Source organism: Sceloporus undulatus, chromosome 2 (genome assembly GCF_019175285.1).
Source record: "Sceloporus undulatus isolate JIND9_A2432 ecotype Alabama chromosome 2, SceUnd_v1.1, whole genome shotgun sequence".
Taxonomy (NCBI): Eukaryota; Metazoa; Chordata; class Lepidosauria; order Squamata; family Phrynosomatidae; genus Sceloporus; species Sceloporus undulatus.
In genome coordinates, this window is record NC_056523.1 from 195645032 (window position 1) to 195789210 (window position 144179).

Consider the following 144179-nt stretch of genomic DNA (forward strand, 5'->3'; position numbering starts at 1 on the left):
AGTCTTCCATGTAATGAAGCTGCCTGTTTTCCCACCCCACTTGTGTACAATGTTCATATACAAATTTCCACCACCACTGAGGATATGCTGGATGCAAACAGGACAGTGCAATAGTGAGGAGTGTTTGAACATCATTTGCCATGCAAAGCACCTCCCCAGGAAGAGTTTGTAGCCTGCACACTGTAGTCATATGTAAAATAGCTCTTAAGCTGAGATGGCAAAGGATGTAGTAACACTAATACACAAGGTGAAGGCAATCATTGAAACATAGGTGACAGTAAGATAAGGAGGAATGGGCAGTGCAATGGCAATAGAAGGGAAGGCTGTTCGCCATTTCCTCTGAGGCACAGAGCATGGCCGGAGGCAGCAGATATCTCCAGGGTCCACCCAAGAAAGACTGGGTGTATCCACACTGTAGAAATAAAACTGTTTCACATCACTTTAACTGCCATGGCTCAATGCTATGGAATTCTGGGGTTTGTAGGTTTGTGAGCTATTTAGCCTTTCCTGTCAGAGCGCTTTGGTGCCCCAGCAAACTACAAGTTTCCACAACACTGAGCCATGGAGATTAAAGTGGTATAAAACTGCTTTATTTCTGCACTGTGGCAGCAGCCATTGTTGCTTGGGGCAAAGCACAAGAAAGCACCCTCAGTACATCCTGTCTATAGGAGCTGACTGGCCTAGCCATTGATGGGAAGGTGTCCTTCACCACACCGGTGGAAACAGACTAGTTTAAGCATCCCAGGATAGTCCATGTGGTTTACACTGACTACTCTGCTCTCAAACAGAAGGGAAAACCAAGAGAGTTTAGGAGGAAGAATCCAAGTACCACCTCCTTGTACCTGCCACCTGAAGCAACTGATTCACTCTGCCTTGGTCCCGGCTTTCTCCTCCCATCACTGTTGGCTCTATGAACAAACAGCCAGAAAATAATACTGTTTCTATAACAGACCATTATATGAGCTGTCTGTTGATATAGACTCATGGCCTCATATGGCCAGAAAACCCCCCAACACCCTGTGTGACTAGTGCCATAGGAAAATAATTTTCTCTCACCTTGGTATATAAGCATATTTGAGGAACATGAAAATCCTGCACTTACCTGCTGCTTTTCCTGGGCAAAGGGAGGTCCTTCTGAAAAACAAAAAAGAAAACAAAACCATTAGTAAACAGCAGGGAGTGACTGAAAAGATGGTCTAGAGAAATCTCTGGGTGCATAGCTGGAGTCTGGCAAAGAATCTGAATTCCCAGTTATCTTATAGCAGCCACATCTTTAAAAATATATGATTCCCCCATTCAAATTAGGTTACTGAAAAAATACATTTGGAGGGAAAACAGGAGCTGGTTCTGGTACTGATCACAAATTCCTGAGCTGAACTCAGAGGTACCATTTTATTTAGAGTATTTATACGCTGCTCTTCAGCCACAAAGACTCTCAGAGTGGCTTACAATTATTATTATTTTTAATTAGACAGTTCCCTGCCCTCAGGATTACAGCATGCATCCCCCTGACTGTGGGTTTTTTTGTACCCAGACCCACTGGTGGTGAGCAAAATCAACCAAAACAATAGGTAGGTTCTGCAAGACTTCCCGTCCACCCCTGGATTACAAATCCAAACTGAGGGAGAGGGTGGAGAAAAATTAGACATTTAATTTCACACCTGAGACTTTTGAGAAGACATTTAAGAGCAAAGGCACCAAATCTGTCATTTCCATAATATACTCATCACCTGAGAACCCTATTTTGGTACTTAGAAAACAAAGGAAAAGAATTGCTTATATGGAGGGCAATCATCCAGGGTCACAACATCTGGTCAATAGTTCTTCACAAGGAACTCATTTGCTTTTGAGGTGGTGGCACAAGGGCTGGAACCATTAATGAACACTAACTATATGGAGAACACCTTTTCCCAACCTGGTGGCCTCCAGAAGTTTGAGTCTAGTTACTCCAGTAGAACATTTGTTCATGGTCAATAATACTAAACGAGCAGTATCCAGAAGGTGTGCATTATGGGTTGGCCCAATATCACTGTTTTGGGGATTTGGGATGTTATTGTATTTTGCTGCCAGGGCAGCTAACCCTGGATATGTTTTCTGGGTTTGAGGATATCCCATTTGAGCCACAATGGAGGAATCCTAAAGAAGAAGGAGTCACGGGATAGAGACTGAACTTACTGAGGTTTCTGCTTCCAAAAAAAATAAAACTTTTTTATTGGAAGTGCTTTTGGCAGGTTTTAACTACACAGCATGTAAAGGTTTTCCCAGATGCAACAGTACAGAAGATTTTAGAGAAATTCACTGCCTAAGAAAGGGGTGGGAAGCCTCACCCAGGACAGAGATAACATCTCAAAGGAAGTTATTTTTTCTGTTGCTAATGGAGTTTAAATTTTATTGCTTGAATTTTACATCTCTTTGGGCACGTCTACATAGGCCATTTAAACCATTTTCCTCTTCCCTCACCACGATCTGTCTTCATGGCACAGGGCCAAAGCCCCAATTCAACTGCAGAATGTATTTGCTACATGAGCCCAGTTCCACATGGGATCCAGGTCATCCCTTCTTTAAACCAGTTGAAAATAATGGAGCTTTTGATTTTTTGTGGGTTTTTCGGTCTATGTGGTCATGTTCTACAAGAGTTTATTCCTGACGTTTCGCCAGTATCTGTGGCTGGCATCTTCAGAGTCTAGATGCCAGCCACAGATGCTGGCAAAACGTCAGGAATAAACTCTTCTAGAACATGGCCACATAGCCTGAAAAACCCACAAAAAACTATGGATGGTGGCCATGAAAGCCTTCAACTTCACAACTTAGCTTTTGTTCCATATTTTCCAGGTCAATCCAGAGCACTCTATAGTGATGCCGGGCAGCTATTTACACAGCATCCTGCTGTACCACCCAGTGCCACCGCCACAAGTTGCTCCCTCTGAGGCCAGAAACGATTTGAAGGCACACAACAACAGCTTCGATCGAAGGCACACATAACATTGATCACGTGGCTGAAAGCTTGTTGTGATTTAAGAGAAAGCAATTTGCACCAGTGGTAGCAGTGTTGGGCAGCACAGTGGGACACATGTGTAGGCAGCCATCCAGTGTTGTTTTGCAGTGCCCAGGTAATGGGGTGGAATTCAGGACAGCTTTAGGACCACAATATTTTGGAAGCAGCCCAAAGTATTCTATCCAGTGTAGACCCCACCTTTGGCTCCCAGAGCCCACACAGCCAAAGACAGGCGTAACCTCTACCTGCAATGATATCCCTCCAGACCATGTTAATTGACAACAAGAAAAACAACATCTTGACAAGATGTAGACCTAACATGGTTAATTTTTTTCTTCTTCCCCGTCTGATTTTTAACATCTTTGCCTGAAGAAGCCAGAGGAGCTTTGAAAGTTTGCATCATGTATTTTGTGGACTTTTGGCTGGCCCCATAAAGGCATCACTGTTTTGTGGATTTTGGATATTATTATATAAAGGAAAGGTAGTGAGATCAGGCAGATCACTCATGAAAGGCTGCACAGAACAGGTACATTAAGGCCATAATTTGTTGTTATTGTTGTGTACCTTCAAGTAATTTCCAACTTATGGCGACCCTAAATAAAGTGACCTTATCGTGGGGTTTTCTTCTCAAGATTTGTCCAGAGGAGGTTTGCCATTGCCTTCCCCTGAGGCTGAGAGACTGTGACTCACCCAAAATCACCCAGTGGGTTTAATGACTGAGCCATGAATCAAATCCTGGTCTCCAGAATCAGAACGCCACGCTGGCTCTCACGCAAGTGTATTATATACATACAGAGAATGTGTTTGACTTTCATTTAAAAAGAATGGGGTATGTGAAGCAAGGTTCTAGCAATCATGTTTGTATAATGATTTAAAGCATATAGTTCTCAAGATTACAAAAAGTAAAACAGTTGGTAAAAAGATTCCAGAGCTCAGAGGCTTTCATGCTTGTAACAGCTCCCTGTCCCTGTCTGAAATAAACTGCAGAATGGAATTTCAAGAAAAACTAAAGGAAAATGTTGAAAATACACACTGTGCCTAGATTGCATAATTCAGTTGTTCTTGTTTTATAATTTTGGACTAACTGGGTACAGAATTTTAATTTTAATTACATTCCAGCCAGAATTTGGAAATGTGACTTTTAAAACATCTACGTCTTCCAGACTTCCAGCGGTAATGTTGCCTGAGAGATTCTGGGGCTTCTAGTCCAGAATGTGTTGATGGATACAGGAAAGGAGGGATGCTCAAAGTGGAAAGTTTGAAAGTAGAAATGGGAGAAAAGAATGGAACAGGGAGGGTGAGTTAATGATGGGAACTAGGAAGAAAGGTACAGGTGAGGAAACAGAATCAAAGATGCCAAGAGAAACTAAAGGGCGAAAATGAACAGATTGCTTCCCCCAACAACTTTTCTTCAAGATCTCAGAACACTTTGGTACCTATGAAGCAATAAATATTATTGTATATACTTCTTGATGAGTTGTTTTGACAGGCATATTGGATATTTCAGATTGTCAGTGTGCCAGGACACATACCTGTAAACATCCAGCACAGTTGCCAAATATCCTTTTTATGGCACGCAGTTTTTGCAGAATGTATTGACTGACATTGTAGGCAGAGTTATAGCTCCCAGGTCTTCACTACTGCACAACCTTCCATTCCATAAAACATATGCCCTTGTTGTTTTAGTTCTTTAATTGGTGGGAGAAATGCTTACATTTTATTTTCTGTTTGTCTGTGAAGAGGTGTAGTTTCAAAATTCAACTTTACAACTTTGCTGTTATTGTGTGTTTTCAAGTCATTTTCAGTTTATGGAGACCCCTAAGGCAAACCTATCATGGGGTTTCTTGGCAGGTTTCTTCAGAGGGGGTTTGTTATTATCATCCTCTGAGGCTGAGAGAATGTGACTTGCCCAAGGTCACCCACTGGGTTTACAAGACTGAACCCGGATTTGAACCCTGCTATGTTAATCTAAAAGGAAATAAGCCACCTTTGCTTTCTTCCTTTCTTTATTTTAACTATGCAAAAAGTAAAGCTGGATATTGTTTGCAAAAGCCCTAGGGAAAGGGTGTTGGTAGGGATTTATAATCAATCCTTTAAAATGTTTTTATTAAGTTTTAATTTGTACTTATAAAAATAAGAAATAACATCAGCATGAAATCACAATTAATACAGAGTGGAGGAGTCTAAAAGGTATAATTAATCTATTTATTCACCCCTGTTACAGGATAAGCAGTTTCCACAAACTTTCATTTTTACAGTCTTTTCTTTAAAAAAAAAAAGTACCTTCTGCTATATCCAGCATGGCAATTTTGTTTGACCTTATTGGCAATACAGGATAGCTAGTTCATCTTCTTCATCAGTTCCAGTTTCCACACTTTCTGTTCCATTTGTTTAAGCCAAATCCAATTTATAGGAACCCAAACACAGGGTTTTCTTGTTATGAGTTATTCAAAGGGGGTTTATCATTGCCTTCTCAGGGGCTGAAAGAGTGTGACTTGCTCAAGGTCACCCAGTGGGATTCAATGGATGAGCAGGGATTCAGACTCTGGCTTCCCGGAGTCCTAGTCCAACACACAAAACCACTATATCATGCTGGATGGAGAAGAGTCATCCACATCAGATAGCTTAAAGGCACACTACTCTACAGAATGGCTTCAACTTATGTGATGAGTTAGGATTCATGATTTAAACATGGTACTGGGTGAGTTAAACTTGGTTATCCACCAAGGCCCACTTCCATCATCAGATGAAATGAGGCAATCTCTTCAGGTAGTATAGGATGCTAGAAGGTTGTAGCAAGATACCAGAAGTGAAAATGGTGTGCCATGCACCCTGTCCACCATTCTTTAATGTAGCCTGCTGCCTTCAGGTGTGATGGAGGATGTTGTCCCATCACCAGTGTTGGAACAATATTCTACCCTGTTAGTTTTTGTGCATGGAATGGAAAGGAGCACCATCTTGTTCTTCACCCCAAGCAGTGAAATACCTTGGACCCAGTTTGTTGCCCATGTGGCAGTGCATAGAGCCATCTTCATAGTTAGGTTAAGGCCTCAATTACTACTCTGTAGTGCTACTAGATCAAGGAAGAAAGTGTAAAGCCAGGCTTACTGCTGAACATAAAAAAGCTGAAAAATAATGACCACTGAGAATCTACATAAATTTGAAGTAGATAGTGAAGCAACAGAAATAATAAAAGAGTTGTCATACCTGGGATCAAACACTGATAGAAATGGGGATTGCAGCCAGGAAATTAGAAGGTTAAGAATGGGGAGGGCGGCAATGAAAGAACTAGAAATGATTCTAAAATGCAAAGATGTACAACTCAGCACAAAAGTTAGAAACATACAAGCCATTGTATTCCCTATTACCATGTATGGATGGGAGAGCTGGGCAGTTAAGAAAGAAGACAGGAAGAAAATCAATTCATTTGAGACATGGTGCTGGAGGAGAGTGTGAGGATTCTGTGGACAGCCAAAAAGACAAATGAATGGGTTCTACAGAAGATCAAGCAGAAATCTCCATAGAAGCCAAGATGACAAAACTGAAGCTGTCACGCTTCAGACACGTCATGAGATGACACAACTCACTGGGAAAAACAATAATGCTAGGAAATATGGAGAGAAGTAGAAAGAGAGGAAGGCTGCATGCTACATGGATGCACTCTGTTAAGGAGGTCATGGTATATGTTTAAAGGAACTAAGCACAGCAATGGATGATAGGGTGTCTTGGAGATGTCTCATCCACATGATCACCATGGGTCAAGATTGACTCAAGGGTGTTTAACAAAAGCAACAACAGTGCTATTATGCCAAGAACTTGTGGCTGAAACTGGCATGGCACTAAGATACTAATATTACAGGTGTGGAGGCTGAACACACCTTTTAAAATGAAGCTGGATAGGTGAAAGGAGAAAGCAATTTTAACCCACCCAGCATCAAGTTTCAATCAAATATCAAACTAAATAATTTGGTATATTTGACACATGATGCAGAATGAGGTAACAGAATCCAAAGCTAGCAAAGCGGACTCTCTCACTGCAGGTCACATGCAGGGTCCATTTGTGCATGGTATACTTTCTCCAGTAATTCCTTACAAGTTAATAACTAGAGAGCCAGCAAGGTGTAGTGGTTTGAATGTTGGATCACGACTCTGAAGATCAGAGTTCTATTCCTTGCTCAGCTATAGAAACCCATTAGGTGATCTTGGGCAAGTCACACACTCTCAGGCCCAGAAAACTTCACGATAAGTCCCCTTGGGGTCACCATAAGGTATGAAGGCACACAACAACAAAACAACTAGTCCAGACAGGGCTTCCCTCCATACTAGTTTATTGCATGGAAGGACATGCTAGAAGAATTCAGTGATCCCATATTTACAGTCTGAAGTAATAAATACAACCTGTCTCCACACTTTACTACATAATTCTGCATCACATATACACCAGGCCTCAGCTAAAAAATAATCAAATTTCAATGATGAAATCATGATGAGATAGCAAATCTTATGTACACATGAGTGAGCCACGCTTCCAGGAGAATCAGGGTCACCCTCAAGACATTTTGTCATCTGAAGCCAAGGACAATATGGTGCGTCCTCCCTGTTCTAGTCACAAATGCTGAATCTTACTTCAGCATGGATGACAGGATAATGTCTTCCAGTGGATTTGAAGCAACCGTCTACTTTAGGAAGCCTAGGGCAAGTGGTGTGGGCATATACACCTCTGTCTTCCAGCAGAGTGCTAATGCACTCACTCTGAGGTCCAAGCAAGGCACCCAGCCATATGATAAATGCTGGGTACTTCATTCTACCCTTAGGATTAAGTGACTTGCTGCTACCACCACAACAAGTGGTACTGCAGGATGTGTGTGCAAACAGCTCTGGCCACTGGAATGGAGGCTTTGAAGTAACAGGAAAGCTCTGGAGCCAGGATACTCTGCCCTCAGAGTATCCGGCCATTGCAGGTAAAACAATTAATTATTTGAAAAGTATTATAGGGTTATTTCTTTTGATACCTCAGATTGCCGAGGATTACTGGAATAAAAAGTTGCAGGAGTAAAAAAATGTTGCTATTACTTGTTGTTGTTGCTGTTAACTATTCTTCTACACTGCCTTTCACCAAAATCTTGGACTCAAGGCAACTTATAAATTAAAATGATTATAATATAGTCAACATTAGGATAGAATTATACTCCAGTGGGCCCTTGGCATCCACTGGTGTTTGGTTCCAGGACCCCCCCCCCATGGATACCAAAACAGCAGCAGCAACAACGACAACAAGTTATTATTATTATTATCATATTTATTTATATCCCACCCTTTTCTCAAGGCTGGGACTCAAAGCAACTCAGAGCAGATGCTCAAGTCCCATTAAATACAACGGATTGGTTTTGGAAGTATAATATTTTCAAGCCATGGATGCTTGAATCCATGGATAAAAAAATATATGGATATGGATGGTTGACTATATTAACCATATTTTTCCATAAATTAACATACGCTTTAAAAGATTTTGTGAAGTTAAAAGAGTACAATTTAAAACAATACAGCACCTTCTTACAAGTCCTTTCCTTAAAAGCCTTCAGTTCTAGAAGCCTGTCTGAATAATAAAAAATGTCTTTGTCCACTGATGGCAGGATAAGAAAGAGGAGGCCATTCTGGCCTCCCCAGGGAAGGAGTTCAAAAGTCTAGGGAAGCCACCAAGAAGGCTCTCCTTCTTGTTCCCACCAATAGTGCCTGTGAAGGTGGTTGGACTGAAAGAAAATCTTAAGTTTTTGGACTGCAATTCCTTGAACCCCACAGCCAGCATAGCTAGGGGTCCAAAAAGTTGTGGGTTTTTTAGATCTTTTTCTCATCCCTCTCTTAAAGCTAGTTACTGTGGCTCCATGTTGATTTTCAGCACATTTGCTACATGTTCCCCAGTGTGTTTCCTGAGGTGTTGTTTGTCCCTCTGACACTGGCAGTACATAGAGATGAAAACCTAGCATATCCAAATTCTCTTTTTTCTGGGACAGGCACAAACATACCCTGGGGCAAGATTAGGTTCTCTTGCAGCACATGTTCAGTTCAGAGGGGCTTGCAAGCACAGAGAGCATCCAGATAATTTGTGCTCCTGGTGAATTAGTGAAAGAAGGACACAGCACTTAGCATTTCTGCCTGACGTACCAAAACTGCTCACGCCGGTTGCATTCTGAGATATGTCCTTGCACTGGTTATGGACTAGGGCTGCTACAGAACAGGCAGGGCAAATCAGCTGTTTGCTTGGTTTGAAAACTGCCAAGGACTTATAATCTGAACAGTGTTATACATACTGTAAACCTTTCCATGCAGTTGGCTCTTTTAAGAGAATGTACCATGGCATGGGGAATATTGTATCACTGCATCACAGCATTATGTCACTACATTACAACACAATAGAATCATAGAGTTGGAAGAGACCACAAGGGCCATCCAATCCTACCCTCTGCCATGCAGGAATACACAATCAAAGCACCATTCAGCCTCTGTTTAAAACTGCCTCCAAAGAAGAAGACTGCACCACTCTCCAAGGGAGCGTCTTCCACTGTCAAACAGCTCTTACTGTCAGGAAGTTCTTCCTAATTTTTAGATGGAATCTCTTTTCCTGTAGTTTGATTCCATTGCTCCATGTCTTAGGGCCTCGAGAGACCTGTGATAAATGCCGGCATCAGGTGGAGTGGGGGGGCATGGTGACCACACGCCATATGCCCTGATGCCACCCGCATGCCAGTGTGACACTACATGCTCCACCGCATGGTGGGAGGCATCACGGCATTCCCTTGGCATAGCATGTACATGCACTGCGTCAAAGGAGAGCAGAAAAGCCATGGCACTGGTGCTATGGCGCCCCTTCCCCGGTGCAGAAAGGAGCCGGCTTTTGTAGCTCCTTTTTGTGTGGCAGAAATGCCAGATCAGGGCCATGGCGTGTGGTTGCCGTAGCCCTCATCTGGCACTAAAAGGGGTGGCCTGTACAGCCCCTGAGTCTATATCCCATAAAATAAGACTGCAATCCTATACACCAGGGACTCTCTGTATGTTGTTGGATTGCAACTCCTATCCTCTGTCACCAATAACTATGCTGGTTAGGACTGCTGGGACCTGTAGTCTAACATCTACAGAGCTACAAGTTCTCTACCCTTTATATACACATTCACTTGAGAGTAAATCCCACTGAATTCAATGGAGCTTACTTCTGAGTGAACTCCTACAGAATGGCACAGCAAGTAATATAAGAAACGCTCATGGGAAATCAATGCATGTGTTACTAGCTGTTAGTGGCTACATCACAGTGAAATTCCCTTGAAAGGGTTGATTCCTTTGAAGAAGTGGACAACCTTAAAGACGTTTTACATCTCAATTTTTTTTTAAAAGAAACTGTTGATTTATAAATACTGTAAAAGGCTTAAGAAATAAGAATAGCTATGCAGCAACAGTTCAAAAAGACTCTCAGTGCAAAGTCAAGATCTACAGAATTTGGGACGCTGAAACTGCTTCTTAATTGATTTTCTTCTATCCCATTATCCTGGCTGCTGATGCACTTACACATCCCAAAACAGCATCTACCTCAAATACTGCACACTGTAAGGGAGTTTTGCTTACATGAAAAGCAGGTGATTCAATCTGGAATATTCTTTTCATGACAGCAGCACTTGAGGAACAAAAGCTGTGAAATCCAAGACTTCATACCATTTTGCTGCTGTGAGGAATACAGAGGACTAGAGAATGGGAGGTAAACCTTCTGTTTCAAAACACTAGAGATGTCTCAAAGGATGCAGAGATGTATACAACCCAGCAAGGTTTTGATATTGTTGATGGACCAGTCAATAAACTTTAACTAACGAACACTAACAATCATCTTATCTGTTGTATCATTACTAAATCCTGGTGCAAATTTTGGCACAGCATTTCAGTGCCACATTGGTAATATATCCAGGGGTAGCTGAGTTTATCTGTTGCAGCAAAAACAACAAACAAATTATCTGGTGGTGGCACCTGAAATATTAACTATTAACTTTTGTTAGCTTTAAAAGTGCCGCTAGGCCTTCCCTTCTTGTAACTTTGAACCAGAAGTAGGACACTGTGAAGGATGTGGCGGGGGGCATTAAAACCTGCGACTACTCTACAGGCCACAATGTCAAACTTGGTGCTACACAAAGTGATGTGATACCACTTCTGGTTTGGAGTTTTGGCTGAAAACCAGGCAATTTTCCATGCTTTTGCAGTGATCTTGTTATTAGGGGGGATATTTGGGAGAAATGTCCCAATTATTGGTGGTTTAGGTGGCCTGGAATTATTTTTTGGCATCAAAATTAGCCACTTTAAGAAAAAATTGGAGTCTGGGGCTTCAAAGACTACAAGTTGGGATTCCCAGGAGCCACATGTGGACCACAGACTGCATTCTCCCCACTTCTGATTTGAACCCACCTGAGAATAAACTAGACCCTATGATGTTCCACTTATACTTTTAAGTATAGAATGGGGAAACTAAAGTTTCTTGTAATTCCACATCGTCCATTTTGTTTCTCATTTTCATTTGCTTGCTTGCTGGTTTACTGCAATTCCATCAGTATCTCCCAGTTCTCTTATCCTCCTCTAAGCTTGGCAGCCTTTGGACACGCTGTACCAAGCACAGTAGTGGCCATATGCAGGCACACCAAGTTCTATTTCTAGTGACTTTCAGCATGCCGCTTGCTGCGAGAACATGGAAAGCCCTGGAGTGGCATGTAAAAAAAGTCAACACAGGCAGCATCCTGCAGATGTCATTGGCTTGCACGTGACTGCCTGCCTCTGTAGGTACCCAGAAGTCAGCAGCATGAACCAGCCCATTTGGTGTTCCTTTTTAAAAATACATTGTATATTACTACTATTCTCCTTTTACTGTGAATTCTGCATCGCCTGCATGGCTGCCGTATTCATAAATCGCTGTGAGCAGATGTAGGAGGTTAAATTCTGAGAGAAGTGTGGCTCACTAACATTCCACTCCAAGGCAAGAACAATAATTAGAAGGATGGAGGGTGACATTTTAAATAGCCTTAATAGGGAGGCTGCCGGTTTCTGCTAACTTGTGAAAAAGAGATGCAGGTAGAATTGAAAATATAAAGATAAAAAGAGCAGATACATAGTGAGGCATGGAATGGCTTCATAATACATGAAGTATTACAATGGTGCAATTTCTTAACATACAATTTAACATTAAAATCTCTGAGAAAGGCCTTCACAGCCCTTCAGTTCCAGAACTGAAGCTTCAACCTGTTTAGAGAGATGTTTGGGGAACACTATAAATGAATGCTTTATACATTTATGCGGACAGTTGGCTGATAAGATTTGTCACCCTCTATGTATGGTATTATCTATTATCTATTGCATGAGAGAGAGAGTTATTACATGTCAATACAAAATAGGCCATCAATAATTAATAAAAGACCATATCTACTTGGGACATGGTCTCTTGGGACTCTCTCATTCATGTACTCGTGTAGGTCTCTCACTCAGAGGGTTGCCATAAGTTTAAACCTACTTGACAACAAATAACAGACAACCATATTCTCTCAAAATTCTCTTATTTTTGGTTACCTTCTATTATTATTACATACTTATAGTGCAGACCGATACATAAATACTTAGAATTATGTCTCAATGAACCTTGTGAACCTCACTTCCAGATAAATGAATATAGGATTTCAGCTATGATAAGCTTTGCCACTGAGGCAATTGACAAGATCCAACATCAGAATTAGTTTACTTTGTTCTTATGTGTCTTGAAGTCATTTCTGACTTACGGCGACCCTAACGCAAACCTATCACAGGATTTTCTTGGCAAGATTTGTTCAGAGAGGGGTTTGCTTTTGCCTTCTTCTGAGGGAGTGAGAGACTGTGACTTGGCCAAGGTCATGAAGTGGGTTTCCATAGTTGAGCATGGATTCAAACCCCGGTCTCCAGAGTGGTGGTGTGTGTATTGTTTGTGGTGTGTGTGTGTGTGTGTGTGCGCGCGCCAGTCTGCTGTGTCCCAATCACCAGAACAGACCTGCATTTTTTGCGGAGACTGCGGAGTGGTAAGTCAAGATTGTGGGAGCTAGGATGGGAAATGCTACTTCATTAAGTACATACTTTACTAAGTAGTTGAACTAGAATCTCAGTCCATGTTTTCCTTTAGACAAGTGAAACTGGCCAGACATTTAAGGAATAGGCAGTGAACAAACCAGCCACACAGGTTTCTTGCAGCCAGCAAGAAGAGTTCTGGAGATGATTAAAAACAGATAATTGGGTCTTGCATGTTCTTAGTGTTGCAAAAGGCCTACATTTCCAAGGCTGGAGAGATAAACATTCACTGCCTGTCATTTAAAGATCAGAAAACCTTTCTTCTTTTGATACACATGAATATGTACTTTATATACATTAACCCTAAAATGTATTTTTGCACATACAGTCAGCTCATATTAATGTGTACGCCTAGCCCACATTTATATCCTATGTGTTTCCCCTTTTCTTCCTCTGCTTTTGTTTCCAAATTTTTGTGACTCAGAAATGGGGAGTGATTTAATTTCTTTGACTTTTTTATCAGCTCTATCTTATTTTACCAAATTTTGCCTGTTTCAGGGCATTTGGGACCTAAACTTGCTTTCTGTCAATTTCGGGGAGGGAAATATGTCCTTTTCTGGACATATGCTTTCCTTGAGTGTGAAGTGGTTCTTGATCATTTCTCTCCAACTATTCTTTTGGGAAAGTATGTCTGGCTTTCAAAATGCTTGAATAATCCAGACTTCTCCTTAATTCTGTAAGTTTTCTTTCTTTTCTCTTTGTTTTATTGTTTTCTTTCCACTCAATAAGGCTCTAGCTTCATGACTTTACATCTGACCATGTCTTTAAAGGATATATAACCCCAAGGAATGGCAGAATTGGGGACACATATATACAGCATAAGAAGCCCTTCAGCAAGTTAACAAAACACACAGAATTCTGTGTGTTTTGTTAACTTGCTGAAGGGCTTCTTATGTTGTATGTATGTGTCCCCAATTCTGCCATTCCTTGATGTTATATATCCTTTAAAGACATGTTCATTTTCATTCTCAATCTTCCATTTCCTTTGAGCACTGTAGTCTTGTAAGACATACAAATGAAATAAGTTTCAGATCTGTCATGAAAGATATGCCATTAAACAATAAGGAGCCGGTGGTGATACCAAAGCTCCCATTTACAGAAGAGGCTGTCTACTGTCCCCCTCTATACTCTTGGGATACACATATAAGGAATAAAAGAACTACTCTGGGATTACTTTGGCTTTGCCTCCCACCCTCCCTTCCTATGTAATGTTGCTGTATCAGGTGTGAGGGGAAGCATCCACACTGCAGTTTGACACTGCTTTAACTGCCCTGGCTCCATGCTATGGAATCTGGGATTTCTAGTTTGTTATGGCACCAGAGCCTTCTGACAGAGGAGGCTGAATGTCTCACATAACTACAGACCCCAGGATTCCACAGCACTGAGCTATGGCAGTTAAAGTGACATGGAACTGGATTATTTCTGCAGTATGGATGCAGCCTAGGTGAATAGGAAGCTACTTTATACCAGGTCAGGTTGCTAAGTCCACCCAACACTGTCTTGTCCACTGTGACTGGCATTGTTTTGCCACAATCCCAGACCAGAGGCTTTCTTATCACCTGCTTATCCAATCTGTTTTAGTCACAGATGCCAAAGATTGATCTTGAGGCCTTTCTCTGCAGGCCATGTGTTCTGTTTCCAAGCCACGGTCTCCTCCCCATCAAATGCAGCAAAATTAGCCCACAAAAACAGCTCTTCATATCACCTCGTATCAGTCAGGAACTGTGCTCAAAACAGGAAATCATGCAGAAGCACAAAAGGAGATAATTCTTACTTGCACATATACTAAAGCACAATATAGCATTATATATAGTTAATGAAAGCCCTGCAAGTGAAGCTCCATTTTTATAAAGTGCTTTTTACAATCACCCAGCCCCCATTTTTCTTCCTCATCCTCTGTCTAATTTGAAGGTTTTTAGTAGCATTTGGCATTGGGAAACACAAACTTTCAATAAGTTCCCTTATTCAGCATGTACGAACAGCAATATAAGCATAAAAGGGCGGGGGGGGGGGGGACACATAACCCTGCTTCATCCAAGTGTATTTTAAAAGCATACATCTGTAAACGGGGTCACCAAAATGGAAATCATAACAAGATTGAGGCTGGTGAAAAAAGAAAATCATTCCTGAGTGCATTTGGAAGAATCCTTCATGAGGTCTTCAGAAGGCTCAGGTTTTGTTTGTTTGTTTGTTTGTTTGTTTGTTTACTTCTGTAAGCTTTTCCTAACCTGGTTGTTTCATTACACATGTGTACATTGTCAATTCCAAATGAAAAGGCTGCAAGAACATGTTTAACTGTTTTTCTTTTCTTTTTCTTTTTTTGTGACATGTCCTTATTATCCGCCTGTTATTTCTGCCTCCGATACCAAATTTCCTGTTAAAGCATTAATCCCTAGGAACACTTCTGCCTTGCTAACTGTAACCTGTATCCAGTTTCAAGAGCTCATGGTGTCTTACATTTTAAGTCAGAAGAAGAAAAAACTTACATCACTAAATAGAGCAGATGGGTCCCTACAACCAGTTAGCAATCATGTATCTAGGAAGAAAGAACAGCGGCAGAAATCCTTTTGGTGATTTACATTGGCATAACTGGGGATTACACTAGTTTAAGCACCTTTCTGGATGTTGTACACAAAAGTATCCCGCACCTGCTTGTGCAACACATCTTCTCTGGCTGTCCAATGGCAATCATATGGCATCTACGTGTAATGCCAAACTACCTGATCCAAATGACCATAAACTGATGCAGGGGTTTGCCCAGGCATATTTCTCCTTCCTGTTGCAGTTGGGAGAGGGAAAGAACGCTGTTTAGCCCTCGAAATATCTAGCATATGTCCATCAGTGGGGCTTTACACTCCACAAATGTCAAATAGGACCTTAGTCAGAGTTGTATTTCTGCAAAGTATGTCACATCAAGAAGCGCACAGCCAAATTGTTTCTACTGCTGCCTTATTCAAGGCTGAACCTCACTCTGCTCACCATTTTTGTTTCCTCAGAATGCCTTCTTGGAAATGGATGTTCTTTGAATGGCACCTTTGGCAGCCATTTTGTGAAAGTATCTTACAACAGTTTCTCAACATTTCAAATGTGCCCTACAAGGATTGGGCTGCCCGACCTGGTGGACTGCAGATCCCAAATAAGGGCAGTCTGGACAAAAAATAGCCAAGGACTCAGTTGCAATGACTGAGTTTTTTGAAATGCACTTGTATTGTCATGAAGAATACAGCATAATTTCGATGATGATACTGGAACATGATGAGTGCAGTAAATAACCTTACTTTTCACCTTTTTCTGTCTATAGTCACCTTATAGGAAAAGTAACATCTAAAAGCCAGGGCCTTGTCCCCCATAAATGCCCTAGAACAGGTCCCCATCAAGTAGTATGTGGGTAACCCACTTCTCTTTGAAAATATCTCTGCCACCAAAGTTACTGCCATGTACACTGTGGAATCCATTTCAATATACAATCAAAGCATGCCCAACAGATGGCCATCCAGACTCTGTTTAAAAACCTCCAAAGAAGGAGACTCCATCAAACTCCAAGGGAGTGTGTTCCACTGTTGAACAGCTCTTCCCAACATTCTTCCTAATGTTTAAGTAGAATCTCTTTTCCTGTAGTCTGAATCCATTGCTCCGTGTCCTTAGTCTCTGGAGCAGAAAACAAGTATGCTCTATCCTCAGTATGATATACTTTCAAATATTTAAACATAATTATCATATCACCCTTCTCTTCTCTATCATGTCACTTCTTTTCTCCAGGCTAAACACACCCAGCTCCTCATAGACCATGGTTTCCAGACCTTTCACCATCTTGTTCACCCTCCTCTGGACACACTTCAGCTTGTCAATATCCCTCTTGAACTGTGGCACCCAGAACTGGACACAGTATTATAGGTGCAGTCTGACTAAATTAGAATAGAATGATACTATTACAGTGGGCCCTTGTTACCCGCTGGGGTTTGATTCCAGAATCCCCATGGATAACAAAATCCATGGATGCTCAAGTCCTATTAACTATAATGGCACAGCAAAATGGTGTCCCCTATATAAAATGGAAAATCAAGGCTTGTTATTTGGAATTTGTACTTTTAAAAAAATATTTTCAAGCCGCAGATGCTTGAATCCATAGTTAATAAAATCTGTGTATAAGGAGGGTCTACTGTACTTCCTTTGATCTAGACACTATACTCCTATTGATGCAGCCTAGAATCATATTGGCTTTTTAGCTGCTGCATCACACTGTTGACTCATGTTCAGCTTATGGTCTTCTAGGACTCCAGGATCCCTTTCCAATGTACTATTGTAGTCAGGTCTCACTCATCCTATATCTATGAATGTTTATTCTTTTTTCTGCCTGAATGTAGTACCTCACATTTCTCCCTGTTGAAATTCAATTTTGGCTCAGCTTTCTAATCCGTTAAGATTATTTTGAATTCTGATCCTGTTACGAGCTACCTCTCCTAATTTCATGCCATCTGCAAATTTGATAAGCATGCCCTCTATTCCATCATCCAGGATCATTGATGAAGATGTTGAATAGCACTGGGCCCAAGACAGAACTATATGGCACCCCACAAGTCATTTCTCACCATGATGAGGTGAGCACCCTTTGAGTTCAGTCAGTCAGTCAGCAATAAATCCACCTGACAGTCAACATGTCTAGCCTACATTTTACTAACTTATTTACATGGATATCATGGCGGATCTTGTCAAAGGCCTTACTGAAATCAAGATATATCATATCCACAGCATTTCCCTCATTTACAAAGCTTCTAACCCTATCCAGAGAGAGAGAGAGAGAGAGAGAGAGAGAGAGAGAGAAGATTAGTCTGGCATGATTGCTTTTCAGAAACCTATGTTGACTTTTAGTGATCATGGCATACCTTTCTAAATGCTTACAGGCTGTCTGCTTCATGATCTGCTCTAGAATCTTTCCTGGTATTGATGTCAGTCTGACTTCATGAATTAATACTCTTCCTCCCACCCTCCAGTCCTGAATCACTTGCCAGTCTGTTTCAAGCAGTGCATTCTCCTTCTGCATTGGCAAAAGTCCCATAAGAATCAGTCAGGTGGAACTCTTTCCCTTCAACCAAGTGATTCCCCCCCTTCTCTGCCAACCTGTCACACCCTGAGACCCTCCTGTTGAATTTAATACTCAAGTGAAAATAAGGGCATAGTTCCTGTGGAAAAGAGGGGATTCTCCCCCCCCCCCCCCCCCCGAGACTGAGAGAGTGTGACTTGCCCAAGGTCACTTACTTTACCATAAATTGTACATACCCTGGACTGCATCACCTAATATTTGGCAGTCCCTCTCTCCCAACACTTTCTCATTTCTCCCTAGTCAGCTCATAGCTGGAAGATGGAAAGAATTTTTAAAGCAGCATTTAAATATGGACTATTTTTTAAAAAGAACTAATCTATTCAAATTCATAGTATATTCATGCATCATTACATCCAAATCTAGTTCCATGTGTATTTATCAAATTCTGGTCTTTGAAAATGAGTCAATCAGTACAAAGCAATATAGTGTCGTTAGGCTCAAATTAGGACTGGTAAGAGCTTGGCCACACTACACAGTTAAGAGTGCAACAATTTCCCTTTGACTGCTATGGACGCAGTCTATGAAATTCTATTATTGGGAATTTGGAGAAGCACTAGGGGCATGTTTACATGGGCCAAATGCCCTGGTTTCCCCCTGTCCTCACATCACCCTGTCTTCACGACGGACTAAAGGCCTGATTCAACTGCGGATGGTCTTCACATGAGAAAGGCAGTTCCACAGCAAATCTGGGCCATCCCTGTATTAAACTGAATTTTAAAAACTCGTCATTTGCTCCAGATCTTCCCCCCAAAAATCCCATAAGCACTCTGGTATGACACCAGCTGGCTGTTTATACAGCATCCTCAGTGAAAAAGACATCCCTGTTCAAATTTCAGCTTGGAATTCACTTCATTGCTTTTGGTGACCCACATTCATATATATGTTGCAGAATGGGATAGGTGGTTGGATGTTATGGTTAATAATTATGACCTGCTTTAAAGAGCTATTGTAAGGGTATTTCAGATAATGCAGATGAAAGGCTCAGGGTACTCCTGCATAAATACATTGCATTATATACTATTATGAAAACTTAAGATTTCTTTTAAGCGACAATAAAATGGTTAATGTTGCAAGTCATGAGTGCTGCAGCTAAATTCAAATTATGCTCTGAACATGCCTACTATTTATATCTGCAGCTTCACAGATACCACTGAAACTGTTGCATAATTAGGGAGTAAGGGTGATATTTTGTATCTAATGTAATAAAAACAGTAGTCAGAAACACTTGTCGAGTCAGTACGTATACTCCATCCATAACTGATAAAATGGTAGATTCAATCCCATATTATCATAAAAATTGCAGGTGTTTTCCTAAACTCAATGGAAAAAGAAGTGTGTGTGTGTGTGTGTGTGTGTATCAGAGAGGGAGGAATCCTTAAACACAGCCTATGGGGGAAAAACTGCATTGTTCTGTGCAGAGCAGGAAAAAGTTATTTTTCTGGAATATACTGGTGATGCTGGCTAGAAAGTTTTTGGATGTTGTACTCCACAAAGTAATCTTCCCAAGCCCTGATTCTGTGCTTGATGCTGTGTAAAATTGCTACAATTCATGATTTCAGTATGTGGATTCCTAAGGCCCCATCCACATACTGCAAGCATGTAGGCCACTCAAGTTCTGAGGAAGAAAAGGTGCTTCACCCCCTACACCATGTGGGGCTGGTAGGTCCACCTCTCCATAGCCTGTGCACTGGCCAGGGACTTTTGAAATGGGACCCCTGGAAAGCAAGCAGCTTCTCCCATATTGGGACTCCATGCATTTGGGCAAGTCACACTCTATCAGCCTCAGGAGAAGGCAATGGCAGACCTCTGAACAAACCTTGTCAAGAAAAGCCCATGATAGGCTTGCCTTAGGGCTGCCATGTTGGAAATGACTTGAAGGCACACAACAACAATAGATATACACAAAAGATCCACTTCAAGATATCCACACTCACCACAAGGATGCTGAGTACTGGGATTTCCCTCATATTGGCTGATTTGTGTGGATGTTTGAAATTTGGAACAAATTACTGCAGAAAAAAGAGGGGGTGACCAGAAGCAAAATTTAGTGCTGCATTCAGTCATCTCACTTTTGCTTAGTATAAGTATATCTGCATTTGCTTCCAGTCTGCACCTGAACCTGGCTGAAGCAACTTGTTGGCAATTACACTTAAAGGCCTGGCTCCAACATATCTTTATGCTGGATGCTGCCAACCTGGTGCCCTCCAGGTGTTTTGGAATGCAACACCCATAATTCCTGACCACTGGCAGCACTGGGGGGAATTTGATCTTGGGGTGACTAGTTCATTTGTTGTTGTTCTGTACCTTCATTGCTGACTTACTGCAATGCCAAGGTTGGAGTTTTCTTTCATAGGGTTTCCTTGGCAGGATATGTTCGGATGTGTTTCCCAATCCCTTCCTCTGAGGCTGAGAGCATATATGACTTTCTCAAGTTCAGTTCAATTGATGGGTTTCCATGGTCAGGAGAGGATTCTAGTCTCCAGAGTCCCAGTCCAACACTCAAACCACTACACCACACTGGATAGTCTGTCTCACTCACATTAATATATACTGTACATATTGGTATATCTCAGCTAACCAAGTTGATGTGTTTCTGGGTGTTAATTCTTTCAAAGAAAATCTGGTACCAGAGGCAGAAATAACATGGAAACAACAGGGCTAGGTTCCCACACCAACAAGTACCAGAACAGTTAAACGGGGTTCAGCAAACGTTTTATCCAGACCCAATAATATGCACATGTGAAATGAAACAACCAGGTCAGATATATTTAGATTGGAGAAGAGAAGTTTGAGGGTTGACATAATAGCCACGTTTAAATATTTGAAAGGATGCCATAGTGAGGATGGAGCAAGTTTGTTTTCTGCTGATCCAGAGTCTAGGACATACAGTAGAGCAATGGATTCAAGGAAAAGAAGAAAAGAGATTCAGCCTAAACATTAGGAAGAAGTTCCTTAACATGAGAGCTTTTCACTAGTGGAATATGGTTCCTAGGAGAGTGGTGGAGTCTCCTTCTTTGGAGGTTTTTAGGGATAGGCTGGATGGCCATCTGTCGGGGGTGCTTTGAGCGTGAGTTCCTTCATGGCAGGGGGTTGGACTGGATGGCTCTTTTGGTCTCTTCCAACTCTGTGATTCTGTGATTCTAGAGAAGCCTTGAATAAGTAAACAAAACCATTTTGAATTTGCCAGAGATCACTTGAAGGCATCTTCCAAAATGCGTCCAGGGATTAAATTTATTTTCACCAGTCTCCACATTTCTTATGATTTCCATCTTTCCTGGTCAAACCTAAAAATATGTGAATTTTAAAAGTATGCTGGGGATAGCTGATAAGGTGGACTTGTCTGCTTTCTCCTTTTCTCCTTGTTTTTCTGTTCATGCATGCTCAGGAAAAGACCCTGGGGGAAGCTGCTGTTTACTGTGCCTGTTGTAAGCAGATATACAAAGCTACAGCAGAATGCCATTCTATTGTTAAGCTTTATCGCTTTGTTTACTGCAGATGTGCTGCTGCAATCCAACACCAAAACTCTTGTTTCTCCATCCCTCCTTTGGCATCCTCCCAGTGATGATGACGCTGAAAATATTTCCAGCTAGACAGAGGATTAGGAGGAAAAGCGGGTTGGGTGGGCATAAAAAGACTTTGTAAAAATTAGCTTCTTTGTCAGAGTTTTGTCAACTGAGGGAACCTTATATACCTTTAAATTAGGGTTATATTATGTGCATCTGATAAAGTGGGCTATAGATCAAAAAAGCTTGTAGTTATAGCATGCCATAGCATGTGTGAGGGATGCATTATTTGTATAGCTTATTTGTATGCACAGTAATGGCTTCTTATTTGCTTCTGAGCCCAATTCAGGTGGTGGTCTTGATCTACAAAGCCCTAAATAGCTTGGGGCCAGGATACCTGAAAGGCTGCCTCTTCGCATACAGTATGCACTTGACCAAAATCTAAAATCATTAACAGTCCCTTTTACGTATCCTATCACCCCATGAGGTTAGACTGATGGCTCCATGTGACAGGGCTTTCTCTGTAACAGCACCCCAAAATATAGAATTCCTTCCCAGTGGAAGTCAGATTGGGTCCATACCTCCTGAGCTTCCAGCAGGCAATGAAGACTGTGTTGTTGCACATGGCCTTTGGCTCTTTAAAGTAGAGGTGCTTTCAAAAATGTTTTTCTGATTTTAGACCTATTTTAAAGAGGAGTTTGATTAGTGTTTGATTAGTTTGTAGTTATTTGTTTAATGCTTTAAAAGGCTTTTTAAACATTGATTTTACATCACCCATGGGCCCCAGGTGGGTTGAAAAGTGATAAATAAATGCTTTGATTGAAAGAACAAGTGAATAAATACCATAGCAAAGGTAGTAATCATTAAGCAATTCCTTGCTTCAACAGAATGATATGGCAGCCCTTCAGGAAACGGTTACTGTATGTCTGTTTACAATTTTTACATTTGTACATCCTGCTTCCTCAGTCTAGAAAGCTCACAATATGTAAATTCACACATCACTATGAAAAAAATAAGTGAACAGTATTAACAGTATTAATAAAAACAATATTTTTAACAGCCCAGGCCCCTGACATCTAGATATGAGCCAGAAGTGAAGTTCCATCCTATTTTTTTGCATGAGAGAACATTATAAATGTGGGTTTCAAGGACTGGATGGGAAGTTAAAGTGTAGCTATAAAATTGTGGCTATGTGTCTGAGGTTCTCAGACACATAGGTTCTCAACTATTATTATTATTAACATTATAAGTGCTTAACCCTATATTTATGTGATGCTATGATATTAATTTTCTAAAATCATGTTAAAAGTGCTTCCTGCCACAGCTGCTCCTAAAACTCTGAATAAAACAGTTTTGTGGTGCACCCAACACATGCATACCTACTTGAGAGTTGATTAAAATGAGAAGGAAAATATTTTTTTAAAGGCACCTACAAAACTTACATCAAATGTGTACTGAGCTATCTGAAGCCACTGTCCACATTAAAAACCTGGAAGAGTAGCACTAAAACCAACTATACGATTGGAATTTGCATTCCTCTTCTATACTTATCCAGAGATCTCTATATACAATTTCCAACTGGATGCATAGATGTAGTCAAGTTTAGAGATGGAAGGTTAGGTTCCTGTGCATGAAGCAAAAGGGTAAGGTAGACTGTGGTCCTGGCCCCAAGTGACCCCATGACTGTTTTTGTGGTCCCCAACCCACTAGGTTCCCCAGGCTGCCCTTTCCTCTGTCCAAAAACAAAAACTTATTTGCTTCATCTGAAAGCTCCCAAGACCACCAATTCACCTTTTAAACAGTTTGCAGAGGATACTGAACTGTTTAAGATTGAAAACAGCAGTGGGCAATTGTTGGGGCTAGAGACTCCAAGAGAACAGAGAAGGCTACATGTCTATGTTGAATCCTTAGTTAAAAAAATAATCAAATAATTTGCCTCATAACACACGCTACCAAAAAAAAAATGCTGTTTTTTATCATTGTTATCCAATGTTATTTTAATTTGTTGTCTGCTATATTTTATTGTCTGAATATTAAGATGTATTAATATATATTGTTTAATTATTTTTGTTGAATGGACGCCATAGGCAGGTTTATTTTATCCATTTTAATTGATTGTATGTACAGTGCTGTATAAATTTATAGCACTTTATAAATAAAGCCTAACAATAATAATAATAATAATAATAATAATAATAATAATAATTTTTGTCCCTTGGGCTGGTTTTTCCACTCCTAGGGCTAGGGAGTTACAAAACCTGGCCTGGGATTTGCATGTGGCCCACACACCAAACTTTCCCCATCCCTGATTTAAATCAAAAATCTTTCAAAATCAGAAATTGGCTTTCAGCCAATTCTAAGATTTTATTTAGGGATGGGGTTTGGGGAGGATATTTTTGGACATCCCTGTGATCTCGTCCAGGGGACCCAAGGTACAGTCTAAACCTTAGACTCACATGTACACCCCTGTTTTAATGCTATTTGTGCATATCCCACTTTATTGCTTCTCACATAATTTTAAAGTACAGTGGTGCCTCGGGTTACGAAAATAATTCGTTCCGCGGCCGCTTTCGTAACCCGAAAAGCCTTCGTAAGCCGAAAACCCATAGGCGCTAATGGGGGAAAAAGCCGCGGCTCTGCCGCGGCTCCATTTAAAATAGCGCCGGAGTTTTTTCGTAACCCGAAAAAACTTTCGTAACCCGAAACAATAAATCCCTATGGGATTTTTTCGTATCCTGAAAAATTCGTAACCTGGGTATTTCGTATCCCGAGGTACCACTGTATACACCAGGGGTAGGCAACCTGCGGCCCGCGGGCCGGATGCAGCCCGGCGAGGCCTTGGGACCGGCCCCAGCCCAGTCCTGCCGCCGATTGCCGCCGGGGCCTTTGGCGTCTTGTGCGAGGGGCATGGTGGGGCAATTGTCTATAGAAGCCTCAGAAACATGCATTTATCTTAACATTTTTTTAAAAATCAGCAAATTTTTTCGCGTGTTCTCCATTTTTTATTTAAAAAGTGCCCTCCATTTGAAAATTTTGTCCTACATTTGTCCCAGTTTATTTATTTATTTAATTTTTAAAAAATTATTTAATTACTGTATATATTTTTTGGCTTCGGCCCCCCAGTTGTCTGAGGGACAGCAACCTGGCCCCCAGCTCAAAAGGGTTGCCTACCCCTGGTATACACTATCCATGGAAGATGAAAAAATTGCCCCCAAAATATTTTTGACATTCCCCCCCCGGGGGGCATGTGGGGCACAAAAATGGCCCATAGGCCACACTTTGCTTATCACTGCCTTAGGCTGACTAAAAAGGACATATTCTCACTACATCAAAACCAAAAATGACAGAAGAAGATGAGTTCTAGTCTATACACACTTCCAAACATGCATGTTTTGTACACAGAAATAATTGTGCTCTGTGGATGAGCATCAATACTTGCAAGTCCCCACTTGCAACCTAAACTTGCACAGCCTAGCCATTGTTTTCTCCCCCATTTCAGTGAGCAAGAAGAACCAGAAGGATTTTAAAAACCACCTAAAAAGAAGGTTCAGGCTGAAATATCAAAATGTTCGCATGCTAACATACAGTTTGGTCTTATATTCAGCCCATAATGCTGTCTAGCAAGATCACAACTCTCATCATTCTCAGCTATGGTGGCAGCAGTGGTGTCACAAGGCGTCACCCAGTGCAGTAACTCATGGTGTCACACACACCCCTTGACCTCCTCCCAGCCTACATTCATACAGAATCCTTAGTAATGCTTTTTGTACTAATTTACCCATAAATCATAATTCCTATATATCTCTGAATCTAATGTTAATAGTTGTGACATAAACAACTGGCAAAATTAAAAATTATCTTTAAGTTACAATATAATATGCACAGAATAAATGTGTTTACATATAGTTTCATGTAATTAAAGTGAAAATTTGGTCAAGTGTGATGCTTTTAAAGAATTTTTAAAATTAATTTTAAAAGAAATTTAAAAATATTTTTAAAAAATTGAAAATTAAATTTTGAAATTTTAAATTTAAATTTAAAAAATAGGGCCTTTCCGTTCTGCTCCCACAGATCCTCAGCCCATTCACACCATCTCTTCGGCATTTTAAAGAGATACAGGCAAAAGCCACAGCTTGTTTCTGCCAAAATACAGATGTTTGAGGAGCAGTGGTGTCACCCCCCCCCCTTTTAGGGTGTCACCTGCTGTGGTCCACACCCCCTACATTCCCCTAGTAATGCTACTGTGTGGCACTTGCAGGGGATGATAAGAGCTGTAGTCCAAGACATCTGGAAGCCACTAAACTGGAGAAAGCTACACAGTCGTCTCCCCATATTTTGAAACACTACAACTCTAACAAGCCCACAGTAAAATGAAAGATCCAAATAAATCCCAGCAACAGGAATGGGACAATGTTTGAGCAACAGAGATCCAGCATGGTGCAAAGATTTGAGTGTTGGAGTAGGAGTCCAAGAGCAAACTTTCAAATCCCCACTCAGCCATGCAAACCCACTGGGTGACCTTGGTAAAACTGTACTATCTCAACCTCAGAGGAAGGCAAAGGCAAACCCCTCTGAACAAATCTTGGCAAAAAAATCCTGGGGTAGGGTTGCCTTGGGGTTTCAATAAGTCAGAAATTACTTGAAGGCATACAACAACAACAAATAGTTTGAGCAACACTTTTTTAAAAGCAAGCAAGAGTTTGTAAGAGCCATTTATAATCACATCAGACAGAAGCAGGCCAGCATATTGTTTCAAAGCAGAAATGATAAGGTCATGCTCTTGACCTGACACATGTGAAGACAAGATGTACCAGTGTAAGTCCCAGATCCTTATCTTTTCAGCTGTGAAACAAGCCCAAATTTGCACCTCTGTCAAGGAACAGAAAAACAGTAAGAATGCGCCACCAGTAGATGTACCTACAGGTCCAAGAAACAATTTATTATTCAATACCTGGTAGAGAGAGTACAGATTCTCTTTTGCAGAAGTAATTTGAAATGTTGACATGAAGAAATATTGTACCTTTAGAGAGTGGAAGCATGAGACAGGGTGGAATTAGACAATATGGGCCTGCCAAAGAAAATGAAAACCTTATGCCAACTCTCCCCTCCTTTCCCGTAATGCATCGTTATGGAAATGCATGATGGGATGTCATCATTTTAATGCATTTCCCTGCCTCTCCCAACCCCTGCTATGGCAGCATATAATGCAGGGAAAGACACTGGGAAGGAGGTGATGTAAGATGTCACACGTTTTCATATCTACATATTTTTACAGGGGAGAAGGAGCATCTGGTTGCTGGTTTCAGTACTCTATGAGTTACTGTTGAATCACATCCTATCTATAGTCCTTATTCTCTGGAACATCATTCAACCTTCACAATGTTTTACAAGACATTTGGGCAACTTCTAGAGTAGCTAGACAGAGTAAACTAAAAACATTTGGTAGCAGTGCTATATCTTAGTGGCTTGAGGTACTGGTCATACATGAACATCAGGATAAACCAGGAAACTATGAGTGGAAGAGTTGTGCATTTTTGCACACTCCTGTGTGCAGCAGGAGCAGCTAAATAAGTCATAGGCCTTCACTCTATAGTTTGTTTAATGTGACACTCAAAGTCAGCAGCAACACAGGTTGTAGCTTTATTTCCCCCACTCCAGTGAAAGAAACCACAGAACGTAGCCTGAACTCAGCCTCTGGCTTGTGGGAGTCAGGATGGAAATAAGCTGGAGCACTAGCTGTTTCCAGGTTTAGATACCACAACAAACTCACCACATGACCAAAGTCTGCAGTTTGTTCAGCCATTCCTGCTTCAATCAGGAGCAACTGAGCAATATGCACCAGTACAGTGTTTACACTTTGTAATGCAGGGTTCCCAATAATCCCTGGTCCGCTACGATGTCTCTGTACATGGTCACTGTTAATGCACTACTGCATCACTAAGACCTCAGTATATTAGACAACAAGTGTTGCGTACTCGATAAGAGTGTTGGAATTATTTATTCCATAACCATCTTTCAAGGCCACTGTCTTCCAAAGGTGGCTTACATATAAATAGTGAACTTTATCGCACTGCGTTCCTTCCATGCGATCTGAGCACGGAACGGAAGGAGTAGGGATGAGTGCGGAACGAGTGGGGGACGGATTTTACCGCACGCATCCGTCCCTCATTCGTTCCGTTCCCCCTCTCTTCCGTTCTTAATCCGTTCCAGAGGGGGAAATTTTTGAGAACTGTTCTGAACAGTTCTCAAAAAGCGTCCCCTCTGGAACGGAATGGGCAGGGAAGAGAGGGGGAACGGAACGAGTGAGGGACGGGTGTGTGCGGTAAAATCCGTCCCCCACTCGTTTCCGTTTTCTGCCGGGCCGAGCCGAGAACCCGGTGCGATAAACTTCATAGTGAGAGTCAGCATTAAATTGTAATGTTAACTGTTTCTGAATAAGCTACTTAAAATACAGTACTATGTCAATAGCTAACAGCAGCAAATTCCATATTTTTAAAAGCATGAGAAGATATGTATGTTTTTGAAACTCTTTTAAGAGCAGTTAAAGGTGGCCCAAATTCCAGATGGTAGGGGGATAGCATGAGAAGATCTTCTTTCTCCCTACATTCCCACTCGTACCCTCCATTCTAGTAGTCTAGTAGTAGTCAAGGGTTGCTGTCCCAGCCTAGGATCTCCACTGCCCCGTCCCTGATTCATCCCTTTTCACTTGCCGCCCCTCACTCCTTGAACCTTCTTCCCCCATGAACATGGGTCATCACTTCATTGATGACTTTTAAATCTGTTCAGGGAAGCATTCCCAGGCACTGTGTGATATTTATCAGATGTTTTAATTGTTGCCTGCTTTTTTAACTATAGTCATCCCTCCATATTTGCGGCTTTGATTATTCACAGATTTCATTAATATGTTCTCTCGGAATATCTAGGTCCTCCAGTGCAACTCTGTGGTCAACTTTAACTAAAAATTGCACTGAAAGACCATTTGTAGCTACTCCAGTGCCATTCTATGGTCAGTGTATGTTGGACATTGACCACAGAGTTGCACTGGAGGACCTAGAGATTCCTAGAGAGGTGTCCTTCAGGTAAAAACAGTGTTTTTGTTATTTGTGGTTTTTCCATATTCACGGGGGTTTTGTTCCCCTAAGCCTAGCGAATATGGAGGGACAACTGTAATTCTATTTTTTATTATTACCTATTGTTTATATGTATTTTGTAGATTTCATGCCATTGGCAGGTTTTATATTTTTATTGATTTGATTATTTGTATGTAAAGCGCTGTGCACATTTACAGCGCTATAGAAATAAACAATAATAATAATAATAATAACAATAACAATAATAATAATAATGAAGGCCTTTTTCTAGCACTTGGCAATCATACTGATCATAGCTGTGGATCTATAATTATGGCATCCAAAAATTTTCTGAAAGCAAGGGCAAGCCCATAATGGCATTGGTGGTCCCATAAACAAATCCTATTCTTCTGTCAGAACTGAAGGGTTTTGTCCCCATAACATTTCTAGCCCCATGAAGGATAGAACCAAGAAAATAAATACATCAGTTAGATTAAGACATGTAGAATGTATGCATCAATTTCTTCATGACTGCAGTTCTGTCCTCAGAAGACTACATAACTCCTATGGATTTACAAGGAAGGTTGCCTGCTTTGGTACCACAAGTGCCAATAACAAGCAAGCAAATGAGGGAAACTGTAAGAACTGTGCACATCTGTTTTTAAGCTGTTAGCATTGCTAATTCAGCTGGCTATCACCGGCATGTGAACTGACAGATGAGTTCCAATCCTTAGTTGAGCATGAGGTTCTACTGACAACTTAACACCAGGGTCCAAAATACACTGCAGAAATAATTCAGTTTGAGACCACTTTAACTGCTTTGGCTTAATGCTAGAGAATCCTGGGAACTGTAGTTTTGTGAGACATTTAGCCTTCTCTGTCCGAAAGCTCTGGTGCCACAACAAACTACAATTCTCAGGATTCCCTACCAATGAGCCAGGTAAGTTAGAGCAGTCTCAAATTGGAATATTTCTGCAGCGAGTTTTGGACCAGAGACTATCTTTTGGCCAAAACTATCCTGAATGGTAGGTATGGAGCTCCATGGCAGAACATGTTTTGCATGTGAAAGGTCCCAAGTTCAGTCCCTGCCATCTCTATTACAGTTGGTCCTTCCTATCCATGGATTCAACCATCAGTGACTTGAAAATGTTTTTTAAAAAAGATTTTGCCATTTTATATAAGGGACACTATTTTACCACACCATTGTGTTTAATGAAACTTGAGCATCCCCAGATTTTGGAATCCACGGGAAACAAATGCCAGCGGGATACCAAGGGCCCATTATATAATGAACTGGAAGGCAGATGATCTTCTCTGACAGGGACCCTAGAGAGCTGTAAGGTAAACAATATTGGGCTAGATGGACCAATGGTCTGACTCAGTACAAGACAGCTTCTTACGATGCTGAAAACATGACCTAGATTCTGTGTGCATTGGCCCCAAGCACCTTGGGAAAGGATGGGCCACAAATGTGCTTGATTTTGCTCTGCCAGGAGAATTCAAAAAACACTTGCAGTCTCACAAAGGATCTGAAAGTTACAGCCCATATCAACTTTTGCATTGCTAGGGGTCCCACAAGGGAGAAGGGAGTATAATGGTCATTCTGCCTTCACCGTTGCCTTTAAAACAAGTTGCTGCTTGTTGCCTCAGTTGGGCCAGGCTTGGGAAAGCACATAATAGGATGATCAACAAGCCAAGATTAATTTTTTGCTTCAGTGCAAGCTCTTCCTCTTTTTTTTTTGCTTCAGTGCAAATCCTCCCTTTCAGGTCACAGCATGAAAAGAAGGCAGCTGAGAGGGGATGGCCAAGTATGGTGTAGCGACTAGGGTAATGGAGTTGGGCCCGGGTTCAAATTCCCAATCAGCCATGAATCTTGCTAGGGCCATCCATTCCCATCCTGTGCTGTAGAATTTTGAGTGGGGGCAAGGAGGGCCATCCTAAAATAATCCCACATATCCAACACTGATCTCCCTGGAACAAAAGCAAGAAATACATCTTTGTTCATCATCTTCGGAATGCCATTATTTAATAACCAACATCGGGGAAGCAGTGAGCAAGAGCCTGAACAAGTTACAACGCAAAGATGATAACTCGCTGGAAATTTGATTTAAAAGAATTACAGGATAATGACATGACAATGGTTACCAAATAACCCAACTAGACTTGGACCTGCAGATCTGCAAAATGGAAAGAAACACACATATATACACACACACCATTCACACCATGTTTACAGCCTTGTCAGAGCTGCCGATGGGCTGGCCTCCAGGGGCTTCCCCTAAGAGCTTCAGCAAGGGTATGTTTCCATTGCGGGCATATTGCTGTTCAACATTTCCTAACAATGAAAGTGCAGTGAGGTGGGGGTGGAGTGAGGGAAGGAAGGAAGGAAGGAATGAAATATAACACTAAACCAAAAGAAGAACTGCAATGGTGTGCAATGGGAAACACAATCATAAACATCCACCCACACACACATATATATCCACAAGATCTCTTAGTTCGTTCATTTTGTAAATGCCAAGCTCAGTAGTGGGTACACAGAGAGACAGACAGAGAGAAGGCACACCCTCAGCTAAAAATAAATAAATAAAAGGAAAAAGGGGAAATAAAAAAAACCCTAAGAGATAAAGTGTATTGAAAAAATATGAGCAAGAGTTAGTCACTTTGTTCCAAAAGGCACACACTCTTTATCTGAAATAGGACAGGAAGGAAATTTAAAATAGACCTGCAGGAATATTTCTTCACACAATGCAGAAGTAACCTCCAGAATGCATGGGTGCAGAGTACTCTTTTGACTGTTAGAAAAAAGCAGATCATGGGTGGGAATCATGCAGCCTTCCAGGTAATGTTGGACTGTAACCCCCAGAATTCATCACCATTGGCTATGTTGGCTAAGGCTGCTGGGAGCTGCAGTTGAACAACGTCTGGCACAACCACTGGTCAAGGATTCAGGTGGATGAAGTAGAAAACATCTTAAGAACCAAAGCTTGACAGCCAGTGATCTCTCTGGTGCCACCTCCATAGCTACCTTGACATCCCATCTTAAAAAGCATCTCCTCTATGAAGCCTTTGACTTACCTGCTCAGCTCATCTATATGTCAATCAAAATGAAGCCTAGTTACATAGGACAACACACTTGCTCACAGAGGTTGAAACTACACAGTGATGTAAGCTTGCAAATGCTAAAGAAGTCTAAGAACCCCACAGACATTACTTTTAATTCCAAGAAAGAAATTTCAGATATAAGACCTTTGCAGCTTGGGACCAAGTTATCTGAAGGGGCATGAGACTCCATATATACCTGGACCTCCTTTGAGATTCTCACCAGCGGCTCTTCACTAAGTTCAGGTACATATGAATTGCAGCAGGTGGCTGTTTAATGGTAGCAAAATGGTTTTAGAGACCCCTCTCCAAAGAGGTTCAACTGGAAGCCCACTCTCACATTCTTTAGAGCTTTTAAACTTGTGTCAGTCTCTTTTATAGATAAATGAGATAAATAAAATATAAATAAATTCCAACTTATTAATTCTTTCCCCATTTCTCAATTCTCAAGGCTTCTATTACTTGTCTCTGGGGTAGGAACCTCTCTTTTAAAACAAAATATTATTTTGCATGCCATAAAATGCTTCATGCAATAACAATAGTCTCAGGGTTAAGCTGACAGCCCAGCAAGCTGAATGAACACTAGTTTGACCCAACCGACAGCTACTGCCAATGTGAGATTCTCCAAGCCCTGTACCTGCCTAGGCTGCATCCACACTACAGAAATAATCCAGTTTGACACCACTTTAACTGTCATGGCTACATGCTGTGGAATTCTGGGAACTGTAGTTTGTCCCTGGCATGCTAGAGAGAGGTTGATTTGACACACACACCCATGCCCATCCATGCCTCCTCCTCCCCATCATGGTAGTAAGGAAGGGCAATCCTGGTCTGTTGGTGGCAGCAGCACCCTCTGTACCCACCTGTGCCCTGCAGAGGACACACACAATTCCCAGAATTCCACAGCATGCAGCCACGGCAATTAAAGTGGGGTAAAACCGGATTATTTCTGCAGTGTGGATGCATCCCTAGTCAGGGCCCTGCAGAAAAATAACTGCCTAGCAGGGAAAAAAGGGACCCTCATCTCCTTCCCTCCATCCTCCCTTGGCCTCAGAAACAGCAGGGATGGAGAGAAGGAGCTGGTGATGAGAAAACCTCCTGCCCAGGCCGCCTGGTGGTGATGCCTGGTTGCAGGTGCCAAAGGAGTGGTCACAGGACATCATCCTCTGATACCTCACAGGCACTGCCTGGAAACTGGCCTGATCAAATTTTAATGGAAATTAAACATTTAAGTAAAGAATTTTCTTGGAAACTGAATGAGAATATGATTAAAGATGAGCAAATGAAACTGGCCTGATCTATGCCCCTCTCCTTCTTCCCTTCTTCCTTTCCTGAGCATTGCCTGCTGCATCACACTACAAGATTTGTTGGGGCCCATGACATGCTAGAGAGAGGTCCATTTGGCACTCCCCTCATGCCTTTTTCCAGGCCTCTTCCTGCTTCCCATTCTGGCACCAAGGGAGGGCAATCTTGGTTGGCTGGCAGTGGCAGCACCCTCTGCACCCACCTGTGCCCTGCAGAAAAAAACACACACACAACACACATATTGGGGAGTCTCCCTGGCTAGCTAACCCCCAGGGTTGGCAGTGGTGATGGAGGGAGCCTCAGGCCAAGGAGAGTCAACCTGGCGCACTCCTCCTCTGGCTCCTCTTACCCAGCACTGTGCCCATCTCAGCCCCACACCTGTCCAGCCAGGAGGAGGAAGGAAGGCAGTTCTAGCTGGGGCTAAGGGTCAAGGCAGGGGCACCAGAAGGCCTCCTCACCACCAAGGAGGACAAGGCACTTTCCAGAAAATGGGAGGACACAAGAAAACACTCCTAGAAAGGTCAATTCACTTCACAGAGGGTGACCAGAGGTCCTCACAAACACTAAGGAGGACAAGGCCCCAGAAAAAAAAGGAGGGCATTAAAGAAAAAAAAGGAAGGACATGACCAAATAAAAGCTTCAACCCCTCCTAGAAATAGAAAGCCTTGCTTCTCAGGAAGGCTCAAAATGGAAGACCTTTCAGAATTCCTCCTGGGTAGATAGGCAGAAGTGGAGGACCTGCCCTGGAAAAGAAGGACATCTGGTCACCCTGGCTTTGGTGGCGATGAACCCCTTTCTTCGGATACACTTAGAGGGACCAGATGTTCTCCTCACCAAAAAGGAAAGCCAGGCACCACAAACATGGAGGACCTTCCAGACAAAGGGAGGACATTCCCAAATAAAAGCTCAAAACACTCCTAGAAATAGGGATGCCTTTCATACAGGGTGACCAGAGGTCCTCCTCACCGCCAGAGGATAAGGCACTCCAAAAAATAGAGGACATTCCCAAAAAGGGGAGGACAGTGTCCAATAAAAGCACAAAACACTACTGCTGGTAATGTAAAGCCATGCTTCTGAGGGATGCTCAAAAAGGGAGGACCTTTTGGGATTCCTCCTGGAGGGGAAGGCCGAAATGGAGGAGGCGTCCTGGAAAAGGAGGACCTCTGACCCAGGCTGAGCAGAGGAGGCCCTAACCACAAAGGAGGACAAGGCACCATGAAACGTAGGGCCTTCAAGAAAAATGAAGAGGGTTAAAAAGCTGGAAAAGCCTCCAAGAAATGTAAAGCCCTGCTTCTGAGGGATGCTCAAAAAGGAAGGACCTTTTGGGAGTCCTCCTGGGCAAAAGGCTGAAATGGAGGACATTCCAAATAAAAGCTCAGAAACCCCCCAGAAATTGAGGGATGCTTAAAAAGGGAGGACCTTTAGGGAGTCCTCCTGGACAGAAGGCTGAAATGGAGGACTAAAACCTCAAAAAAAATCCAACCTAGAAATGTAAAGCCATGTTTCTGAGGGATGGTCCAAAAAGGAAGGAGGTCCTTTGGGGAGTCCTCCTGGGCAGGAGGACTGAAATGGAGGAGGCGTCCTGGAAAAGGAGGATGTGTCTGGTCGCCCTGAGGGAAGGAAGGAAAGAAGGAAGGAAGGAAGAGATAGGAAAAGGGAGGGAGGGAAGGAGAGGGGAGGGAAGGAAGGAAAGAAGGAAGGAAGGAAGGGATAGGAAAAAGAAGGGAGGGAAGGAGGAGGGAAGGAAGGAAGAGATAGGAAAAGGAAGGGAGGGAAGGAGGAGGGAGGGAAGGAAGGAAGGAAGGAAGGAAGGAAGGAAGGAAGGAAGGAAGGGAGAACATGAGAGAAAGGGATGGGAGGGAGGGAGCCCCTTCTTCTTACCTGGAGCCTCCTCCTCCGGATGATCCCTGAGTCGTCCATGGCAGAGAGGAGCTGGACCCATGGGCTCCCCGCCTCCTCCTCCTCTTCCTCTTCCTCCTCTTCTTCTTCCTGGGGTCCCAGAAGCCCAGCGTGGCTCCCTCCTCGCCCGCCTCCCGCCAGGCCCTGCTGCTGCTGCTGCTGCTGCTGCTGCTGCTGCCTGGGAAGGCAGGAGAAGAGGAGGAGGAGGAGGAGGAGGCTGTGGCTGTGGCTGCAGAGGCGGGAGCGCAGGGCGGAGCTGGCCAGGTGGGCCAAGGGCTGGCCCAGGCAGGGCCCCTGCTGCCTCTCTCCCCGCTGCTGCAAGGGGGGCGTCCTCCTTTTCCCGGACGCCTCCTCCCCCTCTGCCTTCCCACCCGACAGCAGGAGGCAGGCAGATCCCCAAGGCCCTCCTCCTCCTCCTCCCTTGGGAGCATCCCTCCTCAGGGGCACTCTTCCTTGGGAATGGCCTCCATTGTGTCTTTGGCATCCTGGCCCTCCTGGTCCTCCTTGTGGGGAGCTGAGGAGGACCCCTGCAGGCCCACCTTGGTGGGAAGGGATTTCAAGGGATGGTTCTGGAAGGGCCTACATTTTTTGCAGGGCCTGGCCTTCCTTAGCATTTGGGACCTCTGCTGGGCCAACTCACCCTCCCTGCACTGATGCCAATTTAGAATTATTATTATTGACCAGAGGTCCTCTTTTTCCAGGACACATCCTCCATCTCAGCCTTCCTGTCCAGGAGGAATTCCAAAAGGCCCTTCCTTTGGAGCATCTCTCAGAAGCAGGGATTATTTTTATATTAGGGTTTTTAGCTTTTATTGAGTCGTGTCCCTACATTTCCCCCCAGATGTCCTCCATTTGGAGGTGCTTTGTTCTCCTTGGTGGTGAGGAGGACATCTGGTCACCCTTATTGCAACACACACACCACCTCTCACCATTGCCAATTCTGTGGGTGGGTGTTGGGGATGATGGGAGCTGCAGTCCAACAAGGTTTGGAGGGCTCACCATTCCCAAAGGAATACAGGCCTGTTGGACCAGGCAGAGGTGACCGGTGGCCTCCTTTCTCAGGACATGTCCTCCATTTCAGCCTTCCTGTCCAGGAGGAATTCAGAAGGCCCTCCTTTTGGATACATCCCTCAGGAGCATGGATTTCTGTTTATAGGAGTGTTTTGAGTTTTTGTTTGGTAACCTCCTCCATTTTTCTTGAATGGCCTACATCTTACCGTGCCTTGTCCTCCTTGGTGGTTAGGAAGACATCTGGTCACCCTGTGTGAAGTGAATTTCTATTTCTAGGAGTGTGTTGAGCTTTTATTCAGGAATGTCCTCCATTTTCCTGAATGTCCTCCATTTGGAGATGCCTTATCCTCCTTGGTACTTGGGGCATCTGGTCACACTGTGCCAACTTACCTTACCTACACCGATTCAAATCCTTCTTTTCCAGGACTTGTCCTCCATTTCAGCTTTCTGTCCAAGAGGAATTCCAAGATGTCCTCCCTTTTTGGCTTCCATAAGAAGCATGAATTTATGTTTCTCTTAGTGTTTTTAGCTTTTCTTTGGTAATGTCCTCTATTTTTCTGCAGTGCCCTCCATTTTGTAGTACCTTATCCTCCTTGGAGTTTGTGACTCCACTCTGGAGCCACAACAGTCTACAATTCCCACAATTCCGTAGCATGGAGCCATGGCAGTTAAAGTGGTGTCAAACTGGATTATTTCTGCAGTGTGAAATCAATTGTTGAAGCATCTCCAAGACCCCCATCCTCTGTTGCTCTGCTCAGATGCTGCAGGCTCAGATGCATGACATCCTCAGTTGAGTCTATCCGTCTGGCATGTGGTCTCCCTCTCTTTCTGCTGCTCTCTACCTTTCGCAGTATCATTGCCTTTTCCAGTGTTTCAACTTTTTCATGATATGGCTAAAGGACAACCTCAGTTTAGTTATTCTGGCTTCCAAGGAGAGTTCAGGCTTGATCTATTCAAGGACCCACTTGTTTGTCTTATTGGTTGTCCACAATCTGCTCAGCACTCTTCTCCAGCACCCCATCTTGAATTAGTAGATTTTCTTCCTATCCTCTTTCTCCACTGTCCAGCTCTCACATCCATACATCGTGATGGGGAATATGATGACTTCAGCAATCCTCACTTTAGTGTTCAAGGTTATATCTTTAGGATCTTGCTCAGTTCTTTCATAGCTGCCACTCCCATTCCTAATCTCATTTCTTGACTCCACTCTCCATTCTGATCAATGTTCAATCCAAAGTATGGGAACAATTTTACTATTTCCATTTTCTTGTTATCTGAGATGAACTCTTATAGGTCTTCCACTATCATCCCCCCCCCCCTTGATGTTCACCATCCAGCCTACCTTGGCACTTTTCCTCAGACCCTCTTCAGTAATTGAATAAGCCCCTTTAAATTAGATGGTCTTTACTTCCCAAAGAAACAGGCATAAAGGGTTTTAACCTTACTTGAACAGAAAAAGCTTTCCTGGGCAATAGCCCAGTTCTATCAGATACAGGAGGAGGCTCTTCTGGCTTGTTCAAACAACCCATGTTCACTTAGCGTCCTTGTTCAGATATCAGGAAGGCCATCTGCCTGGCCTACTCATGTGAGCCAGCCCTGGTGCAACTAACTCCTGACCTGCACCACAACAGAGTGTATCCAGTGGTTTTTTGTAATGATGAACATGTTTCCACAGTTGGTGGTGCATGGTGGCATGTATGCATCCCTACCCCATGCAAATCTGTTCCATTAGAAAGTGGCTGCAACTGTGGAAACGCCTTACTTCTGAGGACCACATCTGCAAGACATGACTGGTCACACCTGATGAACCAGTTGCCTATCATGTGAAAGCTGGCCTTGGTGACTGACTGCCTCAAGTCTTGAGGGAGTGTCAAGCTTCACACAGATGCTTCAAATAGTGGGTCCTTGGTATCCACTGGGATTTGGTTCAAGGACCTGTCATTGATAACAAAATCTGTGGATGCTATAGTCCCATTAAATTTAACGGTGTAGTGAAATGGTGTCCCATATATAAAACTGCAAAATCAGGGTTTGCTTTTGGGAATGTATATCTTTTTGGAATATTTTCAAGCTGTGAGTGGTTGAGTCCACAGGTAAAGAATCTATGAATATGAAAGGCTGACTGTATAACCTGAAATGCAATGCTTTTCAGACATACAAATGTTGCCAATACAGTACTACTTATTCAATCGAAAAATTAAATATATCTTATTTATCAATGTTTTGATTGCAGGTCCAAAGCTATAATGAATAACAAGGTAGGTTCTCTACTGTGGTTGTTAGGTGCCTTCAAGTCAATTTCAGTGTATGGTGGCCCTCTCATAGGGTTTTCTTGGCAAAATTTGTTCAGGGGAGGTTTCCATTGCCTTCCTAAGAGACTAAGAAAGTATGACTTGCCCAAGGTCATCCAGGGGGTTACCATGTCTGAGTAGGGATTTGAACCTTGGTCTTCCAGAGTCCTAGTTCAACACCTATAACATGGCATCAGCAAGCTAAAACAGAAGCAAAAGCAAATCACAGAGAGCCAATACTAATAATATTTTATTAAATCAGGCAAGAGTAGGCTGAAACAATTGTTTAAAGATAAATTTATTCTCTGGCTAGTAGAGCAAAATGAAAAGCAGGATGACCAAATCTCTTGAGGCAGAGAGTGTTCCATCTATCGGATCCATCTACTATGGAGAAAGTTTTCTCATACATTGCCACCAACTATCTCTCACATCAACAGCACACATAAAAGTGGCATAATGCCAGCCTTAAAGTAAAGGCAGGTTCACGTGGGAAGAGGTGGTCCTTAAAAAGTAACTTCATCCCAATCTGTTCAAAGCACGTTTGAGTAACTGGCCATCCAGATATTTTTAGACTGCAGGTTCTATAATCTTTCATCATAAAGACTATACCAGCTAAAACAAATAAGAGTTTGGGGCCAAAAATAAGGCCACATTTGTCCACAAAGGTAAGAAAACCTTGATTTGTAATTAGAAATGATCTAGTTGGTAGGGAAGTGGATGCAATAACAAGAAGTAATCAAAAGCTGTAGCAGCTGCTGCATTCTGCAGTTGTTAAAGGTTCTCCATGGCTTTGGGGGAGCCTCACATAGAATGTGCTGCAGTAGTCCAACCAAGATATAATTAAGCCAACTAGGAGCATGGCCAGGTCTGGACATGTGCAAAGGCATTCCTGGCCACAACTGACACTTCAGCACCTAACAGCAGGAGCAGCTGCTGAAGAGCTCCTAAGATACAAGTCTGATCTCCTGAGAGAAGTGCTGTCCTACCCCTTGATGAATAGCCTTCCTAACCAATAGCACCTCTATTTTGTCTGGATGTAATTTCAGATTGTTTACCCTCATCCCACCCTTCACTGACTCCAAACAGTTATTCAGACCTCCATGGAATTCCAAAATACAACAGAAAGGAGGTCTGGAGGTGAGTGTCATCATTGTTCTGTCAACTGGGCGAGGGGGAACCATTTATCATCTCTGAATTATTTCTTGTGGTAGTATCATCTAGATTCAGGATTGGGCAACTTTAGATAGTCCAGGGACTATTTTATTTTATTTTATTTTTTGCCTTATCACTGGGCCTAGTACAGGCTCAGCTAGACCAAAAATTTATTTGAAAAACTCACTCTCTTGCAGTGACTTGAATAATAATAATAGTTGTTGTTGTTTGCTTTTGCCCAAAATTGGGACTCAGAGTGGCTCACATTTAAAAGAATAATACAATCAAGACTATACAAAAAGAGAGCATTAAAATAGAATTAAACTATTTGAGGTATAATAACCAGTCATTCAGTAAAAGAATAAAATACAATTTAAAAGATTTTTTAAGAAAATATTTAAACAGTTTCATTTAGAAAAAAAAAATACAGCACCCTCAATGTTTCCCAAACTCTGGTCCTCCAAGTGTTTTGGAGGCCAGTATTTTAGGATTCTAGGAGCTGAAGTCCAGAACATCTGGTAGATTAGAGTTTGGGAATCAGCCCATACATGATGAACTTTCTGTTGTAAAAGACTGTCTGGATATAAAGATTTTAGACGGTTGTTGGAAGAACAACAAAAATGGGATCCCTTCTAGCCTCTCCAGGAAGTGTGTTCCAGGGTCTAGGAGGAAAGCCACTGAGAAGGCCCTCTCTTGAATCTCCATCAACCATGCTTGTGATGGTGGTGGGACTGAGAAGAGGACTTCTCCTGATTATCTCAGAGCCCAGGCGGCTCACACAATCTGCCAGATATACTTGCAGATTCTTTTTTGTTAAATCTTAATGATTTGTTAGAGGGGGTTACCCTTTTGCTCCTGGATGCTTTCAGGAGTGCAACAATGCATCCATGCAGTTGAATAGCCAAGATAGAGAGTGGAATCCAAAACAGCTCTGAGGTGCTGTGTTCAGCTCACAGGCCACACTTTTCTCACTTCCAAAAAGCATAAAGGATAAAAGTGAAACTTGTGTGATCTCCCCACCTGACCCCATATAGATTAATGGCCAAGGGATTGAGCACTAGACCCCTGCCAGGATCACTTGTTGAAACAAACCTGCAAGGAGGGTTTGGAGCACCACTAAACACCCTTCCTCCACCAGACCTTTCCCATCAAAGCAGGCTGCAGCCAGCAGGGACGTAGCTAGGATTTTAGGAAGGGGGGGTCTAGATTAAGTGCCACCATTATAATGGGGCTTGAGTGTGGCGGCGCAGCAGCACACACCATTCATTTTTCTAATGGAAGGGGGGGTCCGGACCCCAAGAACCCCCCCCCTTGGCTACGTCCCTGCAGCCAGGGTGCTGCATATTCCCGGAAGCCCCTGAAATAGTCTGCAACACCAACAGGGATGTCTCCTATCCTTGTTTTTAACAGAGGATGATCTGTTGGCATTTTCAGGTAGGATGGAATAGAGCCCTCAGCAGATAAGGAAGAGTTAATGATTCCCACTAACCAGTCAGCTGGTCCACCTCTGGCTGCATCCACTAGCCAAGCTTGCCCACGTGCATGACCTCACTGATCCTTTCCTCAAGTGGCCTGAGCTTCCGACTCATTAACAGCATCTTAAGTCAAAGCAGGTGCAAGTGATTTTATCCTGAAAGTGTCTCACTGAAAGCGTCCCTGCTCACTGGGAGCAGGGAGGAGGTCCTTGACATAAAAGACAGTGAACCAACTCAGAAAAGTTCTGCCAGTCAACTCTGTGAGGGTCCTAGGAAGCACAAGGTCCAGCTTTTCATCTGCTGTCGGTTTAGGGGTCTCTCACGCTACACCACCACAGCACTATGATTCCACTTTTTAATTGTTGTGACTCCATTATCCTATTGAAATCCTGGGATTTGCAGTTTAGGGCATGGCACTTAGAATTCTCAGCTCTGGTGCTTCCCCAAACTACAAATCCCAGGGTTTCATAGGATGCAGCAGTGGAAGTTAAATTGGAATCATAGCAGTTATCACTGCGTAGTGTGAATGAGTCCAGTTGTCTACATCCCATCCATGCCACTGTAATTTGTAAGGGCATTTATTTGCTTCCTATGAATGCATATGTCACCTAGTGTGTATACCGAAGTTGTATCTAATGTTTAAAAAGCTTTTCCACCAATGATATGTCGACCAACCAGGCCCAATTTGAGCTGCCTTGAAGATCAAATGGAATGTGGCTATGGTTCTTAGTAATTTTAATAGGATTTTTAGTTAGATCTGTAATGGTAAAATAATTTCCCCCTCTTTTTTATTTTTCTTTTCATTGCAGGGGGTGGGTAGGTGGGTAGAGCCCTACTGTGTATTAGTTATATGTCTCCCCCTCTTTTTTTAATTTTGTTCTCATTTCTCTAATTTCTCTCTCGCTCTTTATTTTTTCCTCCTCTTCTACTTTCCCCTCTTTTCCCTCCAGTTTCTTTATCTTTGATTGTCTATTATTATAAAAGTTAATTAGATTGTTTGTGTGAAAATGAATAAAAAATAATGTTAAAAAGGATAAAATTCCAAATTAGTTTTGCATTCCTGTTAGGAGTTGGGAAGGACTGAAATCCTGGAAAGGTTCACATTTGGATAGGGTGATAACAGCATCAATGTTGCATGACATCTTAAGATGAAAACTGTTCCTTCTGGGTTGTAGAAAAATATCTTTTAAACAAAAGCAAAAAAGGCATGCCATCAGATGCCACAGAAGTAGCTGACTCATATCCCAGTTTCATAAAACTGGAACTAAGCCCTCCGTCCTTTACTGATGTCCACTGTTGAAATGTTGAAGCCAAAAAGAGCAGAAACTCCCTAGAGGAGTGCAGTGAGTCTCCTGCATTATAAAGAAGCTCCTGCAAACACTGGATTCGTTGTATTGGCATAACAATATGCAGTGAACAATAGGAAACTTAACAGACTGGAGATATGAGCCACAGAAAAGCTAGGGAAATTTTCCCTCTCACTTTTTATCTAGGACAAACCCGTCCAGGAGGCATGAGCTGATCTGAACTAGTGGCCATTTCCAGATGGTCTTTTTAGCAGATAGCTGCTGCCTTCCTCCACGTTGCGCTTCTGTTGGGAGTATATTAAATACTGCAAATGGGGAAATGCAACTTTTCCCCTGGGCAGCTCAGCTCATTCATGGCTATTACAACTGCTGTGTGAAACATGATTACCTATTGAATATTGCATTGGATATGAATGGTAGTGAGCCTACTACCAGGCTTACGGCATTTTTGGACACCTAATGGGTTTGGTGAATTTAGTTTAATGCTTTAGTACAAGAGCAAGACATTGGCTGGAACCTGGTGAGCTGTGTGGCTTTCCCTGGAGCTCCCGAGGGCCATCCTTCACCACCATGGTTGCAGTCTACAACAGCTTCACATCACTCCTTGTCATCTTTTGGGGGAACTTTTTTTATTGGAGTGGGAGAGGGATCTTGCTGTTTTAAAGGTAACCAAAGAAGCAGCATTTTGTGGCCTCTTAAAACATATTTTCAGCCAACAGCTTTTTTGGGATGGGGAAATTGGCAGATGAACATCTTGATAGGTTGCACTCCATTTTAGCAGTCCACCAATTTAAGATAGTTACAACTAATCATGAAATTAACCTGCATTAAATTTGCTAAAATTAACTGGAGCTTTGTAAGACCATTGGTGGGCTTGACATATATAATAAGAATTACGTATTTTCACTCTGATGGCAGATTTTTGGGTGTCGTTAAAGGCAGGCAAATGGGAGACAGTTCTGACTTCATGGGGTATAACCCACTGAGACTTATTTAACACAGCCTCATGTAATGGTATTTCAAAGCTCCAGTTAATTTCAGCAAATTTAATGCTAGTTAAGTTCATGATTTGTTGTAATCTTAAATTGGTAGAAAGGGGCTGCCCTTTGAATTTTGTGCTTTAGTACCAAAATATCTCAGGTATCAAGATGTGGATCCCATGTAGGGTCAGCAGTGAAATACTGGAGTTGGAACCAATTGGGGGGAAACTGTCTCAACCAGAACACACAATTGGAATGATCCAAGTATGCCTCATGATCTCTGTGCCTGTGACCTTCTATGACTTTAAGAGCAGAATCAGGAAGGGTTTTTCTTTTCATTTGACTGCACTAATGTAACATTCAGTGTAATCTTAACTATTGGTACAAGCAATCCACAAAGCCTGGAAAATAACTTCCAAGCTGTGCCAGTTTCCTCTCTTGCCCTTTTCTGATCAAGGCCAACACAGTATGTCAGAGGGGTGGCCTTCCAGACATTTTGGCTTCAGTTCCCATCAGCTCCAGCCATCATGGCCAAAGGTGGGGGAATTATGGAAGAGTAAAGTCCAAACATCAGGAAGATCAACGTTTCCCCATCCTTGCAACTCATTTTGCAATTCCTGGCTACCTGGGCTGTCTGTCTGGTTGTGAGTGGCTGCATCACACCATCCCTTGAAACATTGCCGAGTCTGCACCTTGACCAGGAGCCACAGCAGCACTTTCCAAGTCATAGTGGAGTAACACCACATGGAGTTCAAGTGGCAGCTTCATAGTCATCCCAGAAAATGTTGTTTTCCCTGGGCTCAATCTACAATAAAATCATTCCTTTACTTTGTCCATTGTGCTGAAATTAAGGGGAAAAGCCTTTCAACATGTGCATTCTGTCCTCAAGCAGCCCATTGCCTAACAACACCTTTGCTGTCCTTTTTGCCCTCTGAGTAACAAAAGTCTTGTCTTCTGTTGATCCAAGGGAAAAGGAACTTTAAAAGGATCCATCCTATCCCCCTATTTGCAGCAGGGACAGACTTCCAAGTAGACAAATTTCTCAAAGGGGAACAGCAAATGTGGTGTGACTTAATGGGCTTCTCCGTGAAGCTCAAAATGGAGGACATTTTGAAATTCCTCCTGGACAGAAGTTTGAAATGGAGGACATGTCCTAGAAAAGGAGGATGTCTGGTCACGCTGACCAGTAGACTCAGAGGAAAGCCCATACAGTGGGCCCTCAGTATCCACTGAAGTTTGGTTTAAGGACTCCCAATGGATAACAAAATCCATGGAAGTTCAAGTACCATTAAATACAATTACATATTAAAAGGGTGTCCCTTATATAAAATAGCAAAATTAAGGTTTGCTCTTTGAAATTTATATTCTTTTGGATTATTTTCAATCCCTGTATGCTTGAATCCATGGATTAAAAATCTGTTGACATGGAGGCCTGACTGTATTTTGCAAAAGGCAAAACGTGTGGCATTTTGAGGTGGTAAATGAGTTGAACTGGGGGGATTCTATGTCACATGTAGAGAAAACTAGCATGAGAGGGAGATGGGTTTGAGCATAGCTCTTTCCTCAACATGTTTTGGGGAGGATCCCATTATTTGTGCAGGTATCTCTTCAACTACCTTCCAGCCATCCAGCCTGAAGTAATACAGCTCAGATATATTTGCCACCACCCTCAAGAACCAAGCCTTTGTGCAGCATATTTCCTCTCCAGACACTAATTGCCTTGGGATTAAGGACAAGATTAATCATTAGCCCTTTCACATCTCAATCTCCAAAGTCTTGGCTTCCCTCCCTCCCTCCCTCCCTCCCTCCCTCTCTCTCACACTGCGCAAACCACAACCTGTTATTCTGCAAAGGGTCAGAGTAATAAAGGGGAAGGGGAAGTGGAGAAGGGTGTCTGAGAAGCCCTAATGCATCTGGCAAGAAAGACGTCATCAGAGAAATTTAATAAAATGTTAATTTTTTTTTAAGTCCATCTATGCCTCATCCCCCCATCACAGTCCCCTGGCATACGTTAAGAGCTCTGCTGCATTATTGATCAGTCTCTGGTTCCTCATCCCGGAGGAACCAGAGACGTGGCTGAAGAGAAGAGCCACAAAACGGCCACCACTCTTTCCATACACACCAGAGAGTCATGCCAGTGGAGTGTGTGTGTGTGTGTGTGGATATGTGTGCATGAACAGGATGGAAAAAAATAGTGTTTTAAATTGTTTAGTTTCCTTTTCAGCCATCCGGAGGTGATCTGATATGCAATGAGATATACCTGTTTTAATAATTGAAGATAAAAACAAATAAATGGTGGTGGCTTCAGCCAGCCCATACAGTCTGATTTCTTTGAGACTGCTTACTGGTTGGAGAGAGGAAAGAGGAATCATCACTTGACAGTTTGGGAAAGGATAGAGTTGGGGAAAGTGTAAATTGAAGCACTGGTTTTCACTGGGCTAACCATTGGAAGTAAACTAGGGCAAGTCAGGATTGTAATGAGGCCAGTGGCCACAAGCCAAGGAGAGACTTTAGAAAAGTCAGATGGGCTTGGGCACCCCCTGTGGGATTTTTTGACTTTGCCAACTAGGGAGGGCTGGCCTGGTGTGGCCTGGCCTGGTATGGCCTGACCAGCTTATGTCTGTCCCTCAAACAAAAGCTAGAAAGGAAGAAATCATCAGCTTGTGAAAGTTTTCATAATACAGTACTGAGCGGGAGTGGGGAAACTTCCAAGGGTCTGGAGGCCAGGTTTTTTTGCCATCAGGACTGACCATGCATTGCACCAGCCCTGGGCTGCATCTGCATTGCAGAAATAATGCAGTTTGTCATCGCTTTAATGGCCATGGCTCCATGCTATGGGATCCTGGGATTTGTAGTTTGTTGTGACACTGGAGCTCTCTGTCAGGAAAGGCTAAATCTCTCCCAAACTATAAATCCCAGCATTCAGTAGCCCTGAGCTGTGGATGTTAAAGCACCGTCAAACTGAGGCCAGCCTGAAGACAGAGGCTCCTCCCTCCCTAACTGTCATCTTTCGGCCTCTGGGGGAGAGAGAAGGCTGGCCCAGTTCCATCAGGGACTAGCCTGAAGAAGGAGGCTCCTCCCTCCCTGTCATCTTTCGGCCTCTGAGGGAGAGAGAAGGCTGGCCCAGTACCATCAGGGGCTAGCCTGAAGAAGAAGAGCCCTCCCTCCGGTCCATCTGCCTTGGTCCAGGCCTCAGAGGGAGAGAAGAATGCTGGACCTGATTCCCTCCCCCCTCACTATTCCCTTTATTTTATTGTATACTGTATGGTGTTTGTTTTTAATGCATTGTATGTGTAATTGTAACTTGTGTAAACCGCCCTGATCTGAGGAAGGTGCGGTATATAAATAAAAACTTTATTTATTATTTATTATTTATTTCTGCAGTGCAGATGCAGCCCTGGAAGTGTACATGTGTAAAAATCACAGACACATGTACACATAATATCAAACGAGAAGTGCCCAAAAGTTCACTTCTAGTTTCAAGGGATGGTGGTCTCTATTCTCCTGGAGGCTTGCAAAAGCAGAATTTTTTTTTTTAGCCCTCCCCACCAAAACATTCTGGCAATTGAGAAGGCAGTACTGTATGGCTTAACACTCCTGCCATTTGCCATAGAACTACCTGCCTTTATGCAAAGGGGTACTTAGGTGGTTTAAAAGCTGCCAATGGGGCATGTGGAAATAGTCAAGCAATTCTATAGATCCTGATATAGTGGACAGGAATCAGTGAATCTGTTGTTTGCTTGCATATGTGTGTATGGAAACTGGGATCTTTTCATTTCCAAATCAATGGAAATTTCTTTTCATTTTCCTTTAAATATAATTTGTTTTTCCTTCTACCTTCCTTCCTCTGTTCCCCTGTGCCTCATTTCTTGTTGTAGAGAATACGTCCCATATATAAATGTTATTACCTGCCCTGTGCCTCTAGAACAGACTATAAAAAATCTAATAAAATGAATAATACATCCATCCTAAATTTTAGAGCCATCATTGTGTGAGGTGTGTGGGAGAAGTAATGTGTTAAGTCTAATCTGAGGGCAATAGTGGAGCTGTTAGTCACACAAACAGCACTGAGGCAGTCTCTTTTCCACAGCCAGTAGAGAATATAGCAAGCATCCATCTTGTGACTTGCCACACTAACCAATCTCTGCACTGTGGCAGCTTCAACTGAGACTGCATCCACACTGCATACATATTCCAGGCTGATCCCACTTTAACTGTCATGGCTCAGTGCTATGGAATTTTGGGAATTGTAGTTTGTTGTGCCATGACAAACTACCATTCCCAGAATGCCATAGCATTGAGCCATGCCAGTTAAAGTGGGATCAACCTGGATTATTACAGTGTAGATGCAGCCCAGGTATTGTGAGAGGAAGGGTCTGAAGAGTTCCTCTTTGACAGGCCTCTTCAGACCAAGACTGAATACGCCATTTGACACAACCAGTTTGTGGGATCCTTTTCAACCTCTTGCTCCTTTAAAAATGCATTGTATTAATGTGACAAAGGCTGCATCCACACTGCAGAAATAATCCAGTTTTGACACCACTTTAACTGCCATGGCTCAGTGCTATGGAATTCTGGAATTCAGTGCTCTGGATTTGTCCTTTTGTAAGACATTTAACTTTCTCTGTTAGAGTGTTCTGGTATCAAAACAAATTACAACTCCCAGAATTCCCTAGTCTTGAGCTGTGACAGGTAAATTGGTGTCAAACTGCATTATTTCTACATTGCGGATGCAGCCAAAAACCAGGGAGTGCATTTTGGGTCACATGTGGAGATAATCGCTGCCCTACAGATTTCATCACTGGGACAAATTAAAGTACAGTAACCGCAGCCTGAAAGAGGCCACAAAAGTAGACAGTGTACTATTAACAGTGTTACCTCTCTTTGAAGGGCACAAAGAATCATAGAATCATAGGAGCTTATCAAATGGGGAAAATCCCATACAAAAATGGGACTTAAAAGCTGGAAAAAAACCCGTAAAAGAGCATTGATTTTCACACACATCGTTGTTAAAGTGGTGTTAAACCGAACGGAAAGTAGACAAAAGCCACTCCTTTTTCCTTTTGGGGTTTTCCGAAAGTAAACAGGAGCAGCTTTTGTTACTTTCCATCTACTTTCCATTCGAGTTAACACCACTTTAACAATGTCATTGTGTGAAAATCAATCCACTTTTGTGGATTTTTTCCAATTTAAACTCCTGTTTCTGGACGAGATTTCCCTCATGTGATAAACAGAGTTGGTAGAGAACTCAAGGACCATCCAATCCAACTCCTTGTCAAGGAGGAACACAAAATCAAAGTACCCAACAGATGGCCATTCAGCCTCTATTTAATAAAGACCTCCAAAGAAGGAGACTCCACCACGCTCCAATGCAGCATCATCCACTGTTGAACAGCTCTTACTGTCAGGAAGTTCCTCCTAATGTTGAAGTGGAATCTCTTTTCCTGGAGCTTGTATCCATTGCTCCATTGGGTCCTAGTCTGTGGAGCAGCAGAAAAGCTTGCTCTCTCCTCAATATGACACCCCTTCAAATATTAAAAGAAGACTATCATATCACCTCTTAAACTTCTCTTCTCCAGGCTAAACATCCCCAGCACCCTAAGTTGTTCCTCATAGGGCATGGTTTCAAGACCCTTCACCATTTTGGTTGCCCTCTTTGGACACGCTCCCGTTTCTCAACATCCTTTTTGAATTGTGGTATCCAGAACTGGACACAGTATTCCAGGTGAGGCCTGACCAAAGTGGAACAGTGTGGTACTATTAGTTCCCTTGATCTATTCTAGACCCTATACTTCTGTTCATGCAGCCTAGAATTGTATTGGCTTGTTTAGCTGCTGCATCACACTGTTGACTCATGTTCAACTTGTGGCCTACTAGGACTCCTAGAGCTCTTTCACATGTACTGTTGTTAATTCAGGTGTTCCCATCCTATATCTATGCATTTCATTTTTGTGTGTGTGTATTTATTTTTATTGTTAAATTTTTTGCCTAAGAGGGTTGGCAGGGGATTGGACTGGGTGGCCCTTGTGGTCTCTTCCAGCTCTACAATTCTATGATTCTATAAGTGTAGTAGCTTACATTTCTCCCTTTTGAATTTCATTTTGTTACGTGGGCATGGAATGATTTACCAAAGGGTGCATCAGAAAAATGCATCTAATTTCACCATATTTCTAATCGTAACTAACAAAATAAAACAAAACAAAATTAATTAATGCAATACACTAGTTAAGCCAAGGATGGATTGGTAATATTTTTCATGTTTTGGCAGACTGGTAGACACAAGCAATCAATTACTTACATGCTGCAGTAAGTTGCTACCTTGTAAATAATTGTCTTTATTCATTCAGTAAGAGAGAGGTTATAATTAACAATGTTAAGGTCTCACAATATGATCACCCATACAATCCAGATCCTGTATTTTAAGATACAGGCCTACATAGTTACAAATAACAGACAAAGTTAATGGAGCTGTATACATCTTATACAGGCATAAGCATGCCATGGAGCCTTCAGCCTTAGGACAATGAAATCTCAAGAGGAGACAGCGATGCTCTGTCAAATTTGTGGCATGTTGGATGAAATGCTGGCCATTCAGCCATAACAATGCCTTTCAACCGGCACAAAATGACATAGTTCTGTGATATGCCATTCAGACAGGTACAGTTCATGCAGAAAGATGCAGAGAGAGAAAGAGAGAGAGTTTTGGACCTTTCTGAAGCAATAGCACATTGTGACATTTAACATGTGTAACAGCCTAAATACCCTGAATGTACCAGCTTCTGATTGATTTTAGAAGCTAAATGGAATCAAGCCTGGTTAGTTCTTTAAAAGTACCAAGGAAGATCAGGTGCTGTAGGTTATATTATTTTAGAGGAAAGCATTGACAAACCTTAGTGTTTTTTGCCTAAGAAAACCCTGTGGAATCCATGGGGTTGCCATAGGTCAACAGGTGACTTGAAGGCACATACATACTATCATCGTGGCACATTTTGAGTGCTCAAGGCACTTTGTCACAATTCTTGACTAAATGTCTGAAAGCCAGACCAGTGCCATTACCTCTCCCAAATATTGGTAGAAGGCTGAAACACATGCTATCTTGACTGTGTCTCAGGAATGGACATTTTGTAATCTGGGGATGAGGTCTGAACCTGGGACAAGCACAATTTCACTCAGAACTTACACTCTTGTGAGTTACACTGGACTTCTCTAGCCAGGTGTGTGGCTATGGGGTGGCTGGCTAAAATGAGGACGCTGTCCATCGTATTTGTTCCTTTACTCCCCTAGTTTCTAGCCCTGTAGCAACTTACATTTTCAGTTGAACATTTAGAAATAAGAATAAAAACATGCATCTGAGGATGTAGGCTCAGTTCTACAAAAAGCTCATGCTTTCTTTCAGTTATTTTAACAGGTGTTACAAGATCCCTTTGCATACTGATTTAGATATAAGGTTTAGTCATCCAAAATAGGAGGCAGGGAAAGTTACTAAGGGATGAGAAGACATCCAATATAAGAGCTCTAGGTGTGAATTACACTCAGCCTTCCATATCCATGAATTCTTTATCCACAGATTCAACCAGCCATGGTTTGAAAATATGCCAAAAAAGATATACATTCCAAAAAGCAAACCTTGATTTTGCCATTTTATATAAGGGACGCCGTTTTACTACGCCCATTGTATTTAATGGGACTTCAGTATCCACGAATTTTGTTATCCACAGGGGGTCCTGGTACCAAACCCCAGCAGATACCAAGGGCCCACTGTATTTTCTGTCTTCTCTCTGCCATACAAGAAATTCAGGGACTGAAGGAACATTTAATTGAGGGGGAGAAGAATTATAATTCGAAGGACAAGTGCCCTCCTTTTATGCTTTTGTATCTATACCCCTGTCTCCATCTCAGTGACGGTGATGTCTTATATCAAAAAACAGGATGATTCAGCTTCTTCGCAGCAGCAGTAAGAAAGAGTTTGGGGCCAGCAGTGAAAGAGGAGGACAGCCATCTTCTCCCTCTGCTTCGTCTATGCCCAATGATTTTTTTCCTTTGCCCCAGAAAAATCAAGGCCTTAAGTCCCAAGCAAATGGAGCCATCAGAACAGCCCCAGCCATGTTTGCGAAATTAGCTTTGATGAAATATTCATGCAGGTGATTTATTATTAAAGTCAGAAGAGCGGACAGAGCAGGCTCCATAGTGGAAGAAAGTGAGCTTGGCCTCTGACCCACCATTAAGCAACGGGAGGGAGGGAGGCTGACAAGGAGGTTGCCAGTCTCCTCTACTCAGTGCACAAGCGTGGCCACTGCATGCATCATTTCTGGCTTGATGGAAACTGCAGAAGTCATTGTTGCAGCTGCTCGACTTGACAAGGGTGGGCTCATGCTTGCATTTCCACAAGCACATGGGGTAGGCATTAATTTTTCAGCACAAAGAGTAAAATGCTGACAGTCCCACCATTTTATCAAAAGGGGCTGGTAGGTAAGAACACAAGAGAGCCATATGCTCATGTATTGAAGCAAGGTGATGTTCTGTAGCTATGAGCAGACATTAAACCATGTTTATCAAAACAAGAGTGTAGAGGTTTGTAGGGTAAGGCAATAGGACTTGAGCTTACAATTAAATGTGGTTTGGTGTCAAACCCTGATCTCTACAGTCATAGTCCAACACTCAAACAACTATGCCATGCTGGATATGAAGCACAATCTTTTGTCTGTCTTCCCTGGTTAAATTGTAAGGAGAAGTACATGGTTGCAAGGCCACTTGGCAGCCCAGTTCACTTCTAATGTGGGAGGCCAATTGGAAGCCACAGGCCAACACACGATGAAGAGGAACGGTAAGGAAAAGCCTAAGCAAGTTCTCCTCACCAGCCCACACAGTTTATTTAAACATTGGGCTCCATTAAGCCTGCCACTTTATACAGAAATGGAATGGACAAAGTATATAGAGGACCCCATTGATGCTTCTAGCTTAGTGCTTCATTGGATACTAAAGTATGTGTGATCCATATTGTTGTTGACTGGGCAGTTTCATAGAACTGCAAACTTTCCATGGTGGCAATCCTACAGTTAGTCATCAACAAGTCATTGTTTATATGGCTCTCTGGGGAAAGATGTACTACTAGGAACACATTGTTACCTTCTATCCTAAATATAATATACACTGGTAATATTTTCTAATGCCTGAAGATGTTATTGTTCTGTGCCTTCCAGATGACTCTGACTTATGACAACTTCATCATGGATTTTTCTCGGCAAGATTTCTTCAGAGGATGTTTGCCATTGCCTTTCTCTGAAGATGAGAGAGTGTGACTTGCTCACAGTCACTTTGGAGTTTATCATACAGGGGAAAATTGGTAGTTTAAACAGTGATTAACTGGTCAAAATCGTGCAGTTGAGATTAAAACGGGATTAAAATGTGATTAATACAAGAGCCCTTATCCTGGGAATAACCAGGCAATAAACAGCAAAAAATCATTCACGGGAAAATCCCATGAATGATTTGCTGCTGTTTATTGCCTGGTTATTCACAGGATAATGGCACTTTAATCTCGTTTAATCTCGATGTTGTGTGAAAACCATTTGCTCAGTTGCATGATTATCACGGGATATTCCCAGGATAATAGCGCTTTGAACACAACGTCATGTAAAAACCATTAGTGCAATGGCAAGATGGGGTTAATCACTGTTTATACTTCTATAAACTCCTGGATTTCCATAGCTGAGTGGGGATTCGGACCGTGGTCTCCTGGAGTCCATCATCCAAACCACTATATTGCCTCTTAGTGTGAACATATCCTTTTAAAAATTGAATTTGTAATTCTATGGAAATTTAGTTGATCAGAGGATGGAATATTTATCAGTAGAAGTAGGCTTTCTTTGCCTATTCCCCCCCCCCGACCCCAAAAAAACATAACGCATTTTGTCAGTCACACCCCCGTCCACACTGAAGCAAGGGAAGTAAAAGGGGGATCAAAAACACAAGCCAAATGTTTCTTGCAAGGAAATAAATACATTTTTTTTTTTTTTTTGCAACAAAGGCTTGGGTGAGGACCTGGGTGACATCATTTCTAACCAATCCCATATCATCTTTCTCAGAGGATCTGAGTATTACATTTCCAAAGCATAACATGCAAACCAATTTCCGGTAGAAACCCACACATGTAACAGGATTACATAGCTAACAAAGAGAGAAGCTTGAAACTCTAGGCAGGTGCTTTAGCTAATGTTACTTGCCGAAAAGAAAGGTTGCTTTTGGTGGGCTATTGTTTTTAGGAGGATGAGGTAACTGTTCTAAGAAGATAGGAGCATTTACTTCTAAGACTGGAGAAGGATGTTAGTACCTATACTTTATTTATAGGCTCCCTGCGACAAAATGGTGCTTCTGGGGAATAAATTAGAGCATGGTTGCCAAGTTTGGTCTCAGCATGCCAACACAAATTAGAATTACAAAGAATCTTAAGGCACCTCAGAAATCAACAGTTTTTATTATGGCATAAGCTTGTATGACTGTATCACACAGTATATGTCCATATGTCTATATGCCTGAAGCACCAATTAACCATACCTCTCATAAAGTAGACTCTGGGCCTGAACAGACAGGCCAAAATAAAGTTGCTTCAGGAGATATGCTGTTTAAATGACACACACATCTTAAAAGGCCAGATGCTGTGCCACAGCTATGCTCCAGTCCTTAGGATTGGAGTGTGGCCTTGGCCTCTTAAGACGCATGCATCATTTAAACACAATACCTCCAAAGTCACCCGAAGCAGCTTGTCTGTTTGGGTCCTAAGTTCCAGAAAAAGCATTGTTGTTAACTGCCCTTGAATTGATCTGACTCATGGCAACCCTGTGAATGAGACGTCTCCAAGACTCCCTATCTCCCAATGCTCTGCTTAGGTCTTGGACATACATGCCAGTTAACTCCTCAATAAACTCTACCCATCTAGCATGCATTCTTCCTCTCTTTCTACTTCCCTCCAACTTTCCCAGCATTATTGTCTTTTCCAATGAGCCATTCCTTCTCATGACGTGACCAAAGTAAGACAGCCTCAATTTGATCATCTTGGCCTCTAGGGAGATTTCCATCTTGATCTGTTCTAGGACCCATTTGTTTGTCTTTTTGGCTGTCCATGGGATCCTCAACACTCTTCTCCAGCACCACATCTCAAATAAGTTGATTTTCTTTTTATCCACTTTGTTCACCGTCCAGCACTTGCATCTGTACATAGTAGTAGGGAAAAGAATGACTTATATAATTCTAACTTTTGTGCTCTGTTGTATATCTTTACATTTTAGGATCTGTTCTAATTCTTTCATAGCTGCCCTCCCCATTCTTCTGATCTCTTGACTGCAGTCCCCGTTCTGATCAATGTATATGGCATAATAAGTGTGTTGATTCTTCCAGTGTTGTTTTTGTTTTAACCATCAAACACAGCCCCCCGCCTGGAAATCAAGATGATTAAATAATTTTACAATTGTATAGCTAGGATTTTTTTCTCTCACATCAAGGCCTAAATGAACCAACAGCCAAGCTTCCTTTTGATGGCAGCATGCTCTTACAACAACATACCTGAAAGATCTTCTTAATCTGAATTAGAGACCTTTCATAGTTTTCTGGTGGAAATATCACCACACCTGAGCTTCAATTTTCCCTTGAAGGTCCCAAATTGGGGACCCCTAGTTGGTCCCCCCCAATAAAATCTGCTTACTCTGACTTTGCTCATGGGTGACAGACTAAGTGTTCGGTCAGTCTGTCTAGACAGAGGGAATGCATACATCAAGGCCAGGAAAAGATTTCAAGAACTGTAGGCATGCCTCAAAGACTCAAATGGAGTCTTTGCAGAATGTATAGAAGTGTGAGCAAGATCCTTGGGTTTTGTTGTTTTTTGCCAGTTGTTGTCACCTTCACATCCACTCGTTCCAGTCTTTGGGGGGAGATCAGGGTGGCCAGACATCTTCCTTTTCCAAGACATGTCCTACATTTCAGACTTCTCTTCAGAAGGAATTTCAAGATGTCCTCCATTTTGAGCATGACCAAGAAGCATACTGAGTGTTTGTACCTTTCAGTTGGTCATGTCCTCCATTTTTATTGAATGTCCTCCATTTGATGGTGCCTTGTCCTCCTTTGTGGTTAAGAATATGGCAGCCAGACTGGTCACTGGTACCTCCAGGGCCAGCCATATTACACCTGTGCTAAGAGACCTGCATTGGCTGCCTATCCGCTTCCGGGCACAGTATAAGGTGTTGGTGATCACCTATAAAGCCCTACATGGCTTGGGCCCAGGACCGCCTCTCCCCATACATTCCGCCCCGCACCCTCAGAACGTCTGGGCAGCAATTACTTAGGGTTTCAGGGGCCAGACTTACCTCCACAGCGAGGAGGACGTATTCCATCGCCGCCCCGGCCCTTTGGAACACGCTGCCCACAGAGCTCCGCTCGGCCACCTCCCTGGCTCAGTTTAGAAGGGATTTAAAGACCTTCTTATTTCAAGCTGCATTCCCCGAATGAAGTTCCATCTGGCCTTCCTCCCTCTTTTTGTTGGCAAGATGGTTGTCTGATGGGTTTTAATTTGTTTTTAATCTGTGTATTTGTTGATATTTGATGTATTTGATGTATGTGATTTTACTGTGTTGTTCACCGCCCTGATCTTTGGAAGGGCGGTATACAAATAAAAAATTTATTATTATTATTATTATTATTATTATTATTATTATTATTATTATTAATCTGGTCACCCTGGGGGTGATTTCTTGGATCTGGCTCCTCCAGCTTGCTTGCTTTTTCTTTTAAATTAGGGCATGGTTTCCTGAGGTGGTCCAGTTAAAGTGCTCTTGAACTGGATTACTTCTGCAGTGCGTTTTGGACTCAAGTCTACAGGCCCCTAGATGCAGAGACACTGGTGTACATTTCCATTTCCCCTTCAGACACATCAGTCTCTTCAATCCCTCATGGCATCATTAAAGGAGTGAGTGCTGCAATCCCAGAATGTTGCTATGGAGGCAAAAACAGATAGCTTGAATTCTTAGCTTTCTGTGGCCATGACAGAATATTCTGCACAGATTTGAACATAGTTGTCATAGAAATTCAAAGCCATGGGTCTCTGGTTGATGAGTAGATTTGAGAACATGGGTCTCTCATTGCCAAGGAGACAAGAGTAGATGTGTATCTGCTTGCAGGCAGTCTCTTATCCCCAGGGAAAATAGGAGTAATCGGCTTGCCAGCGACATCTGAGACTCCAGATCTATTGTCACAGCAGCGCCTCGAGCTTCTGTTACATCTCATATAAGCTATAGTCTTCAAATCACTTAACCTGAGGTTGTATCGCTAAAGTCACAGGGTAGAGCCAATTGAACAACAACAGCCATGATATGTCTGGGATCTGAGATATTTTGTGTAGGGACTCTGATCCAGGGCCACAGGAAGAGCTAGCCCTACCATTATTCATGCAATGGAGTTTATCACATGGGACAAATCCCGTGCAGAAATTAGATTTAAAGGGAAAACAACTTGCTTTTGCGGGTTGTTTTTCGCATGATGTGAACAGAAAATAGAAGAAAACACGCAAATACGGGTTGTTTTTCAGATGAGGTTTGCTTTAAAGAGAAATAACATGAAAATAACCTGAATGGAAAGCTGACAAAACCCACAAAACCTTTTTACTTTTGGGAAATTCTGGAAGTAGAAGAGAGTGTTTTTTGTTGGCTTTCTATTGGGTTATTTTCACATTATTTCTCTTTCCACCAATGTGTCTGAAAAACAACCCGTATTTGTGGGTGATTAGTGGATTTCTGCACAGGATTTGAAAAAATCATATTGCAAAGATGAGGTAGAAAGAAGTTCACATGCTTCTGGAGAAAGTTTCCTATCAGCATGCTAGGAAGTCGTGCTACTCCGGACAAGACAAATTGGACCTGTGTATTTCTTCATACACATGATTTTGGTCACACAGTATATATAGACCCCACTCTCTTCCATGCCAGCATTCTCTGAAGATGCCAGCCATAGATGCTGGTGCAATGTCAGGAATAAACTCTTCTAGAACATGGCCACATAGCCCCAAACCCTCACAAAAAACTATGGATGCCGGCCATGAAAGCCATCAACTTTACATCACATTGTTTTGCTATTTTGGATGGCAAGGTGGGAGGGCTTTATGCCACCTGTAGGCTGCCATATTAATTACTTGTGTTTTACATTTAATTGATCAAAGCTCATTTGGATTATTTAACAATCCATCTGATTATTCAAAGCAGGGATCTTGACTAATCGGGCTTTAGATGTCCATAGATGCATACAAGTGCTTATCAGACCACCAGGTGGCCAGCACCATTTTAGAAGATGCATATTATCCTGAGTTTGAGATAAAGGGGAATGCCTCTTCTAAATGAAGCAGTAAATGCACACACCCAAAAGCACAATATGCTTTCTTTTATTAAAACTTTCCCTTCCCCACTGTGCAAATGTAACTAATTAATCAATTCAGCAACCAAATGTCCTAACCACAAGTCTTGGATAAATGTTCTTAATCCAGTGACAACTTTAGCAAAAAATAGATTTATTCCAGGTGTGATATTTGAAGGAGTATAAACATATGCGAATTTCCAATGGAATCTGGAGCATAATTCTCCATGACAACCCTGCAACTTTACTTCCAGCTGTGCCCTTGCAGCCAGGGAAACAAAAGTTTGAGATTATAGGCCATTAGGGATCAAAGATTGAGAGATGCATAAGCAGGCTACAGAAGGGGCCTCCAGCAAAGTGTACACTTAGGGCTAGCAGCATCCACCCTCTGCCAAAAGCCTTTTTGAGAGCCAGAGCCAGGAGATGGCTGAGATCAATAAATTGAATGGGAATTAAAGGGGTGAGAAGAGCAAGCCTAATGCAGGGTATTTAAGAAAATCAATTGGCATTGATGGGTCCAAGAAGCACAGCCAGCTCTAGTTTAGCTGCCGCGAGTAATTCCCCAGTTATACAATCTCAGCATGGACACAGGGAATAAGCCAAATCTTTGTGGCCGCAAGGTTAGCATGCCCCTGTGGCTGTGTGTACTTTCTGTCCCTCGGCTATGCAGGAGATAATTCTCTAGAAAAGTGATAAATTAATACTTACGTGTAGAGCTTGGGGAAGTTAATTTTTGGACTCCGACTCCCGGAACCCCAAACCACTAGTGAATTATGGGAGCTATAATCTAAAAATTAACTTTCTTAAGTGTTTGCCTGTGGTAGCAAACTATCCAGTGTATTGTAATTCCCCAGTTATACAATCTCAGCATGGACACAGGGAATAAGCCAAATCTTTGTGGCTACAAGGTTAGCATACCCCTGTAGAATAGTGGTAGCCAGCCTATATTTCCTTGCCAGTATGTCATAATCCAAGAGCCTAAATAATCTAAAGGTATCAAATACTGTCTGATCTTGGACACTAAGCATGATCGACTCATGGAAGCCTTGTGAATTTCCTAGGGTTTTCTTAGGTAAGGAATAGAGGTGGTTTTATCAGTTCCTTCTTCTGAAATGTAGCCTACAACACCTGTATTTGTTGGTGATCTCCTTTCCAAGTACTAGCTACTGCTGACCCAGTTTAGCTACCAAGATCAGATGGGACCTAGTGCCTTTAGATTATTTAGGACTATCTGATACAGAATACTGGCCATAGTTAATGATCAAGAGATTTAAATGCAGTGAAAAGCATGCCCATTAAAAAGAAAAACAATATATGTCAACAATGCAGGACATTATAGCAGGCCCTTTCTCTCTGAGTGATCAGCCCACTGAAACAAAAATGTGTTAATCTGATTACAGAATAATAGCAAGGACAGCACCAGTCTAACCTTTCTAAGGAGGGAGTTCTTCTAAAATCTGGGAACAGTCACCAAGAAGGCCATCTCTCACCAGAAGTGCCTGTGAAGTTGGTGGGACAGAGAGAAGCACCTATGCTTGCAAAAGGAGGTACTGAAAAGTTCCAACCGCATGCATAATGGGATATTTTGTTGTTGTTGTTAACTGCCCTTGAGTTGATCTCAACTCATGGTGACCCTATGGATGAGACATCTCCAAGACCCCCCTGTCCTCCACTGCCCTGCTTAGGTCCTGTAAACTCATACCCGTGACCTCCTTAATAGAGTCCAACCATCTGGCATGTGGCCTTCCTTTCTTCCTACTTCCCTCCACCTTTCCCAGCATTATTATCTTTTCCAGTGAGTCCTCCCTTCTCATGATGTGGCCAAAGTACAACAGCTTCAATTTGATCATCTTGGCTTCCAGGGAGGCTTCCAGCTTAATCTGCTCTAGGACTCATTTGTTTGTCTTTTTGGCTGTCCATGGGATCCTCATCACTTTTCTCCAGCACCACATCTTAAATGAATTGATTTTTTTCCTATCATCTTTCTTTACTGTCCAACTCTCACATCCATTCATGGTCGATTCATTGGGAGAGGCGGGAAAATACAAATAAAATAAAAATTATTATGGTAATAGGGCATACAATGGCGTGGATGATCCTAACTTTTGTGCAGTTGTATATTTTTGCATGTAAGAATCTTTTCTAGTTCTTTCATAGCCACCCTCCCCATTCTTAATCTTCTTCTGATTTCCTGACTGCAATCTCCATTTCTATGAATGTTTGACCCCAGGTATGGGAATTCCTTTCTAGGTTGAATTTGTGAAGGTCCCCAATGGTCTTTATTTTTGTTTTCTTTATGTTCAACATTAAGCCTGCCTTTGCACTTTCTCCTTTGCTTTTCCTTAGTAGAAGTTCCAAGTCTGTGAGGTTTTCTGCTAATACTGTGGTGTCATCTGTCTATCTTAGATTGTGGATATTCTTTCCTCTTATTTTCACTCCTCCCTTTTCATATCCTCATCTAATATCATGTAATGGGATATTACATGATTATAGTATCATAGTTGTGTTCTGGCCCTGATCTCCTGGCTCCCATCAGGAGATTCTGGCAACCATATTCTGGCCCTATTGAAGTTGAAAGACAAGAGGATCAAAACAGCTATACAAACAGCCGTGCACACGCAAAAACAATTGCACAAATAGTTATATCCCAATGCATTTTGAGGAAGTCAGTTTTGTGATGAAGTGATTTCTTTGCCTTTTGGGAGACTGCTCAGGGCACTTTGTTGGCTTAAAAGCACTGACACACTGTTTAAGGCTAGGTCCAAACAGAAAACAATGCAAAGCATGCCAACCCAAAAATGTCTAAAAAGAATGGAGGAATAAGGCTAGGTTTTCTCCTTGGGCTATTTCTCTATTTAATTGCTCTCAGGAAAAAAATAGTACCAAATGCACACTTGTAAATACTAGAGTACATATACAGACTATAATGGGGTTTTCTTGGCACATTTCTTCAGAGGGGGCTTGCCACTGCCATCCTCTGAGGCTGAGAGAGTGTGATTTACCCAGGGTCACCCACTGGGTTTACATGGCTGAGTTGGGATTCAAATCCTGGTGTCTAGAATTGTAGTCCAACACTCAAACCACTGCGCTATGCTGGCTCACAGTACTATATATAGGGCTTGTATGGAGAAATCCAAATTGGAGGACATTTCCACATATGAAACCTAAATTAATCCCATTGTGTCATATATATAATTCAGATATAAATAAAACATTGCCTGGAATGTGCATTCGTGTTTTTTTTTTTTAAATGAGCCACACATATACCCTATGTGGACACAGTTCAAGAATCTAGACTAAAGAGCATTCATCTCAGTGTCATTTACGAAAATGCTCCCAGATGATACATTTTATTTGGCACAGTTTTAGTAAATCTGCCTAGACAGATAAATGCCAGTTTGATTTGCTTCAGAACACTTTTTCCCTTGCAGATGCAAACCCACAGAGATCTAATCCCAGGAGGACATCCTTGGATGGGGAGAGAAGGAAGACGGAGAGCAGACTCAGCTCTTGACTAGCCTTAGGGTCATTCAGCCTTTTTTTTAGTGGAATGATGTGAATAATCTCACTCATGCATTCCAGGTTTGTTATTCACACTATGGAACCACATTGATGCCCATCTCTGCGAGTTCTGTTGCTCACGTGTGTCAGTGTTTGAATAAAGATGGAGTCAATGATGCGAATCAATTCTAAATGCATTCAAGCTATGCAGAATGTAATCCTGGGTGTATTTGCCTTGGTTATTCACACTGCCAATGATGTGAATCTTTAAAAAAAAAAAAATTCAAAATTTTAACCAAATAAAATAGTTAATAAGATAATATTTTGGTTTGTTCCCCAATGATCTGTTTAAAAATTACACTCTTCTTCTTCTTCTTCTTAGTTGACTTCCAAACTTTCGGCCTTCTAAGTAGATTAATAACCGAAGTTAGATTGACCTATATTGATGTGAATATATTGATGAGAATCTTTTTTAAAAACTCAGAGGGGAAGGAAACGGTATCAATTATCCCGAATTAAGTTTTTTTGTTTTGGGCAGCCCTCCAAACAAACTTAATCGGGCGCATTCGGATGCATGTGAACAATGAAGATACAACCTGGATTCATCTTGGATTATTTTCACCGTCTAAATAACCCCCATGTTGCTGTCCATGATCCGGGTTGAACTACTCAGTCCCATCTCCATTGCTCTTTCCTCCAGACAGCTCTCTGCCCGGAAACATAGCTATTCCTTCACATGGCATCCCCTGCCTTTCCCAGAAGCTGTGTCTGCTGCAACATAACTAGGCTCCTCTTGTCTCTACATGGAGACATAGGGAGGGTGGGAAGGGATTCTTGCTGGGAAACTACATGAAGTCTGGGGCTAGCTACTTGATTCAGTGAGAGCCTGGGAAAGGATGGGAAGAGAGCAGTGTTTGATTTGGATTTTTGGTGGTTGCATTTGTGCTGCTTTGTGAAGGGTTTTGTGGTGTACAAATGCACTCTCGGCCTAGCAGCTTCGCACAGAGTGGCTAGGATTTTTGTTAAGCTGCCTGTCCACTCTGAATGCATTAAAATTTAATAGGCAAGTGTCAGACAACCACAAATATGGTTCAGTTTTGTTCTACTTCTCTGCTATCCCCCCCCCCCCCACACCTATTTTTAATGGGTATTTCACATATTTATCTGATTCCTCTCCTCTTGGGATCCTTCTTTGACTTTAAAAAAAACCTTAGGCTAAATCTTTCCTCCTATACCTATATTGCTGGTCATACTCTTGATCTGTTATTTTCTCATATCCAGGACATGACCTTTTGCCATCTTCCTCTTCTTGATCTTCATCATATCATACCTTTATTTTAGTTACTTACGTTCTTTGTCTCTTGTGTCATTCTTTCCTTACATGTTTCTACTAATCTTTTGTTATTTGCAACTCATTTTACTCCTCTACCTATAATATGAGCTGCTTTGGATCCCATTTGGCAGAAAGAGGGGTATGAATTAATTAATTAAAATAAAATACTTGTGCTAAGTTCTTTCTCATCTTCTCTTGATACGACAATGGTCCTGCCACATTCACTGGGCTTTAGCGTGAAGGACGCTCCCCAAAAGAATAAGGAAAAACCGCAAATGAAAAACCACTATTCTTTTTACCTAAGAGAACACCTCTCTAGGAATTTCCAGGTCCTCCAGTGCAACTCTGTGGTCAACATCTGCCAGATGTTGAACAAAGAATCATGCTGGAGGAGCTATAAATGCCTAGAGAAGTGGTTTCTCTAGGAATCTTTAGGTTTTCCAGCACAATTCTATGGTCAACCTCTGGCAGAGTTGCGCTGGGGGACCTAGAGATTCCTAGAGAGAACATATTAATCAAATCCACAAATAATCAAGTCTGCAAAGGTCAAAGCCACAAATGTGGGAGGCTAACTGTACTTCTTTCCTTATAGCGCTACACACATACACACATCAAAATAGATGCTTTGCTTTTGTTACTGCTGTCAAGGCAGTTTGTGGCTGAATCACAAATGCACAATGTGCTGAAGTAATCCAAATAGGGTGTTACTGGTGTGTGAATCACAATAGCTGGGATATCTCAGTCCAGGTGGGGCAGCTGCTTGTACACTAGCATCAGCTGGTGAAAACTGCTTAATGACAGAAATGGTATGTAGATTGCCAAATCTAATAGCCCTTCATATATATATATGGCTATTAGATAGATACACACACACATACATGTATACATATAGAGTCAGTGCTACTTATCCACTGATTCTTTATTCCCAGATTCAAGCATCCACAGCTTGAGAATAATTTCAAAATATATAAATTCCAAAAAGTGAACTTTGATTTTGATTTTTTATATAAGGGACACCATTTTACTATGTCACTGTATTTAAAGGGACTTGGGCATCCATGGATTTTGGTATCCATGGGCGGGGGGGTGTTCTGGGGAAAAAGTATATGGATTACCTGTGTGTGTGTGTGTGTGTGTATGTGTGTGTGTGTGTACGATAACTATGATCATGGCCATTTGCTGCATCCAATGGAATCCTGGGATTTGCACCAAAGGAAGTGCATTTAAAATTCATAACCAGAGAGCTCTAGCGCCTCCCCAAACTACAAATCCTAGGATTCCATAGGATACAGACATATCAGTTAAAGTGGAATCATAGCACCATCATGACATACAGTATGAAAGGGCCCTAAGCTGTGGTATTTCTTTCTTTCTTTCATAGGATAGTAAACCATTTCAAACAGGCTGACAAGGTCAGACCAAAACATTATAAGAAAAACACTATCATCCAAAAAGCCCTGGAGCTGCAGGCAAAATAATTGTTTCCAATATGTTGCCCAGAAAAAGATATATGGTTGACCAGTGGCTTCCATGTCAAGGGAGCAGTGAATCTGTGCTGCAGGGCCTGGGCACAGTGGCAGTGTGTGGAGCTGATCTCTTTCCTCCTTTGCAGCCAGAGCTGTAGAAGCTGGGAATTGGGAAGATGTTGGCTTTTGGAAGGAGGTGGATGCAGACAAGGTGGAGGTGTGCTTGGTTGCTGCTAGTCTCCTTTTGTGTCCAGAGAATAGCAAAAGGTAGAAGCTGAAGGTCTCTCAGATGGAAGCTAGAGTGAAGGTAGTAGGCACAGACTGGTCTCCTTTTTAATTTTATTACTTACTGTATATACTCATATATAAGTCTAGAAATTTTAGTCAAAAAATTGACCTAAAAATACTGAGTCGACATACATGGGTCAATGTAAGTGTACTTTAACTCACCATGCCCTGGTGAAAGACAAGAGCATAATCTGTCCTGGAAGCACCAGACTTTAGAGTGAGCAAAAACAGTTATTCCTGCTGGAATTTTGCAAGCTCTTTGGTATTGTTTTCCTTTGCTTCATCCTTTAGATCCTTTGTTACATGACCCTAAGTTTTACCCTTGACCTATCCATGCATCATATCAAAATCCATAATTTTGGCCCCCAAACCTGCCCTCGACTTATACATGAGGTCGACTTATAGTTGAGTAAATATGGCATGTATACATTTGTACCTATCGATATAAACTAGATATGCAAAGATCCTGTCAGATCCTGCCTTCTTTTTTGAAAATTTCTTCCTTACTTTTTTGGCAACATGATATACAGTATATGCCCACTCATCATACATATGCAGCTTGTTATGATAATTATAAAAGAGGACTAAACAGGAATAAAACCTGACTCCAAAATTAACAACCAAAAAAAAAAAATCAGGAAAGTAATAACGAACAGCATGCACTTGCCAGGCAAATGTAAAAATAATTAAATTTAAATCAATACTACCGGTACTCCTAACCAAATTGTCATAAACTGGAGTAGCTATACCACACTCTCTCTTATCCGGATGTTGGCCAGGCACCCACTTTCCCTTCCATTAAATGGTGGTATGGGGAATGGTCTGATGTTGAAAAGACTAGTTGTACTGGGGCAGAAAGGAAGGTCGGAAGATACTGGACCATTAGACCACCTGCTCTAATTCCCTCTCCTAGACAGAGTGACCAGAGGTCCTGTCTTTCCAGGCCATGCCTACATTTCAGCCTTCGATCCAGGAGGAATTCCAAAATGTCCTCCATTTTGAACATCCCTAAGAAGCCCAGATTTGCTGTTCCTCTTGAAGAAATTTGTCTATTTGGAAGTCTGTCCTCACTGCAAATACTGCAGGTGGATAGAATGGATCCTTCTAAGGTTCCTTTTTCACTAGGCGCAGCCGAAGAGAAGACTTGCCCCCAGAGCTCAGGGCGTGTTTATTACTTGGAGGGAGAAAAGGACAGCAAAGGTATTTGGCAATGGGCTGCTTAAGGACACAATGCAAATTTTGAAAATTCCCCCCCCCTTAATTTTAATGGACAAATAGAAGGAATAATTTAAATATAGATTCAGGCAAGGGTTTGTTGCTAGTAAAGTACAATTTTAAGCCTTTGTCTGGCTCAGAGTTATATAAGTTTATTGCAAGCCAACAGAGTATTTTAACAAAGTTCATCAGAAAAATACAGTTGAGTATATAATAAAATACAGTACAGCCCACCCACTCCATATGCAGGTTTGCCATACGCAGACTTAAGCTTCCATACACAGCAAGCCCAGTCGTGTGTCGTGTGTGTGCCCATGGCGCATGCGGTGCACCATGCACAGGAGCATGCAGCCATATTTTTTGCCATATGCAAGGGGCTGGGGAACGGATCCCCCGTGTATACAAAGGGCCCACTGTACATGTAATATAGCTATAAATGAGCAATATGAACTTAATTTTTATGTTAGTACTTTTATCTTCATTTTGTAATGTCTTATATTTTTCTTGGAAGCCGTACATTTTGTAGTGCCTTGTTCTCCTTTGTGGTTATGACATCTGATCACCTTGCTCCTAGACAATCATTAGACAGCTCTCCTAGAGTGCCAGCATGGTGTAGTGGTTAGAGCAGGGGTAGGCAACCTGCGGCCCGTGGGCCGGATGCGGCCCGGCAAGGCCTTGGGACCGGCCCCAGCCTGGTCCTGCTGCTGATTGCCACCAGGGCCTTTGGGGGGCAATTGTCTATAGAAACCTCAGAAACATGCATTTATATTAACATTTTTTAAAAAATCAGCAAATTTTTTCGCATGTCCTCCATTTTTTTTAAAAAAAGTGTCTTCCATTTGAAAATTTTGTCCTACATTTGTCCTGGTTTATTTATATATTTAATGTTTTTAAAAATTATTTAATTATTTATTTTTTGGCTTCGGCCCCCCAGTTTTCTGAGGGACAGCAACCCGGCCCCCGGCTCAAAAAGGTTGCCTACCCCTGGGTTAGAGCATCGAACTATGACTCTGGAGACCAGGGTTTCAATCCTGGCTCAGTCCTGGAAACCCACTGGGTGACCTTGGGTGAATCACACTCTCTCAGCCTCAGAGGATGGCAATGGCAAATTCCCTCCAAAGAAACTTGCCAAGAAACCCTTGTGATAGGTTTTCCTTATAATTGCCATAAGTAGGAAACAACTTGAAGGCACACAATGATCGCCATCATCACTAAAGGCACGAGAGCCCTGTCCTTTATTTCACCTGGCAATACTACCAGCAGCCTGAGGCTGTTACCACTCTGCAGTTTGACACCACATTAACTGCCATGGCTCAATGCTGTGGAATTCTGGAACTTGTAGTTTTGTGAGATATTTAGCTTTCTCTATGAGATAGCTCTGGTGCCACAACAAACTACAAATCCCAGGACTCCATAGGATGGAGCCATGACTGTTAAATTGTGCACTGTGGCAGGAATGTAGGCTGGCATCTCAGCCACAGTTTTCATCTGTGACTAGTTGCATTATCTGTTTAGTTACATTATCTGTTTTTGGCTGGCCAAAAAGGTGTCATTCCTTTGTGGATTTTGGATTTTGCTTTATAAAATTACACCAGACATTAATAAGGTGGACAGAAATGTTCAAGTAGTATATATCTCTACATCCTCCAATTCATGCCAATTTGTTTAGGGTTAGTGTTGAGTTATGCTTCTTTATTTTCTACTCTTTACTGTTTATTGTTGTTAATTGCTCTTGAGTCAATGTTTATTCATGGCGACTCTGTGGATGAGGCATCTCCAAGACTCCCTATCGTCCACTGCTCTGCTTAGGTCTTGCTTAGGTCTCCTTAATAGAGTCCACCCATCTACCATGAGGCCTTCTTCTCTTTTACTTCCCTCCACCTTTCCCAGCATTATTGTCTTTTCCAATGAGTCCTTCCTTCTCATGATGGCAGCTTCAGATTTGACATCTCAGCTTCCAGGAAGATTTCTGGCTTGATCTGATCTAAAACCCCTTTGTTTGTCCTTTTGGCTGTTCATGGGATCCTCAGCGCTCTTCTCCAGCATCACATCTCAAAAGAGTTGATGTTCTTCCTATCTTCTTTCTTAAGGCCCCAGCTCTCACATCCATACACGGTAATAATAGGGAATACAATGGCTTGTATAATTCTGACTTTTGTGCTCAGTTCTATATAAGTTGACCATATAGGTAGATTATTACCAGCTCACAACATAACCAAAATATGAGTATTAGTGGATAGCAAACATACACAAGAGGAAGAGAAGAGAAACATATAAGATTAAATTAGTAAGATTTTTATGTAATAGAAGGAGTAACATTGGCTGCATCCACACTACAGAAATAATGCAGTTTGACACCTCTTTAACTATCATGGCTCAATGCTGTAGAGTCCTGGGAATTGTATTTTCTTGTGGCTCCAGAGCTTTTTGACAGAGAAGGCTAAAAGTATCACAAAAGTACACTTCCCAGAATTCCATAGCATTGAGCTGTAGCAATTAAAGTGGTGTCAGACTGGATTATTTCTGCAGTATGGATGCGTGTGTGTGTGTGTGTGTATATATATACACGACATAATAACTATATATAAGTTAAAGAGATAGGGTGATAGCATGCAGCCTTTTCTGACCCCCCCCCCTTGCCACTTGAGAACCATTCTGTTTCTCCATTTCTCTTTACTACTACTAAATAGATATACTTAATTAAATCGAATTAAATTCTGTTTTCCATCCTGGCCAATGGAAACACAAAAGAGGTCCATTTATTGGACTATGGGTCTATGGCCCTTCTGATGCTGCGAAACGGCGCCCTCTGGTGCCTATTCGCCGTTACAGCAACCATTCTTTTTAAAAAGGCGCGAAATTTCCTCTCCCCGCTACACACCCTCCGCTTTCTGGAATAGGAGAGGCACGCATGCGCAGTAAATCGGGAAAGGGGGCGGGGGAGGCAGGCTGGTTGAAAACAAGCGCTGACGGCCGTGCGCATGCGTATTGAAGGAAGAGGCTGGCCTCCATTGGCTTGGGGAACCATAAATCTATGAAAATTTAGAGTGATACAAGAATGATTCAATTGAGAGACGCTGAAAACCGTCTTTACTCATAGTTCTCTCTGAACCTTGTTGTTGTTGTTGTTGTTGTGTGCCTTCAATTCGTTTCTGACTTATGGCGACCCTGAGCCTGAGGTGAAGCTATCATGGGCAAGTTTCTTCAGAGGGAGTTTGCTATGGCCATCCCCTGAGGAGGCTGAGAGAGTGTGACTTGCTCAGGCTGAGCCAGTATTTGAACCCTGGTCTCCACTCTGGTTCTCTTTGTGATATAGGCAATGGTGTGTGTGTGTGACTCTACACTTTTCATATCTCTACGTCCTGGAACGGTTGGCCGTTGGAGGCAGGGTTGGCGCTGCTGCTGCTGCTGCTGCGCGAGCGGATACGTGCCGCGGCTCGACCAATCAGCGTCTAGTAGGAAGCCTCGGCGGCGACCAATCAGGTGGCTTATCCTCACCAGATTGAAGTGGCGCCTTGTTGGAATCTTCTGAGCGAAGAAAGCGGTGCTGGATGAGTGAGTGAAAGGGGCTGTAGAGGTCCAAGAGTGCTCCTGAGCATGTGCAGAGAGATTTATTTTTGTTCATGTAACTCTTGCTTCTCGTTCCCCCCCTTGTTTGCAGGGGGAAGGCCACAAAAGGGCCAAAGCTAACAAAATGAGATTCAACAGAGAGAAATGTAAGGGCATTACATAGGAGATATATATATATACACACACACACACTATAGATATAGGATGAGGGACACCTGGCTTAGATGCCTTTAAGGAGGCACTTAAGACCGATCTCTTCCGGTAGGCGTATCCACTCAATAGAAGTATAGTGTCTAGATCAAGAGAAGTCATAGTGCCACTCCATTCTGCTCTGGTCAGGCCCCACCTGGAATATTGTGTCCAGTTCTGGGCACCACAATTCAAAAAGGACATTGAGAAACTGGAGCCATGTGTCCAAAGGAGGGCGACTAAAATGGTGAAAGGTCTGGAAACCATGCCCTCCGAGGAACGACTTAGGGAGCTGGGGATGTTTAGCCTGGAGAAAAGAAGGTTGAGAGGTGATATGATAGCCCTGTTTAAATACTTGAAGGGATGTCATATTGAAGAGGGAGCAAGCTTGTTTTCTGCTGCTCCAGAAAACAGGACCCAATGGAGCAATGGATGCAAGCTGCAGGAAAAGAGATTCCCCCTCAACATTAGGAGGAACTTCCTGAGAGTAAGGGCTGTTCCACAGTGGAACAAACTCCCTTGGAGTGTAGTGGAGTCTCCTTCCTCAGAGGTCTTTAAGCAGAGGCTGGATGGACATCTGTCGGGGATGCTTTGATTGAGAGTTCCTGCATGGCAGAAGGGGGTTGGACTGGATGGCCCTTGTGGTCTCTTCCAACTCTATGATCCTATGATTCTAGCTACCTTTGATTAGGAGCAAAACAGCTTCCTTGGCTTCTGGCAACTATGACCCTTGGCACAGTGACTCTTGGTCAGACTGACACAAAATAAAACTTGCTAGACTACTGCCCTTATTGGGAAAAGGAAGAGATCTTGGCCATGTGTTTGTGTTGATTCACTCTTTATAGGCAAATTACACTACATTGCATGTAAGCTGGTATTTATGTTCCCAAGTACACTCATCCCTCCATATTTGCAGGTTTGATTATTCACGGATTTAATATGTTCTCTCTAGGAATATCTAGGTCCCCCAGTGCAACTCTGTGTTCAGTTTTAACCAAAAGTCGCAGTGAAGGATCTCGAGATTCCTAGAGAGAATGCTCTACTAGGCCTTTGTAGCTCCGCCAGCGCAGTTCTATGGTCAGTGTCTGTTGGACGTTGACCACAGAGTAGCACTGGAGGACCTAGAGATTCCTAGAGGTGTCCTATTAGGTAAAAACATGGCGTTGCTGTTATTTTCCATATTCACAGGGGTCTTGTGCCCCTAACCCTAGCGAATATGGAGGGACAAGTGTACTATGAAGTCTGAAGGGAATATTGTGTCAGGCATTGATCACATGCTGCTTTTTGTTGCTTTGTTTTGTAAAAATGGAGTTGTTCTGCATTGGCTGTCCCTGCTGGGGACTGTTAGAAATGCCAGAGCAAGCTGCTATGGCCTGTCTGATCTATAATCTGCCTTTTCAAGGGAGATATATATCTGTTTTACTGGGCTGAGCGTGGCAACTCGGCAGAGGTTCACCCACTCACTGGCAACTGTTGGGGATTGCATATAGCAAAGAATTCCCATGACAGGTTCAGGTTCTTCTCCCTTAGCTTTGGTACACTGACCCGCAATGGCTGGCCTCAGTGAGCGAATACAAGATATGGAAAAGGTGAGCAAGGAGCTGCTGAAACTGATGGCGGAAGGCAAGGCGGTGGAGAAACTGAAGGACAACCTCTCCAAACAGGAGCAGATGATTGACAAACTGCTGGATACTCGGAAGACCACAAAACAGTTGATCAAAGGTACAAAGGTACATCTTGCACTAGTAAAGCCTTAAAAACTAGCAAGGCACAGGGTCCTTGGGCAAACTAATGGGAGAATCTGACTGGGGTAAATGGACGCTACAGCATCAGATGTTCATAAGCCATTGTGGAATCTTAGCCACCCGATTGGTGCCAATGATCAGGACGTGATGGGATGGGAATAGAGGAAATTGGGCTTGCTGGAGGGAACTGGTGCCTTGCCCCTACCCCTACCCCCCACAATTGCTCACCTCTTGTTTAGGGCTTTAAAGGTCATGGCCAAGCCCAAGTGGGAGAAGGGATTGTGGAATCATGTTGGCTTGTCCTGTTGGGTATAGTGCAAGAAACTCATAAACACCACTGTGGCACCCTAACAAAACACATATAGCTCTCCTTTCCTGCAGAACTCATGGCCACTGAGGAGAAGGCAGCCCAGAAACTTTATGATAGGGAACAAGAACTGAAGGAGACTCTCCAAAAGCTGCAGAAAATTGAAGATGAATTGCTTCAGGCGAACGAGAAGGATGCCACACTGAGGAACAGCACCAAATATCCTTCCATGTCTCCATCTGATACTAAACTGGATCTTTTCCTGGTGGGTGTTCAGTTCCTTAAAACATTTCATCCCATTTAGATTGTGCCATCATGGTGCTAAAGCCCTGCGGTAACTTTGGCAGGGCAAAGTTTTTCACTGATGCCATTTGATAAGAGAGGATGCTGCTACTTGCATCTAGCAGTCTTGTGTGAATTAGTCTGGGGGCTTTATCTTGGGTTGGTTCACACAGCCAGGATTCAATTTTGCTATTCCAACCTTTCCCCTGTAAATAAGAACATCCAGAGTCTTTGAGTTCTGTGCTTTTGATAATTGATCTTTTATTACTGCAATTCTTGAGCGCTTTCCCCAAAACAAGGAAGGAAAACAATGATTGTTTTTACAGAGGCCTGGGCTTCCCTTTCACTCCCCTTTTAACCGGAAGAGCTAGAGGTCCCTGTGGAGCTGATACTTTGAATGCAGATGGTCCTATGTTTGGATCTTGGGTAGCTTGCCTGGGAAATGTGTCCACTTGGGAAGGCACAGCCACTCAGACCAGACAATAATACCAAACCTTGAATTGCTCCAGATTAATGGAGCAATTCTTTACACAAACTACCAATAAATGCCCATTACTGGCAGTTGGTAGCCCCTGTGTCAGATGCAGTGAATTTGTTCCGGGTTTTATTTAAACGGACTATCCTTGCTGTTGAGTATATTCTGGGGATATTTTTCAGCTGTGCCACCACTTATCCTGAGTTAAATTCAAATCAAACAGACTACTTGCTGATGATTCTTGTAACTTTTCAACTCGCTGAGCCTGGTTAGTTAAGGGGTGGGCAACCATGGTCCTCCCAATGTTGTTGGTCTACAATTCCCATCAGCCCCCAGTAGGGGATGATGGAAATTGTACTGCAGCATCATCTGAGTTGGTCACAGTTGCCCATTGCCAGATTAATCCCTTAAAGAATAACAGCTTAAACCAATGCTGGCCAGCCCAAACTGGAACTGAGGAAAGTGTTTTTTCTCATTCATTTGCCTCAAGTGTGAAGAATATTTCAGTTTTTGTATTTGGTTTAGATTTCTAGTATGCTATGTTGGAATCAGAAGGGTGCTTCTGGAGACCCTGTTACACATTCAGATCCCAATAGAAGCCCCTCCTGGTGCCACTACCCAAGGCCTGGACAACTATTGTCCTCCATGCTCTGGCAACTTATTGAAATGAATACTGTCAGTTTGGGGGAATTAATCAGCAACAAAGTTCCTTTACTCACAAGACATACTGAACTGAAGAAACAGCTGGAGGCATTGAGAGAAGAGATCAGGCAGCAAGAGAGAAATGCAGCTGAAAATGTTGACGCGTCTATGTCAGCTACGTAAGTAAAGACCTCTCCTTGCTCATCTCCCCCCTGCCCATGGCAGCTGCTGGGAAGCAGGCCGAGGAAGGTTGGCTGTTACAAGGTATACTCATTAACATGGAAGTATCTGACCTGTGTACAAAAGGAGTCATGTTAATCCAGAAAGCACTTTTGGTGCATTTATACTGAAGTCCACATCTAGAGGCTAGCTACCTAAAACTAGAGCACCTCTTGATGGGGAGATTTTTTGCAAAGCTTTGGAAATTTACTGTTTGGATTACAGTTGCCAGAGCATGAGGATTCTGCAGTTGCAATAAAAAATAAATAAATTTTCTAAGCTCTGCATTTCTGCCACTCTTTTTTCTTACTGTATCATGTGGAATGCTGGCTAAGCAAATAGTTGAAGGTTCCTGATTCATATTTCTCTTCTACCATGAACTTATAGAACAGTTTGTAAGAAGTCACGCAGTCTAAGTTCCTCATATTAACAATATGATGGGAATAGTACCAATTTACCTTATAGGCTTGTTTCAAGGCTTACAGGTAATGAAAACAAAGTATTTTGAGCCCTTGTGAACCTGTACACATTTTGTTTTAGTTGTGTGAAATCACACAAGAGGGAAAACAAACTAGTCACACTATGAGTAGGCTGGAGGGCACAATGCAGATAACACTGTTGGATGCAGAAAGCCTGGAATACTTTTCCCAGCACTTTAAAATATGGCAGAGGTGGTTATTCCAGGGATATGTTTGTGAGATATTTAGCCTTCTTTGTCAGAGAATCTGATGCCCCACTAAATTACAAATCCCAGAATTCAATCGCATTGAGCCATGGAAAATAAAGTGATGCCAAACTGCTAAGTTTCTGCAGTGTGGCAGCAGCTTAGTCAGAGTTTGTGGCTGCTTTGTAATTTCAGTTTCTGCTGAGTAAAGCTTAAGTTACCAGTCATATGGATCTACATGGAGTGTCTGATAATGACCTAAGACATTAAATACAACCCTCATTCTGGCTGTAGATATGCATGAAGTGGTGGGGTTTCCCTCCTTGGATGTCTTTAAACAGGCTGGATGGCCATTTGTTGGGTATGCTTTGATTGAGAGTTCCTGCATGGCAGGGGGTTGGATTGGATGGCCCTTGTGGTCTCTTCCAACTCTATGATTCTATTACTGAGTAAGTTAGAACAGCTGTCTGACCACAGCCTTCTGTGAAGGCTCACAGAAAAAATCATTTTTCTCGTTTTTTCTGAAGCCATTTTTCCTAGAAAAAATAAATATGGATGATGACAAATTCATTCTTTTAAAATGATCAATAATATATTTATTCATTTCTAAGAACTATGTAGCAAGTAAAGCCAGAGTGGTGATAATGGTTTGAACATTGGGCTACAACTCTGGAGGCCAGGGTTTGAATCCCCCACTCAGCCATGGAAACCCACTGGGCGACCTAGGGCAAATCACACCCTCTCAGCCTCTGAAGGCAAAGGCAAATTCTTTTTAGAACAAATAATGTCAAGAAAACTTTATGGTAGGTTCACCTGAGGCTTTCCATAAGTCAGAAACAACTTGAAGGCACAACAACAATGTAGACTTTTAGGTGAAACTGGAATAATTTCCCCACATGGCTTCAAAATGTCTGGTAATTTTATATCTCCAAGTCTGATTGAGGATAAGGCAGACTGTGGGAAAGTTATTTTTCAAGCTCTAGCTTATGGTAGACTCATACTTTCAACTATGTCTTGCAGGTACCTTGTACATCTTTATTACCAGATCTGCCACATTGACTGGGACTACTCCTGTGATCCATCTGTGATTAAAGGAAGTATCCTTACACTGTGGGCAAAGAGGTCATTGCTGGGAGGGGCATGTGTACAGACAGACACAGATATATGTTTCCCTTAACTGTTTTTTTTTACTCAGCCCATTATGGACCTGACATTGCCCAGTCTATCAACCTTGACAGTACCCAACACTCCCGTTGTTTTATTAGTGATCACTTGTGGAATCTGGTGAATACGTCCTGGTGAATGAAGTGCTCCCTGGGAAACATAAGCAGACGTGTGGTGGATGTTCCTAGAGACAGTGAGACATTAAGTACTAGCCTTTTATTTCTCTATTGCTTCTGTATTCTAGAAAGGTTTATTTGAATAAATACAATGAAACCATTTTTAGTACTAACCACAAAAAAGTGTTTTATTCATGTGAGAAGTGTAATTCAAAAAACCAAGTTATCTTTGCCCCAGTATGTCTGCTGGGAGGCTGCGCCACTGATGGGTAAGAAAAATCAATGCAGGGTGAATGCTTTCCCACAGCTTAATACAAAAGCTTAGGGCAGAGCCCATTTCAACCACTGCCTCTTGTTGGTTTATATTCACTTACCTGCAGATCATTAGTCCCAGAAGAACAACCCATAACAGATCCTGCACCTCCCAGCTTTGTTTGTTTGTTCACCCTGACAAATTTTCCAGGAATTTGTCAGTGGCAACAGGATAAAGAAAGAATTTCAGACACATCCAAAACTGAATTGGTTGTCAAAACGTCTGCACGACACAGATTTTAAAATAAGCAAGGAATGGTCTATGTAGAAGATACTCCCACTCATCCATTCAAAAGATTCCTTAGATTATTCCTTGCCAATCTACTGATTGGCAAGATCAGAAGAGACGTGTGCAATGAGCATCAGTTCTTCTTCTGCAGTTCTTGTAAGACGTGTTCCTTCTTAGTTGTTGCCTCATTGCCTAAGCTCAGAACTAAGCTAGGCCAAGTTGGAGAGGCAGCAATAAATCAGCTAAAGCACAGAATAGGAGGTGCTCGTTTCCACGATTAACTCACAAACAGTTCAGACTGGAGCTTGAAATTTCACCTGTCCTTGGCACTTTTCCTTGATTCTGGCAGAACAGGCCTTGGCATGTCATAATACTGAATCCGCTCCAATATCCTTTCCTTCCTCCATCTTAAGGGAAACTCGGCGCAACCTTTGCTGCCCTTAACAATGGCACTGCTCCTCGTCAGTCTGCTTGCAACATGGCTCCATTGTGATAGCCACTCCCACACCACTACGACCTGAAGTCATGTGGGTTACCTCTTTCCAAGTATCAGTGGCAGGGTCATAACATTCAACACTATCCAGGAAGGTCTGGCCATCATAGCCACCTGCAAAAGAGAAAAAACAGCAGTTAACACAACGCGTAACTGAGGCCATGCAGTTTGGGCAAATAGAACTGCTGATGAGTCAAAATGTGGGCTAGACCAGTGCTGCTCAGGCTATGTGATGGCAGGCACCAACAGTCATGAATACTTAACCAACAGTTATGCATTTATAACCTCTATATATTCATGATTCCCTACACAAGCCCCTAACTTAAGGGCTACATAGGGACCATGAAAATCCCCCGTAAGCCTATACTGGTAAGCAGCTGCTGGGATTGATTGGGTGAGTGGTTCTGTTTCCCTATCAATCAAGATGCAACTGCCTGATATTCCCACCTCACTCGTGCAAGAAATCCAACATGGTGTATGTGTGTGTGAGACAGTCCTTCTGCATTGTGTACCTCAATCATGGGAAGGGGTGGTAATGTCTGGCAGCCACTTCTTGATCAACAGGAGAATAGACCCCTGTTGATCTTAGCAGCTGCTAACCAGTAAATGGGGTTGTGGGGTAGGAAAGATCTGGCCGAAATCCATTACGTAACACCATAGCTATGGAGTACTTGTAATGGTTACAGAGAATTCTGCTGTTTTCCCCCCCCAGTGTAAGGCACTAGATCCCAACTGAAGCTAATCAGGGTCAATTCTGAGTAGTACCTGGATGGGAACGCTACAGGCAAAACCATCTCTGAGTATGCCTGGCTTAAGACTGCCTTCTGGCTGTGCAGCCAAATCTCTGTGGGCATAGCTGTTAAGTAAAAGGAATAAATGAAGAACTGTATTGTGTTGAATCAAACCAAAGGTCAATCTAGTATTCCAGTGTTCTATTCATACAGTGGCCAACCAAAGGTCTCAGGGAAATCACCAGCAGCATACAAGGGTGGCAGCAGCCTCCTGCAGGTGCTCTTCAGCCACTGTCTCTGGTATTAGAATCTAGACTAGGTAGTGTATATAATGTTCTTTCTTAGTGGTTTGAGTATTGGATTAGGATTCTTGAGACCAGGGTTTGAATCCTGCTCAGCCACAGCAACCCACTGGGCGACTTTGGGCAAGTCACATACTCAGCCCCAAGGAAAGCAAAGGCAAACTCATTCTCGCCAAGAAAACCATGCAAGTTGCAAACAACTTGAAGGCACACAAGAACAATAAATATACAGATACCACTAATAGGCTTGTACTTCATTGAGACACAGACTGACATCTTATGTGACTTACCTGCATGTAACTACAGTTTACATGTGCATGAGTTCCATTTTAGATAGGGCGCAGAAGGCGCATTTGCTCTCATGCTCCAAAAACATCCCACTGTTCAGTAGTTTTTAACTCCCAGCAGGGACTCATCACTAGTGTTGGGATGTATATATGTGATGGCGATTCAGACCCTAAAGAAACGTCTCCTCTGAGGACCCTGGGGAAGGTGGGTGTACTCCATTTGAAAAATGCATCCTCATTTCCCCCCCTGCCTTGGACATGATAGCAGCAAGGAAGCCTCTCAGGGCTTTATAGCTGCCAACTAGTGGGAAGACAAGGAACTTGGCCACAGAGATTATTTGGTTCATATTTACCCCTACCTGAAGAGCTGTGACCATCTGCAACTCACATCAACCCTAGCTGCCAAGATTATCCTATATTATAATTTTTTGTGTGTTTTTCGGGCTATGTGGCCATGTTCCAGAAAAGTTTCTTCCTGACGTTTCGCCAGCATCTGTGGCGAAGGACTTGGGTATATATAATGTGTGAGTCCTTTCCAGGCAAACATTCTCTGAAGATGCCAGCCACAGATGCTGGCAAAACATCAGGAAGAAACTTTTCTGGAACATGGCCAAATAGCCCGAAAAACCCACAAAAAACTATGGATGCCGGCCATGAAAGCCTTCGACTTTACATTATCCTATATTGTTTTTCATACTTGCCAAGCTGGTGGGGGGATAACTCCAGTTAACACATCTGGAGAACACCAGGTTAATGTCCCCTTATCCCTCAACCAAGTATGTAAGTAATTTGTTCTGGTGCCTCAGAGGGCATGTTGTCCTTTCTGAGCTTTCTTAGTATCACAACTAACTCCCAGCAAGCTCAACACAAGAAGGTAGCAAGAAAATCTAAGTCAGTGATGGTGAACCTTTTAGAGGCTGAGTGCCCAAACTGCAACCCAAAACCCACTTATTTATTGCAAAGTGCCATGTCCCTCTGACTTTCTAGTAACAAATACTGTCAAACTCTGTGCTGGGGTGCTGGCACATGTGCCCACAGAGAGGGCTCTGAGTGCCGCCTCTGGCACGCGTGCCATAGGTTCGCCATCACTGATCTAAGTGTTTTCCTTTACCTGAAAAATGGTTTGATCCACCTATGTTTGCCAAGAATTAACTCACACTTGAGGTTGCAACTTGGACAGATAATTCCTGATAACACTGACTCAATGCAGTTGCTTTGTGCAATGAGGCAAAGGTTATGTTTTCGAATGCAAACAACAGGGGAATTGTGCCACCTCTGTCAAATGTTCAGTCAACATATGTGATTCCCAAACTCTGGTCTTCTTGGAGTTTTGGACTTCAGCTCCCAGAATCCCAGACTACTGGCTAAGATGACTGAGGCTTCTGGGAGCTGAAGTCCAAAATACCTGGAGGACCAGAGTTTGGGAATCAGGTGAAAGGCATATGAACAACTGCTCATTGGTCTTGAGTACATATCCTGAAAGTGCTGCTTTTTTGGGTGCTTCATCATACAGATGAACTGAACTTCCATCTGCATAATTTCCCATCTTCTAACCCCTCTAGTATCAAAACCTACACATTAACAGTGTAGGTGCCACCCATAATTTACCAATTGTGGTCCCAGTCAACTTTACGACAGATAAGGATATTCTGCCAATTTCTCAGTGGCACAGTCAGCAGAAAATTTTCACTTGATACTGGATGTGCGAATCCATCCAAGATCAGAAGTTGTAACTAATTTAATATTCTGTGAATTTCTTGTGTTTGATTTTGCATCCAGTTACAGTTCTATTTAATAAACATTTTCTAAGAAACTTAAGTTTTATCCTGGTATATTAAAGTAAGAAAATAGCAGCTCTTTGCTGCAAGTAAGGCTTGTTCATTGCTATTTATGTCACTCAGAATATCTGGTGGAGGAGGTGGGCTGGACAGTGAAATTAAGAAAGAACAGCTCATGTGGAATTTGCACCAATTCCACATCCATTTGTTTTAACTGGGGCTGCATCCTCATTGGAGAAATAGTCCAGTTTGATACCACTATGCTATGGAATTCTGGGAATTGTAGTTTTGTGAGACATTTAGACATCTAAGCAGAGCCCTCCCTCCAATCCATCTGATACCATCCGGCCGCAGAGGGAGAGATGCAGGCCCAGTTCCATCGGGTCTGGCCTAGATTAAAAAGCTGAGCCCTCCCTCCAGTCCATCTGCCATGATCCCCTTCCCCACTGCCATTCCCGTCTCCTTTTGTGTCATGTCTTTTTAGATTATAAGCATGAGAGCAGGGAACTGTCATTTGTAAGCTGCTCTGAGAGCCTTTGTGGCTGAAGAACGGGGTATAAATACTTTAAATAGATAAATAAAATAAATATAGCCTTCTTTGTTGCCACAACAAACTACAAACTCTGGTGCCACAACAAACTACAAATCCCTGGATTCCACAGCATGAAGGCATGACAGTTAAAGTGGTGTTGAAGTGGTGTCAAACTGGATTATTTCTGCAGTGTGGATGCAGCACAAATCTCTAACTGCACATACATAGACAGCTGTGGAGTAGACAGACTTATTTTGAGGTAAACAAAGGAACAAGTCTCCTAAAATGAAGCTTGGTTATCACATTCTCTCTTAAAAGCTAGGTTTTCTACCATACACCATCCGTCAGGTTGAAAAAAGCAACTTTTTTTAGATTGCAACTCCTAGCATTGCCTGGTCACATGGCCAGAGGTCCTCTCAGAAGCAAAACACTTGCTGTTCATCCTGGCCAAGCTTACCCAGCACATAGATCTTGCCCTGGTGCACAGTGACCCCAAGGGCGCTCCGACGGTGCTTCATGGGTGCGACAAAGGACCAGCTTCCTGTCTCCACGTCATAACGCTCCATGCTGTTGAGTTGGTCAGTACCATCATAGCCTCCCATGGCATAGATGCAGTTATTCAGGGCACAAACCCCTGTGTTGGAACAGAGCAGCATTTAGGCAGACAAGACCCTGACTGTGACCCCCGCCTCCCTTCAACACACCAGGTTTGAAAACCAACAAATGGTTCCATCTCATTTCAGTCCTTGACTTGGGGAGTAAGGAACCTATGGGCATTCAGAAATTGCTGGGCTCCCAACTCCTCTATCATCTCTGAGCACTGGCTATACTGGCCAGGCCAATGGGAGCCCAACTGTATCTGGGGGGTTTACAGCTTCATCCCTGTTTCTAACGGCCTACATTGGAGCCAACCTGATGCACTGGTTAGGAGTACTGAACTGGACTGGGACTTCAGTGACCTAGGTTTCATCTCACTGAGCAATGAAACTTACTGGGTGATTTGGAATCAGGAATGCTTCCTCTCTGTCTGACTTACTTCACAGAGCTGTTTTGTGAGGATAAAGTAGTGAGAGCCTGTGGGAGGGGTCCTCATCTGAATCTCAGAGTGAGAACAAGACAATGTAGAAGGACATGGGAAAGGGTTTTTTCATGTGTAGCACTCAGTTGTGGAATGCCTTCTGATCTGATTAGCACCAAGGCTAGTTTCTTTTCTGCATCAAGTGTAAACAGGACATGGGAAAGGGTTTTTTCATGTGTAGCACTCAGTTGTGGAATGCCTTCTGATCTGATTAGCACCAAGGCTAGTTTCTTTTCTGCATCAAGTGTAAACATAGCTGCTTATTAAAGCTTTTTGGACCTAATTTATTTTTAAATACACATGTATGTTGTAGCCTTTTAAGCTGTTTTATGTTGTTCAACATGTTTTTATCATGTTTTAACTATTCTGTTGTTTTAATCTGGAATTGTCTTCAGTTATTTATATTGTTTTATTTGCACACTGTCCTGAGATCTCAAGATAAAGAGCAGGATATAAACAAGACACAGGGAAGGGGAAGAAAGAGAGAAAACCCATAGCAGTGAGGTGCTCTCCAATTTGCTCTTTGCAACCAGGAGAGATGGCAACCACAATGAATCTTCTTCAGTGCAGGAACACTGTCCCCCTCAACACCCCACACAAACCTGCTCCACTCCGGATGGTATTCATCGGAGCAATCATCTTCCATTCGTCCCGTTCAGGGTAGTAGCACTCCACTGAACTGTGGCGGGAAGTGCCATCGTAGCCACCCACCGCATACAAGAGGCGGTTCAGCACAGCCACCCCCACACCAATCCGTCGTGTGAGCATGGGTGCCACTAAGGTCCATTCATCCCGCTCTGGCTCGTACCTGGAGGAAGAGGAGGAGGAATCACCTTAGGGCCTGTTAATTACACCTCCCGCCCATACATACTAAACAGTGAAAAGTCAGACTGCTCTAGGCATACACAACTGGGGGGGGGGGGGGGTTGGCAGTGCTGGTATGGAACCACATTTGGATCCTGAACTCAAGATAGGGATGTAGAGAAAGAAAGCACTGGCTGTGAAGAGAGGTATGGCTGGCAGTCCATTCTGGGGCTTGGGATGAGATCCTGGCTCCTTCCTAACACTTTCTCCAATCATTCAAGCAGGCAAGGGCATCAAATAAGCAAAGCCTTTTTGTGTTTAAATGGTTGACCAAGGAATGGCCACTATATTTGGCTCTCCTTAGTCAGAAGGGAACAATAGCAAAATATTGCCCGGAAATATCCTAAAGACAGCAGATCTTCTCTGATCTTGGAAGCTCAGCAGGGTCAGCCCTACTTAGTACTTGGATGGGGGTACTGTAGGCTATATTAAGAGGAAGGAACTGACAAAACCACCTTCAAATATTCCTTGCCTAAAAAAACTAGGGAATTTATAGGGTCACCATAAGCCAGTAAGTGATTTGAAGGCACATACATACACACACAGTGTAAATGTGTGTTCTTCATGCTCAGCAACTGAGAAAGAGTCACTTTATTATTGAGGGAGCCAGTGTGATGTTGAATAGGAGATTAGGACACTGGAAACCAGATGTGAATATTGTGCAGTCAAGGACAAACCCCCTGAACAAATTCTGCCAGGAATATCGTGTGATAGGGTTGCCATAAGTCAAACATGACTTGAAGACATACAGCAACAACAGCCCTGCTTAGCGATAGGGGTTTGCTTATAGGTAAAGCACTTTTTAAAAAATCCGGATGGGGCTGGGAAAGAATTCTGAAAATTCATTGCCAATCAGTGTTGACAGAACTCGGCTTGCTGGATCAATGATCTGGATACAGTATAAGTCAGTTTCCTATACTGCTGTGATTTATGACATGTCCAATTATCTAATTCTTGTCCTACATGCCTTACAGTTTGAAACTTCAGACAACACTGTCAGTTTCCTCCTGAACCACTCCAAAGACTTCTATATCCCCAGACTTTTACACTTGCCCTTAATCCTTCCACCCCACCCTTTGCAGCATGATTGAATTTTGCTTTACAAATCATAGGTAGGGATGGCTGCATCTTTGGCACTCACATAAGACACTTAGAGCATGTTTTTTGGGAAATTAAGGCCCGATACAGACGAGCAAAAAGCGCCGTCCTGGGACCAATTTAAGGGGTCCGTAGGGCTGGGCGTCCATACATGCCCAGCCCTAATAGTGGCCCCCGTGTGCCATCTTGCTACGGCCCCACCCCCATGGAGCACATGACGATGACGCATGGGTGTCTGCGCACCCAAACGGCGCTCGCCAGAAGCAGCGACATCAGAGTGCATGAGTGCCATTATGGTGCTCTTAAAAAGAAGCTGCCCTAGGCGGCTTCTTTTTAGGGAGCGCATCAGTGCCATGCAGTGCGGCTGGCGCAGCGCTGATGAAGACGGGCGGCATGGAGCCACCCATCTCTATTCCCCCTTAGATACTGTAGCCTTAAAGCTTTGCATAAACCAGTGAATACCACATCTTTTAAGTGAATCTCTGTCAAGCCCTTAGTCAAGGTTCTTATCTAACCTACACTGTACAGCTTCTTGGAGGAGAGGAGAAAGTATCTTAAGTAAGCAGCTTTCAAAGGAGCAAGGACTGTGGCCAGTCTTCTCTTCAGTGCTTCTGAAAAGTTTAAGAATCACAAGTAAACAAGGCAGTTTGGGGTTGGGTTTTCCAGCTTCAGCTGTACATGTTCTTTGAGAACAAGGCACATGCTGCCTTATTAAATTTTCTACATTTAGGGCATTTTTGTCTGAAATGGGAAAGTATTCAAAAATTCAACCCTACAGTCTTCAGACAGAGGCCAGAGAGGAGTTCTGTAATCACCCCTGTTTCAGTACTGGAATTCTACATCAAACATCAGCTGAATAAAAAAGTGGTCTATGAAAATAAATCTCTGCTCTCCTCTCATCTGGGACAAAGGCAAAAGCAGGTGAGGTGCTTGGCTTGGAAGTAACAAAGCACCTCAGCCCAATTCCCACATCTATATGGCTGCCAAACAGCCTGGGTTTACTCAGTTATTCAACAACACTCATGGACCAGAGCAGGGGATGGAATATGTCAATAGAAGTCAGAAGATGAGCCTCATCTCTTTTCCAGTTTTGGTACAATGTATAACTACAATACCACTGCACTACTGTCCATTCCTTCCCTGTACCTCATTTACCTCTCCATGCTGTTGTGATGATTGCTCCCAAATGAACCGCCAACGGCGTAGATCATCCCGTCAATCACCCCCACGCCAATCCGGTTCCGGGCCACACTCATTGGGGTGCAAGGAGACCATCGGTTGGTCATGGGATTATAGCAGTCAATAGCGTTGGAGTCCATGTTGCCTTCGGGGGAGTTGTTCCTCCCACCCACTGCATAGAAGAGCCCGCTTACCACACAGCCAGCCAAGCCGCTACGGGGTACCTGGAGGTCAGCCAGCCGGATCCAGGAGCCGTTGCAAGGATTGTAGGCCTCCAAGTAGCTGAGAGAATGCCGGTAGTAGCCCCCAGCTGTGTAGATGAGCTGGCCCACTTTAGGTGCCCGGCAAGGCATGTCCTTGGTGGGCTTATGCAAGGTGAGGTCCTGGAAGATCTTGGCCAGGTAGTCCTTGCAGCGTGAGTCTGACTGGAGGATTTCGCACTTCTGCAACTGCATCTGGAGGAAGTGTGGTGTGAGCGAATGGCAGCGAACGGCTTTGAGCAGGGCCTGGATGTAAGGTCGGCGATTCTCGCAGTCATACTTCACCCAGTTGACACAGGCATGGAAGACTTCTGACTCGCAGCGCACGTTCAACTCGTCCCGGCTAATCAGGGTCACCAGCTGGCAATGCGAAAGGTTGAAGAACTCGTCCTGCTTAGACACCTGTAAGGGGGACAGTGGGGGAAGAGTGTGATGAACATGACTGCACAACTATCCCAGGGTTTGTTACAGGTGTGAGGAAGGACAGAGAGGAAAAGTTCTCAAGATTCGTTTGAAGAATGGCCCAGGCATCAAGCCACTCTCCCTCCTGCATCACTGGAGGACTACTTGGCATGGGAATGGGGAGGGAGAAGTGGATTGTAGTATTGCTGATGAACACAACAAGATAAGATTAAGTTTAGAATGCATGTCTCCATGGAATGAAGAGATTTCTGTAGACATCTGGCTGGCTGGGATTAGGCAGCAGGCTGGTGCAATCACTCTGATTTGCATCTGTGGTTTGTTCACCATAAGGCTAGGAATCATGTGGCCCTCCAGATCTTGTTGGACTGCAACTCCCAGCTGCACTAGCCAGCTTAGCCAATAGTGAAGCATGTTGGGAGCTGCAGTATGACAACAGCTGGAAGGTCACATGATTCCCATGACGTCCGAAGCCAACCATCAGAATTATCTCTGAATTGATAATCCAGAGAACTCAGTTTGTTCTAGATTTATTTCACTGGCTTGTCAGGAAGACAGTCCAGATTGCTGGGTTTGGATGCAATGAAAAACAAGGGTGTGGGGGGAGGGGGGACAATGACCCCCCACTGTACAGTACAAAAATGAAAACTTCACCCCTAGAATCTCCAAAAAAGCAAAATTTACCCCCAACAAGGCACGCACAACCCCATGTGTCTTATTTGTTTTATTTTATATTTAAAGGACTTTCTGAAATAGAAAGTTGAATTCTGGTTTCATGAGGAACTGTATGGCCCACAGTAAGTCACAGGGACAAAATTGCCCCCCCCCCCCGATGTACGCAAGTTGCCCAACTCTGTTATAAACTATCTATACATAGAAGACCAGAGGTTTGTTCAACAGATGGCCCCACTTGCAGCGTTGTCTCTGACAAGCCGGAATTCTGGCCTGGTTCTGTGTTCTTCTCCTTAAAAATAAAATAAAAATAATATTATTGGGTCTTACTATAGCTGGCTTCCCCTCACAGTTGGTTAACAGACTGGTTCCTGAGCCCATCAAAACCACTCAATTGGCCAACCATTTGTTTAAGCCAGTTTAGACCAAACCAAAGTAGGCAATTGCCACAATTAGGTTTTATAGTTAAAAGCCTAAACAAAGGAACTGCAAATGCACAAGTGTGGTTAATCTATGCCTTTGAGGAGCTCTGAGAACCAAAGCATGTAACTAAAAGGACTGTTCACTCGCCGCCCCGCCACATGCATCTGCCCCATTATTTCCTATGGAGCTCGAGCATAGGCAGATTTTCCCTTATGCGGGGGATCCGGAAAGGATCCCCCGCATAAGGAGAGGGCCCGCTGTACTTTCTGAGTCTGTTTGGGGGCAATTTCTAGACCTGAAGCCAGTCAAATGCACTCCAAACTGGCTGCAAATGTGATTGTTCACTTCTACCACCAACTCAGAGCTCCCTACCCCACCAATTTTTTTAACAAAATGCTTCTCCAAATCAGCCAAATTGGTAGCCAGAACTGATATGACATCACTTCCAGCATACTGAAACATGATAGTGCATTCTGCTGGGGTGGTGCTGGAAAGAAATGGCCCTCTCCCCCTCTGAAGTTGCCCACGCTTGCTCTACACAATGTACCTTACTCCTAACCTGAGTCATGCTCCTGGAAATGTGATGTATATATATAAAAAAGCTTCATTTTAAGTATCAAAGTACGCAAGGAAAGGGCATGTTGTCACTACTGCACTAACCAAAATTTGGCTATGTGGTGAAGCATAATAGTGAAGCATAATAGCAATAGCAAGTACATTTCTATACTACTTATCAGTGCACTTAAGCACTCCCTAAGCGGTTTACAAAGTGTAAGCTAATTGCCCCCAATAATCTGGGTACTCATTTTAGCGACCTCAGAAAGATGCAAGCCTGAGTCGAGCTTGAGCCTTTTTGCTGTTATTGAACTCACAACCTTATGGAGTTGCTGTAGTATAGGCATTTAACCACTGCACCACCAGTGGCAGGGAGGGTATGCACACGTGTACAAGGTACCCAGTGGGTTCACAGAGGTACAGTTTTCTTCCTCTCACAGCTGACATTATTTATTAATTAAGTATTTCTCACTCATTGAGTATAAACAAGTCTTAGGACAGGCTATAAAAAACAAAATATTTTAATCTAAAATTATTCTAACATTTTAAAACATACAGTGGGGCCCTTGGTATCTACTTGGGTTTGCTTCCCAGACCCCTGTGGATGCCAAATCCATGGATGCTCAAGTCCCATTAAATACAATGGCACAGTAAAATGATGTTCCTTATATAAAATGGGAAAATCAAGGTTTGCTTTCTTGAAATTTATGTATTTTTAAAAGATTTTCAAGCTGTGGGGATGGTTGAATCCATGAATGAAGAATCCACAGATAAGGAGGGCCAACTGTACTTTGAAACTCCAACTTTCCCTCACATCTGGGATAGTCATCTTCTTTCCATACTCAGTGCCTTCCTTTCCCTGCTTGCATAGATGAGACTCACCTCCTCAAAATGCATGTAGATGTACTCTCGCACCCGCTGGTGCAGTTCGGTACAGCCAATCTGCTCAGCGAAGTTGGCAATACCAATGGCATTGCTGGGGTCCAGTTGCGTCACCAGAAAGTCACAGCAGGCTTTGACCACACAGTCGAACTGGTACATGACAGCCCCATTCATGACATGGAGTACACAGTGCTCGCCGACTGAGATGGAGGCAGTGTAGGCAAACTCAATGAGGCGCTCCATGACTTTAGGATGTATGCCTTCAATAGGGACTATCTCCATGCCCTGCTCCCGGAGGCCATTAGTGAACATGGCCTTGAAGACAGGGCTGGAGGAAGCCAGCACTACCTTGTGGGCCTGGAAGTCAGCTGGGGGAATGTCTTTGTACTTGACCCGCAAGGTGACGTCACAAAGCTGCTGGCTCAGGCGCAGCTGGTTCATGATGCTGAAGGCTTGCTTGGTGTGGTCCTCCAGCGTGTAGCTGAAGTTCCGGTTGCCATCATGAGAGGGAGTCACCTCCGCCTTGCACTCTGGGGAGTACATCACAAAAGCAGCCCTGCACTCATTGCATAAAGGAACAAAGGGGAAGAAAAGAAAGCAAGAAAGCAGCAGAACCAGGCTAGGCTGGAAGGCTGACTACACAGCTCTGACACACGGCAAAGACTCCACACCTGCAGAGGGGAATAGAGAAGCAATAGCTCTGGTTAGAGACAAACCTGTGAGGGAAACACATTATCGACTTATACGTGAGGTTGGCTTATATATAGTCAAGCATATATGGTAAATCAGTAATATCGTTCACCTGCTTCGATTAATAACAACATTCACAAGTCTCAAACTTATATTACCAGATTGCTAAACTTTCATTATTTTCTAATAAATATAAAATTACAGACATTTTCTGTATTAAGCCAAAAAGTAACAGCAGTGGTGGGGAAGACTGCTCAGGGCTTTCTTTCCGTTAGTTCCGTCACAGTTTGTGAAAGACTCCATCACACAGAGTACAGGGGCTCTTTCACACAACAGTTACAGAACTATGATTCCACTTAGACTGCAATGGTTCCACCCCATCAAATGCTGGGTTGTATGATTTAGGAAGAGCTTTTTAAGAATTTCTCAGGATTCCATAGGATGTAGTTAAAGTAGAATCATAGTGTTATAATTGTGTGATATGAAATATCCCACCTTTATTCTTAGGCAGAGTGAGGTGGCAAATGCTTTCCCTTAAGTGTTGGAGGATCCTGCTCCAGCCCCTGTGCTGGAGAAAGTCTCAGATGCAGGTGGGCTTTGTATACTGAAGGGGAGTGGGTGCCATCTTGTTTTCACCTTGGGTGGCAAAAGGTCTTGGCATAGCCCTACTATTTCACACACACACACATACACAGTTAATGTTTAAAAGGGTGAAACTTTTAGAACGTTTATGAGTAATCTATTTTCCAAGAATAGAGATTCGCATTCAAAACCCTCCAAGAATCAAAATAAAGAAAACAGTTTAAGAGGAAGTAACTGAGGGTTATACTTAGGGTTGCCATAAGTTGGAAATGACTTGAAGGCACACAACACCAGCACAGAACCAAGATTTAAGGTGTAGCCACAATGCAGAAATAAAGCAGCCTGACACCACTTTAACTACCATTACTCTAGTCTACAGAATCCTGGGATTTGTAGTTTGGTGAGGCACTAGAGCTCTCTGACAGACTAAACTAAATACCCCACCAAACTACAAATCCACAGGATGGAACCATGACAGTTAAAGTGGTGTCAAACCGCTTTATTTCTGCAGGGTGGGAGAGCTGTAAGGGTCGGGATCTCATTCAGGATTTCTGTATGCCCATCACTCTCAGCACTCTGTTACTTTGCTACCTGAGAGATACATACTCTTCCCACAGTGCACCCTTCTCTTATGCGGGGGTTCCGTTCTGTACCCCCCATGTAAGAGAAAAAGCACGTAAGCTCAAGCCCCATAAGAAGCAATGGGGTCGTGCCCACGGCATGCTGCAGGGTGCGCGCCATGGGCGCACACCCCATTACTTCTTCCAGGGCACGGGAGGCTTTTTTTTGCAGCGCAGCTTCCAGCGTATGCTGGAAGCCACGTATGGTGTGCCCGCATATGACGCAGGTGCACTGTAATTCTTATATGTTTTTCTGAGGTCAACAAGTAGTATGGGCCTCTCCTTAACTCCTCTAGGTCTGCATATGTACTGCAAAAATAATGCAGTTTGACACCATTTCAATATGCTATGGAATTCTGGGGTCTGTAGTTTTCATTTAGCTTTCTCTGTGAGAAAAGCTCTGGTGCCACAATAAACAGTTTCCAGAGTTCTATAAATGGAGCCCTGGGTTATTCGTGAAGTGAGATTAACTTCCAGGAAAGGCCTATGTTACCAAGGGTCACACTGGTCACTTAAGCATATCTTATAAGTACTCACTGTGACTCAGCAAGTCAAGCAAGGCCATTCTGTCCCAGGAAATGCAATTCAGAATAGCCCTATTAAAACTCAAGCCTGCCAGTTACCCTGAGCTTTGTTTATGCCAGTAATACTGATGATATCAATACAGCACTCTGGTTAAAATCCCACATTTCACACAGCTCTATTGGTGTGAACCTGCTATTCAGTCTCAACTCCTTGCAAATCCAAAGCTACTGAATGGTCCACAACCATTTACCAAGCCAGTCAAATGGCATTATAAAAGTACAGTGGTACCTCGGGATACGAAATACCCAGGTTACGAATTTTTTGGGATACGAAAAAATCCCATAGGGATTTATTGTTTCGGGTTACGAAAGTTTTTTCGGGTTACGAAAAAACTCCGGCGCTGTTTTAAATGGAGCCGCGGCAGAGCCGCGGCTTTTTTCCCCATTAGCGCCTATGGCAATTCGGGTTACGAAGGTTTTTCGGGTTACGAAATTAGCCGCGGAACGAATTAATTTCGTAACCCGAGGCACCACTGTACAATGGTATCTCTGCTGGGGTTTTGTTCTGGGACCCTTCATGGATCCCAAAATTCATGGATGCTCAAGTCCCATTAAATACAATGGCATAGGAAAATGCTGTCCCTTATATAAAATGGCAAAATCAAAGTTTGCCTTTGGGGATTTATATACAGTGGGCCCTCCACATTCACCGGGTTCAAGGACCCTTTGAAAGTGGGAAAATCACAAATAAAATAATAATAATAAAAAAACCACTGGGTTTTCAACCTGAGAGAACACCTCTTTAGGAATCTCTAGGTCCTCCAGCACAAGTCTGTGGTCAACATCTGCCACAGAATTGCACTGGAGGACCTACAAATACCTAGATGTGTTTTTACTAGGAATTTCTCGGTCCTCCAGCGCAATGTCTGATGAACACTGGCCGCAGAGTCACTCTGGAGGATCTAGCCATTCCTAGAGAGAACGTATTAATCAAATCTGTGGATAATCAAGTCTGCAAAAGTCAAAGACAAAAATGTGGAGAGTCAACTGTATAGTTTTAAATCTTTTCAAGCTGTGGATAGTTGATTCTGTAGATAAAAAATCCATGGAAATAGAGGGCCTGCTGTATGTGTTTGCCAGCATGCCAGGGGCTGCACAGAACATAGGCATGAAGATTTCTGTCCAGGCAACAGGTGTTACCCTCTACAGGTCTAGCCCTACCATAAGACTGAGTGAGGCAGTTGCCCCAAGCAACAGATTGAGAATACTTTTAATTTCTTTCTCTATTTGCTGTCCTGTCTGGAAACTGAGTGCTAGGGCTTTTAATAGCTTCCTGATCTTGTCCTGTTTCAAATGGGTTAATGTTAATTTGTTTTAATTCTGCCGGTAATTTAATTGCATTTTAATAATGTTTCCTTTGTGTTTTTCTTTATGACTTGTAAGTGTTAAACTGTGTTTAACTCAAGCATTGAACAGTGTTTGTTTTAATTTTTTTATAATCTGCCTCTGAGTCCCAGTTTTGGGGGAAAGGCTGGATAACAATGAGCCATCATGAAAAGGCAATGAACCAGTAACATACCATTATTGTATTTCTACTGCCAAAAAGACACAGAGGGTTTTATTCTGGGATTTTCTCACTCAAGGTGCCAAAGGAACTTGGTTGTCCTTGTATCATTATGTACCACACGTTAGGTGAAGGGGGACATTTGCTGCTCTGTTTCAAGCACCAAAATATATTTGGCTACGCCTCTCATTCTATGCCAGGAAAGCCTAGATGCAATATAGTCCCCAGCCCAATTTTTCTGTTATATAAATATATAATTTCTAATTCCAGAATCATGAAGGGTGGGGGAAGAAATAGGACATGGCCACAGGGTAGGGATAAACATAGGATATAGGCATCTACATTAATATATATTGACTGTCTATCCAAGAAGTTGGAGGCTATGAGATACAAATTCATGTATACCCAACTAGGTGACCATGGGCAAGTCACACTCTCTCAGCCTCAGAGGATGGTAATGGCAAACCCCCCTCTGAACCTACCAAGAAAACCTTGTGATATATTCGCCTTAGGATTGTTGTCAGAAATGACTTGAAGGTACGCAACAACATGCAAAGCAGAGTGGTCTTCTGATCACTGAACAATAAACAGTGTTAAGTCTTTCTAACCTGTAAGATACTTTGCTACAGCAAGGATATGCAACATCCAGTCACACTCACCATCCGTTAGGGTCCAGATTTCAGCAATAATTTAGTTGTGGCTGTTATCCTCATAATCAATACTTGACAGCCATATGGCATTTCAGAGTAATTAATGGATAGAAGAGATCTCCAAAATATAGTGGTTATTATCCCAAGATTTCAGGTGGGACTGGAAGCTGAGACAGGACTACCTTCTGGGCTTGTATCTCCTATCACGATCTCCATCCTCTCAGATGACATTCCCCTCTTTGGGTCTCTCATACAAATGTGTGTGTGGCAGAAATCATATGGGAGGATGAGCATGTGAAAGTCCCTCTAATATTGTGGGTGATGTCATTAAGCCCTGTGATGACATTTCCTGAATAGATGTGTGGGCAAAGGTGGCATCTGGATTTGTGACAAGGCTTTGTACCCGTTTCCACTTCTGTGTTGTGTGTTCTTCTGTAAGTAAATAATTGTTTGAGGTTTAGAGGCTGTGGGTAGGCGAAGAAAGGTCTGCACTTTACTGCCGTACTATGTCAGCAATGTCCTTCAGCACTCTACTTTGGGCAAACAGACCTGCCCCTGCGCCATAAATGAGCATAAATGAGCTGTTAGGAATAGGAATACAGTATACAAAAACTGATTGCAGAACACTTCAGTTGTCCTGGGCATTTCATTTTGGACCTCAGAACAGCAGTCCTAGAACAAAAAGACTACAGAGGAAGATGGGAAAGAGAAACAACAGAACTGGAGTACAGTTGGTCCTCCTCATCCACAGATTTTGTATCCACAAATTCAAGCATCCATGACTTAAAAAGATTCAAAAAAAGTATAAATTCCAAATAGCAAATCTTGATTTTTCACTTTATATAAGGGATACCATTTTGTTATGCCATTATATTTAATGGGACTTAAATCATCCGCAGACTTTGTTATCCACGGGATAGCCTGGAACCAAACCCCAGCGGATAATATGGATCCGCTGTATATCAAAAAACTGCAGTGCATTAGGAGTGGGTTGGTCCAAGACAATGGTTTCCTGGCACACTATGCACATTATAACACTAGCTAATCCCCCAGTCTTACAGGGGCTCTCTTGGCCAGTACACTACATTTCAATACTCATTCATATTATTATCTACTAACCCTCACTTGAGGCAACATCCTTACCTATTCCCTCAATGGCCATAGTTAAAACTGAACCTGTTATCTCATCTCCTCACCCACAAAGTTTTGCATTTATATGGACATTCTCATACACACACTGCTTATATAGGTCTGTCTCTGGCTTTCCACTCCACTAAATGCATCTGAGAAAGTCTATGAAAGCTCATGCTACCAACTTCTCTCTTTCAGTTAGTCTCAAAGGTGCAGCAAGATCCCTTTGCATAGCGATTTTCCAGACTAACATGGCTTTGTCTTTGAACAAACAGAACAATTAACAATGTACTGACTCTTTATGATACCAACACTATGCTGCCTGAAGCAGAGCAGAATCTCTCTCTGTCTAATGGTGGGGCTAATAACTGAGTGGCATCACAACCTCATAGCTGCAATCCAGGAGCCACCTCAGAAGCAAAATATTCACTACAGAAACTGCCCAAACCTCTACAAATATCAACAGTCCCCTCTTAAAGGCAGATACCCTGCATACAAAATGGATGTACAGGAAGTGACTACATGAGACAAACTTCATCATCCCTGGAAAGCAACTAATTCTTAACAAGGATCATAGTCTGTATCATGCTTGAAGGGGTGGCAGTTTCATCTATGTAGTTGCTCCAGATACCCTTTCACAATACACAATTATAGCACTATGATCCCACTCTAACTACCATGGCTCCATCCCATGGAATCCTGGGGTTTGTAGTTTGGTCAGAGGCACCGGAGGAGTTCTCAGGTTGTGAATCATTAACACCCCTCCCTCAGCTGTCAATCCCAGGAATCCACAGGATTAAAAATATCTCACTGCACTGTTATAGCGCTATTATTTCAATTTTACTGGTATGGCTGCCTCCTGAGGCATTCTGGGATTTGCAGAAAGCCTAACAGCTTTCTGGCTAAGAATATTAAATGCCGCTCCCTAAACTGCAAATCCCAGGATTCCACTGGAGGCAGCTGTATAGATAAAAGTGGAATAATAGCGCTTTAACAGTGTAGTGCAGTAAAATCTGTTGTTACCATGGCAGTTAGTTAAATCATAGTGCAGTGGAATCAGACTGCTATAACTGAAAAGGCTACCAGACATACACAAAAAGACAGCAATAGCTATCAATTAAATGGATCAATTAATGGATTAATTAAAAAGATCTCCTTTAATTGATCCATTCCTTCAGAGGGAATGGCAATGCCCACTTAGTAAAGTTTTCCCATAATCCACATAGGTTAAGAACAGCCAGAAGCTGAGATTCATTCAGGGAAAATGCTGTTTTGATCATAGAAGGGGTGGGGAGCTAGTTAGATAGACCAAAACATTTGACTCAGCTCAGTGATGGAAGGAGAGACTCAGGGCCTGAACAGACAGGCCAAAATAAAGCTGCTTCAGGTCACTTTGGAGGTATGCTGTTTAAATGACACATGCATCTTAGGAGGACAGAAGCTGTGCCAAAGCTGCACTCCAGACTTTAGGACTGGAGCGTGGCTTTGGCACAGCTTCCGGCTTCTCAGGAAGCACACATCATTTAAACAGTATACCTCCAAAGTGACCTGAAGCAGCTTTATTTTGGCCTGTCTGTTCAGGCCCTTAATTCCCTCAGTTTCTTCTTTGTAACCTACACACATCTTTTCCTACTGACAAGTCTTTCCTGCATGGAACAGACGTCACTGCAAAAGTGACTCTAAAACCAACTCAGGCAGATAGATTTCCCTGGGGTTGAATGCAGGTGTCTAAGAATTTGAATTTGAAACTAAGTCTCTTGGAAATTCAGAAAAGAATAGGGAAAGTGTCACAGGCACTTTAATGGGAAAGGAACAACCAGAACCATGCCTAGTGTACAGCAGACAAAAGAAGACTCTCCAATATACTACTGGACTGCACCTCCCATCAGCCCTAGTCACTCAAATAATGAGGAATGCTTGAAAACAGAAGTCCAACAATATTTGGAGGGCTAAATTTTGCATACTTTTATTATGGCATATTGAATTTTGCATGCATGCAAAATCCATGTGGTGGGGGCTTTGCAGGAGTAGGGGAATGGTCCCTTGTCCCCATGCAATTGCCCACCCTTATATAAGCTTCCTCAATCACTCCATGTCCTTAGCCCATCACCTTTGATTTGAACTTTGAAGGTCCTAGGCTTCTATGGAAGCCATGATGATTCATCTTTAGGAAATCAAGCCTACAAAAATTAAACCCGGAAAAAGCTGGGCTTAGAAAAGGCCATGATAAATCATGCCTAGAACATTTTACAGCTCAAGCCTCCCATACTGACCTACAGCACAACAGGAGACACTCAAGACGCTCCATCCATGCTGTTATCTGACTGGTAGTCACTGCCTTCCTGCATCTCTCCTTTCCCAGACTAAGACCTTTGTGTTAGCATGCTGGCAAAACATGATGCTCCACTAGCTTTAAACATGATCACATTCAGAACGTGCTGAGAAGCACTCACTCTTTGGCAGTTACTGAGGGGTTTGTTGTTGTTATGTGCCTTCAAATAGTTTCTGATGTATGGTGACCCTAAGACCCTATCACGGGGTTATCTTGGAAAGATTTCTTCAGAGGGGCTTTGCCATTGACTTCCCCTGAGGCTCAGAGGGTGTGACTTGCCCAAGATTACCTAGCCAGGAATTGAACCCTGCTCTCCAGAGCTGCAGTCTAGTTCTTAAACTACTACACCAGGCTGAAGGGTTTAACTTGCACTTTTCTCCAACTCTGACTCTGCAGACTTAGTCTCTCCCTCTTATGGAAGATGAGAATCTTACACACATACACATGTGCACACCAAGCAATGGCAGGTAAAGAGACTGTGGGAAAGAAGATATCTTTAAAGGGAATATTTTATTTTGATCAAGGATTTTTACATTATTGGCAGATGTATCTTGTACATTATGGCACCTTCCTTCTGCTATTAGGAGTAGCTACCAAGTTACAAAAATGGCCTGAGGCTAAACCAATTGGCATAGTTCCGATTCAGCAGCAGTACTAACTGCATGACGCAGTGTGCAATCTGCTATTATCCTGCATTAAAACTACCACTTTTCATTCACAGATAGAACCCATGAACGATCAAAATTAAGTGATACTACCACGTCCAGCAACCAATGCAATCACCAGACATGCTGTCTTTGTGTGATTTTGCAAGTGCAATGTTTCCTGTGCGTGTGCGTGAGAGAGAGACTTCACCACTCTCTCCCCTCCTAGTGTTTTCTGGAAGTGTTGTAATTTCAGTGCTGCAATGAACATATGTGATATGTAATCGTGTTTCAATTATGCATGTGCATCTTAAAAAAAGGTGTGATCTCAAGAATGTAACCACTTAAATAAATCGCCCCTCCGTCCAGGACAATCGGGGCGGCTTACAGATTAAAACTTCATACAAAAACTCAATATCCTAATTTCTCTCTCTCCCCTCTAAAACAAGAATTAAACAATTAAACATTAAAAATAATCCAATTAAATTATCCAATTAAAATAGACACCATGCGATTGGGTACAGAATGTTCAAAGAGGAAGTCGTGTTCAGTGTGTGACTGGATTTAGTATTCAGGAAAGGCCTGCCGGAAGAGATCCGTCTTGACAGATCTAATGCACAACTTCATCCCGTTCTTACAGCACATACATCCTGGTTTTCAAACGTAAAGTGAGATCTAAAGCACAACTGCAATGCTAAAGTAGCGGTTTCATTTATTTTAAATTGCCAATGGGCTAGCAACATGGTGAAGTAATCTCCTGTATCCGTATTGCAGAAATAATGCAGTTTGACACCACTTTAACTGCCATGGCTCAATGCTATGGAATTATGGGAATTGTCATTTGTTGTGGCACCAGAGCTCTCTGACACAGAAAGATAAATGTCTCACAAAACTACAACATCCAGAATTCCATAGCAGTTAAAGTGATGTCAAACTAAATGTGGATGCAGCTGAAACCATATTCAGATGAGGGTAGAAGAAATATAAGCCCCAATGCAACTAGCTGAACATCTCTATTCTGCTCACAAGACAGATGGCTCTGGTTGGGAAAATCTGGGGTTTCTAGTAAAAATAAAATACAAACACACCAAAAACAGAACAAGAGGACTGATGCAACAGGCCCAGAGTTTGTCCAGGCTTGGAATCCAATCATGCTACACAATTATAGAACTAGAATTCCTTTTCAACCGCAATGGCAACATACCATGGAATCCTGGGATATATAGCTTAGAGAAAGGCACTTAGAACCCTCAACCAGGGAGCTCCTCTGGTGCTTCTGAACAAATTACCTGTACAAATCCCTGGATTCCATAAGATGTGGCCATGGTAGTCAAAGCCAAATAAAAGCACGATAATAATTCTGTCCATCTGAGTCATCACTTTGTATCACCTTCAGACAGAATAATCCTCCCTTGCTACATGCAACCGTGAATGGGTTACGGGTGCACAGTTCAAATCAAGGGCAATAACCTTATGCAAAAGTCATCATGTTCCAATCTCTCAAGCGACTTCTTGGCTCAGCCTACTAGACACAAGAAGACACTGAATCAGGAGATGAGGGACACTGATGTTCCAGTAAAGTTTCCCAGTAACACCCATCTCCTGCCCTTTGAACAACATTGCCATTTGGCAAGGGACAGGGAACAGGATCGATGTGACCCGTCCTTGAGCCCAGGTGATTAAACTGCCTTTGCCTCACAGGCCTCTGTCTTTCCTCACTTCTCTCAAACAGCTGCAGTTCAACTCATCCACTGCCCCAGTTTTCCACAGACAAAATGCTGATTCATTGATAGTATTCATTTCCTGAAACTACTCTGCCACCTCACACCACCCAAGAGCACTCTACCAGGGTGACCAGATGTCCTAATCATAAAGGAGAAGGAACCACAAAATATAGGGAATTCGACAATAAAAGCTAAAAACTCTCATATAAATATAAATTCATTTCATATGGTGTACAGTGCTCCCTCCACATTTGCTGGGATTAGGGGTGAAGGACCCCATGAATGTGGAAAAAACGCAAATAAAAAACACACTATTCTTTTTTACCTGAGAGAACAGCTCTCTAGAAATCTCCAGGTCCTCCAATGCAACTCTATGGTCAACCTCTGCCAGAGGTTGACCATAGACTCATGCTGGAGGATCTACAAATGCCTAGAAAAGTGTTATCTCTAGGAACTTCTAGGTTCTCCAGCAAAATTCTATGGTCACCTTCTGGCAAGGTTGTGATGGAGGACTTAAGAGATTCCTAGAGAGATCATATTAATCAAAACCGCAAAGAATCAAATCCGCAAAAGTCAAAGCTGTAAATGTGGAGGACAGCATTTACATCTACAATGGGCCCTTCTCATTCACTGGAATTAGGGGCACAGGACTTCTGTGAAAGTGGAAAAACTGCAAAAAGTGGAAAAATTTCTCTACACACACACACACACACCTCAGAAGAGACCTCTCTAGTAATCTCTAGGTTCTTCAGCACAATTCTGGTGGAAGTTGACCACAGAGATGTTGCGAAGGACCTGCAAATATCTAGAGAAGTATTCGTTCAAGGAATCCCTTGGTCCTCCAGCATGACTTTATGGTCAACTTCCAAATTCCAATCATGCTGGAGGACCTAGAGATCTCTACAGAGAACATATTAATCAAATCTTCAAATATCAAAGTTGCAAATGTGGAGGTCCGACTGTTTATTACATATACTGGATTTTATTATGTACACAGCTAAATTTTTCTGACAAATTTATCTTTGTTAAAATTGTCCCTTCCCATCCCTGTTTTTTTCTTTTGTTGGGTGCTAAGAAATGATCCGCACCAGGTGTCAAACATGATAAAAATGGAGGACACTTCAGCATTCCTTTCAGACAGACGGATGAAATAAAGGACATATTTTGGAAAGAAGACATCTGGTCACCCTGATTCTAGCTAGCCCATCTAAAGGCCCTCTTACACTGGGAGAGAAGCAAACACATGGCCTTCATCCACGAGGCCTAAAGTGGAACTCTGTGTCCTAGATCAAAAAGCAAATAAAGACCTACTATCTGGAGCCAAGAAGGGAGAGTGCGCAACATGCGGTAAAGTTATGGGTATGTATGTGTGTGTGTGTGTTTATATATATATAGTATATAATGAAAAGCGGTAGCATCTATCAGGTTATTGGATAGCTTGTCCCATTCTGTGAAGTACACCTAAAAAGGAAATTACATGGGCTCTGTATCAGCTGGGGTTCGGTTCCAGGACCACCTCCTCATGGTGCAAAAATTCATGGATGCTAAAGTCCCTTAATACATGGGGTAGTGAAATAGTGTCCTTTAATAAATGGCAAATTCAAGGTTTGCTTTATGGAATTCAGTGTTTTTAAAAACATTTTCAAACTGTGGATGATGAATCTGTGGATAAAGAATCAGTTGATATGGAGGGTCAACTGGATGGAATCAAAACTTTGCCACCTCTAGTAACTAAGCCATCTAGTACAGAGAAGGGACGTGAAAGGAATTCACATTTCTAAACAAAAGAGAACACTGGTATCACTGTATGCTTCTGAGCAGTTGTGGGGAAGGATTCCTCAAGCTAGGTCTGTCACCTCCCTCACACTTCACAGACAGGAAAATACTAAGTCAAAACCCACCACCCCAAAGGGAGAGCCAGTCCCACTCTCCCAGTATGGAATGAGAAAGCCAAGACAGAAAAAAGTATGTCACCTGTGGCAAAGAACCAGACAAATTTACACTAGGGCGCGAAGAAATCACTCCCCACTGTTTATGCACCCTTGCATACCCTGCACTGTATTTTGGGTCTTCATGTTTTGAATCTCATATTTTTAGATAGCATGTTTTTGAGAGACTGATGACCTCCAGGAGCACTAGGTCATGTTACTAGGAAAAAAGGATTGTTTCCCCTAGCATGTCTATATCCAGGTAAAAAAAACGACCAAACTGAATGTGCTTCTTTCTTCCCCCAATAGTCTGCATTTCTCTCGAAATCTGAGCCAAAGGATCCTTCACACCCAAAGCAGTAAACCAATTCTCTCTGCCTAGCCCTGTTATTTTCCAGCCAAATCTCTCCACCATCTCAGGGATATCCGATCCAATCACTGCTTTTGTTAAAACCATCAACAAGTCTGGAATCCCATGACAATCCGGGGACAAGTCATTCAGCCTGTTTCCTGGCCCATCACCCAGGGATAGTTTTAAGGTGTAAATATATTTCAAAATCTAACTGTGATACACATAGCCCTGCCTCATACATGCCGCACTCTGTGTAGCCTCTGTGTCACCTCAGACCTCTCAGTCTCTCCACACATCTAGAAGAGGTAATTATAACCCCACTACAACCCTAAAAATGCTGCGATGCTCTTTCTGTGGCCCTGTTACAAGACAGCCAAATAAAGCTGCTTCAGTCCAGTTGAGGTAATGGGTGTTTCAATGATACATGCGTCCTAAGAGTCCAGAAAGCACACCAAAGCCACGCTCCTGTCCTTAGGGCTGGAGCATGGCTTTGGTGCGACTTCCGGACTCTTAGGACACATGCATCATTGAAACACCATACCTCCACTGTGACTCGAAGCAGCTTTATTTTGGCTGTCTGTAACAGGCCTGTGTTTCCATTTTGGTTAGCTCTGTATGCTCTGTCTGTTTGGATTACTATCTTGTATGTGTGATTGTACTCTGCATATTCTCTAAATAAAACCTTCTCAATTCACCCAGAACCTGTAGTCCTCCCAGTTAGTACTGGTATATATTGGTGCCCATAGTCCAAACGTTACCCAAGCCTCTCACAAAGCTAATTTCCCTCAACATTTGTAGTATAATTGACAGCTGGTGGGAACCCCCCGTTTCCCCCACCTATTATTTGGGTAACACTACAAGTGCTGAAAAGAAACCTTCAAGGTTGAGTACAGTGCACCCGCGCCATACGCGGGTGCACTATACGCAGCTTTGAGCATACACTGAAGCTGTGCAATAATGAAAGAAATGATTTGTGCAACCGTGGCACACACGCTGCCCTGCACCTTGAGCATGTGCCCCATTGTTGCAATGGGGCATGAGCATACGCAGATTTCTCCTTAAATGGGGGGATCCGGAACTGATTCCCCGCATAAGGGAAGGGCCCGCTGTACCAATATTCTGTTTTCCTTCAGTATGGAAGGGCTTCACTGCAGCTAAGACTTACACAAGCTGTCACCATACACAGGGTGGACAATAACTTACTACAAAGATACCACCTGCTGCAAATATGCCTGCCAAAGGATACCTTTGCTGAAGCAAATTTGTTAATCTTATAATTTCTGACAAAGGAAGATGGAGAAGTCCAGGTGGCTGTTCCAGAAAACTCCAATAAGGAAGCTGAAAAAGGAACGGGCTGGACAAGTGGCAGCCCTACAAGTGGAATGCACCTGAATTCCCTCTGGAACTGGTTTGGAACTGTGTAAATAAGCCTATTCAATACACTGTCGCAACCAGGGTGACAGTGCAGAGGCAGAAACCCAATGACCCTTCCTTGCCTCTTGAAAGGAGACAAACACTCAGATTTATGTAACACCTGTTAAGGAAAATGCAACATGGGATATACAGTGATAGAAATAAAACATGTATGTGAGAGTCACTATGACTAAGCAAAAGCAATTAAGAAGCCACACAGGTGTGAAAGCTAATGTAATTAGCAAGTCCTAAATGCCAAGGTCAGAAATGCAGAGTGTATAATTGAAAACACCTGAGAATCATTAAGTGGACAAGGTGAGGTGATGAAATCATTAATTATGGGTTGAACTATGAGAACCAATCAAAATGGATGTACACGCCCACTGGGTGGAAACTGACAGAGTGGGTAGTGTTTTACTGTGGCTATAATAATTGCTATGATTCCCAATGTATTTTGTGGAGTAGTGTGGAATAGAGTGGGTAGTTGTTGGATAGTTGTGGAGTATTGTATATAGTAGAATAAAGTAGATCTTTTATATAAGACTACTGAGTTGTCTGGTGTCTTGGGTGAAGATACAAGAGCCAGCAGGAACCTGGAGAAGTGTGAAGACTTCTGTGGAGCACGAGTGAGAAGGCTTGGAGAGTTTGTCAGGGTCTTCAGCCTATTCTCTGTAACTCTGCTGCTTTTAAAGCAAAGCTTTAACCACTGGCCAAAACTGGTCAGCGCCGGTGCATAACAAGGTGGTGAGTTAGAGCCAGAGGTGAAGAGCTACAACTCCCATCATCCCTGACAACACCTTGGTTCTCTCTAGAAAAACGTTAGATAAAAGCCCTATGCACATTCAATCTGTGACACTCTTTCTTCTGTGGAGATCTTGACTAAACAAAGACAGAACCATCTCCTGCGACCACTGGAATGTAGAATGTACTTTTGCAAAGGAAGGCTCCAAACTAAGAACCACTGAATTGAAACATAACTCCTTCCTAACCAACAGCATCCTTAACTCAGAGACTCTGTGAGATAAAGTAGTGGCTCCTGGGAACAAAACCTTCAAAGTAAGGAATTTCAAGTTCATTGATCTTAAGGGTTCAAAAGGAGGCCTCAACAAGGCCTGTAAACCACATTAAAGTTCCACAGGGAACACGGTAGACAATGTTAGGAAAGAACTGGGCCACCCCCTTTAAAAAAAAATCTGAACATGTGGATGAGAAGAGAGTGACTTACCTCACTTACCTTTCAAGAAAGAACTTAGGGTTGATACATGTCATTCATGCTACGCCCCTTCCTGTCAGCAAAAAGGCCAAAACTGAAGCCACTGAAGCCTTTTGTGGCCATGCCCCCTTATGCCAATGCAATCTAAAAAGATTCCTCCAAGATGATTCATACAAACACATGGTAGGAAATCTTCTGGCCACCAAGGTGGTCTGGATGACCTCCTCCTCATATCCTTCCATATCAACTTTTCTTGTGTAACTGTAATCGGCCTAGGTTGGGGTACAGGAGAACTCTTTGCTGAAGCAGATCCAGCCAAGGAAGTAGAGGTCAACTTTCTTGGCTCTGCATGCTGACAATCTTGGACAACCTGGGCCAGTTACAGACCGGCACTTGGGACATCCGCAGGACGTCCCATTTTAAAAAAGGGGCATCTCTTCTAGACGCCCCTGGGTCTAATACGGACTCTGTCTGTACAATATGGCGCCGGCCGTTCCACACGGCCGGCGCCATCTTTACGTATCGGACGCATAGCGTCCGAACGTGTCGCGACGCCTATGACGTCGCGAATGCGCCAGCGGTGCCTCACGACGTCATAGAGGCGCCGCAAGAAGGAGCTCCATTTTGGAGCTCCTTTTTTACTCCGCGCGGGAGCCACGCAGTGTGGCTGCTGCGGCTCCTGCACGGAGCAAGTGGCAGCGGCAGCAGACCGCCTCAAAGTGGCGGTCTATAACCCGCCCATGATTGTAGAGGCCATCTGGAGACTATAAGGATTCTCTCTGACTCCTCCATCTTGACATTCCCTAACAATTTGGACAACATCACCACCAGAGGAAAAGCAATGTAGAGTGAACTCTTCTTGCCTTACTCAGGGGATCTGTTCCGGAACCAACCCCCTCCCCCCCACATAAGGCAAATAACGTGCATGCTCGAGCCCCATTGAATATAATGGGGCTCGGGCATGGCGGCACACACCCCATTCATTGTATTGCAGTGTGGTTTCAACGTAAACGCAGGCGCACTGTATAATACCCTGGGCCAATATACTCTGAGAACAACCAATGACAATGTTCCTCCATCCAAAATCTCAACAGAAAACAAGATCGTTTGTGATTCTCCTGGGGAGGGGGCAGATCTACCCAAGGAGTTCCAAATCTTTTCATCACCATTTGAAATACTAATCTATTTAGGGCTCACTCTCCTCATTCCAAATATTCTGTTTGCAAAGAATGTAAAAGTTAACATAACCCAAACCCCATTGATTTAAAGTATAAGCAGTTTGCTTTTGAGATCAATGCCAGTGTGGTTAATGTTCTGGTGATAACTGTTCCTCTTTTGAATTGAACCATATAATTTAAATGACACATTTCTGAAAAGTCTGGCAAATTGATGCATGTTAAGGTTCTCCTTTATCTCCAAATATGGATAAAAGTTTGCTTGGAATCTGTGGGCTAGTTGCTTGAGGATGATACAAATGCTTAGCCCTCAGTGTTTAGCCCACTCACTTCATTAGGCATCTCACTGTTTTCCCCATTTTGTCCCTTTCTTTCAATGTGATTCTTGCAGGTCAGTGCCTTACAATTGTTTTTGGATCAGCTTTTACATTTACAAAAGGCAGCACAATCCTCAAAATTAAAAAAATATAATATCTAAAATACTAGAAATACTTTATTGGCAGTTTACCAGATCATATAGAGTTCATCATGGACACACACACAAATATAGCACATGGCACAGCTCTTTAGCAGCAAATGAAATACTCAGTGGATAGAACTGGCCCAAGATATTTTGCTGACTGATGAGAAGAATAAGATATGCATAGCTTCCCCCAACACCATTCCATAGACAAAAGCTGACTTGAATGATGGCTGAAACTAACATCAACGCTGACCATGACAGTGTCCTCCACTACACTTGAGGGCAGTGAGTGAGTTCAGGGAATGAAACAAATATCTCCCCTCTGCATCCCACTACCTCCAGCTTGCAGTGACGGCCCCACTATGCTTATGTCAAAAGTTGGCCCTGGCAATGGAGACCAACTTCCCAGCTCAATCTTTTCCCATTCTGGTTATGTGCACATAATAATGTCGTATGACTCCATCATAGTTTCTCTCATACACCTGTTCAGCCTGGGACTCTATTGTCCATAGAGGTCTCTAAAAATCCTGAGTTCGTTTTGGGCTTCCAGCACTACCTGCACAGATGGCATATTGAACCAGGAAGGGAAGCAGCAACAACAACAAAGTTCAGATTCAACTGTTAGAATGATAGGATTGGAAGGGACCACAAGGGCCAACTAGTCCAATGCCTTGCCACGCAGGAATACACAGCTAAACAAACCCAAGAGATGGCCATCTAGCCTCTGCTTAAAGACCTCAAAAAAGGAGAGCCCATCATCCTCTGAGGCAGTCAAACAGTCTTCCTGAAATAATATGTAGACAGAATCCCTTTTCTTACCATCTGAATCTATTGGTTTATCTCCTAGTCTCTGGAGGAACAGGAAGCAAGCTTGCTCCATCTTCTATAAAAGATTCCTTCTAATATATAAAGATGGCTATCATGTCACCTTTCAGTCTTCTCTTCCCCTTACCTAAACACTCACCTGGCTAAGCCATTCCTCAAAACTTGATTTCCAGATCTTTTACCTACTTGGTTGCCCTTCTCTGGGCATGTTCCAGCTTGATATCTTTCTTCAATTATCATACTTAGAACTGGACACAATATTTCACGTGAAGCCCGACTAAAGCAGATAGTTTAATTATCTGCTCTTCAACCTTTCTGGTCAGTATTTGCTGAGTTCCTCTTTGTTCCCTTTTTGACAACGAAGATAACATTTGGCCTCCTCCAGTCTGCTAGGGCCTCTCCTATTCTTTAGGAATTCTCAAAAATCATCTGGCTCAGAGATTACATCTGTAAAGTCCTTTAGTAACCTTGAATGAAGATCACCTGACATGGAGACTTTCATTCGTTCTCCTAGCTTTTTCTCATTTGGGCTTTGGTTCTAGTAAAAAGAAAATCATTTTGGTTGTTGACTGAGAGAGAAGTGGCAGCAGACTTGAGGAGGGCTAATGTCCCCCACCTTCAAAAAGGAGAAAAAAGATATTCCCAGTATTTACCATCCAGTTAGCCTGACATCAATACCAGGAAAGATTCTAGAGCAGATCATTAAACGGAGAGTCTGTGAACATTTAGAAGGGAATGCCATTGTCACAAAACGTCAACATGGGTTTCTCAAAAACAAGTCAGGCCAGACTAATCTGATCTCTTACTGATAAAATTACCAGCTTGGAAGATGAAGGAAATGCTATGGATACAGCATATCTTGATTTCAGTAAGGCCTCTGACAAGCTCCCCTCCCATGATATTTTTGCAAACAAGCTAGTAAAATATGGGCTAGGAAATGCAACCGTTCAATGGAATTGTGATTGGTTGAACAGCCAAACCCAAAGGGTGCTCAGCAATGGCTCCTCTTCATTTTGGAGAGAGGTGACCAGTGGGGTGCCACAGGGTTCTGTCCTGGGCCCAGTGCTATTCAAATTTGGAGATGACACCAAATTAGGAGTAGTAGCTAATACTCGAGAAGAGAGGTTCAAAATTCAAAATGATCTTAATAGATTAGAAAGCTGGGCCAAAACTAACAATGTAAGTCTGCACTTAGGCAGAAAAAATGAAATGCATAGATATAGGACGGGGACAGCTGGCTTAACAAGACTACATGTGAAAGGGATCTAGGAGTCCTAGTAGACCACAAGTTGAACATGAGTCAACAGTGTGATGTGGCAGCTAAAAAAGCCAACGTGATTCTAGGTTGCGTCAATACAAGTATAGTGTCTAGATCGAGGGAAATAATAGTGCCACTCTATTCTGTTCTGGTCAGGCCTCACCTGGAATACTGTGTCCAGTTTTGGGCACCACAGTTCAAAAAGGATGTTGACAAGCTGGAGTAATTCTATATGAATATGTAATTTATTTCTAAAATGGAAGCCCTAGAAGGAGATGATGATGATGATGACATTGCAACATTTTAGTTTTGCAAATACGCAAGACCAGTTAGCTCGCCTGAAGTAGATTACAGGCTCTGTTAAGGGCAGAAAATCAGGAGCCATACAGATCTAACACATACGATATATGCTCCTAGCTAGTCCTTTTGTTCAAGTCCTGGATAAATCAATTTCCTAATTTAACATGCACCTCTCAAGTTCAGAAGGAAAATGGAACTTCCCAGTGTGGTCTAGCACTTACAAGAGCGGGACTGGGACTTGGGATAATTTGGTTCCAGTCTTTATAAAACTCTTTTGGTAACCTTGGACCAATTGTTCTCTCTCTCTCTCTTTCTCTGCCTGACCACCTTCACAGAGTTGTTATGAGAAAAATGTAGGGAAAGGGGGAATTACAGATACTGCCTTGAATTCAATGGAGGAAACACAGGAAAGCCTCAATATTATGACACTAGATAAAATTAACTAAAAGAGAGAAAGAGAGATACACATGTATATAGCACTATTCCTGTTATTGTTATGTACCTTCAGGTCGTTTCCAACTTATGGTGACTCTTAAAATGAACATATCATGGGGTTTTCTTGGCAAGATTTGTTCAGAGGAAGTTTGCCATTGCCTTCCCCTGAGGCTGAGAGTATGTGATTTGTTCAAGGTCAGTGGTCTTCATGGCCAAGATGGGAATTAAACACTAGTCTCTGGAGTCATAGTCCAACACTCAAACAGAAGCAAAAAACTGCTACGTTGGCTCTCTAGCACTATTTCTACCATATCTTATTTGTGGTTTTTCACTACAACGCAGTGCACAAACAATAGGCATCAGAATAAGTGATTTCATCCTTCTTAATGCGGAAAGGGGATTCTTCTCCCCCACACATCTATGCGAACTGGAATTCAGCATTGGCTGTCTGGAAGGCTCCACAACTTAACAGTTTCTTATGGAGAAACCCTGAGCACAGGGATCAAACTCTTCAAAGCAATAAAGTGGGGATTCCTCAATTACACTGTGAAGCTAAAAGCCTCCAGTCCTCAAGTCAATGAGCACAGCTCAGAATGTATATAGCCACCTTCCCCATTTCACTGGTATGCCACTCCTCTAAAACCATGGGTTTCCCCCCCTTCTAAATCTAAGGAGTGGAGAATCTCTTGGTTTAAGTGCCTAGTTCTGGTCCCCTATGAAAAGAAAGGCAACAAGAAAGCTCCATTCCTCTGCCACATCTGAGTGTGGAAGGGAGTGGGGGTGCACAGATTACAGAGTCAATGTGTCTGTCAAAAGCAAATCCTACCCGTCTGAACTTGGGCAGCTTGTTTGTGCAAATTCAGCAGCAAGAGACCAAGAGTTGTTTAAAAACATGCCAGGAAACCTTGCCAATTACTACCTCTTCTCCACAAGTGGTTGGTGCTGCTATGTGTTGCAATCCCAGCTCATGCAAACAGACACAGGAAAGCTGCCTTTCCACTTCCTGGGGCTTTCCCTGTCCCACCTAAACAGGCAGATGAAGAAGCAGAAAACAGCCGCACTTACAAAGAGATGAGGCAATGGGGCTGTGCATCCAGAACTCCCAACTGAACACTGTGGCTTTCGGCATAAGGATATTTAGAACCTTCTGCTGTATAATATCTGCCAGAAACAGTTAAAAGCATCCTCAGACTGACTGTAATATGTCTGTGTCTCATACCTTGGATCGAACATTGATCAGAACAGCAGAAGAGTATGAATGGGAAGGGCAGCTATGAAAGAACTAAAAAAGATCCTAAAGAATACAGATATAGAACAAAGTTAGAATAGTATAAGCCATTGTATTCCCTGTTACCATGAATGGCTGTGAAAGCAGGTAAGAAAATCAACTCTTTTGAGATATGGTGCTGGAGAAGATTGTTGAAGATACTGTGGACAGCCAAAAAGACAAACAAATAGGTCCTAGAGCAGATCAATCCTGAATAAATCCCTGGAAGCCAAGATGATTAAACTGAAGCTGTTGTACTTTCGCCACATCATGCTAAGGAACAACTCATTGGAAAAGATAATAATGCTAAGAAAGGTGGAGGGAAAAACAAAGAGAGGAAGACAGCATGCTAGCTGGATAGACTCTACTAAGGAGTTCACTGGCATGAAATTACAGGATCTAAGCAGAGCAGTGGAAGACAGGGAGTCTTGGAGACATCTCATTTACAGGGTTGTCATAAGTCAGGATTGACATGAAGGCAATTAACAACAACAAATGTAAGTTTGCCCAAACTCTCACCAGTCTATACCTACTGGCCAAGAGAGTTTCTCAAATGCTAATTCTGCCACTTTCCCCTGGCTAAGCCATTCCCAATGTAATCCTCCTTTAAGCAAATAAATAAAACCAAATGTATACTTCATGGAGACAGCTGGTGATATCTCCAATATAGCACATAGTTTCTCTCAACAGAGACAATACATGACACTCAAGATGCTGGGTAGGTTGCTCTTAGTTGTCAAGAAACAGTTTTGTGTTACCATATGCTGTTGTTGTGTGCCTTTAAGTCGTTTCTGACTTATGGCGATCCTAAAACGAATATATTGTGAGTTTTCTAAAATTCAAAAATACAGCCATGTTAGTCTGCAAAATCAGTATTCAAAGATTATTTGAAAGAAGGAAGCTGGTAGTATGAGCCTTTGTAGACTTGAGCCTACTTCCTCATGCATCTTCTAAACATGTCTACGACACTGCTTTAACTACCATGGCTCCATCCTATGGAATCCTGGGATTTGTAGTTTGCTGTGGCTCTAGAGCTCTCTGACAAAGAAGGCTAAATATCTCACACAACTACAACTCACAGAATTCCATAGCATTGAGCCGTGGCAGTTAAAGTGGTGTCAAACAGCATTAATTCTGCACTACAGATGTAAGCTGTGTGGAAGGAAAGAGCCTGGCGGTTGTCCTTAAGGTGCCGCAAGGCTCTTTGTTCTGTTGTAACAAAAAGAAGACAACACACATACCTTCTCTCTTTATTGTGATTGCCAAGTTTGTATTTATTTGTCTTGTGGGGGGGGGTGTTCTAAAATTGCATTAAAGGAAGGTTACAACTGAAAGTCTACGCGGCACTACCAGCCTCTTTCAGTTAGTCTCAAAGGTGCTACAAAATTCCTTTGCATAATAAGTTTTCTAGGCCAGATTTATTCAAAGTGATTTGCCTTTGCCTTCCTCTAAGGCTGAAAGAGTGTGACTTGCCCAAGATCACCCAGTGAGTTTTCATGGCTAAGTGCGGATACGAACCCTGGTCTCTATCATCACAGCACAATCTTAAACCACCACAACATTCTGGCTATCAGGTTTCCATACCTCCAACCTTTCACAGGTAAAATGCATGTGGCCATTATTAAGGAGAAAGAACAGACAAACGGAGAAGCTGCAGTAGTATGTTTTTGCTTGAGTCTACCAGGAAGGGAAAGATTGTGTCACTTCTCCTTCTCTTCCTCTAAGTGCAAACTACTACATTTGCGCTTTGAACTAGGTGTGAACAACTGAAGTAAGCCAAAAACAAAGGAGTAAAGTGGGGGGGGGGGGCGGAGGAGAGAAACTGAGGCATTTTTAAAGCAGCTGAAAAACTGGGATGACAGATAATTAATTTGGACTGTTCTTGCCAAATTGGGACATTTGAAGTATGTCTTTCTTGTTCTTCTTTTAATAAGGTAAATGAAAAGCTATTAAAGAACAAACTATACCTTTAGTTAATCATGGTAGAATTCAAAGATATAGCCGTGTTCATCTGTAACATCAGAATGTAGAGAGATCTTGTAGCACCTTTGAGACTAAGGGCCTGTTTACATTGCATTTTAACCTGGGCTCCAAACCGGTTAAAATTGGGTAGTTCTCACTTGAGTCAGGATTTTCTGACCTGAGTTAGGGGGTTGTTCACACTTGCATCAGGATTTTCTGTCTTGGATGGGGGTGGACGGTGCAAATTGCCCTTAACCCGGGTTTTTTTTTTTGAAATGGGTTTTCTTGTGATTCCTTTCAAAAGAACTGGGTTTTTTGCAGGGGCTGCCAATGGGAACTCAAAAGTCGATCCCATCCGGTGCATCCCGATCTTCCTGTCCTTCTCTCCCCATGCCACCTCTGATCTCGTCCTTCCTCCTCTTCCTCAGCCCCTGCCACCTCTGATCTTCCTTCCCTTCCTCCTCTCCCCCCCCCCCGCCAGGATTGTGGCATTTTATCCAGTTGTCAATGTGAACAGAATCGAGGATAAAATGCCACAATTGTGGCAAATAAATGGAATGGAGAGATTCGATCGTGGCAAATCATGGAAATAACCCGGTTTCCACACCAAATTATTTCTGAGTGTGAATGGGCCCTAAGGTCCAAAGCACACTGTAGAAATAATCCAGTTTGAGACTGCTTAAATTGCCCTTAAACTCTGACAGAGAAGGCTAAATGTCACAAAAAAACCTATAGTTCCCAGAATTCCCTAGCCTTGAGCCATGGCAGTTAAAGTGGTCTCAAACTGGATTATTTTGGACCCATCTGAAAGAAAGAAGTTGATAGCATGAGCTTTCATACACTAAAGTCAATTTATGCAGCTGAAGAAGTAGACTTAAGTCTACATCATTTAATCAGTCTATTTGGAGCCAACTAGAAAAAAGCAAAGCTTTGATGTAAAACCATCCCTACTTTTTAAAAAAGTTTCTAGCTTGTTGCTGCAAAGGAGTGAAAATGAAAGTATGATAAATGCTCTTTGCTCCCAACAAAGAAGTGGTTGCTCACCTCACTTATTTACATAATAAAGAAGCACTTCCTTCACAGTCTCACACAAAGGAAACAACATGGAGGTTTAAGCTAGATGGGAGTTAGATGCAGAAGAATTTTTACCCTGAGGTACAAAGTGGACATTCTTTGGCTGCTGTTGTTCAGACCCAGTGCTGTGACTCTCCAGTTCAACGTGGCTTTTGGCCAGTTAGCTTAAGACAGTCTTAACCAACCCAGACTGATTAGATTACAACTCCCATCGCCCCCAACCTGCAGTGCATTTCCACATATCTGGAGGGCACCAGGCTGTCAGGGTTGGGTTAATCCAGACTCTGGATTAAAATGGGTTAATTGGAGGAAGCCTGTCAATATTGTCACTGATTTCTTTGGTACACATTTTGTTTATTCTGTTTAGGATTTGACTGTTGCTTCCAAGTCCTCCACTTGCTTTCTGTGTGCCCTTTTAAGAGTATGGAATAGCAGCCTAAACCTGTTCAAAATAATATTTAAAACACTAATAAATTGAAAAGCATGTGCTCTAGCAATGAAAAATTCTTGTAAACAAGCAAAAGCAAGCATGACCTTTTCTTTCAAGACTCAGCCCAGCAGCTGTACAGAGGGACTCTCCAAACCACACTGCAGAAATAATGCAGTTTGAGACCGCTTTAAATGCCCTGGTTGAATGCTAGGGCATACGGGGAACTATAGTTTTGTGAGACATTCAGCCTTCCCTGTCAGAGAGCTCTGGTGCCACAGTAAACTAAAATTCCCAGGATTCCCTAGCACTGAGCCAGGGCAGTTAAAGCAATCTCAATCTGGATTATTTCTGCAAAGTGTTTTGGACCGTGTGTGTGTGTGTGTGTTGATGTCATTATGGGATTGTGGGGAAAATCCACTTCATCGTGATCTTTTCCCCACAAGCCTAGGACCCCAGCACAAAATAAGAAGTCCGCAGAGTTATAGGCTGCATCTATACTGCAATTAATGCAGCCTTACTCCGTTTTCACTGTCGTGGCTCAATGCTATGGAATCCTGGGATTTGTAGTTTTGTAAGATATTTAGCCCTTCTCTCTGAGAGCGAGCTCTGGTGCCATAACAAATCATAAATCCCATTGGATGGCGCCATGGCAATTAAAGCAGTGTCAAAGTGCATTAATTCTGCAGTGTGTCAGCAGCCACAGTGTTATCATCACACTTTAACTTCTATGGAAACATCCTATGAAATCCTGGGATTTGCAGTTTAGAAAGGGGTGTTTAGAATTCCCAGCCAGAGTGTTCTAGTGCCTCCCCAAACTACCAGTCCATGAACCTAAGAGGGGTTTTAACTGCCTTGGCAGTTAAAAGTGGACTCGTGGTGCTATAACTGTGCAGGGTGACAGGGCCCCAGGTTTTTATAATGGTATAAGCTTCCCTAGGTGATTTCCAAATGTAATGTGTGAGAGACACTAGAGGGTGTATCTTCAGTCAGCAATGGACTCTGTCCTATCTATAGTCCGCGTTCTTGTTGTTATGTGTCTTCAAATCATTTTCCAAATTATGGCAATCCTAAAGTGAACCTATCATGGGGTAAGATTTTTTCAAGAGGAGACCTGCCCTTCTTTCTGAGAGTGAGCCCTCTGCCATAACAAACCATAAATCCCATAGTCCCATAGCAAACCACACATCCCTGGATTGTTGAGCTGTCACACAACAAAAGAAGAGGAGGAGGAGGAGAAGCAGGAATCACTCTGGCCAAGCAGAGAGAGACCTTTTCCCACTCAATCCAACACAACCAAACACACACAACAACAACACCCCAACCCTTCTAGATAGGGGTCCCCAATTGAGAGAGGGTCTGAAAGGGAAGAACCAATGGAAGCAGGATGGACTGGATTGACCCTTGTGGTCTATGATTCCATGCTGTCATGGGTGCCTCTGAGCATGCACAGAAAGCAACAGGGAAGGAAGGAGGGCACTCACCCCTGGAGGGCTGCTGCTGCTGCCCCTTCCCTTCCTCTTCCACCCTTTCCCTTCCTCCTCCTCCTCCTCTTCCTCTGTCCAGCTGGGTCTTCTTCCTCCTCCTCCTCCTCCTCTTGCTCCTCCACTGTTCCCCCTCCATAATAATGCAGGCAGCCGCCACTGCTGAGGTCCCTGCTGCTGCTATAATGGAGGAGGAGGAGGAGGAGGAGGGATAGGGAAGGAGGAGGAGGAGAAAATGGGAGCATAAGTCACCATGACTAAGCAAGAGAGAGGAGGAAAAGGGCCGCCACGCTTTCACAATAAGAGTCCCTCCCTCATCATCATGGAAGCCAAACAATGTGCAAATAATGGCGGCCCTGACAAGGAGGGCAGGGCTGAGGGAAAGAGGCAGGGCTTGGAGGGAAAGAGGGAAGGCCACAGCACAGGCCCTCCCCTGTTTTCCAAGAGGGCCTGCCTTGTTCAGCCTCCTCCTCCTCCTGCCCAGGGCCTCCCTTTTGAGCAGGGCTAAAATGGAGGCTCTCTTCACTCAGGAACAAGTCCCAGTAAAAAACAAAAAAGCTGAAAACACTCAAGCCAGGGCTGTAAATGTATTATGCTTCTCAGTCACTGCTCAAAATGGAGGAGAGCATGGCCCAATAGGAGCTCTCACAAAACACTCCCAGGAATGTAAATCCATGCTTAGTTAATGCTCAGAGTGGAGGATATGGAAAGAAAATGGAGGAGGACGTGATCAAGCTAATAGCACTCCAAGATGTGTAAATCCAGGCTTAGCCATGTTCCAAATGGAGGACATTCAGCAAAAATTGAGGACCTGGCCCAACAGAAGCTCAAAAAACTCCCAGAAATGTAAATCCAGGCTTAGTTTATGTTCAGAATGGAGGATATGGAAGGAAAATGGAGGAGGACATGACCCAATAAAAGCTAATAGCACTCCTAGAAATGTAAACTCATTCTTCTTAGCCATGCTCAAAATGGAGGAGGACATGATCCAGTAAAATCTCGAAACGCTCCTAGAAATGTAAATCCATGCTTCCCAGTCAATACTCAAAATGGAGGACATTTAAGAAAAATATATGAGGATGTGACCCAAGAAAAGTTAATACCGCTCCTAGAAATATAAATCTATGCTTCTCAGTCAATGCTCAAAATGGAGAACACCCAGGGGGAAAAATGGAGGAGGACATGACCCAACAAAAGCTCAAAACACTCCCAGAAATGTAAATCCATGCTTTTCAGTCAGTGCTCACAATGGAGGAAAATGGGGGAGGACATGATCCAATACAAGCTCAAAACACTCCTAGAAATATAAATCCAGGCTTTCCTAGCCATGCTCAAAAGGGAGGACATTCAAGAAAAATTGAGGACATGACCCAGCAAAACCTCAAAACACTCCTGGAAATGTAAATCCATGCTTCTTAGCCATGCTCAAAATGGCTTCTGTTGTATACCAGCCTGCTTATACTTATTGGCTCTGAGAAGCCACTTGGGAATGGTGTGACATTTAAGAACATTTTTCATTTATCTCTGTTTTATGGGCGGTTCAAGCATTGTTCAAAGACCTGGCTCAAAATACAAACTGTGTTTTGAAACCACCTGTTTCATTGCCAACATGCCAGAAGATTTTGGCTTATAATAATCCTGATGCATTAACTGAGGTCACCAGGGCTATGGCCAGTCTCTTCTATAAAACTATAGCAGGGGTAGGCAACCTGCGGCCCGGTGAGGCCTTGGGACCGGCCCCAGCCCGGTCCTGCCGCCGATTGCTGCCGGGGCCTTTGGCCTCTCACGCGCAGAGGCAAGGGGGGCAATCGTCTATAGACGCCTCAGAAACATGCATTTATATTAACATTTTTTAAAAAATCAGCAAATTTTTTTGTGTGTCCTCCACTTTTTAAAAAAAAAGCGTCCACCATTTGAAAATGTTGTCCTACATTTGTCCTGGTTTATTTATTTATTTAAATTTTAAAAAAATTGTTTAATTATTTATTTTTTGGCTTCGGCCCCCAGTTGTCTGAGGGACAGCAACCCAGCCCCCGGCTCAAAACGGTTGCCTACCCCTGAACTATAGCTTCCTTGTCCCTGTTTTTGTTTTTTGTGCTGAAACTGTGGTCTTTGAATCTGATTTACTTGGAGAGACACGATGAGGCATCTGATTAATATAAATCCTAAGACATTAGCTGTTTTGGCTTCAGTGTATGCATACTCATCTCTTTCTCTCTGGCTTTGCTTTGCGAATGAAGATTCAGGAAGGAATCATCCCGCGTTTTGTACAAGCGCGTTGGTGACTAAAAAGGCCAATATGGGACAAACTGGTCCGGTTGCAGAAAGCACAGCGGAAAGTCTTCTTGGGTGATGTTTCCAGGTTGTGGTTCTTTCTGCGTTGTCGTTTCTCTTCGAGACTCATTTGCCGTGAGCTTTCGAAAAAGGCTGCAGCATCGTGGATAGTGCATCTCCATGCCTCCTGATGTGAGGCCAGGGCGGACCATTGTTGGTGATCAATTTGGCCAAGCCTGAGATGTTGTTTCAGGGAGTCCTTGTATCTCTTCTTTGGGGCGCCCCTCTTACGCTGACCCATGGCAAGTTCACCGTAGAATACTATTTTTGGGAGGCGATGGTCCTTCATCCTAGAAACGTGTCCTGCCCAGCTGGTGATCCCTGCTTGCTCAAGTACAGCAACATTCATCACATAGTCAGTCCAGTGTATATTTAGAATTGTGCGTAAACAGCGCTGATGAAAGCGTTCAAGGAGTTGTAGGTGCTGGCAATAGGTGACCCATGTTTCAGACCCATAGAGGAGAATAGCCAGTACAATGGCTCTATACACACTGATTTTTGTGCTTCGCCTCAAGTGTTTGTTACTCCAGACTCTTTTGTGAAGCCTTCCGAATGCACTATATGCCCTTTGCCAGTCTGTGATCGATCTCTTTATCAGTCTTGGCATCTGAGGAGATGATGCTTCCCAGGTAGGTGAACTGCTGGATGGACTTAAGCACAGATGTGCCTACAGTGATGTAGGGATGGTAGTGTTCTTCCTGAGGTGCCGGCTGGTAGAGAACTTCTGTTTTCTTCAGACTGACTTCCAGTCCAAAGAGTTCTGCAGCTATTGCAAAGCAAGATGTTAGGCGCTGCAGAGCTGCTTCCGTATGGGCAACGAGGGCAGCATCGTCAGCAAAAAGCAGCTCACGGACTAGATAGTTTAGAGCAGTGATGGCGAACCTATGGCACGCGTGCCAGAGGTGGCACTCAGGGTCCTCTGTGGGCACACATGCTGTCACCGTAGTACAGAGTTTTCCAGTTTCTTACTAGAAAGCCAGAGTGGCACGTGGGGTCTGGGTTGCAGTTTGGGCACTCGGTCTGTAAAAGGTTCACCATCGCTGGTTTAGAGTCTTAGTGCAGGCCCTCAGGCGGCTTAAGTTAAACAGGCTACCATCAGTACGGTAGCTTATATGAATGCCGTCTTCTTCTTTGAGATCTGCCATAGCCCTTTGGAGTATCATGCTGAAGAAGATTATAAATAGAGTTGGAGCAAGAACACAACCTTGTTTCACACCATTAGTTATTAGAAAGGGCTCCGAGAGAGCATCGCCATATCTGACTTGACCTTGCTGGCCTTCATGTAGCAGGATGATCATTTTGAGGAATTTTTTGGGGGGATCCTAGTCGTTCCAGGATCTGCCACAGACCTTTTCTACTCACAGTGTCGAAGGCTTTGGTGAGGTCGAGAAATATTACATAGAGTCCTTTGTTCTGCTCTCTACATTTCTCTTGCAGTTGTCTAAGGGTAGGGCTGCCATATCCCGCCTGGGGGCGGGACTTTCCCGGTTTGGGGTGAGTCTGCATGGTCCTGCCCCGGTTTGGCCCCGCCCCCAGGATTCCCCCCCAGCGAGGCCCTGGAGGCGGCTCCACGATCGCGGAGTCCTCCAAGGCCTCGCCGGGGCCTGGGAGACACTCCCTCCCAGGCCCCAGTGAGGCCCTGGGGGCTGCTCCGCGATCGCAGAGTCCTCCAAGGCCTTGCCGGGGCCTGGGAGGAGGAGGAGGCTGCTTGCCACCGCAGCGATGGCTGCGATGACGGGAGGCCCCCACACCCCTTCCCGGCCTGAGAGGTGGCCGAGGCTTCCTCCTAAGCCGGGAAGGAGGACAAGGTTTTAAAATGTAGGACCTTTTTTTTTAATTTCCTGGCCAGGAAATTAAAAAAAAAAAAGGTCCTACATTTTAAAACCTTGTCCTACATTTCCCCCGGTTTGGAGGTACTCAGGGATGGCAACTCTATCTAAGGGCAAATACCATGTCTGTAGTGCTCCTATTAGCTCTAAAGCCGCATTGGCTTTCAGGGAGAAGTTCTTCTGCAATAGCAGGGACTAATCTGTTCAGCAGTATCCTTGCAAGGATTTTTCCCGCAATGGAGAGCAGTGTTATACCTCGATAGTTTGAGCAATCTGATTTTGCTCCTTTTTTCTTGTACAGGGTGATGACGACTGCATCTCGGAGATCTGATGGCAGTTTGCCTTTTTCCCAGCAACTCAGAAGGAGCTCATGGAGTTTAGCACGGAGTACATGACCTTCGTGTTTTCAAGTTTCAGGTGGAATTCCATCGATCCGGGCAGCCTTGCCATTTTTCGTCTGCTGTATGGCCTTAACGGTTTCTTCCAAAGTGGGAGCTATGTCCAATTCCTTCTTCATCAGTTGTTGTGACATATGTTGAATAGCTGAGTCTTGGACTACTCGGTTGGCACTAAAGAGGCTTTGGAAATGTTCAGCCCATCAGTTCAGAATGGAAGCTTTATCTGTGATTAGTGTTTGGATCTGATATGTAGGTCCAAACACTGCTTTAAGTGCCTCATAAAATACTCTGGAATCACCCAGATCTGCACAACGTTGTGTTTTTTTCTGCTAAATTGATCCACCACTTGTTCTGAATGTCTTGGAGTTTTTGTTGGAGTTGACTACATGCGAGGCGAAAGGCTGCTTTTCTTACATGGCAAGATGGCTGGGCGAGGTGTGCCTGGTGAGCAGTTCTCTTCTTTGCCAACAGCTCCTGGATCTTTTGGTTGTTTTCATCAAACCAGTCTTGGTTTTTCTTGAGGGTGAACCCTAAGGATTCTTCCGCAGACTGCAGGATGCTGTTTTTGATATGTTGCCAAAGCAGTGTAGGAGAAGAGTCTACAGGATGGTCTTCAAGTTAACACCACTTTAACAACCTGTGAAAACCAACCTGCTTTTGTGGTTTTTCCCCCCAGCTTTTGAATCCTAGTTTTGCACAGGATTTCCCCCGTGTGATAAACTCTTATAAGTTAGTCAACTGGTCAGCAGTTAACAATACCATAAGATGGCACTATCTACAAAGCTGCATTCTGTCCCTCACCCACTGCACTCCACAATGGTAATTACTCCAGTGTACCACCACTAGGCTGAGAGAACCCACATTGAGCCAGCCATTAGCCAATGATCCCAGGAAGTAGAACTACATCCCTTGAAGTCTTCCTGTGTACACTGAGCTGTAAATGGGGAGAAGTCTTTCCCCTGCCTCCCCAGTTATGGCTCCCTACTTCTAGTGTAGGGTGTGTGGAGCATATAAAACAAGCATGAGGACTGTGTCCCCTCTCCAGGTATTGCTGGAGTGCAATTCCTATCAGTTCTAGCCAGCATCTAGCTGGGATGCTATGCGCTGCCGTCCAACACCATCTTATTAGAATAATTGAATCCCAGAGTTAGAAGAAACCTCAAGTGCCATCCAGTCCAACTCCCTGCCATGCACCCCCGACAGATGGCCATCCAGCCTCAGTTTAAAAACCTCCAAAGATGGAGACTCCATCACACTATGGGGGAGCATCTTCTATGGTCAAACAGCTATTCCTAAATTCTTCCTAATGTTGATTTGGAATCTCTTTTCCTATAGTTTGAATACATTGCTCTGGGTCCTATTTCTCTGGAGCAGAAGACAAACTTTACTATACACTAGCCACTATACTATTTTTCAATTGATGCAATCGTACTGGCTTTTTTAAGCTGCTGCATCCCACTCTTGACTCATGGGATTTTATCACACGGGGACAATTGAAAGTGTAAATCCCATGAAAATCACACATTCACGATTAAGATTTTCATACAATGTCATGAATAAAGTACCATTATCCCAGGAATATCCCACGCAAATCGAGCAATTGCGATAAAGTTTTTCACATGATGTTGCGATCAAAAGCCATGAAAGCATGAATAACCCAATTACGGAATTAGAGATAAAAGAAGCAATAAATAGGGGGAAAGGAGGGAAAGCCCCGGGTCCGGATGGATTTACAATGATGTATTATAAAGTGTTTCAAGATGTTTTGGTCGAACCCCTTAAAAAAGTCTTTAATGCAATAATTAAAGAAGGTATTCCAAATTCGTGGAAGGAGGCAAATATAATTTTGATACCAAAGGAAGGTAAGGATCCTAGCCTCCCCCAAAATTATAGACCTATCTCTCTCCTAAACACAGATTACAAAATTTTTGCAAGCATTTTGGCAGAAAGATTTAAAAAATTCCTACAAAATTGGATAAATTAAGATCAAAATGGATTCTTACCAAAGAGACATGCTAAAAACAATATAAGGACAATCATTAATTTTATTGAATTCTATGAAAAGAACCCAGGGAAAGAATTGGCTCTATTGTTTTTAGACGCAGAAAAAGCGTTCGATAATTTGAATTGGCAATATATGCTAAATTTATTTCAAAAACTGAATTTGGGAGATAATATAACAAATTGGGTAAAACAAATATATAAAGAGCAATCGGCAAAAATGATTGTAAATGGATCTAAAACAGAAACGGTTAGGATTGAGAAAGGTACTAGACAGGGCTGCCCACTCTCCCCTCTATTATTTATAATGAGTGTGGAGATATTGTGTGATGATACAAGAAATAATACAGAAATTAGAGGAACTAGAATAAAACCTCAAGAATTTAAAATCAAAGCATACGCTGACGATTTGGTTATAATAGTGGAAAACCCCTTAATAAATGTGGAAAAGACCCTTCAAGTGGTTGATGATTTCGGGGTTTGTGCTGGATTCAAAATTAACAAATCTAAATCAGCAATGATTACATGTAATTTGGAAAAAAAGAAGCAAGAAAGGTTACAAACAAAAACAGGAATTCAAATTCAGAAGAAAATCAAATATTTAGGGATATATATGACAAACAAAAATAGTGATCTTTTTGAAAACAATTACAAGAAAAATTGGCAAGAAATAAAGAAAAAATTGGAAATCTGGTCAAAACTTCAAATTTCATGGCTGGGTAGAATTGCACTATTCAAAATGAGCATACTCCCAAAAATGATCTTTTTATTCCTAAATATACCAATAATCAAAAACGATGTAATATTTGGACAATGGAAAAAAGATATACTGTATTGAAATTTATTTGGCTAAACAAAAAAGCTAGAATAAAGTGGTCTTCTTTAATAGACAATAAGGAAAGGGGGGGACTAGCTTTGCCAGATCTTAAATTATACTACCACGCATGCTGCATAGATTGGGTTTGGGATTGGATACATTTGGAAAACCAGAAACTGCTAAACTTAGAAGGATTCAACCTAATCTATGGCTGGCATGCGTATATGTGGTATGGGAAAGTCTCTAGGAACATAATTTTCAAAGATCATATAATTAGGAATTCATTATTCAGGGTTTGGAATAAATATAAGGAGAAAATATATAGAGCCATCCCAGAATGGGTTTCACCCCATGAAGCTTTATTTAAAAACACTGGTATTGTGAAAGATAATTGGTTGAGATATAGAGAAATTTTAAAAACAGAAAAAGGGCAAAAGATAATGAAATCCAAGAAAGAATTAGAGGATAGTGGCATCAAATTGCAATGGTTCTCCTACCTCCAGTTGAGAGAAAGATTCAGGATCGACAGTAAAGAAAATGGAGTGAGTAGGGAAGAAACTGAATTAGATGCGATCATTTGAGGGGGTAAAAGGATAGGTTTAATTTCAAAATTATATAAATTATGCCTTAAATTGGAACTTGAAAATGAAAGGGTTAAGCCATGCATGATCAAATGGGCAAAGAAGATTGGACATACAATAAATTTAGATAAATGGGAAAAAGCCTGAGGTAAAGATTTAAAGTTTACATCATGCATGGATATAAGAGAAAATTTGATAAAAATGATACATAGGTGGTACTTGACCCCTTCCAGATTAAGCAAGATCTACAAAAGCAATAACAGAATATGCTGGAGATGTAACGGAAAAGTAGGTTCCTTTTACCACATGTGGTGGACATGCCCTACGATGCAAATATTTTGGGAAAAAATTAGAGATACAATTTATAAGATATATCAAGTGGACTTAAAGATGGACCCGGAGCTTTTTCTACTGAATATGGTGGATAGTAATGATATAAGACAAAAATTAAAACCAATCTTGTACCTGATAACTATTGCCAGGATGTCAGTTGCAAAGATGTGGAGAAACTCAGAAGTACTCACGGTGGATTTATGGCTTTGTAAATCTTTAGAAATAATAGAAATGGATAAGATTACTCTGGCTCTAAAAGATAAATATGAAGAGGCAAAAGAGATTTGGGATCCATTGCTAAAATTTTGTAAAGACAGATGGAAGGTAAAATAAACACGCTCAGTTTTATTTGTTACTTCTTTCGGAATGTAAAGTTTAATAATAAACAAATACTATACTATAACAGTAGGCGGGAAATTGCATTATAGAAGGTGTAAGGATAGACGCAGCCTCAAATGGTATTAGTAGCAAAACAGCTATGTAAGAGGAACATAGTATAGGAAAAATTCTGTTGATATAAGAGAATTATTTTTGGATGAGCTGTTAAGAAAGTATTTACTGCAATGTAAAGGGGTGGGTGGGGCGGGAGGGGGGTACACTTTTATTTTGAATGCAAGCATATTCATCTGGTTATGAATGTAAAATGGGGGGGTGTAAATGTTGTAAACTTCAATAAAGATTATTATTAAAAAAAAAAAGGGGGGGAAGCCATGAAAGCACCATTAACCTGGGAATAACCAGGCAATAAACAGTAACAAATCATTTATAGGAAAATCCGTGACATGCTTATTCCCAGGATAATGACAACTGTGTGTGAAAATCTTATTTGAGATTTAATAGTAATTGTGCAATTTTCACAGGATAAACCCCATTTAATGTTTCAGTTTTCCTCTGTATATGATAAACTCAATGTTTACTTTGTAGTCTACTAAGACTCCTAGATCCCTTTCACATGTAGTCTTGTTAAGCCAGGTGTCCCCCATCCTATATCTGTGTATTTCATTTTTTCCTAACTTAAGTATAGTACAGTGGACACTTGTTATGTGCTGGGGTTTGGTTCCAGGAACCCTTTTGAATAACAAAATCAGTGTATGCTCAAATCCCATTAAATACAATGGCATAGCAAAATGGTGTCCCTTATATAAAATGGAAAAATCAAGGTTTGATACTTAAAATGTATACTTTTTTTGAATATTTTCAAGCCATGGATGCTTGAATCTGTGTATTAAAAATCCATGGATAAGGAGGGACAACTGCACCTTACATTTTGCTGTGATGAAATTCATCTTGTTAGTTTTGGCCCAGCTTTCTAATCTTTTAAGACTATTTTCAGTTTTTAAATTTTTGAATTTTGATCCTGCCCTCTGAGGTGTCATCTGGTATGGTTAACCCACCCACCCCACCCCCTTTTGCACCCTCCTGGTGACACACTTGCATGTAGGATTCAGCCAATGTAGCTGGAGTGCTGATTAGGGATTTGGGAGATCCAGGGTCAAGGTGCGACTTTGCCTGGAAACTCACTGTGTGAGCTTGAGCTGGTCATTGCCTTTCAACCCTCAGAGGAGGAGGAGGAGGAGGAGAAGTGTATATGTCAGTTTGAGCTCATTTGAGGAACAGTGGGATGTAATGAGGAATAACAGCATGTATTTCTTACATTTTCAGAATTCACAGAACCATTTTGTCAAGAGAAGCAGATGATTTTGAGATTTCTCGGTGATCTGAGAGAACTGCACATAAGCTGCATGTCTACAGTATGAGGTTAGTTTGATGGGCAAGATGTTAATCTCAGCAGCAATGGATGGCTTTATTTAACCCTGGGTCTCCCAAATACTTGGTTATAAAGAATAGCTCATACACTGGTTATGAATAGCGACTGGTACTTTGGGTCAGTCCCATGGTTTAATGTCACAATTATATCCATTTATGGTATGGAACATGCCCAAGGGATGTTCTCATTATAGTTAATCAAGCTACCTGACTGAGTGTACAGTACTTGCTTGTATCACACATCTGGTGATTATACTGAACTCAGTAACTGCAGCTGTAATCCAATGCACACTTTAGAGTATGTTGGGTTGGGTTTGATGGCGATTTCCACTCTCCACCTCAAGTAAGCATGTTCAAGGCTGTGAGTTTTTACATTGGTATCTGACATTCATTTTGGGTAACTTGATGCCCCCAGGCAAGCTCTTGTGATGAAGTTTCTTTCTGTACACATCATTAATATAATTAACAGTGCAAACCCATGCAGGTTTACTTAGACATCAGTCCCATTTTTCATAGGTCTTACTTCCTGTTTAAATGCCAATAGGTTACAGTTTCATTCTTTTACAATTCAACATGTAATGTGCTGTAAGAAAATATCACTAATGGCTTGTTTAAGTGTCTGCAGGATGGCAGTAGAACTTCAGTTCAGGGTAACCAGGCAGTCTTAACTGTCCAGCAGACAGGATAAAATATTTAGGGCCCTTTTGCATTACACTAGTATAGTGCTGTGATTCTACTTTAACTGTCATGATTCCACCCTATGGAATCCTGGAATTTGTAGTTAAGAGAAGGATATTTAGAATTCTCAGGCAGAGAGTTTTAGTGCCTCCCCAAACTTCTTCTTTTTCTTCTTGGCTTTACTTCGCGAACGAAGATTCAGGAAGGATTCATCCGTGCTTTCTACAAACGCGTTGATGACATTGGATGTATCCTTTGAGCCTGTGCAATGGATTTTTCTGGTGGAGCACAGCGTACACAGAACTGGCCTCACTCTTTAAACCAGAGGTTCGACTGCTGAGGCCTTGACAAGCATGGACAGTGGCAGCGAGGGCCTCGGGTCGTAGGTTTGATTAGAGTTTCCTTCTCTTAGATGGTTGACCTTACAGGGTTAGACGAGCACCATCTGCCCGGGTTTGGGGTTAGAGTTTTCCTTCTCCTAGGATGGTTGCCATAAGGCTAGAGAGCCCATCCTGCCCTTTGGCGCTCTTGGTCAGACCCTTCGGTTGTGACCTGTCTGGCATGGGAGGCCTTACCGGTGGCTATTATACCACCGCCCGTATAGCTCACAACTTCATTAGGGTACACAAGCCTCTCCCCCACACAGTCAGAGCATAGCTGGAGGGGAAGAGGAGGCCAGAAGATGACAGTTAAGGAGGGAGGAGCCTCTTCCTTCAGGCTAGCCCTGATGGAGCTGGGCCTTCCTGATCACTCCCTCTCAGGCCAGAAGATGACAGTTAAGGAGGGAGGAGCCTCTTTCTTCAGGTTAGCCCTGATGGAGCTGGGCCTGCCTGGTCAACTCCCTCATAGGCCGGAAGATAGGCTGGAAGCTCCCCAAACTATAAGCCCCAGAACTCCACAGGATGCATCCTATGGCAGGTAAAGTGAAATCATAATGCTGTAATTGTGTTGTGTGAAATGGAGTTAGTTGTAAGGCTGGGATATGCCACATGGGGGACTCATCTCATCCTTGCCACATCTCCCATGATTCCTTGTCATTGGCCATGTGGCCATGCTCACTGGTCTGATGGGAGTTGTAGTTAAAAAAAGGGGGGAGAGGTCACATTGCCAATCTATGTTCTTCTCCTTGGATTCCCCCAAGTACAAGATGAGGGGAGAGCAAGTGTGACCCTTTAAGGATCCATGGAAGTATTTATCATCTTTTCTGCAACACAGGGAGCCTTAGGATGAACAGATCCTAGTACTTCCAGCCAAATGTGTGCTGGAACTATTTCATCTTTCCTGTCCCAATGGATTTTCAGAAGTTTAAGGGGGAAAAACATGGAAAGAATAGGGAGCTCTTATTAGAAGACTGTAACTCTCCCACTCAATGTATAATAAAATAATGTGAAAGGCACGGTGATTCTGTACTAAATGCCTCATCTGGGAGTACCCACAGTGACATTTCTGCCATTAATTTCTAGATACAGCATGAAGTAGTAAATCAGGGGTGGGAATGGTGCAACCCTGACAAGGTTGTTGAAACATCAGCTCCCATCACCCCTTATCACTGGCTACACTCCCTAGATGCTGATGGGAGTTGTAGTTCAACAACATCCAGAGGACTGCATGGAACCTACCCTGATAGTAAACAGTCTTGTTTGAGAGACCGTGGCTACAAAGATAGTCTGGCTGGTGGGAAAATGAGCTTGCAGTTCCATGGAAATAGTTCATCCCAACATTCATAATCTAGCCAGGATTCATTTTTTCTCAGGAATCAGGGTCTGATTCTTCAATAACTAGGTCTTACATGATATGACCAGAAGGTGGCAATAGAGACAATGATACTAAAGGGGTCTTTGGTGAATCAACTAGCAAGGAGAAAAGGAAAAAGAGGTGGTTATGAATCAAGTGTGTTGCATTGCCTTTCTAACTGATGGGAGCACTCTTGGTTGTTGAAACAGCAACTCCACTCCTTTAACTGCTCACAGAGAAGTGTGGGTTACTAACTGCTCTAGGGCTTTTGTTGATGTGTGCCTTCAGGTCTATCATGGGGTTTTCTTGGCAAGATTTGTTCAGAGGAGGTTTGCTACTGCCTCCCCTCGAGGATGAGAGAATGTGACTTGCCCAAGAGCTCCCAGTGGGTTTCATAGCTGAGCTGGGAATTGAACCCTGGTCTCCAGAGTCATAGTCCAACACTCAAACTACTACACCATGCTGGGTTTAGTCTAGATTCCAAGGGATTGAACTCTAGCCGCCAAAATAAGGTTCAGCACGTTGGACAGATCCTTCCAAGTTTGGACGCAAAGGGATTTTGCAGCACCTTTGAGACAAACTGAAAGAGAGACATTGGTAGCATGAGCTTTTATAGGCTTGGGTGAGTTACATACTCTCAGTAAAAAAAATGTGATAGGTTTGGCTTAGGGTTGTCATAAGTCAGATATGACTTGAAGGCACACAGGAAGAAGCAACAATCCAGATATGAGAAGTTCCTGTCCTGAAACTTAAATCTCTGAGAGGATACATTGTGTATAGCAAACCCCTGTGCTAGAGTTCTGGAGCTCATGTTCTATTTTGGTTTCCTTCACTGTGAAGAAAGGTCGTTTGCCACAAGGTACACAAGGTTCTTTGCAGGACATAAATACCCTAAAGGCACCAGATCCCATTGGATCTTTCAGCTGTAGAGAGGGCTGTGTGGGAATACATGCATTAAATAAATGCTTTAGTTAAGTAGAGATGGTATTCTTGAGGGCAGTGCAGTATCCACTCACAAAGGAGCCATTTTGCTAGTTTGGAGAACAGAAGTGCGGCACCAGGTGCAGAAACAAAGGCCGAAGTCTGTAGCGTTGCTTCATAAGTCCTAAGTCCCCAGTGGTCTTAAGGAGTTGCTACCAGGTTTGGGCTGGCAGAACCAACCAACCAGCATTCTTCAGGGCTGCTGCAACTCCTTTTCTCTTTCAGACTGATGTTATGGTGAAGTGTCGGAAGTATAGGTGCTGTCAGTCCCCATAGTTATACTCTAAAGCGAAGGCTAAATACGCAGCGTTGACCCAGATCATCAATCCAGTTCTACTAGTTTACATCTCTACCAGCAGCAGATTTTGTGTAAAGCTAATGGCTCTTAGTTGTTCATTCAAAACCAGACTATGACATATAACCCACCCCAGTATGCTCAGGTCCTCTTGTGGACATTTACTTCATTCAACCAGGACTAGGTTGGCAACTGTCAGCCAGAGAACTTTTTCTTCAGCTCCCCCTAGTCTGTGGAACAACCTGCCAGAAGAGATTCGACAGCTGAATATGCTATCTGAATTTAAAAGAGCATTAAAGACCAGTCTCTTCCGCCAGGCTTATCCATGATGAATTTTAAATGTGGATTGTTTTAATATGTGTCTATATTATTTGTCCTTTTAAATGGAGGTGTGTTTTAACTGATCTGTTTTAATTGATGTGGTGTATCTGTTAATTGTTGTTGTTCCCCACTTTGATCCATGGGGAGAAATATTATTTATCTATCCATGGGCAAGAATCTTCTGACAGGTCATTCCAGTCTAGGGGCAGCGGAAGAAAATGTCCTCTTGCTGACAGTTGCCAACATAGTCCTATTATTATTACTATTACTCAAATTACTTTGCACTACAACAGGGACAGCTCAGAATAACTGTTGCTGGGGAAATCCTTCTTCCCCTTCTTCCTTGCTAGTTCCTGTGGAGGGAAGCCTGAAGCAGGTGCTAGCAGATGATGTCTCTGGAAATGAAAAAGCTTTGGTGCTCTGGACCTGCTATGCCACTGCATTTTGGGCCCCAATGCTCCCATTTGCCATCTGGGGAAAAAGGGAAAGCCCTGGCACCTTCCTCTCCCTGATCTTCCCCATCACCCCATCTCACCCAGGGCTTGCAGATAAGCCAGGCCAACGTCACAGGCACAGAGAACCCCCTCCTCCTGGTTTATTGTGAGCTCGGCTGTTGAAAGGTTTTGGTAACATTCGAGACAGAACACCGCAACAGCTGATTAACAACACCGCAAGGAAAAAAATTGACAACTCTACAATTTCCAACGTGTGTCTATATTACACCATAAATACATAGACAGGAGAAACTGGGTTAAGGTAGGGTGTGTGGGTGTGTATGTGACAGAGCTTTCGAGGAGAGAATGCAGCTAGAGAATCTCCCAGAGACCTCATGGCTCTCCATGGATGCTCCCCAACACAGTGACACCCCACCTCCCTGCTCCCCAGCAAGATTTGGTGGATGGGTGGAGAGGGAGGGCATTGTTTGTAAGGTTTTTTTAACTCTTTAGAATAATTTACAATCTTCTTATTCACAATTATGTACAGTCCAAACCCGACCCAATAAACTCATGGAACAGAACTGCATACAAAAATAAAAGCTATACAGAAATCAAGAAAGAAAGAAGTTCTCTTTCTTAATTTTTTTCCTTTTTTTTCTTCAGTTGAGGCTTCAAGAAAGAAAAGTGGGGAGAAAATACAAAGGAAATGGCTACAGTACTGTGTTCAGAAATGGCCATGTTCTCCCTGGGTTGGAGAAAGAGATAACCTTACATTGGCTTTCTTGGAAGGGATTGGCTAGGCAGGAAGAAGGGTGGTGGCAGCGGCAGCTTCAGATAGGCCACTATGGGGCCTTGCATACTTGCAGAGCAACTCCACTCCAGTGTTACCATGACTCTGAGCCAGTGATGCTCAGGTCCACTGTAATGGGTGGCGGTGGCTGCAGCACAATCCTCTTCCCCTGGCTTCCCTGTGGTCTGGCTACAATCACCCCCTACCAAGTTCTTGCTTGGAAAAGGTCCCGAAAAGCTGTGCAGTTGCCTCTCTGGACCTATGTGCTGGAGAGTCTGCCAGTCAAGCAGAAGCCAATGTAAAGTGGGGTGGTGGTGGGTGGAATGGAAACGTTGCAAAAAGAGGATTAGTTGGCTTTGGTGCAAAAGCTCAGCATCATTAATGGGAATGGCAAAGGGGCTTCCCTCATTATTGCTTCACCTCGTGCATGGAGAGGGGAGGAATTAGGGCAGGCTTTGTAAAACAGAATGGGGGAGAGGCCTTAGCTTTGTCTTTTTTGCGCCTCACCTAGGAGAGAAGCTGTGCCCATGGCTATTTGTCCAGTCCACCACAGTTCCCCAGGTCAATAAACCCATCTCATCAAAACCCACTTAACTGTGAAACTGTTCCCGTCCTCCCGTGACAAACAGACAGACAAATGAGGAGGTGAGTCCTTCTAGGCCAATGGTTCCCAAACTTTGGCCCTCTGGGTATTTTGGACTTCAACTCCCAGAAGCCATAGTAAGCTTGGCCAATAGTCAGGAATTCTGAGATTGTCCAAAACATCTGGAGAACCAAAGTTTGGGAGCAACTGCTCCAAGCATTGAGGGAGAGGAGGGTTGCCCAGAGACCTCATGAACATGCCAATCAGCCAAGGATGAGGCCATAGCCTCCGACCTATCCCAGTAAGACAGAGGTACCAGGTGAAGGAGATGCATTAATGCTCTTCTCCTGTGACTCCTAGGACTGGGTCCCCTAGCAATACTTGTCCATATGGGAACCCTCCCCTCAATGTCTTGACACTAAAGGAGAAAGTCCATTGAGGAACAGAACCAAGGGATTTCGGATCAAGAGATGATCCCTCCTCCCTATGCCAGGAGGGCAATTATAACGGTTACAGTAATAGCAAATGAAGCTCCACTAACTGATTAAGGCAAAGAATAGAAGCAGCCTGAAAAGATCTCCATCAAAACCCCACAGAGCAGGTTCTGGGGTGGTGGTGCAAAATAATTTCTTTCCTTCCTGCATCCCACCCTGCTGTTCTCTGGTGAAGGTGCCGAGTTGCAGCAGGATGACAGGCAGGCTGGCTGGCCCTGCTTTGCTGGGTGGAGAAATGCTCCACAGCAGCAGACAGCTCAGGTGTGTTGCCAGAGATCAGAGCAGGGAGGGAGTGCTTAGGAAGACAGCATTTGGCCTGGAGACCTGGCAGGCAAGTCCAGGCACTCAGTTCTTCAGCTCCACACCAGCAAAGAGGCAAGTCAGATCCTCCTTTGCCTAGCCTCCTGTATTTGACCTCAAGCCAGGTCATTCTGACCTTCCTTTGCATTACTTGGACTTTAGATAGTTTGGCTCTCTCTCAAACTAGTCTGAGGGATTTAAATCAGCAATTGGCTTATGCCACAATAGTAGGCACTCCCCAGCCCCATTGCTAGCTGTCACAATTTCTAGAGAGAAGACAAAAACTGAGGTTGATCATCACCTCTGCAACAAAGGGCCTTAGAACAAAGGAAAAAAAAACCACCCTCCTACCCATTCCACCCACTGCAACTTCACAAATAAACAATCTATGTGTTCCAGCCACATTACATTGCATTACACACAAATAAAAATTCAGCTCCCCTTTGTATAGACTCTGCTTGTTTCAATCTCTTTTGAAGTACTCCTGTTTCGGGTGGCACATGCAAATTCTGTGCATGTGTGAATGAGTGAATACATATGCTTTTCCTAGTTGACTATGAAGAGCGAGAGGAAATTGATAGGCTACTACACTTTGGGAATTTATCAGGAAGCAAATCGGATGTTTCCAAGTATGGTGGAAAAATAAGGTAATTTGCAATGAGTGCTAAAACCTCTTTGATCCCCACTTGGGTTGGGAAGGCCAGAAAGCCACTCTTGGTCTTTCTCTCTCCCCCACTTCATGTCTCCAAATTGACTCCTCTCAGGGAACACTTGGGCTCCCCAGCAGAGTGAGTCTGCCAGTTCTAATGATCCGAATCTGGTTGTATTGCCTTGGTGTGTCTGTGTGCAAAATAATGAGCAGCGGAAGACTTATCAGCTATTTGAAACATTCAGATACAATGGTTTGCTTATCTGATTTCTTGTTCCCTTTTTTGTTTTGTTTCGTTTAAAAGTAATGACTTCTTCCATTTGATCCTGGGAGAACTTTATGGCGTTACAGTCAAAAAAAGAAAGAAAAATAAAAATCTTCATGCCTGTAAACTATTTTTTTTAAAAAAAACCTTCACAAAAAAAGAACAGAATAGAGCAAAAAAAGCAAGGTCCTTTTTTCCTCATCAGTCTGTACTAAAATTAAGCCTGTATAGACTTGTGAAAATAATTTACTTCTAGGTTTAAAATTATTCAGCCTTTCCCCTATTCCTCCTAATTTTTGAACACCCTGTTTTCCAGCTAGGAGGGTTGTACTATAATGGACAAAGGGAGGGTGGGTGATTGGGGTGGAAATGGCAAACGTGAGGTTCTCCAAGTGTGGTTGGACTCCAACTCCCATCAGCCCCAGCTAGCACAGCTAGTGGTCAAAAATGATGGGAGTTGTCACTTAACAACAATTGTAGGACCAAGACTTCACCACCTTTGAAATAAAGGCACAAATCAATGACTCAAACCAAGAGGCCATGTCTGGAGCCAGGGAGCCCATATGAACATAGGGATTTACACAGGTAACTAGCATCTGGATTCAAAGTCCAGCAGTATCTTTGCTTTACTACAAATGGCTTTAAAGTATCCACCTGATTTGCCTTTGCCAGCGCTGCAGATGTGCCTCACATCAACAGCACCATCCTCCTTCAGTCTCTGGCTTTACCAGTTTTTTGGGGTTTCTTTTTTGTTGTTATTGTTGTTTAAAAGCAGAAGTTAGTAAAATAAAATAGTTTTTTTTAAAAAAACCCAAGAACAACCACCCAAAGAACAACAAAGAAATAAACCAAAAGCAAAATAAAGGTACAATTACTTCTGGAGTGCTCAGACCGGTGGCTGCAGCGGAAGGCTGTTGCCCTCTGCTGGGGCCAACCTGGTTCTACAGTTGCTGTGTGTATTTTCCCCACTCCCCACCCTGCTTTTTTTGTTTTCTTTTTATAAAAAATACAATAAAAATAAAAAATGATTTTTTTTGTTTTTTTTTATCCCTGCCCTCCCCTGTGAAAACTTTCCATGTGTCTTTGTGTGTGTGTCTCTGTTTCTGTCTGAGTGTACATATGTGGTCTTGCTTTTCTTTCTCCCTCTCCACTGTCCCTTCCCTACAGTCATGATGTGCCAGGAGACGTGTCATTCACTGTGTCATCCGTCAGTCTGTCCTGTACTTCTAGTGACTCATGCAGGTGTTCCTCAGCGGCTGTGTAGTAGCTGTTGTCCTCATCGCCGGGGCTACTGAAGTCCTTGTCAGACTGCTCTGAGTCCTCGCCCTCCTCCTCCAAGGTCAGTTCAAACTGGAATTTCTCCAGGCAGGCCTCATCGTCCTTCTCTGCATCCTCTGGAGGTGGGGAGGGACTCTGAGGGATCATGCTGTGGTACCAGTCCCTGTTGTCCTCGAGGGTGTCCAAAATGTCTTGTGCGTCGGGGTGGACCAAGTCTGCCCAAGTCTCCCACAGAGGGTGCACGATGTAGTCAATGAATCCCACCTGGAGCACAGTTGCAAGAGGGAAGAAGAGCGTTAGCAAGGAAAAGGACAGTGGGGTAGCTAGTTGCCACCCAAAAATTTGGTTCAAGAAGACACGGCCAAGTAAGGCAACCCTTGGCTCCAACAGAGACCAAGTCTTGTACATGTCTGTCTCGGAGACCTTCTGGAGTGGCCCTATCATGAAGCAGAGAGAGAAAGTCACCTGCAGGTGGAAAAGATGAGAAGCAGCAGGAAGGCGCTGGAGGGTCTTTTAACCTATGTCTGTCCTGCTGCTATCTTCAGATGCAATGGAGGTTGCTCTCCCATAGCCAGGGCTGAGTCAACTGTCAGTTTAACTGGTTTTCGGACACAGAAGGGGAGTAAACACTCTTCTGCTCATCCCCTCATGCAGCATGTCTTGGGCCAATGACTTGTGAATTTTGTTCCTCCAGTAAGCATTTTCTTTTAAGCCTAAGGAAGTACCAGAAGATCGGAGAGTGGGGAGGACAAGCAGAGGTTGTTGGGGAATAAAACAATAAGTGGAAAGGGCAAAAAAAGATTGGGCTCCTTTGGAGGCTTAGCCTTGGTGTTGCAGGTGCTTCATGGATAAAGCCTCAAAATGACTGAATGCTGTTGCAAATGTTTCTTGCATTTGCGAGCCATGCCTATGGCACAAAAGGAATCTCAGCAATTGGCCTGTGATCTCTGAATCTCCCCCCTTGGAGGCACCCAAGTAAACATACCATCAGAGCTTGAAAAAGTTCCCATTCTTTGTCTACCAGAATGTCTAAACCATCATGACCGGCCAGGATAACTAGGAGGAATTCCTCGACCTACAGTCTCTACCCAAAAGGAACTGTTACATGCTCCCAGAGAAGAGCATCTCTGCCCGGCTTCACTTTTGGATCAGTAGACAGTAGAATTGGGCTGTTTCATGGATAGAAGATAGATAGCCTTCAGTGTTCTAGCAGGTGCTCTGTATTTAATAGCAAAATCATCCTACTTGAGCTACTGGCCTTGAGAAATTTAAGGGGAGGATTATTTATTTATGGGATTTATATGCAATCCTACTCCCAAAATAGGATTCAAGGCAGCTTACAATAATTTAAAAGGATAAAACTAAAACATTAATTACAAAAGTTAAAAAATAATAAACTAATACTAATATAAAAACGCAAGTTAAAAACAGCATAGTTAAACTCATTTTAAAAAGTAAAAATCATTAAAGCAACACACGACATTACATAAGTAAAATTCACCCACCAAAGGCCTGCCCAAATAAAAATGTGTTCAGGTGCCAGTGAAAAGAGAGCAGCAAGGGGGCCGTCCTGACCTCCCATGGAAGAGAGTTCCACAGTCTGGGAGAAAGCAGCTGGGCTTAATCTAAGGCATTCCAGAGATGGGGATAAAGGGGGCTCACACAGAAAGATAGCCTTTGCTGCTGCCCGTTGGAGTAGATACTACCAGACTTGGTGATCCATTGTGTCACACATTGTCTGGAAGCTGCTTCTGCTTAAACAGCAACAGCTTATAGTAAGAAAGAGGCTTTTTTGGCAGAGGGTGAGGGGACGGACAAATCCTTTATAACAATTGCTGCCAGTGAATTCTTTGTAGGGCAAAACCACTGCACTGCAGAAGACCCAATGCAGAAGACTAAAACATGCCATCATCTGTTCTGCTGCCATCAAGGGGACTGTCTGGTTGCCCATCTGCTTACAGGTCCTCCACTTCCTCCCACAGCCACCTTAGTAGGCCTTCCATTGGGGTGGGGGCTTTCTTTTTCCTTTGTTAGCCAGCTGCACCCATTTCCTACTACCTCTGCCACTAAAAGTCCCATGGCTTAGCACTGCTATGGGCCAAGCTGGGTGTGGGTGATGGAAGTTGTAATCCAACTTCCATCTGAAGGGTCTCTAGGGCAGGGAAGACTGCCACACACCCTTACTACCCCCACTTTTCTGCCATTGCTCTGGGATAGATGAAATGTTGCTTTTCAAAGGTAAAATAGAACTTCACCGCATCGGTTGATTTGGGTCTGATGTGAGGCATCTGCCATCTCTGGATAGCAGTGGAATTGGAAGAGTAATCAGGGAGTAGGTGAGGAATGATCTCTTGGTAAGGAATGATCTTTTTCTTTTCCCCTCTTTGACAATGAAGCATGCTTTCACTCAGCCATCACACACCAACCTGGGATTTTTCTACAGAGGCAGTGTGCTTGTCACACATGGGGCTGATCTCCATGCCTCGTTCCCGTTCTTTGTCTCCCTGCCTGAAGAACTCCTCCATGATCCGGTCTGTCCATTGGCGATACAACTCTAGAGGCTTTGTGGGGTTGCTCAAATCTGCACAATGAACCATGTTCCGTAGGACCTGGTTAGGTTGGGGAGAAAAAGCAAGGCTGTTCCAAAGTGTCCTTCATGAATCACAAGTACTGTAAGGTTCTCAAAGCTGCAAGAACTTCCTGGAAAGAACTGTAGGCAGGACCAGCCCTCCCATTGCTCAGAGAGAGACTTCTGAAGAAGGTGTTGGAAGACAAGAAATCTGTGCTCCATCCAAGCTAGACAGAAGTGTTGAACTACAACTCATCTGCTAAAAAAATCAGCTTCCATATGGAAGTGAAGAGGTTGCCATCATGCAACAAAATGTAATGAGTCAATTCCAGCTATAAGGTATGTGTGGTAATGTTGGCTGCACATATTGTGAAAATATCTACATCTTCTATTACAGGTGAGAATAATGCATAAAAAATGGGAAGGCCTACAATGGGTAGAAATAACATGTGGACTGGAAGGCCTAGGATGGGTAGGAATAACACATGTGGAAATGACACATGCAGGTTGGGAGGCCCCAAATGTGACCCATCACACAGATAGACTTGTACTAGTTTGGGATGGATAATGGTAGAGGAGTATGAGGGGCAACTTTCACCTCTGTGCTCCTCTTCCCCAGGTAGCGCCACAACATTGTATTTCATCATGCTGGAAGTGAAACTGCATCATTTTTTGCCACTGTTTCAGCTGACTCCCCCCCCCCCCTTTAGGGAACTGGGGGGAATAAACTGCCACATTCACAGCCAGTATGTGTCTAATTCAGCTGGTTTTCAAGTCAAGACCATATGAAAATCTATGAGAATTAAAATAAAATATTAAGGATGGGGGGTTTTAAGGCTCAATTTTATTTACCCTGTTCTAAAAATGCATGTCTAAAAATGGACAACCCTGAAACTCCAGAGAGCAAAACTGGTCATTTGAATGCTCAACTCTTTCCCCCTGCCCCAGACCCCTTTTCTGAGCATGAAATAGTCTTTTGGTTTAAAACTGAAAGTCACCTTCTGGTCACTTCCAGTTTTGAAAAGAGTGGCTGAGTATGGCCCAAGTAAGTCTGGGTCTGTGTGTGGAAAACGGGACACATACAGCTCCCAGATCTTCTGCTGTCAGCCTGGTCATTCTAAGAGTTCATTTTCAGCATGGTTGCCTGGACCAAGTCCCAACAATACTTCTCTCCCTCCAGAGAATAGAGCCTTCATCTAAGTTTTCCTCACCTGTATTCTGTCAGTGTAGTTGTCCAGTAGCAGAACTCCAGAGCTGGTCACCTTTTTGGTCTCCACCATCGTCTTCAGGTCAGCCAAGAGGCTCATATGTTTGGACATGTCAGTGGCCAGGACCTGAAGAATAACAAGGAACAATATTAAGGAAAAAATGAGGCAATTCCTCCTTCTCAGTCCATGATGCTCCTCCTAGGTTGTGTTTCTCCCTTTATCCCAGGTGACTAAAATGTTTCTTTGACAAAATGTATCTATGGTATAAATTTCTTTCATCCATGGACTACATGAAAACCATAGGATGTCAGAGTACCACTCTTTAAGGCAAGGGTGGACCATGCATGCCCTCAGATGTTATGGGACTGCAGTTCCCAGCAGCCCTAGTCAGCATAGCCAGTGGTGATGGTGTTGCAGTCAAACTGTATCTGGAAGGCTACATTTTGGCCATTTCTGCTCTTAGAGGAGCTTATTCTGTCTGCAGAGGTATTCTACGTAGTTGCAGCCCACAAAAGGAACTTTTCCAAGATTTAGTCCTTCATCAGGAAGCATCATCATGAAAAACTAGATGGCTAAATTTGTACTTCTAGTTTATCAAAATAAGGCCCAGGAAAGGAATCTCTGCCAAAGATTAAGGACAAATTAATTCCTTGGATGTCAGTATGGGGCTCACCATGTCAATGACCATCTTCCGCAAGGTCTGCCGCTGTCGCTTTGTCAGGTTCTGGAAAATGTCGCAGTTCTCCTCCTGCAGCAGCTTGAAACCCACAGCCAGGTGATGGTTCTCCAGTACAGACTCATCGTTGTACATCAGCGCCAGTTCTGAATCTGTCAGGTAGGAAGGTCCATGTTAGAAGGCTTTGTGGAGAACAGCATGAACAGAGAATGGGGGAAGCATTTGTTTTCTAAGGACAGAGTGGCAAGAGTTGGAAGATAACCAACCTGAATTTTCATCTATATGGTAACATTTGCTGTAGCTACTGGGAAATTACTTACACATTAGTGATTTTAAACATTCATACTATTTATTTTAAATTACTGTTAATATATCTGCTGTATACATTATCTGTTGCAGTTTCAAAGTGCTTCGAATACAGACTGTATTTTATTTTATTTTTTATTATTTTGTTATGCTGTCTACCAAATTATAGTGGCTTGTAACTAAATGCAGTAAAGATTGGTTCTAGCCTTCCTATCAGAACAATAATCAGATTAAATCAGAAATATTAGGTAGAAAAGTGAGCTTTTCCACCCAAAGACTTGGCTTATGGGATAAAAACAAATCTTTACACTGATACATCCATCTTTTTACTGGAAATCCATCTACTGACATAAGTGAATTATCTACAATCAGGGTGGGGAAAGTGCAGCCCAAAGGCTATATACAGCTCCCCAGAAACCCTGAAAACTCACCACAAATTAAAAAAAAAAGTCCCACAACCTCAGTCAAAAAGGTAGAAAAACACATTCAAACTGCCAAGAAAATGGGGCAAGAGAATTCAAACCACCACCATTAACTCCCAATGCCTCCACACCAAAAAAGACCCACAGAAATTGGCTGAATATTGGTTGATTTTTAGAACTGAGATGACATTATCGTGTGGGTGGTCCATGGCATGGGTTGTGGTGTCACATTGTGTGTTTATACGGAAATGCCTCTCACCCTCCCTCTGAAGTTGTCCACTCCTTCTATTGGAAGGTCTCTCACTCTCTCTAGGTATCACTATGCGAACTGTTGAATTCTAATTGCATTTGTTTTTAATCTGGTAAATTACTTGGATGGGAAAGTAGGTTTAAAAAGATTGATAAAATAGGGACAGCTAGTGTGGTCTAGTAATTTGAGTGCTGGAATCCTCCTTCAGCCATGGAAACCCTTTGGGGGGCCTTGGGTAAGTCATGCTCTCTCAGCCTCAATGGAAGCAATGGCAAACCTCCTCTCAAGAAAGCCTGCCAAGAAAACCCTATGACACAGTTATCATAAGTAATTTGAAAGTAGCTAACAACAAAAAAGAAACAAGTGAGAAAAAAACCCTGAAGTCTGATGTGAAGTCGAACTTGAAGGTACCTAGCAACAACAAAAACAAAACTGAAGTCAAAGCCAATCTTTATTGCATTTAGCAAAACATAGGTATAATGATCTATTGTTTATGGTTTGTTCTTATAAACTGCCCAGAGAGCTGTTGTTAACAAGTGGTTTCAAAATAAAAGAAACACATGCATACATGTATGCATACCAAGGCAAAGGAGTTCTGCAGGCCAGATCTTACAACCAAAGGGTCTCTTCACCTCTGACTGCTTTAAAGACATATATCTTTTTTGGCAGGTCTACCCAGTCAATTTTAAATCATGACTTTTAATTGTATATGTACTCTGAGTGTATTTTAATGATTTTATAGTTTTGTATTTAAACTGTGAATTTGTGCTTTTAATTGTGCTTTGTATTGTACCCTGCCGCGAGCCTTGAGGAGAGTTGGGAAAGAAATAATAATAATAATAATAATAATAATAATAATGTGATCAGACTCTCATTTCTTTCCCCTCAATCTGAGATCTGCAGTGTCTTTATTGTCTGAATTGTCTCCCCTTGCCTTTCCTTCTTAAGAGTAAGCAGCCACCGCTGCCACCTCTCTTATATCTTGACAGTTGTTAGTTGAGGGAAGGCCATGGAATTGTGTGAGCACAGGCTTATGCTCCATCTATTTAATTCACGATCTCAGCCAGGCTGAGATACACAGGACTGAACTCTCCTTATGCCCACATATGTGGTTTAATGTGTATACCAGTATGCGTCTGCACAGCCAATTAGAGCAGAGGTGGAGAGGAGGATAAGGTTCTTTTTATGCATCTGGCTGAAGAAATGCAACCACAATAATGCTACCTAGGTATCTTTTCACTCACTAATTGGCCATGGGGGCATGCATCACTATTGAAAATCTGGTTAGATGTATGGGGAGAAATGGGCACAGGAAGTATGCTCAATGGAATATGTTATGCTCTGCCAAATTCATATAGAACTGTGCTGTTATATCCTGTTCCTGCTCCCGCCTGGGAATTTTCTTACATGGCTTCTTTCGTCATTTAACTCATCTGGGGTGTAAAGGAATTTACAATGATACTGATAATAATTGCTATCTCTGTGTAGTTTCAGCAAGAGCCATTTTTGCTGTAATACATTTTGTAATGTAATACATTATTTTATGTTTCCCTTTGTCGACATAATTCTTCTGTTTGTATGGGCAAGTTGTGCTTTGGGTGTGTTCTGCACTGAGCTGTCTGTCTACATCACTCATCCACCGGACACTTGAGGAAAACCACTGAGCACATGCAAGATTGGATGATGGGACAGGAAAGATTGCAGGGACATATCTCAAGACGTTTACTTCTTTCTGGTGGTTATTCTTATCAAGATGGACAACAATAATGTTTGGGTAAAGTGGCAATGTCAAGTTTAAATTAGAAGTAGTACCAGCATTAAAAGCTAATTCCTCTTTAGAGCCACACCATGGCAGTGTCTAAATGGAGGCAACTGAGTCACATAGTCTCCATGACATTTTCTGTATCTGATTGGCCTTTCTGAACTTTTGCTAACCTGGAAGCTTTTATTTCAATCCTTTCCAATGTGCTAATACCTGTTTTAAGATTGTTTGTTGTTGTTGTTGTTGTTGTTGTTGTTGTGTGCCTTCAATTCATCTCTGACTTATGATGACCCTAAGGTGGGTTTTTTTTTTGGCAAATTTATTCAGAGGGGGTTTGCCATTGCCTCCCTCTAGGGCTGAGAGCATGGGACCTGCCCAAGGTCACCCAGTGGGTTTCATGGCCGAGCAGGGAATCAAGACCTTGGTCTCCAGAAGCACAGTCCAACACTCAAACCACTATGCTAGTGGTCCTCAAACAGTGCCCTTTAAAACATTTATACTTCAGCTCCTAGAAGCATCAGCCATGTTAGCCAATAGACTGGGATTCTGGGAGCTAAGTCCAAAATCCCTTAAAGAGCAAAGTTTGGGGACCACTGCACTATGCTATGCTGTCATACAGCACCAATTTTTACCAGGGATTACAGTTGGACTATTTTCCTCCAGCCTCAAGAGTAGAAGTGGCCAAGGAGCAAGATAGATTAAAGTTAGTCTGAGTCAAACTAAAGTTAAGTCTTGGGCCAAAAAAAGGCTATGTACATAGTGCATACAAATAAGTATGTCTGCATATACCTGACGGAATGCTTGACTCGCCAAATATGCTCACTACCTTTGAACTACTGCTACAGATTCAGTAAGATCATCACCTGAATGGAACAGGGTCTACTCTGTGGGTGCCCCAATGCTGTAGTACAGCCCCATTTAGGAGTGCTCTTTAGATATACCCCTCCTTGATTTAAGGTATTTATCTAAGGCTGATTTATTTCTGAAGGCCTTGGGTTAGGGAGGGTGGAGGTTTGTTTGCACTCTGGTATGTTGCTATGGATTTTTTTTTTTATATTGGATTGTTAAAATTAAGAGTTTGTATGCCATTTATTTTTGGTTATAAATCCACTATGTTGTAAGCTACCTTGAACTTTAGGAAAGCAAGCTCAGATATACACATCTTCGTAAGCAGGTGTGTAGATGTTAGGTCTATTCTAGATTATGCTCCTGTAGATGTTGGTGTCAGCCTTATTTTTTTTCTCCAATGTGTCTTGTGTTCTCAAAAAGGTACAAAACCCCCCAGGGAAGAGCACAGAATGTCTTTGGTTACTTAACAGACTCCCTACTGGGGAAATGTGGTGGTGATGGCCCATCTGCACTGATGTAGGAGGTATTGTGGCACTTTGTCACATCAGAAGGAACCACACACACAGCATCCTCTTCCCACCACAGAGGATGTGGCTGAGGCCACAAGATAACAAGATGGCCCCAGTTACCTTTCTAGAGAAAAATCCTGTAGTTGTAGCCACAGTACAGTTTGCAAGATGGGGTGAACACAGCCCTGTTCACACTGCTTGGATCAGGCTGCAACCAGGGCTGCAACATTATTATTATTATTATTATTATTATTATTATTATTATTAACCTTTATTTATGAAGCACTGTAAATTTACACAGCGCTGTACATGCAATCTTTTTAATTAGACGGTTCCCTGCCCTCGGGCTTACAATCTAAAAAGACATGACACAGAAGGAGAAGGGAGTGGTGGCGGGAAAGGGTAAGAGGTCCAGCAGTTCCTCTCTACCTCCAAGGCCTGGACCAAGGCAGATGGACTGGAGGGAGGGCTTGGCTTCATAATGGATGGTTAATCATTTTCCAGGGAAAATACATACTCTCAAGTAGGATAATGCATATACAGTACATAGCAATACAGGAAATGGTTTGATAAACAGGCACCAAAAGAACATCAAATAGTGACAATTATGCAATGCCTGGGAAGTCTTCTCTGAATAGGATGGTTTTCAACTCTGTTTTGAAGCTGGTTAAAGAAGTGATGGCTCTTGCTTGTGGGGGAAGAAGGTTCCAGGAGTGAGGGGCAGCAAGTGAAAAGGGGCGAATCCAGGATGGGGCAGAGGAAATCCTGGGCTGAGACAGCAGACCTTGACTACCAGAACGGAGGGCCCTGGTGGGAAGGTGAGAAGAAGGTCTGATAAGTAAGGAGGGGCCAGTCCATGGAGGGCTTTAAATGTCGACAGCAGGAGTTTATACTGAATGCGGAAAGGGAGAGGGAGCCAGTGAAGGGATGCCAACACAGGAGAGATGTGGTCAGAGCGGTGGGTGGAAGTGATAATGCATGCAGATGAACACTGATTAAAGGACGGAGGTGAGAAAGAGGAAGCCCAGCCAGGAGGACATTACAGTAATCAAGTCGTGAGATCACTAGGGCATGGACCAGGATCTTGGCAGTAGAGGCGGAGAGATATGGTCGGATTTTGGCAATGTTGTACAAAAAGAATCTACAAGCCTTGGCTGTGGTCTGGATCTGAGGGATACACGACAGAGAAGAGTCAAAGATAAAACCAAGACTGCGGGCTTGCTGGACTGGTTGAATAGAAATATTGTCCACAGAGACAGAAAAGGAGAGTTGAAGGGTGGGCTTAGGAGGAAAGACAAGAAGCTCTGTCTTGGACATGTTGAGCTTCAAACGCCGATGGCGCATCCACTGCGAGACAGCTGTGAGGCAAGACGAAACTTGCTGTTCAAGCCTTGGAGAAAGGTCAGGGGCAGAAAGATACAGCTGGGTGTCATTGGCATACAGATGGTAGGAAAAGCCAAGAGAGCTAATGAGTTTTCCTAAGGACAGTGTGTAGAGAGAAAACAGAAGGGGACCCAGAACAGAGCCTTGGTGAACTCCAACAGATAAGGGAACAGGAGAAGAAGTCTGGCCCCCTGCAACTACTGCAAAAGATCTGCCAGACAAGTAAGATCTAAACCAGTCGAGAACAGAGTCTGAGAACCTAAGGTCAGAAAGTATATCAACTAGAAGACAGTGATCAACAGTATCAAAGTTTCCACTCTTGGGTAGTTCAGGGGGGCTGCCCGTCTTTCAGAATCACAGTCCTCAAATGCTCACAACACTAGTAAAAACAATTTGTAGTAGAAACAACCAGGACATAACCATTATAGTGTGTGTGTATGTGGACACGTGTCCCTTCAGATATGTTTGAACTATACCTCTCATCAGCTCATGCAGCACAACAAGGAACTACAGGAAAAGAGTTTCCAGCTAAACATTAGGAAGAGCTTCCTTATGGTAGGAGCTGTTCAACAGTGGAATCCGCTGCCTTGGCGTGTGATGGGTTTTTAAGCAGAGGCTATATGGCTTTCTGTCAGGAATGCTTTGATTGTTGTTCCTGCCTGGCAAGGAGTTGGATTAGATGGCCCTTGTGGTCTTTTCCAACTCTATGATTCTATGATGGGAGCCGCACAAAAATAACATCTAGAAGGTCACACTACAAAGTGACTGCATTACGAGCAGAAGAGGTTGTTCATTCCAAGAATCTTCCATAACCCGGAGGCCTTCAGGTGTGTTGGCATACATCTCCTACCATCGCCAACCAACACTGTCAATTTCTGGGAATGATGGGATTTGTAGGCCAGAACATCTGGATGATATCAGTTGTGGGAGGTTAAACTACATGGCATGAGGGAAATCTGGCTGATAGTCAAATCCCTTTTCTGCTATTGAAGGCTTCCTTATCTGACAAGTCATGAACACCCCCTGCTCAATACAACATACTTGTGATCCCATTTGCCCACAGTTTCAATGTGCCACTCACTGGTGTTGATCAAGAACTGGTTGGAGACGCCAGGATGGTCCACATCATGAATGGCAGCAGCAAATATTGCAGCTAGGATCTCCAGGTCAGTGAAGACAGCCTGCAAAAGGAAGAGGGCATGAGAGCGCTTGCTATACCTTTGGAGACTTTTATCTTTTTGCAGAGATATGGGGAAGGTGCTTTGGTAAATAAGAGCAGATAGGTTTTTGCAAAAGGGATTTATGTTTACAGGGAACTCCTAGGACCTGAAACCTATGTTTCTCTGTGTGGCTGCTCTGGCTGGAGAGGCACTGCAGGCCAGAGATTTTCCTGGGCAGTAAGAAGCATGTACAAAACCCCAAGACATATACAAAGTTTTCTGGGCTGCAAGGGAAGTCAGTCCTCCTCTCATTCCCATTCTGTTTAACAACAAAACTGGGGAAAATATATTCTCACTCAGATCAACGTCCCTCCCAGTCTCAAGTTGGATGGGTACAATGGGTAGAGCATGGCTTTGGAAGTGGAACTAGAAATTATTATGTCAATAGGAAAAACAAAAAATCATGGGTCCAACTGCTGTAATTCAACATTCTACAACCTGGTTCAAACCAAAAGGTTTGGACTACAAATCCCAATTTGGCTCCCCATTTCCTGTTTGGGACTGAAGGGAGTTATAATCCAAAAACATATGGAGACAACCATATTTGGGAAGGCTGCTTTAGCTTCTCACAATATAGCATTGCCATTGTTGTAGCAAGGCCAGGGTTGCAAGCAGAGACTGAAAGAGAAGGAGCCAGCATCTCATTGCTGTGGTCCTTAGAAGGTGAACCAAGTAGTTATAGTAACATACTGCCTCTCCTAAACATATTGTAGAAGTTATATTTGGAGCCCACAATCCTTAGAATCCTCTTGCTAGCATGGCGATCAACCATGAGGCATTCTGGGGAGGTGAAGTCCAAAGAAAGTAACTTTTCCAAGTTCTGCCTCTATTTAATCAATTAATAATGGTTCTCATCAAGTTGCCTGGGACAATGATAATGCAGACACTGGGTCTGTAACGTACCATTAATGTCTTTTATAAAGAGCTTTACAGTAGTTACCGAAAGCTAAGATCTGGCTGGTTATTCAAAAACATTACGTGAACATTATGCTAATGTAAGCGATAAAGGAGTATGTGCATTAGAGAGAAACTGAAATATGTGTTAAGAAAGTTGATGTGATCCTTGATTTTAGGTTGATGAGAAAGAGGAAAGAAATACAAGAGGGATATTAAGTAAGTGAAGGAGGATAGGGTAAGTGAAAGAGAGGATAGGGTAG

The 144179-nt window shown here is 42.9% G+C and overlaps 4 protein-coding genes across 12 annotated transcripts in view; 1 reads left to right on the top strand and 3 right to left on the bottom strand.

Annotated features, from left to right (window-relative positions):
• MAST1 (microtubule associated serine/threonine kinase 1) overlaps positions 1–35410 on the bottom strand; it is a 120590-nt gene extending 85180 nt beyond the window's left edge. Inside the window, exons 1-2 of the mRNA XM_042451373.1 lie at positions 35071–35410; positions 1103–1134 (exon numbers count right to left, since the gene is read on the bottom strand). Coding sequence (XP_042307307.1) covers positions 1103–1134; positions 35071–35109 — 71 coding nt within the window. The 5' untranslated portion in view covers positions 35110–35410. The remainder of the gene's footprint in view (positions 1–1102; positions 1135–35070) is intronic.
• Positions 35411–68847: 33437 nt separating this feature from the next.
• SPC24 (SPC24 component of NDC80 kinetochore complex) lies at positions 68848–75037 on the top strand. Of its 3 annotated transcripts, none has more exons than XM_042449687.1 (6): positions 68848–69049; positions 70788–70987; positions 71368–71528; positions 72795–72887; positions 74612–74688; positions 74787–75037. In XM_042449687.1, exons 2-6 carry the CDS (start codon positions 70808–70810, stop codon positions 74891–74893), a joined length of 618 nt encoding a protein of 205 aa, XP_042305621.1. In that variant the 5' UTR covers positions 68848–69049; positions 70788–70807; the 3' UTR covers positions 74894–75037. The 3 variants fall into 3 exon arrangements, with proteins under 3 accessions (XP_042305621.1, XP_042305624.1, XP_042305622.1); XM_042449690.1 differs by having other exon boundaries at positions 68879–69049; positions 70788–70979; positions 71384–71528; XM_042449688.1 differs by lacking the exon at positions 68848–69049 and adding an exon at positions 69094–69214.
• KEAP1 (kelch like ECH associated protein 1) lies at positions 75032–113272 on the bottom strand. Of its 2 annotated transcripts, none has more exons than XM_042449685.1 (6): positions 113004–113272; positions 86967–87637; positions 83731–84416; positions 81216–81421; positions 79993–80169; positions 75032–76019 (listed from the first exon to the last, which is right to left on the bottom strand). In XM_042449685.1, exons 2-6 carry the CDS (start codon positions 87507–87509, stop codon positions 75853–75855), a joined length of 1779 nt encoding a protein of 592 aa, XP_042305619.1. In that variant the 5' UTR covers positions 87510–87637; positions 113004–113272; the 3' UTR covers positions 75032–75852. The 2 variants fall into 2 exon arrangements, with proteins under 2 accessions (XP_042305619.1, XP_042305620.1); XM_042449686.1 differs by lacking the exon at positions 113004–113272 and adding an exon at positions 91606–91626.
• Positions 113273–130733: 17461 nt separating this feature from the next.
• PDE4A (phosphodiesterase 4A) overlaps positions 130734–144179 on the bottom strand; it is a 353540-nt gene continuing 340094 nt past the window's right edge. For all 6 annotated transcript variants that reach the window (XM_042449010.1, XM_042449007.1, XM_042449008.1 and 3 more), the window contains 5 exons: positions 142884–142983; positions 136319–136473; positions 135649–135771; positions 134295–134477; positions 130734–132132 (listed from right to left, as the gene is read on the bottom strand). In XM_042449010.1, coding sequence (XP_042304944.1) covers positions 131758–132132; positions 134295–134477; positions 135649–135771; positions 136319–136473; positions 142884–142983 — 936 coding nt within the window. In that variant the 3' untranslated portion in view covers positions 130734–131757. The remainder of the gene's footprint in view (positions 132133–134294; positions 134478–135648; positions 135772–136318; positions 136474–142883; positions 142984–144179) is intronic.

Bases quoted from the DNA above. Each gene is read 5' to 3' on its own strand.
- SPC24 (XM_042449687.1), top strand. From the start codon at position 70,808: ATGGCTGGCCTCAGTGAGCGAATACAAGATATGGAAAAGGTGAGCAAG. The intron at 71,529-72,794 runs ATATCCTTCCAT...CACAAGACATAC, and splicing joins ACACTGAGGAACAGCACCAA to TGAACTGAAGAAACAGCTGG. The intron at 74,689-74,786 runs GTATCCTTACAC...TTTTTTACTCAG, and splicing joins TCCATCTGTGATTAAAGGAA to CCCATTATGGACCTGACATT.
- KEAP1 (XM_042449685.1), bottom strand. From the start codon at position 87,509: ATGTACTCCCCAGAGTGCAAGGCGGAGGTGACTCCCTCTCATGATGGC. The intron at 84,417-86,966 runs GTGAGTCTCATC...TCCCCCTTACAG, and splicing joins TCTACATGCATTTTGAGGAG to GTGTCTAAGCAGGACGAGTT. The intron at 76,020-79,992 runs GTAAGCTTGGCC...TCTCTTTTGCAG, and splicing joins GGGCAAGATCTATGTGCTGG to GTGGCTATGATGGCCAGACC.